This window comes from Fusarium subglutinans (genome assembly GCF_013396075.1).
Source record: "Fusarium subglutinans strain NRRL 66333 chromosome Unknown NRRL66333_c0000170, whole genome shotgun sequence".
Taxonomy (NCBI): Eukaryota; Fungi; Ascomycota; class Sordariomycetes; order Hypocreales; family Nectriaceae; genus Fusarium; species Fusarium subglutinans.
In genome coordinates, this window is record NW_023502233.1 from 1 (window position 1) to 107,244 (window position 107,244).

Below are 107,244 nucleotides of genomic sequence, written 5' to 3' on the forward strand. Positions count from 1 at the left end.
GTAAAAAATTAATTAAAAGAAAATAGATTATAAAAAAAAATAAGGTTATAAAGCAAGGAAAATACTAAGAAGAAGGCTATAGAGAGCTATAATATATAATAAGATAGCTTTACTTAACCCGTAGATCAGGCTATAGGGTAGTGTTAAGATATATGCCTCAGGCCCTTAGGCCCTATATCTCTATATGTAGCCTGACCACAGGATCCTAGCTAGAGAATACACACACACCTCTTCGAGCCCTTACCCCTTTAATAACAGGCACACTCACATGGGGTGGCCTAGGGTGGAAGATCCAGCGGGTCAAGTGACAGGGGAGTGCCTCCGTACCACGAGCTTGATTTGAGTTGCCACAGACAACCGGGCTACTCAATTTATCATTGCGTCAAGGGTCTCACCCGCGCCCGTCATCAACAATTCGCCTGTCAACCCAGAGACAAGCCCTTTTCACACGATCCATTCCCCCACTGCGCCTAAAATTTGCTTCTTTTTGCAGTTTGTTCTTGTGAAGAGGAAATCTGATCAATTTCCTCCTGTCTTCATCGTCACAGAGAGCCATCGTGAGAGATCAGGAGTGTTGCGTGGCCTATCTTTGTTGTTCTCTTCCCGCCTACACAAAGCTCTAGCTCAAGGCATAACTAGGCGGTCTCATTCCTGCGGCCTGAACATCATCCCGCACCGTCATCGTCGTTAATGCTCTGAAACCCTTTTCGCTTATCGCGCTCTTCCTTGGTCTCGACTTTCGACATGGCCGACATGGAGGACTACCTCGAAGAAGGGTTTGACCCACGTTCAGTCACTATTCCGCGTCTGCGATCGATTCTTGTCACGCATAACGTTGAGTACCCCGCGACTGCAAAAAAGGCCCAGCTTGTCGAGCTGGTTGAGGATCATGTACTGGCTCAGGCACCAAAGCTGCGGGCTCAGCGCGCCCGAGCTAAGAGATCAAGCATGGGAATCGTGAATGCTGGCAGTCCGGAAGATAACGGCACCTGGGATGACTACGATCTCCCACCTCTATCGACTACTAAGAGGCGTTCGAAGTCTCCTCGAAAGTCGTCGGCACGTGCTAAGGCTGAGGATGATGTTTTGGCGACCCCTGTGCCCAGGAGTCCTACCAAACGCAGCACACGGTCAGTAAGCCGTGCGCTTTCTCATGCTGACGACCACGACAACTTCGATGCCCCTCGTTCTGTTCGCCAACCGAGGAGAACAGTTACGCCACAAATTAAAGATGAACCACAAGAAGAGGAAACAATCCTGCCCGACCACGAAGAAAGCGTGTTCACTCACGACAACCCTTTTCAGAGTGGCAGTTCGCCTGCTCAACATAAAACACCCACCAATCGCCGCCGTACAACTGCCGGCGACTCCATCAGAAGTGTAAAACCATCGTCCTGGCGCAGGACAGGTGGCTACAATGACTATGATGAAGATGACGTTGAGCCTACTCCCAGATACCGCGAGCCGACTCCGGACTTACTGGAACCTGGCGAGGAGTTCACCCCGAACGAGCAATTAGAATTGGAGCAGGCTGCAAGTCGGGGTGAAATGGAGATCGAGCCTCGCAAGCCTTCTCATCAGGTATCTCGAAGAGGTGGTTTTAAGGCACCTCTCTTTGTCCTCTTGATGTCTCTTTTTGGAGCTTACCTTGCGTGGTATCGTCAAGAGAAGATCGCGGTTGGCTATTGCGAAGTCGGTGGTCAAGCAAAACCACTTTTTCCACAAGACATTCCCGTCCCCGACGTTCTTCTTCCTTTCCTTGAGCCTCGGTGCGAGCCTTGCCCTTCGCACGCGTACTGTTACCATGACTTTTCGGTTCGTTGCGAGAATGGTTTTATTCTCAAGCCGCACCCATTGTCTCTCGGTGGGCTAGTGCCACTTCCACCTACTTGTGAGCCGGACGGCGAGAAAGCGCGCCGCGTTAAAGCTGTAGCTGATAGAGCTATTGAGGAACTGAGAGATCGCCGAGCTCAGTATGAGTGCGGAGAGCTTGTTGGTGAGGATGGCAAGAAAGAGGAATCTCCTGCGATGGCTGAACACGAGCTTAAGGCGACCGTGAGCCGCAAGAGGTCCAAGAGACTCAACGAGGAGGAGTTTGACGAACTGTGGGCTGCCGCCATTGGCGAGGTCGCAGCTAGAGATGAGGTCGAGATCATCGAGACAGCACCGTAAGTTCTTTCTCTCTTCACAGCTCAGGATATTCATGACCGATCTGGCGACAATTTCATTGCTCCAACTGTTTCTGACTATTGACTAACCAGATCCACCATTGACCCTACAGATCGTCCAATTCCTCCGATCTTTCAGACAGATGGCTATCGTCCTCGTCTCTCGCTCGCCTTCCGTACACCTGCGCGATCAAACGATCAATCCGACTCGGCCTGGCAAGATATCGATTCCCGGCTGGATTTCTGATTGTTTTAATTCTCGTTGTTTTCTACTTGCGAGCCCGATATCGGAAGCACGTAGCTACAACTGCTCAGATTCCTGCTCTCGTCGACCTAGTACTGGGTAGGCTTGCCAATCAGAAGGAACTAGGTGAAGAAGGCATCGATGATCCTTGGTTATTTTTACCGAACTTGAGAGATGACGTCCTCCGGGCTTATCACTCGTTGTCTGAGCGACAACGCATCTGGCAGCGGGTTCGAGCTGTTGTAGAACAAAACAGCAATGTTCGAACCAGTCAGCGCGAAGGAAGAAGCGGCGAGGTAGGTCGCGCTTGGGAGTGGATTGGCCCTGTTGCTGGCGACGGTGCAAGGAGGCGACGGAGCGGCCGAATATCACTCGGTCCTAACTCTCAGTTAGAGTCTCCAGAGCCAACAAAGACAACCCCAGATGTTAAAAAGTGGGAGGAATCGAGACCGATCTACTAATATTCATGTTCAATATTTCTCGTCAAGTGTCCTGCTTTACGCATTTCTTAATTACCATTTCCTACATGTTTGACGAAAGGGGGTGGCTCTCTTGGACAAAGATATCCGGAGCATAGAGCATCTGTCTTTGGAATCGGAATTGGCGTTGGAGGTGGCTAGTCTTTTCCATGTATGATTAATCATGTGTAGATGCACGATAGTTTCAGAACAACCCATATTCGCATTGATCAAAAAGCCTCGAGAAACGATGAAGCATTGTGACCAAATGAGACAACTTGCGAAAGACTGCTACAGTGTACGACGGGCATTTGTCGAAATGATTCACTACGAATGACCAAGTCGTTGTGCTGAAGTGTTTTGTTTTGGACATTCGCTATACGCCGAGAATAGGCGATATCGGAGATCCCGACCTTTCCCGACGAGCAATTTACAAGCTCCGACAAACCCAATTGAACACAATCGACCCAAAACTTCCAAAGATCTCACGGGTAACAGCTTTCCGACATTGAAATAACTAGGGTCTTGATTGATTCGGCTAATGCACAGGTGTTGTTATGACACAGAAGGGGTACAAAGAAAAACCGTGGAATCTAGGGGCTGAGACTCTAGCGGCGGCGTGTAATTATCTATTGGGCCTTGGAGGCAACGATCTCTGGGGGGGAAAGGTTAGTAATGATATTGATTGGCAACAATTGGCTACACGTACTCTCAATATCAGCAACACTCTGCTGGAGGATCTGTTGAAGGACCTTAGGGTTCTCAAGCTCCTTCTGGACCTTTGCGATAACGGACTGAGCGAGCTCCTTCTGCTGTCGCTGCTTGACCTGGCCTTCGTATCGGACCCAAGAGTCAAGGACGGTTTTGGCCTCAGCAGCAAGAGCAGTCTTCTGCTCCAACTCGAAAGCCTCAGCCTCAAGCTTGGCGGTCTCCTACAAACACAACCATAATCAGCCACATTTCCAGCTACCATTCAATGGACACTTCGGAATTACCTTGGAAACCTCGAAGAGGTTCTTGGTGATCTCGACAACACTGCCCATCTGCTTGACGTCCTCAATGCGGCCCTTAACGGCCTCGGTGTGGTCGGCACGGGCGCTGTTGAGGATGTTCTTGATCTTGTTGTTCTGCGTCTCAGCCCACTCCCTGTAGGCCGGGCCACCGTACTTGATCAAGGCACCCCAGACTGAGAGAAGAGAGATGGCGATGATGGTCTCCTCGTTCATGACGTAGTACTCGCTAGAAATGGCGTAGATGGAAAGACCAGCGGCGGAGCTCAGGATGGCGCTCTTGCTGAGCAGGCTGTTACCGGGAAGAGCGTCAATGATGCTCTGAGCCTTCTTCTTGGGGTCCTCGGCGGGAACATTGCTGTTGTATCGCGCGGCGGCAACAGAGATGGCAGGGGCAGCTCGGCGGGCGAGGACGGGTCGGAGGAGGGGAGCGCCTACACACAGGGAGTCAGCATGAGTCGGTGGTGCGCCAATTGGGTTCGAATTGGGTTCGGTTCGAGGGTTTCGAGATTTCTTCACATACCGACGGCGCTTCGTGCCAAGCGTGACGCCATTGTGAGATGGTTCGTGATGGGGGTATCCGGGGCTTGTCGTTGATCGGAGAGCTGGAAGTGAGGTTGAGGTTTTATCGCGCTAGTTCGGCAACAATCAAGAGCACGTGACCTGAGTGCAGTACATTGAGATCTGGAGCCGGCATTTTCCCGTTGGCTCATGAGTGGATATGATTGGCCAAAATTTCGACGATGAAGAAAGATTTCGAGATTTCGCTTTCATGAATCGCTTTCATGAACTTGAATGAAGGAAGTTTTTCTCAAAGTAAGGCCTTCAACTTTTTTAAAAAAGGAAAAATCAGCAGTTCATTTTACTGCGTAAATTATATCAAACGGATTTATCACACTCTTCTAGCAAACCCACGATGCCAAAAGCGGCCTCCGCAGAGGGCCTCAAGCGCAAGAGGTCTTCTTCAACTCATGAGAAGTCCACTACTGGGCGACGAAAGAGAGCATCATCAATTTCCAGCAATGAATCCGAAGACGCCAGCGCTAAGATTCTCTCAATAGAAGAAGGGATTTTAGAGTCACGGAAGAACTATAACGACCTCACGATTCTGCTCAGTACTGCAAATGACTTTAAGAATGGGGGCCAGGAGAGCATGCTCTCTACAGTTGTCTTGTGCCGAATCTTTATCCGGTTACTCACTCAAGGCTCTTTGATCGCCAAGAAAACTCTATCTGAGAAAGACCTTTTTATTGTGGGATGGTTGAAGGAGCGGTTTGCCGAGTTCAAGAAAATTCTGGTTACTATTCTACAGGATGAAGAGTTGGCGACCCCAGCATTGACCTTATGCATGAAAACACTCAAGGCAGAGGGCGAGTTCCTTTATGACAAGGACGAGTACACCTTCCCTCGAGCTTTCCTTCGAGAGATCGTTTCCTCATTATTCGAGAGCGAAAATGAGGATGTGATCAAGGCATATGTGGAAGAGTACGTGGAGCAATATGATGATATCCGCTACTTTACCTTCAACGCAGTCAAGTAAGTCGTCTCTGATTCTTTTTAAACGCTAACTCAGGGAGCTCTTGACTGACCATCACCTAGACACATCGTAGAGAAACAAGAAGGCAATGCTTCGCCAGAGCTCTTTGATCGATGCTTTGCGCTCTTGTCAGCTTTGGACGGTGTCCCTGAATCTGCCGATCAGCTTGAAGATTTCTTCGTTCCCAAACCAAAGAAGAAGACTCATAACCTACGAAACGTCAATCAGCACAAGAAACAAGCTCAGGAGGCATGGCTCTCTCTTATGACCCTTGTTGAGGAAAAGGACCAGCGAAAGCAAATTCTCAACGTCATCTCGACCGTGATTGCTCCTTGGTTCACAAAACCTGAGTTACTTTCGGACTTTTTGACAAATTGCTACGATTCGGGCGGTTCAATGTCTCTTTTGGCTCTGTCCGGTGTCTTTTACTTGATTTCGGAACGCAACCTTGACTATCCTTCATTCTATACCAAGCTCTACTCTCTCCTCGACCGCGACATTCTTCACTCCAAGCATCGATCCCGATTCTTCCGTCTTCTAGACACATTTCTTGCTTCGACACATCTACCAGCGGCCATGGTGGCCAGCTTCATCAAGCGCCTTGCTCGTCTTACGCTCAACGCACCCCCTGGAGCTATCGTTTTCGTGACTCCTTGGATCTACAACCTGCTCAAGCGTCACCCAACATGTACATTCATGATTCATCGAGAGGTTCAAGATCCAGAGGTGAAGAAGCAAATTGAGGAGCACGGTGTCGATGATCCTTTCCTATCCGAAGAGGCGGACCCTATGCAAACAGATGCGATAGAAAGCTGCCTTTGGGAGCTTGTTCAACTTCAATCGCATTATCATCCTAACGTTGCAACTATCACCAAGATCATCTCTGAGCAGTTCACGAAGCAGTCTTACAACATCGAAGATTTCCTCGACCATTCATATGCCACTGTAAGTCCCCATTCTTTCGGCAATACATGTCGGGTACTTTGCTAACAGTCACATAGCTCCTCGAAGCCGAGATGACAAAGGATGTAAAGAAGGCGCCTGTTATCGAGTTCCACATCCCTAAAAAGGTCTTCACGCCAAATGACGGGGAGGCTGAGGCCGAACCAGATAGCTTGCTGGTTAAATTGTGGGATTTTGGCAACTGAGGTTGATTTAGGCTTATTTTTAATACCATGTATATGTTGTTATGGCGGAGACTGGTTCCATAGGGAAAGCACGGAACTCAGTACTACCCCAGTATATGTTAGCAGAATATATGCTAATGATAATAGAGATTTAGACCTAACATATCAGGGATGACTTACCTCTAAAGATCTGGAAATTTAAAGAGAGATGCCAAAGTCACACATAAAGTAACGGAGATCTGGAGCCAAGAAAGCTGAAGACTATCTTGCCTTGGGTAAGTAGTAGGTAGGCGACAATCTCCCAACTTGTGCCGTGAAATAGGTATGTATACAAAAAGACAACATCCGACCCTGCAAGTGATCGGTCCCATCGACGCGGGCCTGATTCGAACAGACGCCTCCGAAGAGAATAGAATTTCTAGTCTATCGCATTAGACCACTCCGCGCCTTCGCTGAGGATTGATTCCGGTGAAAATTATTCAGCACCAGGAGCGCGTCCGTTCACATGCATGCCTTGCCTTGCAGTACATCCAATGGTGCTGTGCTGTAGATGCAAATAGGCATCGTGGTTTAGTCGCATCACACCCGACAGACGCTGCCTTCCGAATCCGTTTTCGGCGCCAAGGCTACCTAAGCTGTCACCGCTTCACCCTGCGCAAGGGTGATCAAGTAGGTGATGAAGCCTGAGCTGAGCACCGAGCCCATGTCGTTACTAGCACGGATTATCACACTGTGTACCAGCGCCCTGGTACAGGCCAGCTCCAGGCTCCATGCGTCTTATACATAGAGCCTACCTGCACCTCTGATCACTTGTCTTCGCGTTAGGCCGTATTGAGTCTGCGTTCCCGTTGCATCCTGAACGTGGTTCTCTTGTCTATAGAGCCTGTGAGGGTGGATGTTGCGCATGGTGAGGCTCGCCCTTAAGATGAGTTGCCGGCGGCTGTATCAACCATTAGATCACCTCAGTAGTCGCATCTGGCAGATCATGCTATCCACCGTAACCGTGATCAAAATCATACGGATAGGTATGTGCTGATGCCATAGGTTTTGGCTTTGTGCGGCGTAAGGTAGCTGAGCCAGGCTCCCAGCTTAAGGTACCTGAGTACAGCCATGTGCTGTTACAGGCTCGGCTTTCACGACAGTATTTAAACGGATCGCCTTCCACCAGATACAAGCCTGGGTTAATTCTCTTCGCCATTTTATAGCTTTACATAGGAAATTTTTATGAGTGACGTGCTGCTCCCAACCGACCGAGGAAGGGGCTGTTTGGCACAGTCGCTTGTCCAGACTTTGGCCCGTTTTTTCCTAGACCTATTACGACGCCCATCAGTCCGGCACAACCTGGTCTTCAATTTTTCGTCTTCCCAATCCTCGTCAGCTTCCATTCAGCTCAAGCAGTCTCGGGAGTCTCCAGGGCAGTCGACCCTTCTCTTCCCTGTCTAATGTCGAGATGGTGCGCGTGAATTAGTGAATCGACATCGTCGATTGCAATTGGGCGAACGTCGCCCATCTGCTTCACCTTCGCCGTGCTTTGCAATGTGTCAGCTATCGGCCTATTTCTAGTTTTAGTGGGGGAACGAGAAACATACACTGCCTTGACTTCATCGTCTGTGAATTGGTCTTCCAGGCCAAGTTGCACAACCCTACTCTTAACTGCGTGCCACCCTGTCACTCTCGAAGCAACCGAAATGTAGCGAGTCACTAAAACGTCAGCTACTCAAGACTCTTAGAAGGAGAAGAGGGCAACTCATACGGCCAAAGATAGTAGGATCAATGATCTATCATGTGTCAGCAATCGGTCAAGTGGTGCCTGGTGAGGGGATACTCACCTCGTAGGTCGAGGGATTCGCCAGAATAGCTATGCATTATCAGTAACAATAGAAAGAGGGAAGCAAAAAATTCCGATGCTAGTCTTATACCTTTGGCGTGGATGCCCGCCTTGTGCGTAAAGGCACAGAATCCGCTAATAGGCTCCGAAAATGGAATGTTGACCTCAACAACACTGGCTACGAACTCGTCGAGCTCCTTAACCATCTTGAGATTATATCTGATGCGTGTCAAAAATACGCAAAGTGGAAGAACGGCGAAAAGGGTCTAAAAACGTACTTGGACTTAGTGTACTCGGGAGCTGTTACAACCATGCGCGCCATCAATGCGCCGCTTTATGATCTCGTCAGTTATCTTTACAATGGTCTTCCAGTTACCTTCAGTGCTTGATAGAGGGCACTTACAGTGGTGTGATGCCGTTTCCTGTGTACTAAAGTCAGCAGAATTCTTTCCAAGGTCGGAGAAATAGGCGGCTCACGTTCGCCGATACCAAGTATACTGGTATCGATATGCGAAGCGCCTGCTTCGAGGGCCATCAATGCGTTCCTATAAAACTTGTAAGCCTGCTGTCGCCTCCATCTACTGAGAGACGAGCTTACGCTACGGCACAGCCTGTGTCATTATGGAAATGGCACTCTATTTAAAGAGAAATGTTAGAAGAGACTCAATAAAGGTGCTGAAAGGTGGTGACAAGTGGGGAGGCAAGTGTTGGAAGAGGCGTTGTGAAGGGGGGTGCACATCCGACAACCCCTTTCTGTCCGGACAACCCGGCATCCGCTTTGATGGTGGCTGTCAAAGATATTGCAACCTCGATCCGTAAGTAACAGTTGAATAAGCCAGGGCCAGCCACAGGTCGGGTCAACTTAGTGCATCAAGAGTGGAGGCATGTCGCATACAAAAGGTGCCGTGCCCTGAAAACGTCGTTGAAGCCTGTTGTCTCCTCTCCTTGCAACCAAAGACGCCGGTCACTGGCACCAAATTGAAACGCATGACGGTCGAGGTGATGGAAGGGCCTTCTGCGTGGCCAGATCGAGGTTGATAGGGCAAGGTCGCCCGAATTGAGAAAAGGGTTTGTCCCCAACGACAGATCCGCAAAGAGAAGGAGGGACCTACCAATATCGCAGCCAACAACACCTAGTGTACCGTCAGCGTACCAACTACAAACATCTAGCCCAAATTGAACGATCACATACCTCGGAGAGTTCGGATTAGATCGTAGACCATTCGCGGAGTAGCTCCTCCAACCGTATCCGCAACCCCAACGCGGTCTACTCCAGCCTTGTCACTAAACCGTTGTCAGCAGAAACCAATGTTGATCTTGAATTCAAGATGACTTACACGGCCTTGTAGAGCGCCAGGATATCGACCAGATCGGAACGGAAGGAGTCTTCTGACGAAAAGCGCACTTCAACGCCCTTGCTATTACCAGTTGTAAGTACCCCCCAGGTTACAAGGCGACTAACAGCGACTCACGACTTGACGTATTCAATGACCTCGAGCGCAGTCTTCGTTATGATTTCCATGCTCTTCCCATGACTGTGTTCCCTTAGTAGGCTACTCGTCCCGATGACGAGGTCTACGCCGTCCACGCCGCTGGGGGTTTGGGTTAGAGTCGGCGCCTAAAGGTCACTTTTTGTCTGGACACGTACGCCTCTATCGCCTTTTTGGCGTCGTCCATATTGCAGCGGACATGTGTGAGAATCTTGGCCTGCAAGCATATTAGTCATCGGTTGAAGCACGCGAGCAGTAGATCATTACCTTCAGACCCAGATTGCAGATAGCCTTGCAGTCTTCAAAAGCAGCTGGACTCGAGACGACCGAAGTCAATTCGATGTAATCGACACCGAATTCGCTATTCAGTCAGTCTGATGATCACTTATGGACGTTGTATGAGGAAATTACTCGAGCATCTTTGCGATCTTGATCTTCTCTGTGGAGAAAGATTGTTAATATTCCTCGACATTTCCAGGAAGCACAGGACGGAGGTGTGTACGAACGAGCTTGCGACAGCCAAGCATTGGCAAATTGCTCGCCTTCCCTCAGCGTGCTCTCAATGATTCTGGAACGTGATCAGGGCCGTATACTGTCATGTCGTTGAAGAAGAAACCCACTTGTAGTTGTTGACGTTGCTCAAGTAGTCTTGCACTTGGCTATAAGCCGAGGTGGCGGGGTTCTGGTTCTGCGCCGGATGCTTGACCGCGGCGCCGGCCGTGCCATTATCAGTGCCGCACATAACGAATCGATTTGGCACAAGGGTAGGTGTTTGAGAGCTCGGGTTGTGTCGCGGAAGGTAGAGGTTTTTGTCTTTCTCTTTTGGCTGGGTTGGAGGTTGCGAACAGATGTAAGAAGTGCTGGGCCGGCTGCGCGCAATCGGGGCGGGGGAAAATTCTTTCTACTGACGTAGCTCCGTGAGTCAACCGCCCCAAAACCAACCCTGACCCTAAGGGTAGCCTCAAAAAGATATTTTGAACCAATCACGGTTGGGGACTGGTGTGCGGAGCATTTACGCCCGCCTCCGGCATCGCTTCCATATAATTGAATCATGCATGATCTTATAGGTAGTCTAGCAATCTGTACATGGGTCGCAGTATCTCAGCTTTGGCTAAGTTAGGTACTCTGAGAGCTACAGACTAGGTATGTGCCACAAGTTCCCACGAATCGCCCCACACGATACCCCACGTTAGCGTAAGCATCTGTCGCGTTACTTATTACCTTAGTTCTCGTCGGTCGTCAACCTCGTCGTCCTAAATCACCATAAGCACATTTCCCCCGTCATCGGTCCCGGCGACGGCGTGCTCAGTCACAGTTGTAGGCCACCCGATTCGCCTTCACCATCTGTCCCATCTTGCTTCCCATTGCCGACAATCTAAAAGCCTGATTAATATAGAGACGCTGAAATGGTCTTAGAGACATACATTGTTTTGGCCCCGGTTCAAGAAATCCGTGATCCTTCTCTGTTAGGGTGCCGTAACCGGGCTCGCCATCCAATATGCTCCCTCCTCGGCACTGGCGTAGAAGGTGATTTAGGGTGATGCTCGCTGAACGAGGGTGATCAAACCCTGAGCAAGAGCGCCGGTGCCGACTAACCAAGCCGGGCCGCTGGCCTCCTGGGTTTCGTGGTACCTTAGACTACCCAGGCAGCCAGGTACCTAGGTAAGTACTAAGGTAGTCTGGCTCAGACCAATACCTTACTGACCACAGAACAAGTCGGCGCATCAAGTACCTACCTTACCTACCTAGTTCAATGGGTACCTAGGTAAGTACTTACCGACCACTGAATTGTCTACCGTACAGGTACTACCTTATGTAACCTCCATATCTACAGTATCACTGAAGACCAGAAGCGAATCATCCAGACGTGGGGATCCGTTGCTATTTACAGCAAGTACATCGCCACAGGTTACTGGTCAGCCTGTTACTGTGAATGCATCACGTGGGCAGCAACTGTGGCCGTCGGCCGTTTACCACGACCAATATTATACAGAACAAAGTGTAAGCGATGAGAAGTCTTTGTAGAAAAACCCGAATCATATCTTAACTCTAAAAAATAAGGCGATTCTTGGCCTGCTCCTGACCTCCACTATCTCAAGGTTGTCTGTTAGTGGAAACTACACCCCTGTCAACAATTGATAGCTGACATCATTACTCTGTACCTCTTGATTTGCAGCTCCAAGCGAGAAATCCCACTGCACCTTGGGCGTTGGTGGTCTTCCTCTCCTCCTCGGCCTTCTTTCTTCCCCTACGTCTCAAAAACGCTCGTTCACCCATTGAAGGTATTCGCGATGTCTAGCAATCGTTTTGCCGACCTGGGAAGCACTAGCAAAGCGACTCCTCCTGCTTCGACCTCCAATCAACTTCAGGCTCCTGAGTCGTCAAATAACTCCAACGCATCCAAGGCTAGGAAGAGGAAGGGCCATCGCGGCGGCAGGAAGAAGCGAACGCGCAGAAAGAGTTTTGCGGCATTGGATGATGATGACGATCACGATGAGGATCGCGAAGCAACGGGAGAAGGGTTCTTCAATCTTCCGAGAGCGAACTTGAGCAATACCAGTATAGATAGTGAGGCATTGCTGGATCATCGGTAAGCTAGACAGGCCGGGACGACTATTGGGGGCAATTTCCTAACAAAAACGTCCAGGGACCATCAACCATTGCGTCCCCGTCGAGCATCAACGACGCCAGCTGCCAGCGGCATACCAGTATCACCTTACTCGGGTTCAGCTAACAACCGTCTACGATCGATACCAGCTGTCTCTGCTGAGGAAGAGCATCCTGATCACACACCGTGGGACGAAAACGCACCACTTCTCGGCGAATCAGTGACTTCGGGTTACGGCGCAAGTGACGCAAGATCAAACCAAACGAAAAGTCGTCGCGCGTCTATCAAGTCTTCGACGACACGCCTAGGAACTTCGTCTGGCGCAAGAGATAACTACGATGTCAACGCCCCTCCATCCATGCCAGGCTCGCCCACTTTTGGTACCGCGGACCGTATAGAACTAAGCTTGGGGGATGTTATGATTCGGGATGGGCTCGGGGCAAGTCGCGACGACTCTCCGCATCGCATGATGGGTGACATCGACATCCTCTCCGACATGGAGGGCATTGGTGGCAATCGCCCTGATATGGGCCGGCGAATGGCAACCGGAGCTGAGCAGGACGTTTGCTTTCCTGGTCCTGGGATGTCAGAGCTCGGAGATGACGATACACAATCGCAGGCTCATGAGCACCGACAGTATCGCACGCGCCGTCGCCGTGGTCAATGGCCTGACTTATCTGTGCTGGAGGAATGGAGCCACATGGAAAAGGAGGACCGAACAGAGGAGCGCCGTGTCAAGAGAATCACAGAACCGCAGCTCATCAACGGCCGCTTGCGCCCTGTGCGTAAGGGATGGTACCAGACGGACGAGGAGTCTCCATATCGATTCACGTATTTCAACGAGGAGTTCCAGAGCACAATTCACAGTCAGACTATCTCTGAGCTGGTTCAGCCTGGTGGTGGCTTCCGGGAACTTTTTGTTCCAGATCCTCGGGTTCTATCCGACGACGAATCAGACGAAGACGATATGGAACCTACACCTCTTACAACAGGCTTGCGCCATCATAGCAACCCTGCAGAGGGTAACTCCAAAGTTCACACACGCCAGCCATCACTGTCGACAGTCCATGATCACCACGACTTGCGGGAAGGGACTACGTCGCCGCTCAAGGATCCTCTCGCCCATGCTGCTTCAAGAAGCGAATCTGGACGTGCTACACCTACTGGACGAAAGTCTGCCGATGAAAGTGTTCATGTTTCTCAGAACACTGCAGGCGAACCAAAGGAAAGGGCTGTCAGGTACGGAGAAAGACCAGTCTGGTGGCTTGATGTCCTCTGCCCAACGGAGCCTGAGATGAAGGTCATATCTAAAGCTTTTGGTATTCACCCACTTACTGCAGAGGATATTATGCTCCAGGAGGCTCGCGAGAAGGTCGAGCTCTTCCGACATTATTACTTCGTTAACTATCGGTCCTTCGACCAAGACAACAACAGCGATAACTTTCTTGAGCCAGTTGATATGTATGTGGTGGTCTTTCGTGAAGGCGTTCTCAGCTTTCACTTCTCCAAGACACCTCATCCCGCCAATGTCCGACGCAGAATCCGGCAACTGAAAGATTATCTTATTCTTTCTTCAGATTGGATCTCATACGCTATTATCGACGACATTACCGACGTGTTTGCTCCCTTGATACAGAATATTGAGGACGAGGTTGACGAGATCGACGATGCCATCCTAAAGTTGCATTCGTCCGCTGACAAGCGACTTAACGAGACCTCCTCCAAGAATGACGATGCACTTACAAACTCAGATCCAAGCACAGATATGCTTCGGCGAGTGGGAGATTGCAGAAAGCGAGTTATGAGTCTATACAGGCTGCTAGGCAACAAGGCAGATGTAATAAAGGGATTTGCTAAGCGTTGCAATGAGCGGTGGGAGGTTGCGCCACGGTCTGAAATTGGTCTGTATCTCGGTGACATTCAAGACCATATCGTCACAATGACAGCCAACCTGGGCCACTATGAGAAGTAAGGCTTTTCTTTACGACTGGAGCTACATTTTGCTAATATGTACAGGATACTGGCTCGATCTCATGGTAACTACCTCGCACAGATCAACATACGGATGAATGAGCGTCAAGAACAGACGGCAGATGTTCTCGGCAAGCTCACTGTTCTCGGTACGATTGTGCTCCCCATGAACATCATCACGGGTCTTTGGGGTATGAACGTATGGGTGCCAGGCCAGGAATACGAAGGAGACCTTACGTGGTTCTTCTGGATTACCGCTGGTCTGTTGTTCTTTGGCCTGGCATGCTATATGATCGCCAAGAGAGTGTATAACATTGTTTAAAATAACACCAACCTCTTGGTGAATACGAATATTTATAAGGGGTAGACATTGGTTCTTTTTTTGCACATTCTGATCCGCGGCATATGGCAAGGCACACAGCCAACTTGACCCTGCTGCTTCGTTCTCTTTGTCATTTGGTGTTTGGAGAGTTGTTTTGGAAAATGGATGTCTATCTGGGACTCGCTTTTCTGCGAAAACGTATACCTCTGGGCTGTTAGAAAGGATGGGACTTAGGGAGGCTGATATACAGGTGGTGTTTATGGCTAAAGAATCGTACACGCAAAATTGTCAAAAACCACTACTACTATCATACTCATTTCTGGTTGCAGCACTAGATTCGACCATTTTGGAGGCGCGGAACCAATTTGTAGTGTCCTTCGTTTCACGAGAAGCATTTATTCAGTACTGTGCTTGCTTCGTTATCATCGCAATTCAGATTCAGCCTGTATCGTTTTCAGGGGCCAAAAAAATGAATTAAAAATTAAATAAAAATAAAAATAAAAAACCTGTCTTACCAACCAGATACTTATATTTTAGCACCCATAATACCCATCATACTCATAGTCTGTTCTATCCAAATATTGTTCTCAAGTTCTCCTTATGTTAGGCCTATTGCACCAATATAACCAGCAAGTAAAAGTACTCACGCCTTAAGGGGCAGGAAAATATCAGACCTTAATACGAGGTATTAAAATAAGCTCAGCAAAAGGTACCCTAAATTTATCCCAAATTTAAGATGATCCCAGATTTATCATGAGTTACCTAAGTCTTTTTGTGATTTAAGATCGAAGTCCGGAGTTTTCTTTCCTCTCTTACTAGCCACCCTATACTCGAACTACGCTCGAGTAGCATTTGTTCTCATAGCATCAAGACCAAAAGCCACAAATGAAAAAGATACTCCCAGAACCCAATCACGTGCAGTTATAATTGATCTCTCGCGCTTCTAGATTTACACGCATAGTACATGCATATGTTACCCTGCTCCCCGGTCATTGCCCAGAAATGGCTTCCTCCCTAACACTAAATTCATATTTGAGCCTGCGCCCTAACGCCTTATGCACCAAATGCCGACCTTGGCCATGATACGACGCGCCGTTGACATGTTCGATAATGAGTAATGACCTGTGAAGTTTCCGATGACGCACACCTGAAACGTGCTGGAGAGTATATGTGTCTACCTCCGCTGTCCAGCAAACGTAGCACGGAGAGCCAAAATTTGTTGCCTCTCTGCCTCAGGAAGCATGTCAATTTGGGACTGAGGTAGCTCCATCACTGCGCGCATCAAAGCATCGGGATCCTGCGCAGCTTGTGCGGGAGCGGCGACAGGAGCGGCAGTATAGGGTTGAGGTGGTGCCTGGTAAGGCATAGCAGCAACAGGAGGAGTGTTACTCGCAACCGGGTAGCTAGGCATGGGCGCAGGAGGGAACGCAGCGGGGGGTGCTCCAGGCTCAACGACAGACTGGATGGCTTCGGGAGAAACGAGCCCCATGAGCAGAAGAGCCTGGAACACAGCGTAGGCCAGTTGAGGCGCTTGTTGGAGGAGCTCGGTGGCGCGCTGCGGTTCGCTACTGGCAAGTGTCTTCATCTGGGAGAGAATATCGAGGAGCTGAGGAGGAGGAAGGGTTTCGAGCGTTCGTGAAATAGCGTCGGCGCAAGAGACACCGTGAGGAAGCTCCTTTCCAGCAGGCAGAGGAGGAAGAGTGCTTGGCTGAGCATTGTAGCTGGGACCTGCGCCATTGGAGACGTGCGGGTTGTAGTTAGATATAGCTGGGTCCTTGTCATCATCGCTACTCTTTTGGTCGTTACTAAAATCGACGCGAAGCTTTCGTCCCATGATCTCGAAATCGTTCAGGTTGCGCACAGCGGATGATGCAGAATCTACATGACTGGGTCAGAGAGATTAAGTCCTTGAGGGCTACTATCATCCATACCGGTATCTGGATAGTCTGCGAAGCCGAATCCTTTGGGTCGTCCAGTCTCGGGATCATACACAAGACGGAAACGCTCGACTTTGCCTGCGCTGCTGAAAATGTCGGTGATTTGCTCTTCGGTCAGGCCTGGAATAAGGGTTAGATGCGATGCGATGCGACTACCAACCACGACACATGTGGTTGAACTCACCATAGGGAATATTGCCGACAAAGACGACGCGAGAGGGTGGTCTTGTCGACATATTGAGGTTCTGTGATACGAGCGTATTTGGAAGAAGAAAGAGAATTACACAAGTCAAAGAACCAAACAATTCTGGTCCAGGTCAAATTTTTATATGCCACAAAGTGAAGATAAGAAGAGACGGCCCGAGATGTAATGCAATGTCAAAGTCTGGGAGAAGTTATTGAATTTCTCAGCCTTGCCAATGAAGAAAGGTTAGGCTGATGGGCAAACCTAGAGCTCCAGTGGAGACGATCTGCTGTCCATTCAAAACACAGAGTCAGCTGGGTCTCTGTTCCAAACTTACAGGCCCCAGGAGCCCTGAGTCAAACCCGCCCTGGCTTAGTGCACAAATAGAGGATACTAGACCCTGCAAAGCGCCCGCGGAGCTACTGTACGTTTTAGAAGAGGACGTCAGCCGCAGTAGGAAAAAGGTGGCCTTTTTGGATTTGGGGAAAATGACTGGACAACTTGTACTGTAATTCTGTTCTCGCATTTGCTTGGTGTTTCTCTTTCTTTGAATTGTCTGGATCCTCAAGTGCCAGGTGCAGATCCGCAATCAATAGCGAGAAACTCCAGTCGCTGCTGCCTCTCCTTTTTGATACCTGATTCTTTTGTTACATACTCGTTACTCTATCTCGCCATCAACCCTCTCCTTTTTGATTGGCGCCTCAGTTACTGATACCCTCGACTTACAACTACAACTGCACTGGTTTTCTTCGTGGCAAATAAGTCGTCATGCCTCCGAAATCGAGATTCACAAGGCTCGATGCCTTTACCAAGACGGTCGATGAGGCAAGAATCCGAACGACAAGCGGTGGTATCGTCACTATCGTGTCGCTACTAGTGGTCCTGTTCCTGTCATGGGGTGAATGGGCAGAATACCGACGCATTGACATACACCCAGAGCTCATTGTGGACAAGGGAAGAGGTAGGAAAGCCTTTGCTATTCCTAGGAATAAAGCGCAACTTCCGCTCGAATGCTGACATACTGTGACTTACAGGAGAGCGCATGGAGATTCACTTAAATATCACATTCCCCAAGATGCCCTGCGAGCTCTTGACTCTTGACGTTATGGATGTATCTGGCGAACAGCAACACGGAGTCATGCACGGAGTGAACAAGGTCCGCCTCCAGCCTGCTAATCAAGGTGGTGCTGTTATCGATATCAAGTCTCTTGCGCTACACGACGAGTCCGCTGACCATCTCGATCCCTCATACTGTGGTGGCTGTTACGGCGCTCAGCCTCCTGCCAATGCTCGCAAGGCTGGGTGCTGCCAGACTTGCGACGAAGTCCGCGAAGCCTATGCGCAGTCCTCGTGGGCCTTTGGCCGTGGTGAGGGTGTTGAGCAATGCGAAAGAGAACACTATAGCGAGAAGCTAGATGCCCAGCGCGAGGAGGGATGCCGTATCGAGGGTGGTCTGCGTGTGAACAAGGTCATTGGTAACTTTCACTTTGCTCCCGGCCGCAGCTTTAGCAGCGGCAACATGCACGTCCACGACTTGAAGAACTACTGGGATGTCCCCAAGGGCATGGCGCACGACTTCACTCACTACATCCACACTCTCCGTTTCGGACCTCAACTGCCCGACAGTATTGTCAAGAAGGTTGGCACCAAGAGCTCACTTTGGACCAACCACCACCAGAACCCCCTCGACAACACGCGCCAGGAGATCCACGATCCCAACTTCAACTTTATGTACTTCGTCAAGATCGTGCCTACCTCCTACCTTCCTCTCGGCTGGGATAACAAGGGTATCAAGATTGCTGGTCTCTTGCAGGACGACAACGCTGGCCTTGGGGCCTACGGTTACTCTGAAGATGGCAGCGTTGAGACTCACCAGTACTCTGTGACTAGCCATAAGAGAAGTCTGGCGGGTGGTAACGATGCCGCTGAGGGCCACGCAGAGCGTCAGCACACCAGTGGTGGTATTCCTGGCGTCTTCTTTTCTTACGTACGTACATGTATCCTGACACTCGAGGCATATCTCGAAGCTAACATATGTCTAGGACATCTCGCCCATGAAGGTCGTTAACCGTGAGGAGAAGGCCAAGACCTTCAGTGGCTTCCTGGCCGGACTTTGCGCCATCGTTGGTGGAACCCTGACTGTTGCTGCTGCTGTGGATCGAGGACTGTTTGAGGGTGCGGCTCGTATCAAGAAGATGCGAACCAAGGACCAGTGAAGGGGAAATTAGCCCGTTCAAGTCTACAATGCGAGATCAACTCGATTTGGCGGATGGGCTTTGACGGAGGTGTCCATTGGTGGGAGCAGTTGCATGTAGATATTGCAAAAGTCCAGTGCTATGTGCGTTGGCGGGTAGGCGTTCTGGAATAGTTGGGATTTGAGCAGCGCTGTAAAGAACATGAGACTGCGAATTGAATATACTTGAGATTCATACCCGAAATCTTGATCGGGTTCATTTGAAGAATGGTTTGACGTAGGATGAACCTATGTAAGGATGTCTCATGAGGCGGCTAAAAACGAAACTCGCTTCTATCCCTAGTTTCAACGGCCATACAAGGAAGAATTTATTAAGATCTGCAAACTCACAAACATGGGACATGGGTGAGTGTGGGAATTTCTTGAGCTTGTCTTTTGAATTAACTCCGTATATGCTCCGTACTGCCGGGGGATCGTGTAAACCATACACACCCTTGGAGTCGATCTTTGCTAACTTTGTACCTGACAGGAAGGACGGGCACGGAGATTAGTGACGAGAAAGAGATGGCTGTACGTAAGCATACAAAGCGAATGGCCTTCGCTAATAGTTTGCTGCTCTATCTGACACAAAGACTCAGCTAGGATTCGATGATGTCGTCGTAGCGAGAAGCGGCAGTCAGAAAGGCGAATGTTGATACCCGAGTGTGTCTGGTTGGTCCTTGATGATGCAGAGAAGCAACATTATAAAAAATGAGATACAGGCTGCTCTGACCACTTACATGTGGACGTTATACGATGATCTAACGTTCAGAACGCCAGCTAGACTAGTTCAAAAGGGCTGCAGAGAGTACCAATGCATTGATTGGGTCCCTACTAGTTTAGCACAGGTGATGATATCAAAAACTCAATCTCAAATCAAGTCAACTTCGTTGCTTTGGCCTGTTCATGTCGACATATCTATCGTCTTACTGGTGAGCCTCTTGTTAAGGAGGTCGGTACAGTTATGAAACCCAACGTCATTATAAATACTGACATGAGCAGCCATGACAGTGGTGAAACGGCAGCCACATGCAGCAATGAGAATCGAGTTGTGATACGATTCCACTGTTAGCCCTCTGCGTCACTGCGAGTGCCCTTGCATGGATGATGTTTGTAGAAAGGTTCGTGATACGCAGATGACTCGGCTGTGACATCTCGATCCAGCCAGTAGGTGGAGCTGACATTATTTTATCTTTGCGTACGCCTCATCTCAATACGCGTCAGATGGCTAGTCTACTGTTATTGATTGAGATTGAGGCTTAATTAATACATATGAGAGAGTGAGATAGACTGGATGAACACGCGTGCAATTTGCCTTGGTACCAGTCCAGTCCTGGTTTGCCGAGTTGCTTCATTAGCGCGACGCATGGGTTGCTAAAAAAAAAACACCCGTGGCGGAGAAATACTCGTGCCCACCTCAGGTACGAAAAGGCGGAGGCTTGTTAACGAGTCATCAGAAGAACCGTCGGCTCTGGTCTCTTGAATCTGGATCCATTTTAGATGGACGACAATCGTCGCCCAGACCATTTCAAATGGGCCATAGGGAGGAAATAGAGCATTCGGTAAAGCAGTCCTGGTTTATTTAGTTGATGGGAGCGCAATGCAAAGCAAAGCAAAGGGGGCTCTGAAGAGGCGCGGTCGACCCAGCCCGGGCTCGACTTGTAAACACAACGCTAATAAAAGGTCTTTGATCTGTTTCTAACCGGAGTCTGTGAGGCTGAGGATGACTTGGGATGACATTGACGATACGCTAACGCATTGGAGGATATGTCATTGTGGTTGCTGGCTTGTGACTATTATATTCTTTCACGGAGAGGGAGGGGATCATAATCCACAACATCTGTAAGATTACGATGAATTATGAATCTCGTTCAACTATCACACCTCATGCACAAATGAACAAGTACCCCAGACCTAGCGTTGTGGCTGCAACAGAATTGGTCCCTGGTTGGCGCCAGAACCCGGAAGCGGCTTGAAGTTGGTGGGGTCTTGAAAGCCGGCCCCTTGGCTGGTGTCTCATTGTTGCATTGCGTCCAACAATGGCTTTTTGTCTTATTGTTTTGAAGTCTTGGGAGGTGAAGGTAAAGCAATAATTAATAAGGTATTCGATAACAGACTTTGTCAGACGCTAGGGACATTGAGTTTATCTGCCAGACACATAAGGTGCCCTGCCAATCATGTAGTCTAGCAGTACCTTGTGTCTACGATAGATTCCCTGTTCATGCTACTATAAATGTTCCTTATCATCATTGTTGTTTGTGTTACGACGGTTGCTGGTCGTTTCCTCGAAAGCAGCGAGATTAAAGATGCGTGTGGGCAACTTTAGTATGAGATTTAATGGGTGCCTTTCCGAGTAAAGTAAGGCAGCATCTGTCTAATTTATTACCGGACTCTTCAACACAAACATGGACCATCCCTTGTTGGTGTATCCTACCTAGCCTACCTACCTCGAAGAGGTTGTGTCTCCGTCTTGGGTGGGTTCGTTCCCGTCAAAACGAAAATGAAGCAATGCTCAATTCTAGATAGGCTTGCCGACTAGTTGTGGACTCAGAGTCAATAGTGAACGCCCCTTTTGGTCATGGGGTTGCCCGTCTTGGGCAAGTTTAGTTCCGGAAGAATTGAGTTGTGAACAGGACCTACAGTACGTTAATAAAGCGGGGGAGAATATCAGATCAGTGTCATGGTGCCATCAAGAGTGCTCGTATTTGAGACTCTAGACAATTGATACGATGTTGCGGCTGAGGAGACAACTGTCCCAAGCATTAGTAGTTAGGCTAGATGGGCTAATACTATGTAAGGCTTCCTTATCAAGTGGCAAGAGGGAGGGGCTTTACGAGCGAGATATACAATAGATTCATTCCACGAGATCAGATTGGATCGTGTTGAAGAGGCATGGGTGTGGTGTGGTATCTGCAGGCAGGCAAGGCAAGGTAAGGTAGTTTTAAGGGGTCGTCCATCCATGTGGACGTGCCTTGCACAAGGCTTCACATTGTGCAACTCAATGCCCTCATATCTTCACGAACCAGACATCATAGTCGCACAGCGCCCAACATCTTCCTGCAGTGCTTTGTTCCCAATTCAGTAATCATGTCTTTTGGAGTGTCGCACAACCCAACGCCTCTTGCTTCCCTTGGACCTCTGCCTTTCTCCACCTTCTTATGGATGGATCATGGATCCATCAGAAAAGGGACGGGTTCCATGGATCCTTGATCCATCCATGCTGCCTCCTCGCTTCTATCGTTCCACCCTTTCTTTCTTCCATCAAATCCTGACTGTCTTTGCACTGGAACCAATAACTACTATGTAAGGTACCTAATAAAGCTGCACAGGGAACGTAAATTAGTTAGTGCCTTGTGCTGTTGCTTGGGGGCCGGGCTATGGGTGGTCATGTACCGGTTCCTTTACATCCATGGGGGGCTACTAGAGTTAATGGATGTCTTTCCGGCATCGTACTTTAATTAGGACATTAGGTCGGGTAGATTAGTAGCTCTCAGGCCCCTTCACCTTAAACCTCCACTGCCTCCCACCCCAACTTTACGCACCACCACCACCACCACCCGGTACTGTACATACCACATACATACCTCTTGTCCAAGACAACTTAGCCCTGTGACGCCGCCATTGTTCGCTGCTACTTACATACGTATTGTTTGAATTGTCATTCACGTACACGCACTCGCCACTCTTTTTCTCTTCTTTCCAATTCTTCTCTTGATTCCATTCAGACTGTTTGTGGCTTTGCTCTTTCGATTTCCAAGCCTACCTACATAGATCAACGTCATTCAGTGTCGTCCATCACCCCACGGGGATCACCAACAACGCCCATTGAAGCCGAATAGCACAGGACCCTGAATATACGCCACCGCAGCGCGTCGCATTACCATCGACCTCACGGCGCCCTCTCTTTCCAACCGACGACTTCATCTGGTCTTCTGGCTCTTTGCTTGTTTCAACTTTGTTCCAGCGACCATCTCCGTATCACATTTCGCATAGCGCGGCCCGCGCAAGTTCCCTCTCCGACGCCGATCCCTCCTTGGCTACTACCTCTCGCCCTCGACTCGCCGTCATTCTTGACGTCTGTTAAACATCACATTATTTGCTTTCTTCCACCCAGATCGACAGCAGGCCTCCGTTTTGCATCGTACTTTATGCTCCCACGCAACATACTGGCTTAGACAATCGCTTCTTCGATTCATAGAGATTTGCGACAACTTGTTCACTTTCACATAAACTCAGCGCAGCAATCCTTCGACCTCCCCTGGCTGTGCAGATTTCGAGCGACCTGGAACTATACCGAAACGACTGTCGTCTTATTTTCTCATCTGTGTTTGGCTTCACAAGTTCCTGGTCTGCATGGAAACACGCCTCCATAGCTAGACTTTTATTCTAAAGCGACCACCATGTCGTCACGTCCGTCTCTACTGGATTTGCGATCGGATTCTTCGAACTCCAACCTTTCTACAGTCTCTAAGCCCTTGCGCTCACCTCGCCTCCATGTTGCTGGCGAAGTTCCTCCTGAGCTGTCGCCCTTGGACGCTTTTGCCATGCAAAGTCGCCTACTCGCAAGGCAACTACAAGAAAGCGCCAAAGAGGGCAACCGAATGAGTCGCCTTCCTCCTCTAACTGTTGAGAGCCCATTAATCGTTCAGGGCCGCTCTGAGTACTTTCGCTCATTGTCACAAGATTCAGGCTCCGAAGCTGGTGATCATCCCACTCTGCGCCCTAGTTCTGGTCTCGCAGTAAGGACAGAGGTGGAGGATGCCTTTAGCGACGACGCTGAGCGCCCCGTGTCTATGCATCCACGAATGAGCCGAATACCGCCTACTCCCGATGAAGAGGTACCCGCAGTGCCTCCACGAGCGCCGTCTCGAGGACGGGTGTTGGATTATATTGATGAGACAGGCTTATTTTTCGGCGCTAGGAGGGAACGATCGCCCTCACCGTTACATAGTGATACGCAGTCACAGTTTGACAAGCGAGTTGAATCATCTCCGTCTCGGAAAGACGACGCTGCCTCGCTACTTTCTGCCCGACGACCAAGCGGCTCGATCAGCGAATCAGTTACCGGTTCACCAGAAAAGCCCAAGCATTCATATGATGAACTCGGACTGGCACCACCTCTGACCTCATTTCATCAGAGACGACGTACACCCAGCAATGTCTCATCTCCGGCATTGCCTACTGACGAGGATGGCTCTAGTGGCATGGCGGCTTCGTTTCACTCACTGCCTCCACGGAAGCTATCTTCTGCGAGTGCAATGACCTCCCCTGCGGTGGGCTCTTATCGACGATCTCCTTCCATTGGCTCTGATTCCTCTGCGCTTCCTCGACCGTCCTTCAACTTTTCAAGACCTATGAGCAGGTCTGGCACACCTGGTATGGAGCAACCCTTGAGACAAGCTTCCTCTGATAGCCAGCCTTCGTTCATTTTGGCTGATGAGTCGGTTCATACACCAGTGAGCATGCACAGTGAGGCATTCCTTGAGCAACAGGCCGAAGACCGTGATAAGGGTGCACCATCCTACATCTATTCCAAGTTCTCACTCCCGAGAGGCAAGGCCATTCAACGTGCGGAACCAGATGAAAGCAATCCACACGCTTCCTTCCATTGGGAACAACCCATGGTGCCCCCAAGCGACGTCCACCGTTTTGAGAATGCTCCTCCGCCCTCACCTCCCACTCGACCTACAAGCTCCTCCGCCAACACCGTTCCAGACGATTCCATGGCGTCGGGTAGGTCAATGCCGAAGGCATCAATCGAGCTGAGAAAGGTTCAATCGGAGACGACACCGCCACCGATGCCCCAGCTATCCCCAACTGCAAGCAGACCATCTGTCGAAGAGCCGCGTGCATCAGAGGACGCGCCTAGAGGCCGAGGTCGAACGCCCGTGTCGATAGCCACCAGTGATACAGCAAGCACGATCAAACCACCCCCAACTGCTCGCTCAACAGCACCTACAGCATCAGAAATGAGTGCAGAAGAGCACTTGGCGAAGGGTATCGCATGCCATGAGAGTGGGGATCTGAAAGAATCCACATACCACCTTAGATATGCAGCACGTCTAGGCGACCCGACCGCTATGCTTCTCTATGCGCTTGCCTGCCGTCATGGATGGGGTATGCGTGCAAATCAGAAAGAGGGAGTGGAATGGCTTAGAAAGGCCGCGGAATGCGCTAGTGTCGAGATCGCGGATGACGAGAGTCATGCAAAGGAGGGCAAGCATGTCGACGTCGTGGAACGAAGAACTCGAAAAGCCCAATTTGCTCTGAGCATTTACGAATTGGGAGTGAGTCACATGAATGGCTGGGGTATTGAGCAGGACAAGTCACTGGCTCTCCGCTGCTTCGAGATCGCCGGTAGTAGGTTTCCCAGATGAACCATTAACAGCCAATTGCTAACCATGACCTTAGACTGGGGTGATGTCGATGCGCTGGCTGAAGCTGGCTTTTGCTATGCACAGGGTATCGGATGTAAGAAGAATCTGAAGAAGAGCGCCAAATTCTATCGCATGGCTGAAACTAAGGGTATGAGCATGGTTGGAAATAGCTGGTAAGTCTCGACGTCCAGAGCATATAATCTGCAATATACCCTCATGCTCACTAACGTTAAACAGGATTCACAAGGCCAAATATGATGACGACGGCGAGTCAACCGCGTCCAAGAAAGACAAAAAGAAGGCCCGCAGCAAATCTCGAACCAGAACCATGTTTGGACTGAAGTGAGCTCACGAGCCGCTTCAGTGACACGCCTACTATGATAATGATGACATCTTCGACATACCCATTTTAATCGGAGTTTTTACTGGTTTTCCATTGCATTGGGGGGTTTCATGGGGATTAGGAGGAATATTCTTGTGCTCCCTGTAACGTCTGCTCAGGGCTGGAACATATCCAGGTTAAGGAACTGGATTCAGTTCCGTGTTCAGCGTCAGATTCTAGATGAGGACTTTTAGTGAACATACCCCGATGACAGGGTGGTATGAATTATTATGCCTATTCCAGGCACAGCAAAGACAGCGCTACTTGAATTATAGTAAGGTGGTTGTCTATTCTATTCAACGGGTTCTTGGACACTGCATCTCATAATCAAGAACTAGCGAAAAGCAGAGGCACTCAAGTTCGACAAAAACTTGCCTTTTGTTTTTTGTAAATTAATTGCATTCGAAATATTGCATTGAGCTGTACTGGCATCATCAGTCACAACTCCGCCTGCCACAGATAAAAGCCTGTTCAGTGACCCAGTGTGTAGTGTACTGGATTGCGTGTTGTTACATGCCGTGGTCTACTTCATCTAAAGTTCCGATAGGATCTCTATTTAGCTGTCGACGTCCATCTTCTCCTCCACGGGTACGTCTTCCACGCTAATGTACCGCTTGATCTCATCCCTCTTGATGATCTTTTCGTTCAGCACCGCCGTCGTACCCTTGGGGAAACGGTAACTCTGAAGTTTGGGCTCCTTCTCGTTGGGCTTGATGTAGTTTCTCTTGAGTGTTGTCTTGTCCTTGGTAATGATAGCCACGTCCACGTTGGAACCCGAGCCCAGATCGTTCCAGACACCAGCAAGAATGGCGTCGCTCGCTAGCTTCACGGCTTCCTCCTGGTTAAGGTCGGGCTTCCACTGCGTCTCAAAAACACTCATAGCTGCCAAGCTACCACTGCCCATGGTAACATAAGGAAGCTTATCTGTGCTGCCGTGAGCGTGGACAGTGAAGAGGTGGGTGCCAGTAGGGTCGACACCAGCAACGACCAGGTAGGCACCGATGTGGCCCTGGTAGCGGAAGAGGTGCTGCTTCAGGAGGGTCATGCAGGTGACGACGCGGGGCTTGCGACCTGTGGATAGGGAGTGCAGCTCGAGTTGAGAAGAGATGAGGGCGGTGGTGAACTCTGTGTCAGCGGCGGTACCGGCGCCAGCGCACCAGATCTGAGGAGAGATGTAGTGAAGCTTCTCGCAGTTTTTGTCGGCGACAATGGGACCGGATGTGGCTCGAGTATCGGCAGCAATCTAATGGAGAGGTTGTTAATGCTGAGCTCTTGGTGGGATGGCGGTAGCTTCACTCAATGACCGAAGACCGGCGCTTGAGACAGCAAGGTATCACTTACCACAACACCACCATCAAATATGCATCCAACAATAGTCGTTCCAGTGCTGGTGGCCTTGGGAAGAGGCACTCCTCGGGCGTGGAGAGCCGCATTGCGGTTGTAGTTTGAGAAGTCGAAGCCTGGCATTTTGAGCGAGCTATGATTCCCCAAATGAAAATATCAAGATAGGTGATTTGCCCGAGTATCCGTAGGATGATCCGGTATCGTGAGAAATGGTAAGATCGCTCAGGGTATCTTTTGCGATGGGGATGTTGCCGGTCGTTGACAATTGCGAGACGAGTTGAGGTTAACAAGGCAGAGCTGATGACGAGGCTAAAAGCTGCCTCCAGCAGTCGAGCTTCACTGAGCACCTACAGCAGTATACAGCGGCGCGCTCTCATTGGTCGAACCTAAAAGGCACGGCAGGCAGACCACGCCTGGGCTGGAGCAGTACCTAGTAACGAGTGGCTCAAACTCTAACACGTGAGGAAGAGTCTGGCAAGAGCATATCAAGGTCAATGAGTTATTTGGGCAGTTTCGACTTGATATGAAGCTTCGTATCTAACCTAAACTCAAAACATCAGCTCCTAGAGGCATCATCTAAAATCATCAGCAACTGAATTTCCAAGTCTTCTGCGGCTCTAGGTGCATCAATCTGACCAATCACTATCTGGCAAAGCACGTCCCCCAGCCTACCACTGACTGGGCCAAAGCTTCCCCCCGGTCACCCCCAGCCCGCTCCCATGCTGAAGGCAAATTTATGAACTTCAGGTCCTCTCTCCAAGGCCGGCTACTCTGCTACAGTCATGGCTTTCAGCTTTGGCAATTCAGGAAACGCCATGCTCGGGAGTACGGCAGGAGCAGGAGGACTGACTACAGGCCCTGATCTGGAGACAATCCAGACAGAGGTGGGTGCACTATTCTTCTAACTTGATTGTTTCATTTTATGGTCTTGTTTGTTTTGTTGACTTCATGGACGTGATGCTAACCACTCCCAATCTGTACAGGACCTCGGTTTTCTCTCTATCGCTGGCGACGCCAAGGTTCGCCTTACAACTACGTGGCAATCTCTTCCATCTTCTACCGCGTCGCTTCTCAGCCTGGCTTCGCGCAAAGGTCTTGTCGCTGCTGCTGGTCCCGACCAAGTTGTCATCGCTACAACCGAATCGGTGCGAAAAGCTTTCGAAAAGCCCAAAGATGGCGACTCAGATATTCGCGAGTTCGAGCCTCAGCTCAAGATCCCTATGCCGATGCGAGTTTCGCAATTATCATTTACTGCGGATGAAAACTATTTAATCCTTTCCGCTGAATCTGGCGGCGGCTTGGCAGTCTATGAGGTTCAGAGTCTATTATCGGGATCAACGAACTCGGCTTTCGAGCTATCAACGAACGGTGAAACCCTGAGAGCCATGATCCCGAACCCTACCCCTGAGAAGGCTGAGCTTTGCGCTATCGTTACGAACAACGGGAATTTGCACATGGCAAACCTGAAAGAACGGCAAATCAGCAGCGTTCTTAAAAACCAAGTTAGCTGTGTCAGCTGGAGCTCCAAAGGCAAGCAACTATGCGCCGGTCTGGGTGATGGCACGGTTTTCCAGATGACTCCAGAAGGAGAAGGGAGAGGAGAGATCCCTAAGCCGCCGAGCCTGGGTGACTTTCATGGTACGTAACTGAAGGTTTCAGTCAACGTCAAGATTGGCTAACATCATCTCAGTATCATCTCTTACCTGGCTTGAGAACCACCTGTTCTTGTCCATCCATACTTCAAATAACGAATCACCGCCGACCTCTATCTACCATATTATTACGCGCCAACCACCATCATCTTTCAACTTTCAGAAGCTTACCGACCCTGTCGAGCCATTTGGATCAGACAAGACACCACATCACTCGATTCTGCGACTCCGTGACTTTCCACCAACTCTCCAAGACATGCTCATTGTCGCTTCTACTGCAGCCTCGGAAATGGGCGTTTTGAGCCGTTCCAAGACACCTTTGGCTACAGACAAGCCAGCAGATGCTATCACCGGAGTGTTCACGACGACAGAGTTCTTGGATGATACCAAGAGACCAACATTGCCAATGACTGACTCCATGGATGATTCCACACCGATTGGTGTAGCTCTCGATCTTTCCGGCAAGGACAAGGTCTACAAACCCATTCCATCGGACGTCGAATTGGAAGAATCGGCAGGTCCACTACCTGGGTTCTGGGTACTCACACAAGAGGGTGTTCTTTGCGCTTGGTGGGTAGTCTATAACGATTCCATTAGACAGGGTACCTCGTATCCTCACTTGGCTGCGGTTGAGGGCACATCAGCGCCGACACCAGCCCCAGCAAGCCAAGCCGGTCCTGCAGCTTCGGCCTCGCCCTTTTCCAATCCTACTCCCTCTGCGTTTGGCTCGGCTTCGCAGCTTGGACAAAAGTCATCTCCTTGGGGTGGTGCTAACGCCGGTTTGGCTGCCCCTAGCACAGGGGGCGCCGTATTTGGTTCAAGCGGCTTCAGCAATACCACAGCCACGTCTGCTCCGGCATTCGGCAAACCTAGTTCCATCGGCTTTGGGCAATCGTCCCAGCTAGGTGCGAAGAGCTCTCCTTGGGCATCAGCATCAGGTGGAGCATCAGCTGCAACTCCTGCTTTTGGGCAGTCCGGATTTTCGAGCTTCGCAAACAACAGCAATACCAGTCCTTTTGGCAAGGCGGCATCCAATTCTCCATCGAGTGCTCCTGCATCGGGGGGCTTTGCTGGTTTCGCCAGTAAGAGTGGTTTTGCTTCTGTGAATAACAATAATAGTGGTAGCGTATTTGGCAGCGGCAGTCAACCCGCTGCCAGTCCTTTCGGTTCCACCTCAAAAACCGAAACAGCTTTCCCTGCCAAATCTGAACAATCTTCTGGCAGCCCTTTTGGGTCTACCCCTTTCAAGCTCCAGAGTTCCTTCAAGCCTGATGGGTCTGCCAAGGACGATGCAGCTAAACCCAGCGGTTCTCTGTTTGGTAGCAACTTTGGATCAGCCCTCACCGATGCGACTAACAAACCCGAAGTTACGACGCCAACACCCAGAGATGAGGAAATGGACACCGCCGGAGCAGCAGAGGAGACCCCCCAAGCAAAATCCAAGGACTCGCTATTCCCTGCGCAACAAAGTCCCGAGTCCACAACGCCAACTACAACACCTGCGCCATCCAAGTTCGGGTTTGCAACATCGCCAGCCCCCCAGGCATCTACTTTTGGACAACCATCGAAGTTTGGCTCCACTGGCGGTGGGCTTTTTGGAAACAAGTCGGAGACACCGAAACCCAGTGGCGGTCTTTTTGGATCTCCATCGACTACCCCTAAGCCCAGCGGAGGGCTGTTCAGTTCAGCCTCTGCGACACCCAAGGCTGGTGGAACCCTTTTCGGATCACAGCAGAACACGCCAAAGGCCAGTATTTTCGGAGGACAACAGAAGCCAAGCGGTTACACAGGAATCTTTGGGCAGAAATCTGAGTCGTCCAAGCCAAAGAGCCCTGAGGCCGAGAACCCTAAAATCAAGGTAGAAGAAGATGACGCCCCGCTGCCTCCGGATACAACCAGCAAGGCCAGCTTTGCTGTTGGTGAATCGTCTTCCTCATCTGCGGCATCCAAGACTGAAGCCGCTCCTCTACCCCCAGACTTCATTCCCAAACCTAAATCTTCATCGTCTGGTGCCAAAGCGGCTGAGGCCTCGGATGCCCCATTGCCGCCAGACTTTGTTCATGTATCCAGACCGTCAGACAAGGAATCGGCTACCTCTGCTGCCCCCCTGCCGTCTGAACCCATCATTTCTGCAAAACCAAGATCCGTTTTTGACAAACCAGATGGTACTCCAAAGGCGCCCTCAAGCCTTTTCCCCGCCGTCGCCGGGCCGCCTTCGGACGATAGTGACGATCTGGATGACGAAGAAGACGACGACGAAGAGGAAGAGGATGATGGAGAGGAAGGAGAAGATGAAGATGAAGATGATGGCGGGTCTGAGGGCAGTGGTATCGATGTTGCCAAGGATCTGAGCCCGACAGTCAGCAACCTCACTCCCGGATACACACCTCAAAGCTCATTTGGTGGACCTGGCGGGCATGCTCTTGGAAGCCCCCGAACAAATCAAGAAGGCTCACGACCTTTGTTTGGCGAACTCAGCCGCAACGCCCCCGTGTTCCCACGACCTAACGCGACCAGTCCCCGCTCCCCGAGCCCGGTTCGAGGGGCAGTGCCGAATAGGGTCCTCAGGTCAGAGAACATGAGATCTGTGAGTGCCCCAGGAATTGCCTCGCATCTCCTCGGGCATAGGCAGTCACAGATGGGCGCTTCCATAACCAGCAGAGACGCTGGCTCGTCAGAAGATCCATTTGTGGCCCAGCATCGTAAGTTTAAGGCCAAGCAAGAGGCTGCAGAAACCCAGCCATTAGTTGACGAGGATGATGATGAAGTTCAAAAGCTTCTGAAGTCAGAAGTGGCAGGAAGTTTGACCCTGGACGAGTTCATTGCCCATTCAAACGTCGCTCCGCCTGCTAAGGAAAGCATTCCAAGCCAAGTTGAAGCAGTCTATCGCGATATAAATTCGATGATTGATACACTCGGTCTCAATGCGCGAACTGTCAAGTCATTCATCAAGGGCCACACGGAGAACTGCAAGCAGGGTGGACGGAATAAAGAGGATCTTGATGACCCCGAAGACTGGGTTCTTTGCGAGATTGATGCGTTGGGGAATATCTTGGACGATGAACTGTACAATGATCTTGAGGACGGGCGGGTCCGTGACTTGGACGCTAAACTCGATGCTTGTCACGAACTTACCAGAGATATGCATCGCCTTCGAGCTAAACAGGAGGACTTGAAACAAATCCTTATGATCAGAACCGACCCTGATCAGGCTGAAGTAACACGATCTATGCCTCTGAGTGCGGAGCAGGCAACACAGCAGAACGAACTGCGACGCGAGTTCGCCAAGTTCTCGAAGCTCTTGGCTGATGCAGAAGAAGCCTTGACGCTGCTCAAGACAAGAATTGCGTCCGCCTCTAGCGCTTCAGGCAAAGGCAAGGCAAACGTTCCTACGGTTGAGGCGGTGATACGTACTATCGGGAAGATGACGGCGATGGTTGAGAAGCGCAGTGGAGACATCGATGTTCTGGAAAACCAGCTGCGCAAAGCCAATCTCAACTCTACAAGCCGAGAGGGGTCTCCTATGGTGACACCACAGGGGAGGAGGAGCATTATATTCTCCCCTGAAGGAACGCCCGTCAGAAATTTGCGCCATAGCTTTGCGGGCAGCATGTCTCTGGGTGCATCTGTTCGAGCCACCCCCCCGCGCAAGAAACTTAGTGGCTTCAGTCGAGAGGAGAAGGGTGATTTAATGGAAAAGAGAACAAGTCGCCAAGCGGTATTGAGCAAGCTGAAGAGCAGCGTCGAGAAGAGAGGTGTCAATGTTTGGAACGTGGAGGATATCGAATAATCAAGGACGATGACACAGGATGGACATTATCACGGCGAAACAAGACAGAACATGGCGATGAATAGGGTATGGAGAAACAAAGCAACTGTATCTTTAGATTTTAAATAGTGTATCAATTGGCCAAACCAGCTACCCGGATAGCTAATGTACCCCCCGGCGATATATTTTCCCTTTTTGATCATGACAGTGCTCGGTAGCTAGTTCCATTGGGAGAATCGTAATCTCAGCTTCATAAGCTATTTTGTCCACCCTATTACAACCGATTGATTTCCCTAAAAACTCAAACACCATTTTACTCCTCGGCTATCCTCAGACGTTGAATTTCACGAAGACATATGTTGTGCAAGCATTGAACTAGTGGTCTACTCACTCAGGCTGCTGGAGCAGGCGGAGCGGCAGATCGTGGGATGGCAGACTTGGGGTCGGTGGCTGGAGTATTGTTGGAGATATCGAGAGGAACGTTTGATGGGTTAGAGTGAACCCGGCAATGTTCCTTGGTCTTGTGCTCGGGGTGAGGTCGAGGAGTGTAGCTAAGAGGCCACGGTTAGGTGATAGGAGTCTTAAATGAGAACCGAATTGACATACTTGACGAAGGAGAGCATCCTGAAAGGTTGTTGGTCTGTTGCCGTGTATAAGTGGCAGATGTTGTTGACGGTGCTTAGTGTATTTCTCAAAAGGCAATTGTTTGCTTTACGGTGATGATGCTAACAACGATGAATTGGAGAAAAGGTGGGAAGGCAACGAGTATTATATAGTTGATCGCTTCTCTGATCGAATCAACTTACATACATTGTATTACAAACGATTGCTTGGCCGGACCGGTTGTGCTCTGGTGACTGACTGGCAGGACGTTTGAATTGCACGTGTGACCGGCATCAACTTTGAGGACAGCGCCGGGGTTCGCCAAGGACTTTGAGTTTGACTGGAGGACATGGGCGCAATACTGACGTCGTACGGGTTGCCCGGACAGGGAAGTGATGGGATCTCTTAGCGGGGGTAGAGCGTGCGCGTGACCCCTGGAACGAGGAGGATGAAGTGCGCTGCAGCTGGTCAAGGGGATCCTAGTGTGTATGTATTGTTTATGATGGCTTGGGGATGGGAATCTGGCGATGGCCGACGACTGATTGGGTGCGCTGATATGGCCAGAGGCCGGCCCGGTGAATGAGTCTGTTCTATGAGCATTTCCCGACTGCGGAGGAGCAAGGACGCAATCTCGGCATCCTAGATAACAGACAAAAAATACTTGTCGAGAGATTCGTCTTATAAGCGAGCTTTCAAGGGCCTATGCCTGTTTGATGCGGCGTAACTGATCCGAAGTCGCTCATCATTAGATCAAGGTTCTGGTTTCACGAGATAAGACTCATAAGTATGTACATGCTCTCAACATTGCTCCCTTATGAAAGAATTCAACACAGGCTGTCCTCGTGCAAAGCCACCTCGACTGACATCGTCACTGTTATCAGACCATGTTCTCAAAATATTAGGTACGTACCTGCAGCTTCGCGGCCCAAACTCCGGTTCATCGCAAGTGGGGCCCGTGGTCTCCAGCCGACACCACCGAATATGGGTCTGGCACGGTCGGTGGTCTCGGAGACGAGTGGGGAAATCTGCGCCGTCTATTCCTGCAGGCAAGATGACCTTGGACCCACTAATTCCTCACCTTGGATTATCCACATTCTTCCCCTGCCACTCACCGAATCTTCACCTCGGAGGGGCTTCAAAAAATTATTGTTTGCTTCGATCATCACCGACGTACAAACGTTCATTACACTCACCACGCCAACTACCAGTCTGCAAATACATAATACCCACCATCGCAATGGCACCCACACAGCAGGCTGCGTGGAGAAAAGCTCCTACTGCAGAGGAAATTGCCAATCGTCAGGTAAACTTCAATTGAGCAATGCTGAATGCACTGTAACCTAACTTTTGCGCCCAGACTGTTGGCATCAACAAGGAAACCGTCACAAACATCACCTCGACTGATTACCCAGGCCATCACCCTGGCGAAGACCTCGCATTCACGCTCGATCGTTTCCGCGATGCGTTTTCCGTAAAATTTCACCAGAACGACCAGTTCCTCGCCTCTTTCTCTCTTGTCGGAATCGATGCTTCGCTCGCAAACGCTTTTCGACGTATTCTACTCTCCGAGATCCCCACACTCGCTATCGAGAACGTTTATATCGAGAACAACACCTCCGTCATTCAAGACGAGGTTCTCGCGCATCGTCTTGGACTCATCCCATTCAAGGGTGGTCGTGAGGGTCTGCACAACTTCCTCAAGTGGCACAAGAAGCCGGAGGCTGGCGAGGACCCTTATGCCGGCTGCTTCGACTGGAATACGGTCCGCCTCGAGCTCAACGTGACATGCACCGTCAACGAGGACGCTTCGCCCGCTGAGAACGACCCTCTCAAGGCTTACCATAACGCCCACGTTTATGCGCGCGACATCGTCTTCGTTCCTACTGGCAAGCAGGTCGAGTACTTCAGCGGCGAGGACGCCATTGCGCCCACGAACCCAGACATCTTGATCGCCAAGTTGCGACCCCGACAGACCATTAACCTCGCCATGCATATGCACAAGGGAATCGGATCCGATCACGCCAAGTTCTCTCCTGTCGCGACAGCCTCCTACCGTCTCCTACCTACCATTACCATTACCAAGCCTATTCTGGGCGCTGATGCCGAAAAGTTTGCCAAGTGTTTCCCCAAGGGTGTCATCGGCCTCGAAAAGGTTACGGCTGAGGAAGCTGCTCGGGCTGGTAGCGGCTATGAGGACCAGGAGGGCGAGACTAAGGCCGTGGTTGTAGATGCGATGAAGGACACTGTCAGTCGAGAGGCTCTACGACACAAGGAGTTTGAGGGCAAGGTGAAGCTTGGCCGAAGACGAGATCATTTTATCTTCTCCATCGAGAGCACAGGGCAATGGGACAGCGATGAGCTTTTCCTCGAGTCAGTTAAGCACCTCAAGCTCAAGTGCAAGAAGCTTGAGCAGCAAGTTATCAACATGGCGAGGTAGCCTACTACATCATAAAGAGATTTCGGGTCTTGTTTGGCGCAGTATCATAATTTTTGGGTTGATTTGTTTTCTGCGGTCTCTACGGTTAGATAAAAAGGAATGATACCATGACCACATCATAATATTCGTCACCCGTTTCCTCTCTGCCCCCTAAAAAGGATACTCATATAGTATTTTTGAGTCGTCATCACGGACCTCTCATTCATTAATCCAACGCCTACAGATGCCGAAAAGCCCGAACGCCTTACTGACCACTTGGCCGAGAATCAAGAACTTGTCTTAAACTTGAAGTAAAAGTTGAATTCAAGGGGGAACGCAGGATCAGTGATAACAACCTGCTGTCCGTCTTCGAGCCCAAGCTCTATGAGGGCCTTACTCAGGTTCGGGCGTGTCTGCTCCTCCAAGCCTGGAGGAAATTGCATGTATAGAGTTTTTCCTTCGGCACGGATCGATGGCTTCTTTAATTGCGCTTCGGGGCGAATCGCGAATGAGTCGATTAACTCCTGCAGAGTGGACTTGGGGTTGACTTCAAGAGGCCGAGCCTGGCGTCCACAGACAGGGCAGTCATCCTTCTTCTCATGCTTGAAGGTGTATGTATAGATGCTATCATTGCCAGAGTACATCATATAGTTTGTGTCGAATCCAAGACAAGGGGCGGAGGTTGTCGCGATTTTAAATGCTTCGTTGCAGCATGCAGCGGCGATGATAGCATTGGTAGATGCAATCGCCGGAATGATGTTCTTGATGGTTCCTTGCGTTAACGAATAAGTGACACCAGGAATGCCAAACTCTTCCGCACGAGTAAGGGCTTTCTGGAACAGCCAGGTTACATGCTCTGGGTCATCCTTGTCAAGCTTCGGGAATGGCTTTTCTTGCTCCCAAGCAATAACGTGGGCCCATTCGATGCAGTGCTCAGGTTGTCGTGGGATTGAGGCGATAGTACATAGAGGAACAGCGGCGCGCGGGGCGTGCATATCCAGCTGGCACTCAATACAGGATGTCATGGATGGGAGGATGACTCGCGCCTGTCCCTTGAAACCTTCAGTGCCACCGTCAATGAGGGGCTTTATCGCATCGGGGTCTTCAGCGTCTTCGGCAATAGAAACAAGCATGGCGTTAATCCAACGGCGGGCCTCGATGCTGTCTAGACCGCAAATTACAAGCTGGAACTGCTTGTAAAACTCCTCGTCGAAGTCCTGGATACGGTTGTTGTGGGCTGTGATGGAGACGCCCTTGACTCTCTTTTGGACGAACGCAGCGGCAACCTCTGCTTTGTATTTGCCAACATCATCCTTTCGGAATAAGAACTGGCGGTTGAGGTTGGAAATGTCGATGGTATCTGGAGCAAGATGAGCCCGCGATCTTTAATAGAAAAGACGATTCACAAACCCATGTCTATTACGTGAATGTTCCTGAATCTGGACATGGCCAGATTCTTCAAGATTTCACATCCTAGGCCTCCTGCGCCGCTGTATTAAGGCAGTTAGTGAGCTGGACATTTGAGTCTTTCAAGAGAGATGACTGACATGACGCTACACAAATTAGTATGGTTTTCATATGATGTTACATGTGTACATCAACACTCACAGAACTTTGAACGTTTCAAACTGCGCCAGAAACTCCGGCGCAGTAGCATCGGGATCGGTATAAGGTCCTGCGTTACGGCGGATTTGGTCGAGATATTTCCTTGCCTTGCGGTCAGTTGTTTGTTTGTGGTTCTAAGAGCTCCAGCAGCTCCCAGCTAAAAGGTCTTACCATCGCGCGTCTTCGTAGCCGCCGGCAGCTTCCTGAGCCACACTAGCCATATTGAAGATCTCCAAGGACTTTGTAGAAGAAGGACAACAAGCCAAAGGAAAATATGAGTAGGTTCGCAGAGAGATATGTAAGATCAGAGAGTGGTCGGTAGCTTGGTTACTAAGGTAAGGTAAGGAGCTCTGAAAGGATCCGTGTGTGGGGGAGGATCGTCATTGCCTGAAGCTGGCTCGGTGAAGCTCGGTGAGGGTGGGGTCAAGGTGAGTGAATGCTTTCGAGCACCTAAACCTAAACACCAGGCAATAAAGTATACTTCTATCAAGCTCTCATAGCCCAAACAGCATAACATTTGGTGGACAACTCGCCAGATTAAACTAAACAGACTAGAATGGACGACCTTCTCACCCCTGTGAGCACAACCTATCTCAAACCTCGAAATGAGCCTGAGCCACTTTTCACAGAGGTTAAACCAGCTTCTATCCAAAAGAAACCAGCCAGCATCAGTGACAAGTCAACGGCTGATGAAATTATCGATGCATTAAAAAGTCAACCAGACTACGATGCACTGATTTCGATACTGGATTTTCTAATTAACCCAAAATCTGCGTCGAGTAACTTCTCATTCTCAACTCCCAGTCCCAAAACTGCGTCTATCGTCCATTTGCTGGTCTCGGAGATCGCATCAAATTACTGGACACTTTTACTTGAGGGAAACACCGAAGATGATACAAAGCGCAAAACAGAACTTCCACGAGATGCGGATCTTTTTCTTGGCTGTCTACGCAGTCTGACAGGTCTCAACGCTGTCATCACACAACTGCGAGTTCTCATTCAAGAGTCACGGCTAGGAGGCAAAGAAGAGAAGAGAGTAGACTTATCAATCAACACCGGCATTCTGTTGAGTATTCTTTCTTCCATTGTTGGCAGTGCTCAGTCAATCTCCACGATATGGAGCTCATCGACCAGCGGAATTTCTAGTGCCGCGCTGCAAAGAGTTCAGTGTCAGAAACTTGCATCAATTCTCTCGAACGGTCAGATTGTGTCAGTCGCAGCGGAAGCTTTAGATGTCCTGGGACGGGATCAAGTCGACGACAGGGTTCATTGGATTGCTGACGGACTAAAATATAGCAGATGGGTGGGAAATGCTATTGTGTCTTGGGTTCATTCATCTCCTGAACCTAGTGGCATGGCCTTCGCTTGTGAGTTGTTCCAGAAGTCTCTGTCGCTACAACATTCAGGTAAGACACATACGAATTTCATTTATTGATACTCGCTGATAATTATGCCGCAGAAACTCTTATCAAAATTGTAATCGATGGACTTCTTCTTTCTAAAAGAAACTCAATTTCAACCTTTATACAACTTGCTCTCAGCCAACATCGAACTTCTAAGAAGGTATTCCATATTTTACTTCAGCACCTTTCACAGAAATACTTGAATCGTCTGAGCCTGGAAGATACACATCCCGACGACAAGGTATCTGCCGTTGCCGGGCTTCTCGTGGAAGTCGCATTGAATGACGAAACGAGAAGAGATGTTCTTATCAATTGGTGTGCATCTTCATCAGGTGCTGGTGTTGGCGATGGAGTAGGTATTCGCAGAGCTGCCATAGCTGCACTCGCACGAGACCGAGAAGCGATTACTACAGTACTGGAGAAAAGCATTGCACAATTTGGAGATGAGCTGTACATCAGACATTCGGCAATGCTTCAGCAAGATGGTAACAACTATCTGCACGGGGCTCACCTACATGCTTGCTAACGTTTTGTAGCGCATACCCAAATCCTGCTCCTTGCCGCTGGCTACGTACACAGAGTTTCTCCAATGAAATTGACGTTGCTCATGCGAGTGGGCACATACATGAACACCATCTCCAATCGCATTGGTTCCACACAACCCAGAGCTCAGTTTCTTGGTTTGGTAGTTGGGGAATCGTTGTCTGCTTTGATCGACGATAAGAAGCAGAGGCTCGATTTCAAGATGGAGCAGACAGAAACAGAGGAGGCGCGGCAATTAAAGAGCCTAACCGAGGTCTCTGACCCTGTTGGCCCTATCGACCCTATCCTATTCCAGCACGCAATTGAGACTGTCCCTCAGAAGCAAAAGCCTTTAACGCCAAGCGAGACTCTTCAAAAGAAATACAAGCAAAAGAAGAAGCCTGTTGTTACCGAAGCTAAGCCAAAAGCCATCATCGAGGAGATTGATTCTTCAGAAGAGGACGACGATCTCGCCCCTTACTCGAAAGACTCTGACCCTGAAGACTCGGATGATGATGCAACACTTGTGCAACGCAACAAGCCCAAACCGCCTGTTTACATCAGAGATCTCATATCGTATTTCAGAGACTCCGAATCATACGACAAACAGTTGCTCGCTTTACAGACAGCTCCAATTCTCATCAGACGCAAGGCCAATTATGGAACCGAGGTAAGTTCTCACGCTGATGAATTGGCTGGGCTTTTGGTGGGTATACAAGACAAGTTTGAGATCGAAAATTTCGATGATTTACGATTACACGGTATGGTAGCGCTTGTTGTCTCTCAACCTAAGACTATGGCCCCATGGTTTGCTCGAACTTTCTTCGAGGGCGACTACTCCCTCCACCAACGGACATCAATACTCGTCACGTTGGGCCTGTCAGCCCGAGAACTGGCGGGTTTCGAAGTATCTCAATACCAGTCGGCTGCTGCATTTCCCTCAAAGCGGCTACCTGAAAAGATGGAGCAACTTTATATTGGCTCTGGAAATGACAGCAGCACCTTACCGTCGTCCCAGCTAAAAGCACTCCCATCAACTGCTCTCGAGAATATTTCACAGTCGCTGACGTCTACGTTTCTTGCTCCGCTTGCTGCAGAAGCAGCCGATGCCAACACAGGCCCTGATGTTTTGAAGCTTCAAAGCTTCACGGCCCGCTACAAGTCCAAATCAGGTTCCAAACCTCGTATGCGTGATATTCCCAATACGACTGCCGCTTTGCTTGCGACGTCCTTCTTTTCCCCACTCACGGCGCATTTCCAGGTCGCGCTTCGTTCTGCCAAACCAATCGTACTCAACCATGCACTTCTGGCGCTCTATCTACAGACGTTAGGCATTGTTGTTCACGCCGCCGGGCCCTCCACACTTTCGCTGCCACAGTTAACTGCGGAGCTATGGGATTTACTTCTAGGCGTTCGTGTACATGTTTTTGGTGATCTCGGCGCCATGAAAGGATGGCTCGTGGCTATGGCGTCCCTGCTGGAAGTAAATGGTGGCGACATGCGTCGGCTCTGTGAAACCCAAGGCAGAGAGGTGATGGAGACAAGAGAATGGGTCGCAATGGTGTTCGAGAAGACCAGAGGGGAGGATGGTGGTGAGGAGAACGAGGTCAAAATGCTAGCTGCAGGAGTTTTGATCAGGTTGGGAGAGGCCATCGAAAGGTACCAAGCTTTGCTAATGGGAGATCTGGTCGGATTCCAGTAAGCTAAATGCAGGAGCTTGGTCAATGAGGGGAATTTTTGAACATTCAATTCGTGTTTGATTATGACGATATGTTGTATTACACAATATCCAGCCTTTAACCGATTTTCGATGTAACGGGAAGCCATTTCCAAACTCCAAGATCACGTGGTGTTATATTATCAGTTCTCATGTACATTCATGAATGTCTTCAAGGGGTCTCAATAGACTCCATCCTCGTTGTGCTCGCTCTTCGAAGTGGAAGACCTGACAAATATGTATTCGCATGGCTGAGATGATCACTTAGGCTCATGGCCATGCGTCGAAGCTCCTCCTTGACATGTTCTGATGAGGCCTGGCCTTCCATAACTTGGGGTGAGGGTGCAGTGGGTGCAGGTGGGAGGGATGGATGTTGTTGATAAGATCGAGGGTAGTCATCCCGAACCGGTGACTGATCTAATTGAGGCTGAAGTGGAGGAGGTTGAAGTTCAGGGGCGGCAAGCGTTTGAGTAAAAGATTCAGGGTCAGTATCGGCGAACTCGCTGAGGGAGTAGGGCCTTTCACTCGAGATGCTCCCGTTGGTCTGGGAAGATTGGGGTTGTCCCTGGGGTTGATACAGTGGAACCTGTGTTTGCTGGTAGGACATCTGAGGATCATGTCGCTGGGTGTTATTCAGCGAAAGGTCTGCAACGGCATTTGCAAACTCAGAATCATCAGATACATAGATGGATGGTTCTCGTATACTGTTGGGCATAAGGTAAAGAGAGGCGTGCTTTTCTAGCTGGAAAGGATCGGCCCCTCCTAATTCCGAGCCAGCCAATGATCCTACATCCGAGTGTGATGTGGACGGCCTTGTATAGTCGCTCATAGGAACGGGATCAGCTAGACCCATGTCCAAATCAATGAGACTGCCTGACGACGCTCGGTTGTTGACTGGGGAGGGAACCGCAAGGTCGTTGAACTGCGCCGAAGGCTGGATTGGCTCTGTCGGAGGGTGGATCAGGCGGCTGGTACTTGGCCCTTGGTCATCGTTGAATGGAAATCTGAACATTTCCGGGTTTGCTGACGCGGGAGGGGCCATGGAAGGGAACTTCCAATCTCGTGTCCTGCGGTTGTTGTTCATCATATCTGCTGGATCACTAAGTGGTGGTTTATTATAGGAGACATCTCCAAAGTCATAGTCGGTCGATGCCCTAGGATCTCCAGCTCTGATTGTGTTCAGGTCAACAAATTCGGAGAGGTTGCTACCATCTAGGGACATGTCAAGATCAATCAAGGATTCTCTCACTCCAGGAGACTGAGATGAGTCGTCTCTAAGCGGTAAATCCGACGCAGGAGGTGGGGGTGGAGGGGTGAAATCGGCAGTAGGCGGAGGAAACGGACGACCATAATATGCTCGTGAGTTGTCCTCGTAGTTCGATATCGTATTTGGGTCAAATAGCTTTTCCAATGGTGCCTTGACGGAAGGAAGGTGAGGTGGCGGACGCCGACGTGATTTTGGCTTTTGGGTTCTAGAAGCATCGTCGAACTCATCATGCTTGAAGTCGACGTTAGAGCCATAAACATCAAACACAGCTTGAGCGTCGCCAGTTTGGAGCACCTGTTGATCGAACGCAGCGGTTGTGCTGAAGTTCCACTCATCATTGTCCAAGGCCAAGTTAGCGAGGTCAGATGGCCCCTGGGCTCCTCCTGCGGAGAAGAGGGACTTGCGAACACCGCCTTGAGCTTCCCACAACTTGTAGCCTCTAACCAAGTGTGCCAAACTCGAAGCAGGATAAGCATCCTGTGTGTTGGATATGTAACGGTGTCTCTGAATTTGCTCAATTGGTGGGCGTTTCTTAGGGTCATCAACCAAGCAGTACGCCACGAGGTCTTTCAACCCTTGGGAATATCGGTCGCCATCAAGTCGAGGGATGTGTTGTTTGAGGTATGAGCCTAGTCTGTTGAAGTCCATCATGCCTGCAGCTACGCTTGGTGGTAGACCCGATGCAATTTCGTAGACCATGGCGCCAAAAGCCCATATATCCACCTCAGTACCATAAGAAGCCGCAGGGTCGAACAGTTCCGGGGCCATCCAATGGGGTGTGCCAATGACTGTTGAGCGCTTGTCAAATTTGGTTTCGATAACACCAGCAACTCCAAAATCACAAAGCTGGACGTTTCCCTCCTCCGTGACTAAGATATTGGCACACTTGATGTCTCTGTGAATGATACCCTGGCCATGAACCCAGTAGACAGCCTCGGCCACTTCGCGCAAAATGGGGATAATCCATTTTTCCTGAAGGCCACCCGGTGAGGTTGGTTTCATAAGGGTAGCCACGCTGCCTCCAGCGCAGTATTCTGTAATCATCCACATGGACTGTCCGACAGGCAGAGCATCGATAACATGATTGATGTTCCTGGCGCCACTGTTGCTGAGCAGTTGCAGGGCACTAATTTCCTTAAGCAAGTCGCTATATGTATCGGCGAGCTTGGGGTTAACTGTGTCACTCTCTTCAATGTCGATGATTTTGACGGCAACCAGCTGATTCGTTGTTAGAGAGGTGGCCTTGTAGACTCGACCGAAACTGCCTTTGCCAATGAGCTCTGAAAGCCGATACTGTGGAGGGTCCTTTCCGACTTTTGAGCACTGCTCGGCAACCACTTTTTGCATTTTCTTTGCATCTTCAATGGCTTTCTGCTTTGTGACCGAAAAGTCCGGCCCTCTGACTTGAAGCGACGACATGATGATGAATGTTGTGAGGCCTGTCTCGGGTTACTTAGCAGGGGATGTGTAACCAAGCTAAGATCGCTTGAGCTTGATATGCCTAGTTGGTTCACTTCATGATAGCCTGGACATGTGATGCATGTGAGCGAAGACGGAGACTGGGCTGAGTGCGAGCTATGAGAAACGAAGGCGAGGAGTGATAACTGGAGGTGAATTTTGTTTCTTTGGTGATGGCGAAAGTGTTGAAGGAATTGGGTTTGTTGTAACATTCAATGTTGCATATTTGGAAAGGGGCCCTTGACGCTTTCCCCAAGTTACAGGTTACGGTGGTAGCCAATGAGCGGACCTGACAACGTTGTGGCGGGGCAGACTAGGGTGGCTAATGCGAAAAGACAGCCTCATCTCCAGTTCCCTTCACTTGGCAGCTTGGCTAGGGAAGGAAAGAAAACACAGGACCTTAACCCTAAGTAATAAACATATTTAGGTAAATCTAGCCTAAGTTTAGGGGGCGCTTTTCTAAGTTTATTTAAACACCCTATATCAAGGTCCGGTGTTTTCTTGCTCCCCGAGGCTTGGGTGCAGTGTTGGCGTTAGCGGCCAATTGCAATCATGATACGACGATGAAACTAGAACTGTCACAATCCGAGTTGGGATACAATGATTTTTCGTTAAAAAGCTCAATTCTCGTAGGTTATTTGTCATTTGAAATACCCTTCAGTCGTTTGCCTGACGTTTATCCTTTTTCTACATCACTTTAGCACACAATATCTCTTTGCGGTTAAACCTATCAAGGAATTCCGACAAGACAACTCACTTCACCAGCCATGATGTTTCAGACAACCGCCCAGATACAGCACACATCGCCTATCTCCTCAACTACTGAAGCCCCAAAAGCCATAGAGATGCTCCACGACCATATTTTCTTCTTAAATTGTAATCCTTATATGTCCAAATTCGAAGCTATGCCCACTCCCGACCCTACTCCATTGGTTCCTGACACACTTGAGGTCAAAACTATCGCAGCACCAGACTGTTATTCGGTCACAGACCGAATTCATACCTTACCCGCAGGGCTATGGGACTCCGATGTGATTAGTTCATACGAGTTTTTTGACCTGGAAAACGGTGTGTTTGTGAGAACTCGTGGTCCAATGGGTCTGGTACTTGAGACTATTTGGAAGATAAAAGAATCTGAGGGTGGAAACTTGGAGATCGTGGAGCAGGTCTCTATTACATGCTCTAAGCTGATCATGGGTATGATCAAAAGCTCTTGTGAGGCTGGATGGAAAGGGGTTCATGGAAAGATGCTTGAGAGGATAGAAGAGTCCTCATAGGCGAATGTTCTCAGCACTACCCTAAGAACAAGAATTGGACGGTAAATCCAGGTTAAGGCCCTTCTTTGTGGCAATATCTTACTTGGGATTGTTTCCTCCCAAAGTCGTGTCTCTAATAATCACCAACAATGCGCCAAGTAGCTCTAAGACCAGAGTTCACGATAGATGTAGTGCCTATGCTTTTGCAGAAATAATAGCATATGTGCTGGCATTACAATGTCATCTTATGTTGATCGAATGAGAGAAAGAATGTATTCCAGTCTCATTCTTGCTTCTCAAATGAGCATCATCCCAGGCAACAGTCATAAACTTCAGCCCCGAGCAGGCAACAACAGGAGCCTAGGTAACAGCCCAAGTATGTTATACCCTTTCACTTAGACTGGCCACCTATCAAGGTGGCAAAGCCAGCTCATTGATTAGAGGTTGCAGCAAGCTTTTGCCTAAGGTACCTAAATAACTTTACCCTCATGAGTCATTCTCGAAGTTCAACCTCAGTATCAAGGCCATCATGACCATACCGGCCGGGTATAAAAGGAGCGCTTCCTCCAAATATTGCTTTCTCTTTTTCCTTCTTCTTCACCTTCTTCTTTGCCATAAGGCTCGGATCAAAGTGCAGTAACTGTTCTTGTTGAGGCTAACCCCTCAACACGGGTCATAAACTGGCTCGATACCATTCTGATTTTTGGCTTATTGGTGATGGCTCAACGGCGCTTGCGTGGTTGAATCGTTCCCGAGGTGTCCTTGGTATTACACTGTCTCCAAGCGATGCACATATGTTTTGTGTCTCTCAGTACATTCGTAATTATGCTTTCATTGCATCTTGGCTGGTATATCCAGCGGTGCGAAGAAGGCCACTTCCGCTGCAGATAGGTATCGTATTACTTCATACTTAGAGCAGCTGAAGTTCTGGAGAGAGAGTCGTGACGGGTTGTTGCGCACTCCCTCACAGCCAAACTTTTGTAGACCAAGTTTAGATCCACGTCGAAATAAATAAATTCTCGCGATTTATATATGAAGGGGGAACAGCACATTTGCATACCGTAATTTGGGAAATAAACAATGAATTTGTGACATATTGCACAGAAAAAAAGTGACAGCCGTGAACACTGGAATTTTTGAAACAACTCTGTGGTCATAAAGCATGGGACGTTAAATAGTAGATACCATAAGGAGATACGCCGTAACACGGCCAGAGAGTCGAGGCGAGATAGGGGACACCCATGGATTTGCTCTCTACTATCGTCACGTGATCGCGCGACATCCACTTTGCCACCTATCGCGCTTTCGCGTTAAGAGGTTCAAAGCATCCCACTTCGGTTTGGGTTGGCTGCTGATTTTCCAGGACATCTTTCTATGCATTATTTGCCTTTTGCTCATTGTATTGACGACAACTAAAGGACCTGGGTCCTTTTTCAGTCCTTCATCCTGCCGAAACAACATTCAATACTCACTATTCCATTGGCTATCATCATGGTGGCACCGAAAAAGTCCAGCCAGTCTCATACACCTAAAAAGACAACCTCGCATTTATCCAAAAAGCCAGTCAAGGCCAATCAAAGTATCCTTAGCTTTTTTAAAAAGGCTGAAAAACATGAGGCCTCTCTGTTTCTCGGGGCTGCGCCGGACCCTATTGAGCACGAAGACCTCTACAATGCCGATGACGCCGACGACTCGATTCGATGCAACGAGGCCGAATCACCCAATAAAAAGAGGAAACTGAGCGAAGAACCGGAACAATTGCCCAAGGTCAAAATTTCCGTAAACGCTGAACAGGTGGCCGGGGCTGAAGACCGATTCTCAACCGCAAAGTATGATGGCGAACCCCCACGGAAGTCAACAAAATCCAAAATCAAGACGCCATTCGTGATGGACTCGGACAGTGAGGATGAGCCCGAAAACGATATTATGGCCACAAACAACAAGCCTGAAAATAACGGCCAATGTACGGAGCTTTCCCCGCAAAACGAGGTCCAGAAGGACGGTTTTACTAAGATCGATGAAAAGAAGGAAGCAGATATTACCACACAAGCCTTGAAACGGGAAGATTCAACATACCAACAATTCGGCGACATCGGAGAAGTAGTAGACGAGGAGTTCCCAGATCTGAACGATCTCGAAGGAGAGGAAATGCGAGTAATGCGTTACATGAGAGAGCAAGCTAGGTTAGAAGCGGAGGAAGCTGGGATTTCAAGCGAAGACCTGGCCGATGACCCCCTTGACGATAATCATATGACAGAGTGTTGTCCTATATGCAGTGGGAGCCTGGTGGGGATATCCATCGACGAAGCAACGCGGCATGTCAATTCCTGCCTTGATGGACACCCGATCCCGTTGCCAAAACCGGAGCAAACACCAGAACGAATCAAGTTGGAGAAGCCAATTTCAGCGATTCCTGACTCGACCCCTGAGGTCGAATCGACCGACGTCAGCAAAAGATTTGCACGGGCTGCTGTTCCCAGGCCCGGTCAGGCGAATCCTTTCGAAGTTATAAGTTCTGGCCCGGCACCGAAGTCGGCTTTCTCGAAACTCATGTCCAATAATGCCGAGGATTCAGCATGGCAAGAGGCTGCTGCTGCTGAGCACGCTTCCCGAGGAAAGCAAGCATATGAGAGGACGTGCCCTTTCTACAAGATAATGCCTGGGTTTTCCATTTGCGTGGACGCTTTCCGGTATGGCGCCGTCCAGGGTTGCAAAGCATATTTCTTGAGTCATTTTCACAGTGACCACTATATTGGTCTTACAGCAAGATGGTGTCACGGTCCTATTTACTGCAGCAAAGTCACGGGCAGTCTTGTCAGAAATCAACTTCGTACAGCGGCAAAATGGGTTGTAGAGCTTGAATTCGACAAATCCTATGACATACCAGGGACAGAAGGCGCGAAAGTAACGATGATACCAGCAAATCATTGTCCAGGAAGCTCTCTCTTCCTTTTTGAAAAGACTATGAAGCAAGGCTCCAACAGCCGTATTCAACGCATATTACATTGTGGAGACTTCCGTGCTTGCCCTGCGCATGTCAACCATCCCCTTCTCAAGCCAGAGGCTATTGACGCAATCTCTGGAAAGTCCAAGCAACAAAAGATTGATATCTGCTACTTGGACACCACGTATCTCAATCCACGATATTCTTTTCCACCCCAGAATGATGTTATAAAGGCCTGTGCCGACCTTTGTGGCTCATTGTCTCCTGATCCCAATTGCAAAGACGATATTTGGGAAAAAGCTGGCGGACAAGGAACTCCAGCAGTCAGCAAGTTCTTCCCAAACACAAAACCGGATGGGACCGCAAAAGTGGACAATAAAAAGAAACACCCTCAACGGCTGCTCGTAATCTGCGGAACGTACTCCATTGGAAAAGAACGCATATGCATCTCCATTGCTAAAACACTCAAGTCCAAAATCTTTGCATCACCTGGCAAGATCAAGATCTGTAAACAGCTGGACGACCCAGAGCTCACGGCACTCCTTACATCTGATCCCCTCGAGGCACAGGTGCATATGCAGATGTTGATGGAGATTCGTGCAGAAACTCTCCAAGAGTACCTGAACAGCTATAAGCCGTACTTTAGTCGTATTGTCGGACTTCGGCCAAGCGGTTGGAACTTCCGACCAGCAGGTAAAACCATCGGTGCGAACACACCGCCTGGCAGCATTCATATTCAGCAGATCCTCCACGACAAGGGCTGGCGAACACGATTTGGATATAAGGATTTTGTTCCGCAGAGAGGCAGTACCAAGGAAGCCATGTGCTTTGGGGTTCCTTACTCAGAACACAGTAGCTTCCGAGAGCTCGCTATGTTTGTTATGAGTTTGAGAATAGAGAAAGTCATCCCGACAGTCAATGTAGGGAGTGAACAGTCAAGAAAGCGCATGAAGGGTTGGGTAGACCGCTGGCTTTCAGAAAGAAGACGGGCTGGATTGGTAATGCCGCTCATTGAAGGTGAAGACGATGACAGGGTGCCGGACCAGGAACTCTGGGACGGTAAACCTGGTAAAGCTGGCGGAGCATTTTGGTGATCGATCATGATGTGGAGCGATTTGTATAGTATTTTCTTGAGCGGGAGTTCCATCTGATGACGTTTAATTTTCAGATATCATGTTGACACGTCAACGTCGTCAATCGTTTCATGACTCTCGGTTCTGTATAATATTTTAAAGGAAAAGAAGAGCATTCAATTATCCGCATCAGGAACAAACGCCTCATGAATCCTCCCTAGTGATCATTCCGGTTTCGATGTAATTATCATTCTCTCCATTCAGCACGAATCAACTCCGAAAAAGTTTATCTTGCCTCTCATCCATCGCCTTGAACTGCTCATTTCGCCTTAGCTTGCTGAGCTGCCGCTTCTATAACACACATGTTAGTATACCGTATTAACTTTCTTTGAAACACAACTTACCCCTCCGAGTAGCATCCTCCAGTAGCTGTGTGTCAACTGACGCGCCGGGAAGATGAACGTATCTCACAACTGAGCCTCGGATAAAGACGTTCTTGACAGAGCTCTGTGATAATACTCAGTAAGCTATCAGGTTTCTTTCACGACGCCCAGGATAAGGATATAGTTAACATACAAGATGAGGGTACTTGAGCTCCTCAACAACCTGAATGTCATCGAGCTTGATGTTGAGGTACTGATCCACGCTCTTGAGAATTCCCTTTAGCTGAATGTCATTCTTGAGCTCTACAGTGACCTCATGGTCAATGAGTGTCTTGAAAAAGCTGTATGAATAGCGTGTCAGTGTGCGAACAAGGGCGTTAACCACATAGAAGATAGTCCGATGGTACCTGAAAAAGAGCATGGTGTCGGTGGCTTTTTCGCGCTTGAGGCTTTATGCGGGATAAATCGAATATGTTTTGGGGGTTCACGAGTGCTCTTCTTGTAGTTGCAATCGGTTTTGTTTCTCGAGCGAGTTTCTGTGTCGAGGAGGAGACTTAGATGTTTGTTTGGTAGTGCAAGATCTCCATCATGATAGCGTCTACAGCCAAGGCATCATTTACTATGGTCACGTGACTACTCATGATTCATCAGCAACACACGTAATGATAGCGAATCAACAATAATTCATCCTTGGATTCTTGAATCTGTGTCATATTTACATGGATATTTCTTTGGCATTCATACGTCTGCTTGGATGAAAAGTCATGCTCAGGTAGTTCTATTACCTTCTAAATAAAACCGGCCATGAACCAAGACTGACTGGAAGCCAAATCCATTCGCGCTGCAGGTAAGACTTGTAAATAACCATACGTCTTTATAGACCTTAAATCCTCGCTTTAATCTTCGGGTGGTTCTCGTGTCCTCTTCTTAGCAACAAATGTCCGACCCCCTCACACGATTCCCCTTGCCTTCAATAAGCAAAAGCCTCCATGTGCAACCACGCAGTGTATATCAATAGTGTATAGACCCTATCATTCCAACGCCTTGCAAGACTGGAAAATGCCGATTCGTTTTCTTTCGTGATTCGTGAGATTGAGCTTGTAGTCTACGCTACATAGCGATACAAAGTTGGTGCGTCATCTTCATCAGGGCGCTCAAGATATTCTCTCGCGATGAGATCCTCGATACGCTTCTTGATGAGGGCAACCTCGGGACGGAAACTACCGGAGAGTTGTGACAGAACTTCACTAGTGAGCTGCGAGTGAGAAAGCTCCTTTCGAGATCTACGAGAGTTAGTATGTAAAGCTGCCAGTAAGACTTAGACTTGGGACCTACTTCATGATTCGCACAATTGCCGCATCGACAACGTGAGCTCTGGTTTGGTTGTTCTTCTCCTCAGTGTTCTTTCGCTCCGTGTTATCTTCTACCTTAGACACCGCGTTGATGATTGGTGCTTTGATTCGTATGGTCTTGCTCTGGAAAGATGCATTGAAAGAAAACTTATCACCTGCTTTTACAGACTTGTTGGCAGGATCCTTCATCAAGACGCGAGACTTGGGTGCCACAGCAATAGCTGTCAGCGTCCTCATGAGATCTGGAGTTGAGATGTTGGTCTTAGCTTGTATCTCTTCGAAGGTTAATGACTGGCCCTCCTCAAGATCATTGAAGAGAAGTAAGACAACCATCGCAAAAGTTGGTACGTTGATCTCGTATCTTCGCTCCCGAGAGAGCGGCCCAGACTTTCCAGAGATGGCCGGAAAAGTACATTTGACATCTGAACTGCCAGTGGTACCAATCCAGGTGAGCTTGCGTCCATTACGGTTAGTTAGATAGTACTGCTCAAAGCTCGCCTGCAATCGTCGCAGTTCAGGGGGATATGTGCACGTAACACGAGATCCTTCGCCAATTTGTGTAGTTCGGCCCATGACCTCGGGTGGCCAGTAGTTTGTAGTGAGAACGTTGATGTTAAGATCGATGGTTTTGCCACTGCCATCTCCCAGGTCACGAATGTGGTCACGATAGCCACTGGTGAGCTCTGTGGACGTGACAAGATCTCTGAACATGCCTTCAAACTTGCTGGTGAACTGTTGGCCGAGCTCTTGTTTCATTCGGGAAATGATCTGCTTTTCAACATCATGGCTTTCGGACTTTCCGTGGAGGAGGCGTCTTGCTAGATGTCTCTGGTAGTATGTCTGGAACAGATCTCTATCCTGAAGGTATCGAATCAGGACGATAGCTTTCTCTAGAACGATGTCGACCTCTGCCTCTGTCTTGCCTTTGATGCCTCTCTTTAGATTGTCATCGATAAACAGAGAGACATATTCAGAGCTGCGGCTGAACATGTTGATAAAGTCAGAGAAGCTCTTGGTCAATGCGCTTTGGATAATAAGATCTCCCTGAAAGCAACGAGCCCAGAGGTTATCGAACTTGTCCTTCAGACGGAGTACATCGTCTACCCATTTGATCGCAGCAGCTGTCTGCTGCGCCGCAGGGTTCAAGATCTTTGTCTTTTCCCCTTCACCGGCCTCGTCTCCTTCGCCATGACCAGACGAGAAATCAGTGTTCTTCAGTACCTTCTCAATCTCCAAGCCTAGCTCAACCACTCGACTTTGCAATATGTCTCGTAAAGCAGTCTTCTTTGAATCAACCCTGGAGATGAGTTTGTAGAGAATCGAGAGGTCGTCAATCTTGTCGTTGTCAATCATCCATTTCAGGCCACTCCCCTCAAGAGCCAAAAATTCGGACAGATGCTTGACTATTAGTTCTTGATCAATAGTTTGCGTGACTTTAGGTAATGTCTCTAACTCGATTGTTGTTCCACATCGATCGATTTCTTCGTTCAGCCGCAGTTGGGTGTGTCGCAACCAAGCTCCGGCATCCGACTCGCGTAGTAGTTTCTCACACTCAGCGGCATAGTATGTCTTGCTGTTCTCGAGGAAGCGAGGTTCGAATACTGTCATGTACAGTTTATCGTTTTCCTTCTCTTCTTCGGTTTCGTAGAGGCTGCTGAGCATTCGACTACAGCTTCGAATGAGATTTCTGTCGATGATGTCTCCTTCGCGCTCCATATCGATCTGGTCGAGGACCACTGATATAAGGATATCTATCACCTTGCTCTTTGTGTTCGTGTTCAGCGAAGATCGTAGAATATGATCACGGAAAAGCGCGATGGTGGTGGCGAAGATGGGGGTTCGTTGGGCCTCGAGCTGCGCGTAGCCCCTGTCAAGGTACATAAGAATATCGGCGGTCATGTTCATGGACATGTTGTGGTCCTCCCAAGTATCACGTAGCCCTTTGAGGAATCTCTCTCCTGTCTGCCGTCTCTCATTGACGGACGTCGTCGAGGTTCGTTCGGCGCCAATGTTGGTCAGGCTCTTGCTGACGAGTTCTCGAATCTTGGGGATAACATGATCTGCGAACCACTGTTCCTCGAAAGCTTTGACCCTATCATAAAGCAATTCACCTTTCTTCTTAAGGACCATCTTGTACGCGGCTCGGTACAGCTCCTCGAATGACAGTCGGCTGCAGTTCTTCATGTGAATGTCGCGCAGGGCTTCATCTAGCATCTTCCAGCAAGCCTCGAAATCGGAACCCTCTGCAGCTTCATTCGGCTAAAGGTAAGGTCTTAATTCAGGATTTAGTTACTAAGATTTCAGTGCATCGAACTTACACGCACAATGCGACGAGGAGGACGAATCCTTCCCCGAGCGCCGGCTCCTCCACGTCCCGAGATCATACTTATGGCAATACAGCTGGCGATATCGCCCCAGGTAAAGAATTCTAGGGCGTCGTAGGGTTTTTATGTTTCGTAGGGAAGAATGGAGCTCTCTTGCGTTTTCCGCGTTGATCCTGAGCCTTGAATATGGTGGGGTAATGATGGATGCAAGTCGTAGCGTCCAGGCGGGGCCGCAGTGAATGGCGAAATCGGCGAATGAATAAAGGAACGAAGAGGTAAAGACTAGGCACCTTGGGTTACAGGAAGATTTCAAGCGACAAGCCCCCGGGCGCCAGGTAGAGAGAGAGAAAAGAAAAGGACGGAAACCCCGGGGCACTGGTAAGAAGAGCTTTGAGAGATGGCAAGCTCAAGTTGGCAGGCTACAATTTATGGCTTCTGCATCCATGGTTTGTTAGTTCAACCCCAGGCGCTGTTATCGATAAGCTATATGTACACCAATGATGCAACTTGTGTGGGGAACTGAACATACACCAAGCTTCGCAGCACCAAGTCACGTGGAGACACTACCTCCAGCTACGACCCTCGATTTTTCCGACCGACAATTCAGGCGGCCTTACTCGATAGCCAGCCTCTCAGCCTCACGCCAAATCGATCCTACAACGACGCGCTTAACAACCGCCTGCTTCCACCCCGAACAATCATTCAGCAGTTTAAGCGCCTAAAATCTCTCAAATAGCCAACATGAAGCTGGTTCGGTAAGAACTCCCCCTGTCTCTTGCGCACACTTGGATTGTGCTGAGCTTCTCTTCAAGTTTGAGCTTCTGGACTGACTTGGGACGACTAGTTTTCTCATGAAATGCGCCAACGAAACGGTGACAATTGAATTGAAAAATGGTAATACATTTCTCCTTAACCCTAAGCTAGCTTACAGCCATGCGAGTAGCCGTGGACTAATTGTCGTCTAGGAACCATTGTTCATGGTACCATTTCCTCAGTCTCCCCTCAGATGAACACCGCCCTCCGAACGGTCAAGATGACTATCAAGGGGCAGGATCCCATTTCTTTGGAAACGATGAATATTCGAGGTTCAACAATCCGATATTTCATCCTTCCCGACTCCTTACCCCTTGACACACTTCTGATCGACGACGCCCCTAAGCCGAAGAACAAGGCCAGAAAGGAGGCAGAGCGGGGTGGACGAGGAGGACGAGGCAGAGGCGGTCCCAGGGGCCGTGGGCGTGGTGGAGGCCGCGGTCGCGGAGGACGGCCTTAAACGAGAAGGACACGAGAAGATTCAGGAGAAATGACAAGATGGGGAAAGGATGGAGGCGCACATGCGCGTCGTTAATGTGGAGTGACCACGTTATCGCGAAGATATCACATTCAAATGGAACCTGGCGTTCGGGTTGTTTGGCCATTAAAACTGTATGAACCCGCGTGGGGTGGGTATCGCTTTTCTTGTTCTGGAAAGATATCTGAATAGATGCTCTCGCACACCCCAATTCCATTGCAACATCTCTTTTTATTCTACGGCCTTTGAATAGTCTCGCCATATCCGTACGATCTGCAGCTTCTCCCATCCGGCCTGTTTGCCGCTGTTCCCAACAGTTTGAGCCCGCCATTCAGGCCCAAACCCCTCGATGCGACTCTTGACTTGATTTGGCTTATTCTGAGCGCAGAGAAGGAGGTAGGCACAACCGCGCCGGGACAGGGTTTGGGGTAGTGCCTCGATCAGTCTATCCGTTGTCTCCATACCATCTAAGCCACCTGCGTACGATAAGGCCAGCAGATACGAATCGTCGTCAAATGAAGGCTTTGTACTGACTGCGAGGTCGTCTGCGGTGAACGAATCTGGTCTGGCAGGCATTTCAGGCGTGGGCACATATGGCGGGTTGAAAATGAGGACGTCGATGGTGCCCTCGCGCCATGGGGTTGTAAGATCTCCCATGCATGAACCAAGATAAAATGCATGTGAGGTGGGGTTGTCAGAAGCTGCCTTTGCAACTGTCCCGACTGTTGCCCGGCATGCAAAGGCGTTCATGTCAACTCCCGCAGTCAGGACCTCGCGCGTGCCAAAAAGCTTTTGCGCATGAGCATGGACAAAGGCGAGGACGACGCCTGAGCCTGTGCCGACCTCCACCACGAGAGGCGCTATATCGGGAAACGCTTTTTGGAGATACTCGGTCTCTGTGTCAGATGAGAGCGTATCCAAGAGGAGGTACGAGTCCTCGGCAGGTTCGTAGACTCGCTCATATGGGACGTGCGAAGTATCTGGTGTTGGTAGCATGATGTATGCCTGTCAATGTGAAATTATGTTGTGATTGTGGTGATGCTTCATTAGTATTTAGATCATGGATAGAAAACTTGTGATGACACTGGGTGGATGCGGCACGTGATGTATGTTCAGAATGAAGAAATTGAGACTAAATAGTCGATAAGAACAAAAGACGGATATCAAGCTGTTGTTGGTGGATCGCAAATCTCTGGATCATAGCAGAGTGGTATAGAGCTCAGCTTCAACTGAAGGCCTTCTGTTGTGTTGGGAACGAACATATCTGGTTCACTTGGATCAGTATGGATGGACACTTATCTTGGGGGTGCATGAACCAGGCAGCAGAAACCTACAGCTGTTGCTCGAGATATTACCTGACGACACCGGTACAAAATACCAGAGATTCGAAGCTCGTGCAAAAAGTCCGTCGTAACGATCGCCTCAAAGAATCACACACTTCATCTCGCAACCCCAATCATCCTGTCCTGGCCCAACTCCCCATTTGATTCCCCAGCCCATATCCTCCACCATCCGAACCAGATTGCGATCGTATATACCGTGCAGCTGGCATCGAGGACATGGCCTGCTTTTTGTGTTATAGAATTTTGGTGGTTCCTTGGCTGTACCATCGCAAAAGGTCGGGCAATTGTTGAGGCCCATGAAAGGCTCGCAGGGTTCCGTGAGGACAAGCCAGGTGTGTCTGCATTCCTTGTGCTGGAAATATGTGAGAGTGCACATTCTGAGATGTTCAGGAATCAATCGGCAGAAAAATATGCGTGGGAATTATTGCTGAGGGACAAAGACGAAAAACAAGTTCTATTCGCAAGGTAGAAAAGGAAGGTTGGTTGGCTGTGTAGTGGTAGGAATGGATGTTTCCAACAGTGTCAGTTAAGGTAATCAGTGCTAAAACAAAAGACCACCACAATAATATTGTATCGCAACGCCCTTGCCTGGCTCTTCGCGTGTGCAATTCTGTTTATACTCATATCCAAACACCATGCAATGATCATGAATCACGATCCGCTAAACCTCTAAATGACGACTCGGCAGTATTGTCTCCCCTAAGTGTCCCACTTTGCTCCAGCTCATCATCGCTGATGGCGTCCTCGACAGATGGAACCAGGCGAGATAGCATCGTTTCCATACGCCGTATCGCCTTTTCCATATTGGCCAGCCTATCTGTGGTTCCCTCAAACATGTCATTCTCGGAGAAAGAACCTCGAAGCTTCTGGGGTGGGATCCCTGGAAACATGGAATCTCGTCGCGATGGCCGTCGAGCTCCGGGATCGGGCCTAGAGGTGTTATGTAGGTTGCGGGGCTCTATATCATTTGTCGCATTGCGTGTGAACTGTCGACGGATGAGATGATGCGTGAGATCATCATCGACAGCGATGTCGTCGTGGACAGTATCAGGCGGCGGCACTTGAAAGACGGCGCGAAGGTCTCGGTGAACCGTCAGCCGCCACTTCTTCCAAAACTGGCTCTTTGTCGGGGGCGAAGCTTTGATCTCGGTTGGGTCTTCGATCTCACGGGAAGGCCAGAGCAGACGGCGCTCAGCAACAGCGATGATGAGTAGGAGAGGGAGATTCAGGATTTTGACCGCCGTGACGTGGATCTTGTGGAACCAGCGCGGACTCACGACGAATTTAAGCGGGATGAATAGGAATACAGCGAGGATGTTGAACGGGGGTTGGTATGCGAACACAGCGTCAGCCTTGACGCCCTCAAGTGTCAGAACTGCTCGGCGGAAACTAATCTCCGCTATGGCGTTTGACGAAATGTTACTGAATGTGTTGGAAAGCATCGATACAAGGATGGTAAGGAAGAGGGTGTTCCCGAGGAAAGCGAAGGCTACCATCACACTAGGTCCTAGCAGCCAGTGAAACTCGGTCTAATAGAGATGTCAGGATGTGCCAAGCGTACGGGGGCGGGACGAAGACTGACCGATCGATGAATACCTGTTCCATCCAATCCAAACCAGATATAGATCATCCATTTCGATATTGTTCTGATGCATATTAGTACCATGTTTCACCAAGGTGGTGCAGAAACCTACAGGATAGGGTGTGCCCCCTCACCGAGCCACAGAAGTGACAGCAGAAACCCCAAGAAACACCAGGCAGATAGAGCTGTGAGGAAGAAAAAGTCCGCCATCATTGACCTAAGGGACAAGAACACGAGATTGTCGCTCAGCAGATTGAAAGCAAGTCGAGGAACCAAGACAGGAGCGGCGAGTGCAAGCACATCAAATGCTTGTTCGTCAAGGTTCGCGTCGCCAAGCTTCCAGCCCAAGAACCGCAGTACAAGATATACCCAGTAGATGAGAACAAAGGCCACATCAAGGAATGACCACAGGTTCTGGGTATAGACGTTCCTTTCGAAAGGTTAGTACTCGAGTAACAGCACGACTAGCAAGTCTGTAGCATACCAGCCATGTGCTAAAATAGTAGCAAATTGATCCAAGCCCCATCCAAAAGCAAAGATAGAAAAAGCTGCTTCTGTTGGTCCATACCGGTTTTTCCTTCTAAGAACCATAACCGCAACGTAGAGAGTGAGCAGCGTGGCGAATTGGATCGACTCGAGGACATTTCGGGTTCGAGGGACAATCAGTCGATATTGGTTGAGAAGAGGGGACTCGCGCGGATCATAAATAGAGATGGGCTTTAACTTGTAATGATCGGGGATGATGTCCCAAAATGTCGAGGGGGTATAGACAATTCGACCCTCGTATATGGCGTTGACGACCTTTTGGCAAGTCGCTGAACTCAAGAAATGCTTGCTCTCAGTGACAATAGCCACCTCTAGAGATGGCAGAGTCTTGTAATCAACCCAGGAGGTGGTGCGCTCTGCCTCCTCTCGAATCTCTTCTGGGGCATTCTGGAATGGCTCAAAGCCAGCGACTAGAATATGAGCCAGAAGTAAAAGGCCGTCATGGCCATCATCATGCACTTCACCAAAGCGTCTCAGGATGCGCGTAGCTATGAGCTCACATAGAGTAGCACGTGTGAAGTTCACATTGTGACGGTTATTGAGATGAGACTGCTCTTCGAGAAACTGAGCACGGTTTACCAGCAAACAGTAGACTATCAGATCATATCAGTAAATGGTCCTCAAAAGGGGTGGACAGCACTTCTCTTACTGATGGAGATGTCGTTGAGGCCATAGAACTTATCAACCAACGGCCGCACAACTGTAACATTAATCCTCAGATCCTGCAGCTGGGCGAGGCTCAAATAGTCCTCAACAACGCTGATGATGTCGCGACGAATACGGTGTATGTTGGTATACACAGGTAAGTGACTATGAGGGTCTGTCATGCAACTATACAGGGCATCGCGGTTCTCTGGGCCGCCTGTACTGAGCCTACTCAGTAAAGGTCGTCGCTCCTCAGGATCCGGCAACGTGATGCGCCGGCGGGTGTTGCCAGCCATGAAAGGGCCAGTCAGGTAATCCTATAGTAGTAATGTTTAAGGGGGGGACAAGATCAGAACAAAGAGGATGAACTGAAGTTATCGCGTTGTCGGTGATGGTTTAAATCAAGTTTGTCCCTTTTCGGTGTAGCGAGAGATAAGATAGGATAGATACTTGGAAACGCCCCAGAGGTCGCGTGAAGGCGCTATTGGATAGATGCAAGGACCTGGTGGTTTGCAGAGAGGCGACAGAGGTAATTGATTAATGCCACTGGTGATATCAGTATTTGAAATATAGGTATGTATATCCTCAATTTTAGGTTGTGAGGGAGGAATTGTTCACAGAAGTGCAACGTCATTGGACTAGACTCCTGTCCCATTAGAGCGTTTCAGATTTGAATATTGGGGTGTTACTTCTAAAACACCAGTGATTGGATCATTTAACCGTAAGATGTTGATACCTTGATCATTCCGCTGGCGAAAATAAATGGAAGCAAGTTCTTTACAGAGTAGCAATAACCTATCAATCCATCCCTTTTCTTGTCTTTATTCAATCTGACATCTTAACAAAGGTATACTAGTTATCCGTATATCCACTTGAGCTTGCCCGTAGACTGTCTAAAGTCTAGATCTGCGCATGGGACACTGATCTCAGACATTCCGTGCATTACAACAACCAATCCTATAGTTTCGTCCCAGTCTCATCCGCGCCAGCCTCTTTCGCCAATGCCCAAGCGAACTCGGCCAAAGATCCCCTCGTCACAGCGTGATGTTTCGCTTTCTCGCTACTCGCCTGTCTGAGCGCATATCGCGCCGCAATTCCTTGACAAACTCCAGCCAGTTTCCAGATGCTGAACGACATTCCCCATGGAACCTCAGATCGGGGATCGTATCCACTCTCCTTTGTGTACCACTCCAGGATCTTGTCTGGTGGTGGAAGACCAGGCGTCTTGCCAGGAAGGAATCCCGATACATCAAAAGGAGTCGCACCAGGGGATTTGGCCGAGTAGAAATTCATAAGAAAGTTGCAAATGTCGGAGAGCGGGTGGCCAACAGTAGACATCTCCCAACTGAAGAATATGTGTTAGTAACTGACTTTGAGTCTGGGAAGGTGAGCATACTCCAAGATTCCGATGACCCTTGGTTCACTCTTGTGAAATACCAAATTATCAATCTTGTAATCCCCATGTACCAGTGTTGCCCGGTCCTTAGGTTGTAGACGCTCGTTCTTGAAGAAGCGAACCGTTTCCTCAAAGTGAGGGAGCTTCCCAACAGGCTCCTTGGTCTCAATGTCGACGACCTTCTCCTGGCTACCACAGATAGTCACCCACGTCTTGATCTGTCGTGAATAGAAACCCGATGGTTTGCCAAACTTCTCTAGGCCGGCCTTCTTGTAGTCAACTGCATGGAACCGTGCCAATGTTATCACGGCATCGCGCCACATAGCCTCACGATCGGCGGGTTGTACGCCTGGCATGGTAAAGTCTTCAAAGATACGTCCGTCGAGAAATTCCATGATATAGAACGGTGTGCCAATAACAGCGTCATCCTCGCATAGACAGTACGTTTTGGGCACTGCAACATCAGTGTTCTCCAAAGCATGCATGATGCGGTATTCACGCTCTACTTGGTGTGCTGTCTTGGAAAGGAGCTTTCCAGGTGGCTTCTTGCGCATCACAAAACGTTGGCCATCTGAAGCAGTAATCTGGTATGTAGGATTGGATTGACCGAAACCAAACTGCGCAACATCAGCAGCCATCACACTGAGAAGAGTACGAGCAGAGAGCTCACCTGTTTGAGGTCAATCGGTGTTTTGATGGTTGGGACATGCTCAGAAATGTATTTCTCGAGCGCAGCCTCATCAACAGGCTGCCGAATTCTACCAGCCATCCCTAGGACAGTTATGTGGCTATTTTGTCAGGTGAGTGGATGAAAGGATGATCGACGGTCGATTTGCAGGTTCAGGGTCACGAGATAGAGGTCGGAGGTTATAAAAGATGAATTGAAGAATGGTTTGGCGAAGCTACGGTTAAATGATAATTGCAAGGTCAAGAGTTATTGTACCCCGGATGTGAGAACTGACTCGATGAGCTTCCCTTGAACAATTGGCCCCTTGCTAGTCACTAAAGATGCCGAGGTTCAGATCTGGGGGATTACAGACAGACCTTTAGTGGCCCCCTCTTCCCCAAGCTCTCCACAATCCTAGGTTCGTTCGGTTCCTCGGTTCATCTGACGTGCCTAGGTCAATGTTCAACACCTACCTAGGCATCTCTGTCTTGTTTGTAGTCAATCAGTGTTTCATGCTTCAAGTCATGTCAAATAACAATTCACCTATATAGATTTAACAATTCAAGTTCTCATGATAAAACCTAAAGCCCGTTGTTCATTATCACTGTTCAAGGCCTAAAGCCTACCTTATACCTTAGCTATGATCATCCTGCCACCACTCTCATGCCTTGGAGGATAATATCCATCTCATTAACAGACTACTGGCATGCACATATAAACAAGGTTCCGCATAACAGGCTCCCACCACGGACCAGCCGAAGCAGAATACCGCCGTTCAAGAAACAAGCATACGGTATATAAAAGAATAGTCCTTCCTGCTCGCTGGTTTCCACCTCACTCACTCCATCCATATCCGCCTCACTACCACAACACAAGACATGAAGGAATGCTCATGCCAAAAGGAAACAGACAAATGAAAATTGACAAAAGAAACCATGGTGACAAGCCCTCCAAGTAGCTTCCGGGTCCAAGGTGAAGAGAACAGAATATTCCGTGGTATCAGTATCCATAACGCCAAGCCTTCCGTCTGATGCGGTCGTAGTACATGGATCAATATGTGTCGAGATGTTTGTGGCTGAAAGTCGTTTTGTCATTATAGATCGTTTACCAGCCCTTCTTCCTTGCGAAGCGTTTGTTCAACAATGCCAGCACCTTTGGCACGTTGAACTGGACATATTCCAGGTCAAGGTCATCCTGATTGTCCTTTTGCATCTCAAGCAGATCATCAAGCTTCAGATCCAATTCAAGTAGACCCCTATTGCGACCTGTCTTCAAGTTAGCATGCTAGATTGATAGGAGAATGAAAGTAGCCTACCCTTATAGTGCAATGAAATGACGAATGTTCCAGGTAGTGGACTGGTAAAGTTGAAGTAGATGTTCGCCCGTCTGTTGTCGGGGACATTACTCTTCTGGATGACGCCCTCCTTCTCAAGCTGTTGGTGTGTGAACTTGTACGGACCAAGGACTTGCTGCTTCTGCTGCTTTCTCTTAGTACCCTCGCTCTGTGATCGAACGTTGTGCAGGTAGCTTTTATAAGTCTCGAGTTGTCCGTTGAGATAGACATTATGATCACGGATCGTCTTGTAAACTTCTTGCAGCTTCTGGGTCTCAGTGATAACACCCTCTTTGAGTGATCCGAGATGTTGAAGCTCCTGCTCAACTTCGTCCCGCAGTAGGCTGAATTGATCGGCCTTGTCGATAACGCGCAATTCCTGAAGCTGGGATAACAGTTCCATGGCCCGGATGCCTTTGCGAACCATTACTGCGTCACTGCGATTTGTAGCTGCGGCATCAGCAATGCGTTCTAGTCGCAGTGGTCTTCTAGCTACCCCGCTAGTTGCTGGGATCGATCGCATAACTTGTACGAAAATCGACTTGGCTTCCATGAAATAAACCTCCTCCTGCGTGATATCCAATGCTGCTGTCAGATCGCCGATAGCTGACTCCCATCTACTAAACAAAGGCAAGTTGATGACTCTGTTCTCTTTTCGTGGCAACTGAGGGGGTGATGATCCCAATTCCGACATAATGATAGCAAGATGCGAATTGTCATCCTTGCACAGCTCGTCATGATGCTTGTCAAGCAACGAGTGCATGGCGTAGACTTCATTGAGGGTAATCTCAAGTTCGAGATCCTTCTTTGATAGGGCAACATAATTATCCATCTCGAGGCTCTCATAGAAATCCTGGACCTCGCAGAGATCGAGCATGAACTTATTGATTCTATCCTTGTTCTGGTGAATGAACGGCTGCAGCTTGGCCATGTACGGCTCCTTGGCGTAGGATGGCTTGTTCGCGAGGTTCTGAAGCATCTTAGCGATATATGTTAGAGTTCGTCTTGGTCGTTCGGCCGGGGTTCCGTCGATAAGCATGTAAGATTTCGGGGTAACGATCGCAGGGTTAATGAAGCGCAAAAAGAAGAATCCGCCGATCAAGGTACAAATGACCTGGTCATTAGCATCTGGGTATTTGCGCTTGGTTAGGCTCCTGATTTGTTTGCAAATCCATCGGATACCATAAGGCGCTTCCTCGAGGCCCTCAATAATGGTGGTCAAGAAGCCATTAGCAATCTCGGTCAACATAGTTAAGCGGGGCTCAATGATGGCCTGAACCTGAGGGTTCTCGGCGGCTTGTTCGCCAGTTATTCCCTTGGGAAGATGGGGAGGCAGTTGGCCAGTATCCTCCTCGATCTGTTCAATCATTCGCTCGTAGACCTTGAGCGGGTTGATTTCCAAGTCAAGATCTTTCAGCTCGATTAAACCATTGATTCTATCAGCGAGCACAGCTTTGAGGAAACTTTGACCAGGACCTCTTCGGGTGTATGTAGTCATCATTCGAGAGACGGGAGTATTAGCGCGGAGCAAGGAGGAGTAGTCTGGTGTGTTGTCGAACTGATATGTCAAGACGGACTAGAGCATGTGAGACGTGTATCTCCTTCAAAGATGTGGAAAGCTTACCTGGAACATAGTGAGCAAGAGATGCTCCTCTCGACTTTCGTATTGGTTTCCGTAAATAGTGAACATGACAGTCTGGAGCAGGGAATCGATCTCAGACATCGAGACGAGCCTGCAGAGATGTGCAATGTGCCTAGGTTCAGATTGGAGCAGAAACAAAAGGTTTCCGTATTTCTGAGTCTTGTCGTCGTTAGGGAAGACACCCTGCTGCATTTCAAGGGCATCTTCGAGATGGCTAGCAACTTCGTTTTGCTACAACGCGAATCAGAACTCGTTCGTTTCGACGTTGATTGGAGACGTACCTCTTCCAGGGCCATACGGTTTTGGATAAGCAACGCAATTCGGGAATCTAGATAGCGCACATCTTTTTCCAAAACGAAATTCTTCTTTGACTGTGATGAAATCTTAGACTTGAGATCACGCAGCGCCTTTTGTGCTGGAATGAGATCAGCTGGTTGTCCTCTGGAAATGTGCACATAGGCCTACCTTTGGCAAGCTCATCTTCTATCTGTAGATCTCCCTCATTGGCAGAAATCGACATGTAGAGAGCTGACATCGAGTAGCGCTTCGACTGGCGCGCAGAGCGCGAGCCGTCGTAGGAAGACATGGTATTTTGGCGTGATATGGGCTGGAAAGAGGAGGAGGAGGCGGTAGAAGCTCGAGATGGTGTTTGTAACATGATGGACATAGTGTGTTTACTGCAATTTATGATAACGATGGTTCAGGCTTGTATGCCTCTAGACCCAGACAACAAGCAGCAATTGCGCAGGTGCAGCGCCAAAGGGCAGCGAGTCAAGTTGTCCCGATTATGATGAGTCGAGGTCAAGTGTGGCAGCGAAAGCAACGACCAGTTCGAGGTGAATGACAAGCAGTGAGGCGTAGACGGCGTTCAACGGTTTTCGTGGTACAAAAGCGGGAGTCGCAAAATAATGAAGATTGCATCAACGGAGGTTATCGGCGATGGTTATGAGGCGAGCACGGCGGTTGGAGGCGCGCAACGGCAATACATTTGCTCAGAAAACAAAGGACAAGAAACAAGCGAGGATGGACAGATGGGAAGCAGCAACGGTAGCTCAATGGGAGCGACAGTATGTCGCGATGCGAAATTCTGAAAGTCCTCGATCTCGCGAGGAGCGCAGGAGGCGTTCAAGGAAGAAAGAAGTGCAAAATGAACAACAAAACGGCGGCAGGTTGATGGTGATAGCGAAAGTGGAGGTAGCGGTGGTGGTGTTGGTGGTGGTGTTGGTGGTGGTGGACAAGGCAGAGGCAGGAAGGGGAAGGGGGGGCCGTGGGTGATGGAATTGTACAGGCAAGGCAGCCCAAAGCGAAGTACCTGAGCTAAAAGGGTACTTGAAGCAGAGTAGTTTAGATAGTGGACTGCAAGGTACCAGACATGGATCCTGGTGTATTCCGGGCAGATTTATGCACGGCTGAGACGCGGACTTCAGGAGGGAGAGACGGCGCGTGGGACGGTCGGTGGATCGTTGGCGTTCGACGCTGCAGGGTCGTGCGTACGTTGTGGGCTTGCGCTTGTTTGTGTGTGTGGGGAGAATAGGAGGAATTAAAGCCAGCGCGAAACAAGCGGCGACAATGAATGAAAGGATAATGAACTGCTTTTGACAAGGGAAATGATCGACGCTGAAGAAGAACTGGAAGAACGGAAGAAGATATCCAGAAGAAAAGTGACAGGAACCTGATAAGTTTGTGTGACTCTACCTAGAGAACCTGCCTACTAATGTACTGTACGTCCGAGTGGAAAGGAGGCCAAGGAGAAGACAGGTAAGTACTAACAAAGGCAAGGCAGGAATCAGGGGCAACTAATGTCACGGAAAGCAGGCAGGAAACGAGACTGAGGTGGCAGAAGGCAGACCAAGTGAAAGGGGAGGGAGAGAGGGCGAATCAGAGATTCCGAGCAACTACGTGTGCAGTCCAGCCAGTACCTTTTGATCGGTACCTGAACTGAGATGAGAGAGCAATACCGGTAGTGGATGGATGGATGATGATGATGGTGGTGATGCCCAGTTAAGGCGAAGGTGGTAGTATGGGAATGGAATAACGTGGTCTACCACCGCTGGTGATGAACGAGTATTAGGTACCGACCTACCTTACAGAGTTGGTGTAGAGCTTCTTTTGAAGCTAACTAAACCTGAGGGCTTACTGTATTTTGCAAATACCATCCATACCTTCCACCAAAACCTGAATTTAACACAACGGACGGGACACCGTTCAACGGTCAATCATCAAGTATGAGCTACCTATTGACAAGATCACCCGCAGTAGCCCTTCACCAAAATACGCTTACCATGCATACCACCAGCCGCCATACTACGTGAATATGTAAGATAGATAAGAAACAGAAGAAGGCCAACAAGCCCTGAAAGGGTTCAGTACCTGCTGGGATCAGGGGCAGAGGCGAAACTCACGGGAGACAGAGTGGAGTGATGCCGCCCAAAAACATGATCGTTGTTAGAGCGGGCTCTTGCAACGGGAACCCACAGGAATGACGATCAGCAACAACCCGGACTGTTAACGTTGTTGGGCCTGGCAGGCCCGTGTAGCTACAGTACTACATAAGTAAAAACCCTAACTCGTTAATGAGACCCTGTGATTTTGCGGACAAGAAACAAAGGGCTCTGTAACGGCCCCCTGGTTCCGATCAAGGTCAACTGTATCCGTACTCCGTACAGTACTTCTCTTCTTTCACTACAAAAGACTCGAGGCTCAATCCAATTGCTTGTTGCTTCTATAAGAAGTATTCTGAACGGCCAGTCGCCTCTTGAAATCATGTGGAACGAAGGCGTTGCAATTGCGGCGTTGGCGGGGTTACTTTGACAGAGGCTTGTAGTCTAAATTTGGTAGTGCAAACCTCCCGTGCTTCTTTTGAGAAAAGAAGGCTCGGTTACTTGGACATGCGATTGATCATCCTCCGGTCGTCAGACCGCCAGACTCAAGGTCGATCAGAGGGGATGATCTCAAGAGCTCTTTACATATTCATGAGTGCAGATAAACACACATGCAGCAAGTAGTTGGAAATTTGGGCTGTGAGTGGGAGGATCCTGGTTCATAGTTGGCAAGGATTATAGATATGGCCAAATACAAGGATGAATATGGTAAAAAAAGACTCTGAGCAAACTTCCGGTTGTTTGAGAACTCGGTCAGCTGAATGATCCGTCCTCAATGATACAGCACTATGAGTAAACGCTGAGAAGCTGTGACTCGTTAGGTGCCCAAGCTGAAGCCAAGTCACCAAGGTTATACCAACCTGCAACAGAAGTTAATAACAGAGCACATACAACTTCCAAAACGATACGACAGGAGACAGGGGCAGTGGAGGGTTGCCACAGGTGCTCAGTGGCGCTTGGGGCACCAAAATAGTCCTCGTGCCTGACAAGGGGAGGGAAAAGATGCCAGGAAAAGAACTTGAACTTCCTTGTATCCAATACATCCAATACCTTAGTAGATAAGTACCTAAGTAAGTATCTTTGCACTACTGGAATTGATCAAGATACATGTGAGGCAGAAATATGTTATGATCAGAAGCGTGTTCTTTGGCGTCGATACAACATCTTTGCGACATACAGTGCCCTCGTCTCTTGGGATTCATCTTTTTTCTGATCGAGAGGCCTGCATAAGTTTTCTGTCAATCAACGCTTGTTGAGGGGCAACAAGAGACAAGGGACCCATCCTTGCGTGCCAAGTCAGGGGTATATTGGACCATCACCCGCTTCGGGCTAGACAAAGGGCACAAGGCTCTGCTAAAGTGCCTGCACCTGCTTATGCGGGCACTCATGGACGGCTCCGGGCTCGCTGTGGATGCCCGCGTGCGTGAGATGGTTATTAATGGAGGGGAAAGAATTGCCTGTACGGATAGTTCAATATGTGTTGGCTATCGATGTTATTGTGATGGTGATGCAGATTGAACTTCACTTGTATGTATTACTGCAATGCCGTAATCTTGTCCCCGGGCCATTCGCAGATTGCTTCGAATAACGTAGCTAAACATTCCCGCCATTTCCTCACTTTACGATGCACCACTACTTAGGTAAACAGGCCCGTGTGACTGAGTGAGGTCATGACGCTCTAGCGAGCGAGTGAATCCACTGGTCGTGGAGAAATAAAGAAAATAGAACCAAAGCAACTCCATCTACTCCGTAGGGCCCTGCATTTCATTGACAATCTTCATTGTAATCGTAGTCAGCCCGTTTTTTATCAAGGAGGAGGTGCTCGTATCTACTTTTCAACGATAAGGGGTTCAGAGTTACAATTTCACTGGTCTATACACTATCATTGTCGTTTTAGCGCCTATACACACATTCCAACTGCGGCATGTCTCGCATCACCTTGTCTCTCTTAACTCAGACCCATGTCTCTGGCGTGCTGTGCCTCATCTTTCCAGGTCCCCTTGCCTGCCATGCGAGTCCCCCCTGTCAGCAACTGAATGTATCCCGAGTCTAACGGTACCTTACGTACTGTACCTGGTTCTTGGCTCCCTGTCTTGTCGTGCGCGCAACGACTGTGGTGCGGTTTGGGACATTGTCGATCGCCGGCAGAGCAACCTGCGAATGCAACAATAAAAACGGCTCCAAAGTTTCGAAGATCACCATCTTGGGCATTATCGCAGTAGCAGGTCCAGTTAAAACGGCATGTTTTCACGCAAACCTGACGCTTGGCAATCCGAAAGAGAACTCCTGATACACGGAGCTGGTCGGCGATCGTCAGAATCACATCCTTCTCATATCCATATCCATTTGTGGTCCTCGTCTATCGAGGAATCGTTAACGTTGGCTTTTTGCGAGACATGGCTGAATATAGCAGTTTTCGTAAATGCGCGGGTTGTCGCTCCGCATTCTTGTCTTCCCACGCCATCACCTTTTTCTTTCATTCGATGACAACGGCTTTGATTGATACAGGATTGTGTAGATGACATTGTGACATGGCGGTTTCTCCAATGGCTAAGCTGATTCGAGGTCTAGACAGCGCCAGCCTTCACTCTAGATACTGATGGCTGGTTTACTTTGATGCTAATCATGGTTTCTACCAATCACCAAGCAACAGCTGGTTCAAGGCTAACAAGAGCCACCTGTCTCGACAGCCACTTCTCACATATCATTTGAGGCAAGGGATAGGAATGGGAAGACAGAAAGCCGAACCCAACCGTTGAAAGGTTGTGCACTTATATGCATGCAGGAGTAGTTGGAACCTTGCATCTTCAGCTGATAGTTCAGCCTGCCTGATCCTAGAACTTTTGGGAAAAGAAAGCGGACGTCAAAGCGGGTGATATACTGCATCGACTTCCTCCTTCGTGCCTTGTGACTGCATATGAGGATACATTGCCAAGCAAGAGGTTGCGGCTTAGACATGGGCCAAGATTCAGCGTTCAAGACTTGTAGAGCTCGGAGTAACATCGAGTTAACTCCACTCTCAACGACCATGTCCCATGTGGAGATACCTTACTTAGGGAATTCTGATCTCACCTGTGCTCCCCAACCTTTAATGCTGGTTTCAAGAAGCCAACTCAGACACGGAATACTAGACCCTTTGTTCGCTCTAAAATATGTCTATGTCTGACATGCAGCAAAGACACTGCCAGCATGCACACAAAATGTTGTTCTGATTCTACTCAGAGACAATGCATAGTTACATACTGACCTAAGTGGCCCTTAGCGAACCGGGACGCAAGGAGATCCCTTGCATAGCAAGCATCTCATCACGATCGAATGCGCACAGGTGATGTGTTTCCTCCATCTTCGTGTTGCCTCTCCATCCGGGGTTCCGGATGGGCCTGTCAACCCTTGATTAATTCTGAAACGAACACCCTTCTGCCAACGGGACGAGCCTAGCCGCCTTCATTGTGAATAAAAAGTGCACATGAGTGTAACGTACGTGACCTTTATGCAAATACCCATGTACAGGCTCGGTTGATTCCGGTGTCAGGTCTGTAAACAATTATTACTATTGAAACTGTGGTCTGTGAGTCAAGACGTGCTATATTTATCGTCCTATGTTGTTGAGTCTCTACTCCCAAGATGGTAATATGGGAGGTATAGCCATGACAGCAGGTTTTCCGGGCCTTGATATCCGGCACGCACTTAACGTGTTAACATTATTCGATAGCAAAACAATAGATATCAACAGTCGTCAGCCAAAGTTCCAACGCTCCAGACAAATGTAAAACACAAGTTCACTTCAATATTCATGCGGTAGTGTTGTGGTACTGAATAGCGGATCTGGTCAAACACTGCATCACTCAGACAGCGTTCCGATCGTTAGATGCTCATATGTAACATACATCATGCACCGCACTGTTCAATTGCATGGGGAAAATATTGTTTCAGATTCCCCTGATGACATCTTTTTTATAACTGCATTGACGTTATATCATGCCAATCGCTCCGAGATGTGGCGTCTTGGTTTCTCAGGTTCACGACAAGATCCCAACCAAAGTTGACTCCTTGCAAACAATAGTATCTTGAACAGCAGTTTTCTGTCGACCATGTTTCTGGAACACTCCTGTGTCATCTATGTACCAGTCATTCGGCACATCTTCCATCAACAGCTTCCTTGTTCCCATCACTATAAGCACAGCCGTCACCTAGTCCGTCGAGTTTTCAGGAGGGGAAGGTTGGACGTTGATGTCATGGCGTCTATGAAGAGCCGAGTCCTCAGGGTTCCACTTGTCCGGTAACTGTATCTCCCGAAGTATCTGGTAGAAGGAGTTTTGATAATCCTTCTTGAATATGAATCCTATGGCGGCATCGGACTCGAAATACTCGTGCTGCCTAATGTTATCGAGTCTCTGGCTCTGAAGCACATAATACTCGTAAATCGGGTGTTTTCTGGGCATGTAAAGATGACCGCACATTCTTTTCGCATGTGTCTGTACGAATAGGCCACTTTCTATGTGATCGCGGATTCTGTTCGCTCGGCAGGTGAAGGAAGGGTCTCCTCGCCCAGATTCAGAATGAACCCTGAAGTCGACAATGTAAACCACATGACAGTGGTTGCGCCAAGTTGGAGTCTGCGTAGGCCAATTTCCAAGCATGATGTGTGGCAGGTTTTCACTTGTGGCCTGTTGAGTAGAATCTGGTCGCTGAAGCAGGATGTGCCCCATAGTATCGCGTTCGTCAAATTTCGAATACATGTCCTCCCTAGGTATGATTCGTATGGTCGGTAAAATCAAGCCATCCTGCTATCCTGGGCTTCTCTAGCTTCTCAGTTAGATATCGTTGTATGGCTTTTCGAGGAAATCGTTTGTGGGAGCCCAGCCGCCTGTAGTAGAAAGGTTCGTAGTATGAAGTGACGATGAGACGCAAATAAATTCGCCTAAGAAATACTAGACGTTGATAAACGTATCCGCTCTTGAACTGTGAGGGTTCAGAAATCTCTGTGGGTAGTCGTTGAGCTTTTTTCTTCAGCTGTGGGCAGCAAAGCAGTAGCGAACACAGGAAGGTGCGGGCAAGATGCATTTCAATGGATGGAATGGAACGGAAGGCACTCTGCAGGTATATAGAGCCGTTTGAGCAGCTAAGTAAGCAAGTACTAGATATTCCTTCTTCATCCTACCTTCCATTTTCTTCACAGGTATCTAGAAAACAACAACAGGAACCCTTACAATGGTCAATAGGATGATCTCTTTATCACACTTCACCAGACACTCCTTGCCAACAAGTTATTTTGAATACCTAGTAGTCTATTGATAAGACTCTATATAGAGATTGTTCTATCGGCTACATGTCTTCTCTTTCCACGGTCTAATCCTTTCTAGCGAAAAAAAAAAGTTGATACTTTCCTTTCAGCATAAGGTAGGTAGGTACCTACACACAACTGGTAGTAATTCGTCGATAGGTAGAGGTCATTCGTCAGCGAGGCCACCTGTGGATATATGCAGCTTATTGTCCCGAGGCAAACAGTAGAAATCAATTGTTGAAGAGTGAAGACGCCCGACAAACATCATCATTGTTGTTGAGCCATTTTGCTAGTGTGTAACACGATCATGATCTTCCCATACAAAAAGCACACGCAAGAAGCCGATACATCAGCTTTCAACAATTGAGCTCCACTGCGCTAAGGAGCTCAACGTGATGTCATTTGTGCCGCAGCTGTCCCAAGCTCCAACCCCCACCGCGAATCTGGCAATCCAAGAAGCAATTGCCCACGCGTACCTGTTGGAAATAACATATACGCTTCAGAATTTATCTTAACAGCATTCAGCAATGTCCTTCAGAGCTCCTATCCGACGCATTGCCCTCGCCAGGCCTGCTTTGGCTGCGCGGGGCTTCCACTCGACCTCTCGTGCTTTTGTCCGCGTTGGCCAAGAGATTCCTAACCTTGACGTCCTTCTGGAGGACTCGCCCGGTAACAAGGTCAATCTCGCGGAGGAGTTCAAGTCAGCCAATGGATACATCGTCGGCGTTCCTGCTGCCTTCTCCGGAACGTGCTCCAGCAAACACATCCCCTCTTACATCAACCACCCCAAGCTCAAGCAGGCTGGCCAGGTCTTTGTTGTATCTGTTAATGATCCGTTCGTGTAAGTATTGCAATCATGAATCGTCCTAGGTGACGATCTTCTGGCATGTTTTTGACTGTATTGCAGCATGAAGGCTTGGAGTGAGCAGCTCGACCCCGCCAAGCAGACCGGCGTGAGTAAACATTTTTGAAACGAATCTCCCTTCGTTCAAATGTTCCCGGTTATTCCTCTAACTTCTTTCAGATCCGATTCCTTGGTGACCCTACTGGTGAGTTCACTAAGGCCCTAGACCTTGGCTTTGAGGCCTACGAGGTATTTGGCGGTATGCGAGGAAAGCGATATGCCCTCAAGGTGGAGGATGGCAAGGTCAGCAAGGCGCACGTTGAGCCTGACAATACTGGAAGCGCTGGTAAGTAATATCATGAGATCGTTTATCATGTCATATCGGCTAATATCAAATCTGCTAGTCTCCATGGCTGAGCAAGTGCTTGACTAGATTTGCCTATCGCTATATCTGAATGGAGGGTCCCATGGGCGTTATCTTAAACACTCTGAGAGCATCTGTTGATCCAAATATATCACTGTAGTACTCATGGTGCTGCATATTCACTCACCCAAATTCTTTTTGATCTTGACCACCCCTATTATCATCATAGCCTGCTCGTCTAATCATCTCGATCTATACGAATAACGACCTCTTGGCAAAATCCTTCTATGATCTTGACACATATCGATCTAAGGTGAACAAAGGAGCACATACTACACTTGATGAGACCTTGTGAATGTTTTGCTACTGGTGTGACACTTGCCCCGTGAGATAGGCTTCCTAGTCAGCGGGCCATCGCTTCCGACTCTTTCGACAACATTGCCATCGGCCCCATGGTCGTCGTGCGTCTCAATTTTTTCACAGCCATAGTTTTGAACCCCCCTTGGTTAGCAGAGTAAGTTACTCAGCGTCAGTGCCCTTCCATTTCATGTAGTAGATGTTTTGTCATACTTTTATCCCTCGCTAACCTCTCACCTATGCAAACTCCAGCTAATTCGCAAAGCTCGCATCCATGGTTTGGTCTGAGCTTTCAGTCCTTGCTTCAGATATATTGCGAAGCAGGCCTGGTGGAGGAGCTGATTGTTTTACTTGGTCAGTGATACGAATGATGGCAGCATGTAAGGAGGTGCAAAGTTTCAAGCGCAGTCCTAGGATATCACGAGTTTCAGTTGCAGGGCAAGAGTTAATAGTCCTCCCGTAGCTATGGCTGTGTGAAAGTTCTCGCATCTCATTTGCTCTGACGATCTTACGAGCTTCAAGAGGGCGTGTCATTACACAAGACTCTGTTGCGAATCGTACATTTCTGGCTAAGATAATACTGTTTTGTCGAAGCCATTGCTGGTCATGGCCATCCTAGGGATCAACGGCCATAACTCGACGTGAGTTTGGAAACCCTCAGCAGTAGTGGTAGTGGTGGACTCAACCCATTCGCAGCGAGTCGCCTTTGGCACTACCAATGATATTACGCATGTAGCTCTGCATACCCGGCAGCACTATACAATTCTAAGGCGGCTGCTCCAACGAAATTTCCAATCCCACATTTCTCAGTCAACGACAACTGTTTGTTTACAGTCCTCCTTCACATCAGGTTCCGGGGGCAGGAGGGTTTTCCACGGTGTACTACCCTATAGTTACTACACAACCAAAGATAGCTTTCCTATACACTCAATAGTGCCTTTCTTACATCATAGTCATCAGTCGACAAAAGACACAATGATGGTTGTTATTTTGCGCATATTACTGATGCATGGGAACTGTAGCTCACATGAGCAGAATATGTCAACCTAACTAAGTCTGTACGGGTTTCAAGTGCATGGTGACACTACCGCAGCCAACATCAAAAACCACCTTGGATCCAACACAGTTGGAAATATAGACTTCACTCCTACCCTACGATTGTGGAATCAGCCACTGTATTGATCTGGAGGCAAATTCTCAGTGTTCTCAAGACATATAGGTTTTGCCCACGACGAATGACGTTGAAGACAGCAGACTAGAATCACATCACTATCACTACCTACCTAGACATATCATCAAACCAGACAGGGAACGCTTGTCAATTCGATACCCGAAATGCCCCGTCCAAAGGAGAATAAGGACAGCGGTATGTTACTCAGACTAGCCTTTGGATACATAAGGCAATGCCTTGTAGCCTTCCAAACAAGGACTCAACCGCCGTGGACCGAGATGATGATCACCGTTTCGCCGTGTCCAAGCTTGGAATGGAGAGCTCTTTAAAGACTTGGGTTGAACGTAACGGCGGCGACGAATGAGAATCCACCGCAAGGGCCTGGGCTTGTCACCCCAAATGAGTTGAAACTAGACAAGGGCGAAAGAAAGGCTAACAAAGAGGGTCTGGGACGCGTCTGGAACGCGATATCGTGAGCAGCCTTGTTGAGTGGTGCATTAAGCGCGCAACAAGGGTGTTGGAGGAAATGCAAGAAATGATTAACTACGAATCAAAACTTGACAATGAACCAAAGATGCCCGGATATGTGACGGCCGCGTGTGGCCGGGCCAAGTTTCGAGAGGATAAACCTAGAGTAGTTGCAGTCATAAGTGATAACGCTGGAGCCAGGAGGCATGAATCATGTCAAGATCCTATGTACCTAATTACGGCTGAGGTGATAGTCGGATACTGAAATGTGACATGGGCGGGCGGCGGCCGCGACATGACGAAACAAACAACTTACCCTTTATTCAAGACAGGGCTCTTTGAGCTACGGATATCGTCACTTGATCGATGTGTTCACTGGAAGGTGTACTCCGTAGTCAGGTAGACTTTGCAGCAAGTGGGCTTATAGCCACAGCCGTTAAGGCGTCACAGCATAGCCTGTTCCACGCTGACGCCGAGATACAGAGCAGGGCGGACACAAGTATGCAGTCAGTCCATCAGGCTCTGTTACTACTATGATAGATGTGATGTTGCCCAAGACAGTCGCTTCTCAATAGGTATGCTTTTGCGCAAAACATGGCTGCCGATATTGGGCTGTTATACATGCATGCAGTCCGAGATCATGAGGCGGTTACATGCATTGAGGTTGTGATACGGGATGATTGGGAGATATCAAACGATGGCGCTGAGGTTCCATCACTCCCCAGAATCACATGTAGTAGGTAGAAGAACAACATGCGTCATGGCTTGCTAGGTATTGTTTATATCTGAAAACCCAAATCTGATGTCGAATCCAATCGGAAGATTATCGATCCATGGTAACCAATTGATACTGAAGCCTCAGTTTTGTAACCTTGCATCGCTCTGCAGACGAAGAAGAGAAGGGAAAAGATGATGGATCTCAACCCAACCACACCAACTCAAGGTACCTAGCTGCAGACCAAGCTGTGACAACTGGCCAACCACGCACACCTCATGCATCAGTAATAGCAAAGGCCAAGACATGGGGGGATACACACCACCACCACGCGGTTACGCCCCCACCACTTTAGTAGACGACGTGCGATCTTGAGACAAGGACAAGTGCATACATAGTGTACGTACATGCTATAACTGGGAAGCAATATGACAATGCACTTTGGCAGTGAGTGAGTGCATTTCATTAATGCGATGCGGTGCGTGAGATCGAGCACAGCCGACAACGCACCAATACTGTACCCCCATATCTGAGACTCTGACACGAATTTTGACTTCCTGTTCGGCAAAATACCGTTGCAACTTTGTGTCGTCGTCTCAGGATACGATGACATTACAACGGCCCTCGAAGCCAAAAAGACACAATAGCCTCATGGAGAAAGGATACCTCTAACTCTAAAGCAAGATGGCGGAAACGATTATCCTACCGAGTATATATTAAAGTTATCTGGTCACTGGCGATATAGATGTCAAGGTTTTCTTGACTACCTTTCTTACCTACCCTTGAACAAGGTAGATGTCAATTGAAGGTACGCGCCGCGTCCGCGTGCAACAGGAACACAAAGAGTTCCTCACCTCGTCCACATGCGGAGCCTACGGTAGGGCGTCCCGCATATTCCCCCCCATTGAGGTGCAACGACCGTGCTACCATCACCGCGATCCACAAGCCAAGGATCCACGGCCACTCACCGACTCCATAGCTCTTACGTACGAACTGCTGCAGCCAGTTTGAGACATTCAAGACTGAGGTGTATTTACTCCGTAATGAAGTGAGAAGCTAAGGTACAGGGCTCAACGATAGTGACAGGGAAAGATAGGATCAATGTACTCTGTACAGAGGCATTGTCGCTCTGGTCTCAAGATTGAACAGACAGGGCCTCGTATTGCGATTGCGTCCTTTTTAGATCCGGGCCTGCACTCGTACAAGAGACGGGCGGGTACCGTAGCAGGCGTAGCACGTCGAAGGGATCCTGCACGTGGATCTTTTTCCCGTGGAGCTACACTCTAGAGCTCTTCACAACTACAGGTAGGCAAAGAAACACCACGGACAAAGCCAAGTTGATAACTTTCTATAACGAGGCTGGGACTGTCTCCAAGCCCACACGGCCAGTGAAGCAGAGGACCGGATCGCTGGATTCAGGCTGTGAGCGAGTGCCAATAATATCACACCGACATTTGCCAATAGTTTACATCAATTCAAGGTTGCCATGATTCCCTCAGCCAGCTTCGTTTCACTGCATTGCATGTGACCAAGAAGAGGCAAATTATTTCGTCACGTGTCCATGTGTTGGGTTCTAGATAGGTACCTATTGTGAAGCTTAGATGCTACTGCTTGAGTACCTCAGCTTTGGAAAGAACCAGAACCTGGTACCGAAGACCTGATGAAGCTGGAGAAGTTTGAGGCCTGCCCACTGACATCAAGATACAGCCTTGTTACAGTGGTACATCGATAGCGTATCGATTAGACGGGCCCGGGCACCAACTACCTGAACTAAGGTAAACAGCAAAATGCCTTACCTTGCTTTGGTGACCGCTCTTAGTGAGTCAAAGCAGAGGCAGGCTACCTCTTTGTGAATTTGACAGAAGCTCATCAAGAACTTTGCAGCTTTGAAAAGCGCCTTGTGCCCCGTTATGCCGGCCGTCGGGATGTGAATAACTCGGGGCTAATTTTAGTCCAAGCCGGATTGCCAGCTCATCCACACACCATCCAACCCGGACAAAGATCGGCCGACAAGAAAGAGAGGGGTGAGAAACACGGTTTGTGTTTCGACCGCGATTTGTGTCGTCACTCTGTGGTAGCTCGCGACATCTTGTTTGCTCGTTGAGGCCGAAGTTGCGAGAGAGAAGAGGTAACCAAGTATTGAGATACAAGATCTAGAGAGAAGCGGTCTAGAAAAAAATGATAGAAAATGATGTACTTGAGCGGGAAATCATCTAGACGTAAGAGGCAAGACAGACAAGCTGGAAGCCCAGTACCTGGAAGCGTGGTGGTATACTTGTAATCGTCTTCTATCCACCACCTTCTCATTCCTCCAACAAAGCAAGTTGACCTGTGTCAATGCTTAATCGACCTCACAGTGGGGTTTGTTGAAGCATCAGATAAGAAGTTTGATTTTTTGGGGTTTGACAACTCGGAACACCGGAATAGAGGAGGTCAATGCCGTATACCTAAGAGTAAAATAGAGGCTGTGACTGTGACTGTGACTGTGATGGCTTTGACAGCTGTCTTCATATCGACTGATTTCGATGAGTCCCATGAAAGCTTCACTTCAGTAAGATTACTTCTTCCTCAATTGACTTTCACAATTTGTAAATGGTCTCCAATGGACTGAACAAGAACGAGACAAATGTAGGTACATCGTACATAGTAAATATTTCGAAAGTTAAGGCTTGTATTTGGATTCACACCCTAATAGCCCAGCCACCACAATGGCAAAACAGACACCCACACCCAGGTGGACCCCACACAAACGCAGACACCTCACCAGGGTTCAAAAAGAGAGGAAGCTGCGCTCCTTGCGTCACAGTCTCTCTCCCAATCAAAACCTTACGCGGCTGGAGACCCACATCCGGAGCTGATTCATCCAGTCAAAGGAAGTCGTAAAAACAGACTGGATCCCGCCCCTCAAATCATCTCGTCGCATTTTCCCTCGTCCTCTCCTTCTTCACGGCCAATCAATCCTCCTGTTCTCGTCCACTCAACAAGCAATCAGAATCGTCCAAGGCCTCTCGAAACATTTGATTTGATTGACCTGTGTCGCTACCTTTATTCTCTGGCCATTCACAATTCACAAGCACTTCTTCCTTTGATTGGATCATACACGCGCGCAAGACCAGCAATCGCTCCCGCCCGCGAACCACAGACAGCCCAGTAAACGCTCTGTGCTCGCAAGCCCAGTCAAGTTCTGCTATTCGCTCAGCGCCCGCCTTATCACCCCAAAAGGCAACACATAACACGGCAGACTATTGCTACCGGCTTCAGCCCTATCAGCGAAGACCGACTAATAACTGAACTGTTCTGTCTTCAGTGCTATCACTACGGACAGCTGGTTTCTATTGCTCATTCGGCAATTAAAAAAAAGAGAGAAAAAAAGCCCAGCTTGTTGCTCTCCAGCCCCCAAGCAATTTTTCAGCTCAAGGCCAAGTTGACCAGGGCTCAATACTCTCCCTCAAAAGCCTCATCATTGTGCGATAACCACGTACGACTTTACGAACCTCTATCTCTTTATTTTGGTCCTTTCCCCTTCTTTGGTTTCCTCATCACAGCCTCGTTCTCAGAAACGCATTCCTCTTAGGCGATCCTCGACAAGCTAGCGCTGTGATCTCACCTGAAAACCCCAATACACGCGATTATCCTCTAGGCAGTATTGTCCAAGACGCGTCCGACTTGCATCGGAGAAAGTCAACAACCCTGATTCTCTCTCTGACAAGAATTTTCCTGCCGAACTGGGATAGTCTTGTCTTTGCACTGCCTTGTCTCCCCTTTAATCCCTGTTTCGTTTGCCAAACTCCCTTCCAAGCGCAAGACCATAATTACTTGCCGCGCGACAAGACGAGCCTTCACTCGCCCGAGACAACCCACCCACTCCAATTCAATTTAACCCACCTCGGTCCATCAGCAAATCAGCACCCTTTTGCACTTCGCTTCGCCTTTTCATCTTCACGACTTCAAAGCCTATCATCGTCAACAGCATCATAGTGGCCATTTCCATTGGTCGCAATACCTGTCACCTGACAATTCGTGTCTGCGGATCTCGATTTTACCCCGGATTTGACTCTTATCATTTGGCTTCGGAAACGAGGTTGTACGAGTAAGCCTTGAGCGTGCTCAGTATTTCATTAAACCGTGTACATACCCTCGCGTGTGTATTATATCCGCAAAAAAAGGTACGTAGAACCTCAGCTTCTATCACAATTGTCCAAACATTTTCCAAACATTGGGCATCATTCTCGTGTATTTTATCAATGCATTCGTCCTCTGCTTGATCACATCGTCAAGAAACGTGGTCGCGTCGTGTCACGGTGATCAGATCGTGTCAACGCGGCCGTGTTGCTGTCATTTCACCCTCAAAACGCGCTTCCTCCATCAAGTGTTGGTTTCAACGCGCATTTCGTGCTGTCGCCTATGGCCTGTGGTGCGACGAGGATTTCTCTATCCTTTGGTGACCACTGACACCAAAGCTAGAGACGCAGTTGATAAACTTGCACCGCAACTTAGACTGACAACACTAATAGTTTGTCACCGCACCAGCACCTCATTTCATCGGGACCACCCTTGACGTATGTATCACGTGTTTCTTCTGTTTTATAATGCCTTGATCACAAGTTATGTTGTTACACTCTGGAGCTTGGTGCACCAGTTCCAACCATAGCCCACCAGGTTGATGGGCTTCTTTGCTGCTATACCAGCTTCGCTTATACCAAAGCGAGATATGCCACTTTGGCGAAATTCTCCCACTCACTCCACCTCATAATCACTACTCCGTCGATAAATTGAAGTAGTCCAGTGTCTACTTGGTCACACAAATGATGAAGTCGACAAAGATAGATGCCCTTGCCTGTTGTATCGGTACCCTTTGACTTCACATCCGCCCACTCGAGTTTTTTTTCTTCCTGGTACCGGCCAATACCCCGCTTCGGACCCTGTTGTGAGGCGCAGGGCCGTAGCTACCAGAATCCCGGGAGCGACTGGATCATGGCCGCCAACAAGACTGAAGCCTATGCCTTTGGAAGTTCAAACGGCATTTCTTGACAAGGCAACCTGGAAGTCCTCTTCATGTTGTCATGCGGCGCGACGAACAGGCGTCAGTCTTGTTGAAGTATCTTGCACTCAAGACTGCCAGTGACATCAGTGGCCATGCAGAACGCCAGAATGAAGAGCCGCATGCTCTACCCCCAGGATTCAAATCTGCCCAACGAAGAAAGTCTTCTGCTTTGAGGCCGCGAGCATCAATCATCTTACAGTACCTACTGCTCTGGGCCAAAAGATAGTGGGTTGGCCGAGTGGGAGATGTGGGCCCGTCCATTGCATATTCCGTCATGCATGAGACGCTGGGCTGCCAACGCATCAAGAGTGGCTTTACAAAGCCCATCAGCACCCTTTACCCTTCCCGACCCCGTTTTTCTACCGTCTTCTTTATCCTAGTTTAGCATATATACACCTCAGCTAACGCCTATGGTTGGACAGATCTCTTACAACGAGCAACTGACCAGACAGCACCGTCTCTGCCACCGCTGCTTGTCTATTACTTTACTTCGGCCTTCATTCGTGTGGCTGTGTAAATAGTTTCATCAGCCACTCTAGACAACATTGAGCCACAGCAGCATCAGCTCGTTTCGGCCTGCCAGCTCACCCACGCGTACCCAATTGCCTTAGTGCGCCTCATCCCAGAGTCTCTTCGTGTTAGAGAGTTTCCAGCACTCGAGCCCGACTGCTCCCAAACGAACATCGGTTTCCATCATTCCATAGTCGACGATCAGTTCTTACGATCACGTCTATTTGCTCTCTGTTCTCTTCCAAAGCTCTTGTTGCAACGCCACTCGATAACGCGTCAAGTACTGAACAATTCTTCATTGATCTTACACGCGGTCAACGAATAGTAACGCGACGAGGACGTATTTCCTCGACAATTAGTGATCAGACTGGATTCTTAGTGGAGAATGGACTACAGTCAATACCAACAAGGCCAAAATACACATCCCGGTTACGCGAACACTGCTACTGCTAATAACATCGCTTCACCAACGAATACCATTCCCCAGCACACGGTACAATCCTCACCTGTCATCGCTTCTCAACAGCAGCAAACTCAACCACAAGGACACAACATGTACGGACCACAATACGGAGTGGCACAACAGGGCATGCACTATGCAATGCCCGGTATACAAGCGGCCGCGATGGCAGCAACCGCCGCTGCTTCTGGCACGAACTACGGCTATATGTCATCAGATCCCAATATTCCTCAAAGTTCGCCTCGTATGGGTGCCAATGCCAAAAAGGACGGAAGACAGTCGCCTCGAATGAACAGCATGTCCCAAATACCCGGCCGTCGAATGAGCCAGGTTACGAGTCCCGGTGTTCCAACGGCGCCCATGATGAGCCATACCGGAGCTCGACCGGGCGTTGCCCCATCTCAGATGCCCGGTCCCCAGATGCAACACCCTCAATCCCCGGAGATGCCAGCCGCGAGCGGTGCTGAGGAGTCGCCACTTTATGTGAATGCTAAGCAATTCCATCGTATTCTCAAGCGTCGTGTTGCTCGTCAGAAACTTGAGGAACAGCTCCGACTGACGTCTAAAGGACGCAAGCCATATCTCCACGAGTCACGCCATAATCATGCTATGCGGAGACCTCGCGGTCCTGGTGGACGATTCCTCACTGCCGAGGAGGTAGCAGCAATGGACCGAGAAGGTGAAAAGAGTGTCGATGGCAAAGATAATTCTGCTGGGGAAAGCTCTGGCACTACGGGAACTAAGCGCAAGTCTGAAGCCGGCTCAGCCACCTCAAACAAGAAAGCTAAGACGGACACAGCCAGCCCAGGGGACGAAGATGAGGATGAGGGTTGATATTGCAAATAAACATCTGTGTCACCTTCTTTCTACTTTTTTCAGCCTACCAGCGGTTTACGACGTCACGAAAGCACGATTGTTTCTTCTTTTCATCGCCACGCTGCCTGAATGGTTCCAGACAGAGCGAGCATTTCTTTTTTTTTTTTGATCGGATGAGGTGTCTACAGTTATTGGCGGGTTGATGACATTGGTACCTTCGTTTACGTGTTGTGGCGGCTCATACCGCTCAATCACAATCCGGTACGGCGTCTTTTCTTGACGGGTTTCATTTTAATACAGCACTTCACTGGCAACAGCAGATCATCCCGATTTTGGACGGGTGTGACCTCAGGGATAACGGATGGACAGAATGGATGGACGATTCGTTACGATGGATACCCCGCTTCATTATATCGTTCGATCTTTATTCCTGCGTCTGCTGTCTCACTTCCTAGCGTCCTGTTGCATACGCCAACATGGAACTGGTCCCTGGCATACGTCGGTCTGGCTACCGAACGATAAGCCATACTGTCACTGCGCTCACGGTTCAGAACTGATCATCTCATGCAAGTGAGGATAGACGGCGAATAGGAAAATCGGATTCAGAAAAGAAAAAAGAAAGAGAACGTCAAGGGAACTCAGATGGACAAGATGCTGTGTTACTTACTCACTTATCAAGTGGCTTGGTCAACTTCCCACCATTGAATGAGGTCCTCAAAGGGGTGTATAGGTTTAGAGTCATCGATGATGGTCCGGCGTTGGATCTGAAGTATAGGAGAAATGTGTTTAAGAATCAAAGCTTGTAAATGTTTGTTTTAAATTCCATGACTTATGTGCCAAAGTTGCTGTCATGATAACGTTCTCCCAATATTTTTAACCATCATTTGTAATTTCACAATGATGTCTACGTCATCAAAGACTAGCATGAACGCGTAGATATCTGCTCTCAGAGCACGAGGCTCAAACAAAGGGCTTGTTCAGCAGAAACGGCGCATATTTTAAACTCAGTGTCGAAAATGGAACTGGTTTAATATGACAACTTCAGTAGATAGATACATGATAGTAGATGCCTAGATGCCTATATCTCTTACCCATCGTATCTCATAATTCGTAACCATAAAATCGTATCAAGGCACAATGTACTTGAACATCGGTGTCCCGTGAGAAAGCAAGAATGCCTTGAAGCCGTGATCGTTATACAAATGTGAAAGCGATTATGTCGCAATGAGGACCATAATCCTGACTAAACACCTCCGAAATCATCCCTCTCGACTTTCTGTGCCGACCTCTGACTCCAAAGTCTTGCTGCTATCCTCCCAAGCAATGTACCACTGCCTCGTCTCACCCTAGCCGCTGCGATTGAGATATTATCAGGGACATCTGTGATCTCTCGAGGCCGGCTACGAGCTTGGGCCATGAGACGAACAGGTGCGCTGCCGATGGCACCGAGTTTGCGCAGCAGGACACCAAATGAGCGTGTTTGGAGGAAGGTCACGAGGAGCATGAAGGGGACACAGACGAGGATCATCGTCAGAGGAAAACGCCAGTCGGTTGCGGGGACTGTGAAGACCGTCATACCGAAGACAGACTGGTTATTGTTAGTGAAGGCCTGTAAATAAAAAACTTTGCTAACGTACCGTGACAAAAGTAAGTGGCAAGAAGATCATGCTGATCATTGTGAGGACTTTAATGTTGTCGCCCTGTTCAATAGCTCTCCGGCTTTCCTTGATGGAACTTCCACTGAAGAGTTGATCTCGCAAGTTCTCAATCTCCTTACGGGTTCGTTCGTTGCGTTTGAGAACCTCTGTAAGCTCTTGCACAACTTTGTCAAGCTCACAACGCAGTTTAGCCATGTGCTTACTATAGGCAATCCCATCAGGCGAATCAGCCGCGTGATGTGGCCATAGAATTGGGTGGGTGCCGGCCCAGAAGCTGTCGGTAAATGTGTCGATATATGCCGCGATCATTGACTTGATACCAGTATTCACAACGGCAAGGGTGTTGTACGCCCAGAAGTACCTTCGGATGTAGGTGAAGTGCTTGTCCTCAAATAACAGCTTGTCTCTGAGTTTAGGGTCAAACATGAACTCAGTCTGGAGATGATTAGCGTAGCATTGTGGTATGGGGGCTTAGTGAACCTACCGGGGGAGTGATGAGTTTGGTAACTCGCTCATGGAGGATCAGATTTCGCTTTGTTGCATCACGATACTCGGAGATGAGTAGGTCCAGAAACGCATATGGTCCATTGACATATTTCTTCTCCTGGAACTCTGGGCCTCGGACAGTATGAGAATTATCAGGAAAACTCTGGATAGCGAGTAACTGCCATGGACCAAATGTATCGAATAGAATCCCTTCTCGAGCACGCTCTCTTCTCGAACGCATAGGGGGAGCTTTGTGAGAGTCTCCCCCGAGCGATAGAGCCAATACAGAGCCGCATTCAGCGATATCAATATGATCTCCGAGACGACTTTCTGAAGGTCTTTTATCGAAGCGCTGCCAAGGAGCTGGCTCAAGAGGGTGGCTGACAACTGTGTAGTACTTGAATACAAAGAAGAAAGACTTCTGACGAACGTTGGGTGTAGGAGGGGTTGGTGACGCCGAGAGTCTGGCAGTCAGCGGGACCGGCGATGATGGGGCAACGATGGGCGAGTGAGAAGTCGCTTGGGAGGGAGACCTCTCGTAGGCTCTAGTCATGAATGCATGAGTACGGCCACGGTTAGGCTCGTCAGAGAGGAGATGAGTGAGCAGCTCATTCATATCAAAGTGTGAAGACATGGTCCAGTGAAGTGCTGCGAGGATAAGAGGCGTAGGCTCTTGGACGATGCTACAAATGTTAGCCCAGCCCGGCAGGTGATGTACAATGGAAGACGTACGTAATCCGCCCTGTAGACGTGCCGCTTTGGTTGACAACCCTGATTGTTTCCCAAACCGTAGGAGCATCGACATTATCAGCCGGAATCTCGTAGGGGCCTTCACCCGAGTACTTGACATCTGACTGCCCATCCCCATCTCCGTCAGCGCTGAGTTTGGTGAGTTTACAGTTATGGCCAACCTCGTACACTTCAAATGTGGACTGACTATACTGTTCTCTCTCATACGCCGCAAATTCACGGAAGGGTACATCTGTATCCATCTCGGAACGTCGTTTCATGATATCGTCAAGGAGGGAAGCCATCTCGGGGGTGAAATCTTCGGTTTTCAGATGCTGGAGGAGTTGACTATCGGCCCAGTTTGCCTGGCCGAGATGATCCCTGACAATGTTATGGGGGTAGTCCTCGACCTCTCGCGTTGTGGTAGTAGCTGTTGTGTTATCCAGGAGAGGGAGAGGAATGAAGGAAACATCTTCTCATGTGTAAAAACAACGCGATGGCTGCCACTTGGCGAACCCGTGAAATGTTGAGGCTCAGCAGACAAAGATGGTCTTTCTCTTGTGCTCTCAAGAGTTGCGGCCCGCCCTCGCCGGAAGATAGGAGATAAAGAGCCCTCTGTTGCAAACGTTGGGCCAGTGGAAGCTCTCATGGGTGGCGTGTAGGGCTCAGGCATAGAGATGCTGCTGCGAGCATGACTCTCTGCTGTGTCTCGTCTACGAGCGACGAGGCCATCTTGAAGGGTTGTTAGAGCGTGTAGATATTGTTCGCGAAAGTTGTCGGTTGCTCTGACAAGATCATCTAGAGCCTGAGAGGAAGTGTTTGTGGTCATTGATGAGCTTCACGTCACTTGGCTTGACAATGGAAATATTCACATGATATTCTAATACTATAAAAGTCTCTGTCAAGAAAGAAGATGGAGGTGGAAGGTTGAGGGGTATTTCTATTCTTTCAGACTCGAGCCTGATTTCAAGTCATCGGCGGACCCCGATGAATGTTGCGGCTGAGTCCTGCTCGCTCGGTCAACATCCATGGTTAAGGTTGAATAAGCAAAATGAAGGATGGCAGTGAGAGGAAAAGGTAGGGCAAACGAAGATCCCTGAGTGAAGCAAGCAAGATAAGCTACGTCAAGCTCTTATTAGTGCGCCAAGTGACGCGGGCACTAACGATGACTCCGAAGACCAACAAATGTTCGTTCGTCCACATGTCACGCATCCCAAGTCATTGGCATCTGAGACAAGGTACAGCTTTCAACCTTCTCTGAAGGGTCCTGAATAGATCACAACTTGATTATAGGCGATATTCCTCTCAGGGTGCCTTTGATCTGAAGCTCTATACTATGATTCTCGTGAGCATCCCTTGCAGCACCCTACCGTTATAAGTCAATAGGTAACTTCTATCTCGTCAATTTGTGTATCTGTACGCTATTGCTCCATGATAGGGCTGTCAAGAGCTGGCAAGCCTCACTGACCCAATCTCTTGCTGAGACGGGCCCGAATCTTGATTTGAAATGGAGTGAGAGACCAGCCGGGGAATGGAGAATCAGTCCCGTAGGACTCTGATAACGAGGCTGTACTGGAAAAAAAGGCGTTTCGTCGGTCACCAACTCAGTTTGACGTTCGCTTGAAGACGGCCTCAAGCGGTTGTGAACGGAACGCCATGATGGCGGCGATGCGGAATTGGATATAAGGCATCTGCTTACTCTACAAAATTACCTGTAGTTGACTATCTGTCTCCAACATTGTACGTCATGCAGCCATCTCCTCGCACTTAAACCGGGCGACCCTGAACGCGGATGACTGAGAGGGTGTACTATATCGCGGGGGTTAGAGTTTCACAGCATCCACGTGCCGAAATTCATCGTCAGAACCTTAGATTATCGCTAATCAACATGGTGTTGAGCAAATGCAATTACGTTTATCATGTGCCGTTGACCACCTAGTCGACGATTACTGCAATGCATGTACTGCACTGTCTATACTGTTTATTTTAGCCTCACTATACTGGCTGAGATCTGGCTGCTGCATGTCTTGCAATAATAGGGCTTAGTTCATACTCCTACATGTCCAAGCGATAGCCTAATGTGTCTTCTCGACTACCTACCTTAGCTCTATACCCAACCCGCCCGCCTGATAATATCATTCCCTTTCATGTCTTCATAACTCTATAAACAAACAAGTCCTAGCCGGCGTATTAAGACCTCTCAATAGCATTCATTGTCCAATGCTTCGTTCGCATCGCAACCAAATCACACGCAAATATCCTTGATTGGAGTGCTTAGGAAGCGACACTCACGGGCTTGGCGGCTGATGCGGCCGGCTTCTCAGCACTGTCAACCTCCATAGCATCACCATCACCATCGGCCTCAGCCTCAGCCTCAGCCTCGCCCTCTCCTTCCTCCTCCTCCTCAAGCTCCTCCTCACTCTCGCCCTCGATGTCGACACTGCCGTCATCGGACAGCTCCTCCTCATCCTGAGCATTCTCTCCTTCGTTCTCCACACCAGCCATCTCTGAATCCTCTCCGTTGCTGGCCTTGGCCTTGGAGCTAGCCTCAGCCTCGTCAGCTTCAGCGGCTTCCTCCTCCTCAGCCTCTTCAGCACCGTATTCGTCGCCGTCGGCGACAAGATCAGCCTCGGGTTGCTCAGGAGGGTACTCAGCGGGAGCAGATGCCTCGGAGTCCCTGGAGTCGTATTAGCTTGAATACACCATCGCTTGCTGAATTTCTTTTTTTACTTACCACTTGATGGCAAATCGAGTCACTCGGGGCTTCTCAGCCAATACATTGCGCTTCACACGCTCAATAATGGGCTTAGCTGGGGGCTCAGCATTGAGCTCCTCCGAGTCATATTCGTTGTTGACGTAGTAACCGACGCGAATGAACTCACGTCCATCGTAGGCGCAGGTCAGGAGAATAACGGTAACACCGAGAATCTCTGCATCGGGAATTCGTGCGGTTTTGGGAGCATCGGCCTCGAAAATGAATTTGTTGACACCAACGGGGATGGGACCGACGAGAAGGGAGTCGAGTTCTTGGTCGTACTGGTCACTGAGAAGTGTTAGAAGAAGCGGTGTAAGGAGGGGCCTTGATCAAGCTGGTCCATACCTGGTAGCGGATCCAACGTAAGTGAGCTTCCACTCGAGATCTGTTCTCTGTTAGCGCTGTGGTTTTTTATCCTCCCGCAGGCCAAAGTTGCACGAACCCTTCTCTAGCGGCTCGAGGCATTCGAAAGTAATCTCAAACTCGTACTTGTCGGTGAACTTGGCTGGGTTGTTCAGGACATTAACGCCCAAAAGCGAAACGACAGACATTTTGATGAAGACGGGGGGCTTATAAACTGGGTAGGTCGTAATCAGGAGCACAATGCAATGGCAAAAATCGAGACTTTAAAAGAGAAGGGTGAAAAAGAACGAGAGCACGAGTGTCTGGTTCTTTACGAGGTGTGAAGGTTGATGTGGGGAGAAGCGCGATGTGAGATGCAAGACGCAAGAGAAGAGAGAAGAAGAGAGGAATAGAAAGTGGGTGGATGTAGTGGTAGTAGTAGTACCTAGTTGTTTGATGAAAAGCGCCGTACTAGTCTTAACAGCAGTATGCGAGCATGGGTAAAAGAAAACAAGAGCGGATCGCTTTCTGGTTGCGACGGGAGATGACTTGCCCTGGGCGTCAGGTCCAAAATGTGAGGAGCGACAGTGGGACGCGTTAGCGGTCACACCCGCGTAGAGAGGTTGCGTTGGGGACGCGACCTCCCTGAATGGAATTCCAGGAACTCATTTCAGTCATGTGACCTTGACAACTACCTAGACTGTGCATTGTCCAAGGCCCAACAGGGCAGTCATTGAATAATATCTCTTCTTTTGGATAGGTGCTCATATTGTTATTAATTTTCTATAGAGTCTGAGTTCATGCGAGGAGCGATCTGTCATTTCTTCTGACAAGACACCCATACACTTACCTAGGTAGTGCTATCCATTCTTATTGCTCTCATACACAGTAGGCGCCTAACATTTTTTAGATACCTGCATTAAAAGCCTGTTCATCCACCTCTTTAGTGACCCACTAAAGTGCGGCTCTTGGATACCAAGTTCGTTTACCGCCTTAGACATTCTAAGCCCAACCTGGGTTCTGCCGCAACTGCTTTGTTCAAGATTACTGTTCTTTGTTGGAGCTATCAGACTTTGAGGCGCTCGACCAAAACCATCCACGCGCAGCTCGACGCACGACCATTTCCCCAACCCGGCTCGATTGCACGCCTGTCTTTGTATCGCTGTCTTTAATTTTCTCTTTAGGTGCTGAATTCAGACATATATCATCCGGAGCCAGCTGGCGCAGCTCCTGGGGCTTGCCTCGTTCGCGACAGACTCTACTACCCGTTCGTCTCGTATCCTCAAAGATTGAATCATTTTCGACCGGGCCCATCGCACCCCTTCAATCGAGATACCCGTGACTCTACCGAGTACGACCGTTTGCGTATTCTTAATTCTGACCTCCCGACTGCCATTCGCGACTTGGATATTATCTTCTCGTTTCGCGGGTCTTCGCCGACGCGCCTTTCGAAATCGCTTGCTTCTTGATCGAGACTTGGCAGCACGACCTGTTTCTTAAAATCGCAGGATGGCTTCCGAAGGTGCTTCATGGGGAGGAGAGGATACTAGCGCGACGGGTTTTCAAGTTCAGCATAGCGAGGAACAAGTTGATAACTACGCTCAAGACTCTCTTGCTTCTGGTGACGCTGATACAGCAGATAATGGTACAGAAGATGATGGGGGGGAATATGATCCAGAGTCAGTCACCATCGGTACACCTGCGCCGGTTACTGAACAATCTGCGGCCACCGCTCAACGTCAACTTTCCAAGCCCAAGATGTCAGGGGGCTTTATTGTTGAAGCATCCGATGACGAGGATGAGGGCGAAGATGAAGCTGAACAGCCTTCCAATACTGCTCCTCAATCCGAAGAAGTGCCCTCGCTCCCTCATCCTGGCCGTTCCACTGCATCTGATGAACCCGCTCAGCCAGCTCTAACCCATACACCTGTTCCTCCTGCTGTCCCTTCCAATGTGACTCCAGCTTTGGCTGGTCTCGATCCTGTTGCTCTCCTCGAGGCTCGTGTTAAAGAGGACCCTCGTGGGGATATGGATGCTTGGCTTAACTTGATCGCCGACCATAGACGCTCAAGCCGACTTGATCTGGCTCGAAGTACCTATAATCGTTTTCTCGAGATATTTCCACAAGCTGTGAGTGAACCTCATTTCTTCCAGTGATATGTATTGACAACATCTACCAGGCTGACGTCTGGGTTGAATGGATCGAGATGGAGCTTGGTCTCGACAACTTTGTCGATGCTGAACAGCTCTTTGGAAGATGTCTTATGACTGTACCCAATGTCAAGCTGTGGACAGTCTATCTCAACTATATTCGCCGTCGTAACGATCTCAACAATGATCCTTCGGGTCAAGCTCGCCGAACTATTACCCAGTCCTATGAGTTTGTTATCGACAACATTGGTGTGGATCGAGATTCTGGCAATATCTGGCAAGATTATGTCCAGTTCGTCAAGAACGGCCCCGGCCAGATCGGTGGTACAGGTTGGCAGGACCAGCAAAAGATGGATCAATTGCGCAAAGTATATCAACGCGCTATTTCCGTGCCCATGCTGACCGTCAATAATCTCTGGAAGGAGTATGACCAGTTCGAGATGGGACTGAATAAGATGACTGTATGCTTTATTCCTTGGCCTACAACAGCATAAAAGCTAACATTACTAGGGACGCAAGTTCATCCAAGAGCGCTCGCCAGGCTATATGTCGGCCAAGAGTGCCAATATTGCCTTGGACAACATCACTCGGCACCTCAGACGTACTAATCTTCCCCGTTTACCGCCAGCTCCAGGGTTTGATGGGGACCAGGAGTTTAGAGACCAGGCCGAGCTGTGGAAGAAGTGGATCGCGTGGGAGAAAGATGATCCTCTTGTCTTGAAAACCGACGAGCCCAAAACATACAACCAACGGGTACTCTACGTCTACAAGCAAGCGTTGATGGCACTCCGTTTCTGGCCTGAGATCTGGGTTGATGCGGCAGAGTGGTGTTTCCAAAACGACATCCGAGAAAACGACAAAGAGTTGGGCACAGAATTGCTACTTGAAGGCATTCGAGCAAACCGTGAAAGTGTTTTGCTTGCCTTGAAACACGCAGACCACATTGAGGTCAACTATCCTGGCAAAGAAGTCGACAAGGTCGAGTTTGCCCAGGCTGTCCGAAAGCCATACGATGATGTTCTCGAAACATTGTACGAAATGGGCGACAAAGTCAAGGAGCGGGAGAAGTTGGAGGTGTCCACGTTGAGACAAGCCGCTGCACAAGATCTGGTTCAAGCTTCCATCGAACACAATGATGACGACGACGATGAGGAAGGCAGCAAGCCTAAGCGTTCGCCCATGGAAGAACGCATTCTTGCAATCCAGAGGGGATACGCTGCCGAAACACAACTCCTGTCCCGTACGATTTCCTATGTCTGGATTGCTCTTGCAAGGGCCATGCGACGTATTCAAGGCAAAGGCAACCAGTCAGAAGGTGGTTTGCGCAAAGTCTTCACTGATGCCCGCCAGAAGGGACGACTCACAAGCGATGTCTACGTAGCCGTTGCTCTTCTTGAGTCTGTTGTCTACAAAGATCCTGTAGGCGCCAAGATCTTCGAAAGAGGCGCCCGTCTGTTCCCTAACGATGAGATGTTCATGATAGAATACTTGAAGTATCTTCATTCCAAGGATGACACGACTAGTAGGTTTGGAGTACCCAAAGAAGCAACGATTGAAACTAATCATTTATAGATGCGCGAGCCGTGTTCGAGACTTGTGTTACCCGATTGGTTTCTAAATCAGAGACTCTCGCAAAGGCAAAGCCGCTTTACGCGTATTTCCACAAGTACGAATCGCAGTATGGCGAGCTATCGCAAATTTCCAAGCTGGAGGACCGAATGGCGGAACTCTTCCCTGAGGACCCCAAACTGAAGTCCTTTGTTGCCAGATTTTCAACCGACAAGTTTGACCCAGTTGCTGCCCCTATCATAATTTCGAAGGCAGTGCAAATGAGGCCAAAGCAAGTCATGCCCACCGTGGTCGAGCAGCCTATCTCACTACGAAACAGCCCCATGCCAGCGCGACAAGAACAGAGTCCCCGTCCTCAGTATGTTCGGGCAACTGCTTCTCCAAAACGGCCTCTCGCTGTAGACGATGATGAGCTAAACCCCCCCAAACGACTCGCTAGAGGAGTGTCGCCTCTCAAGGGTGCAGCGGGCCGCCGCCTTGACCAGCAGCGCCGGAACCAAGCATCAGCGTTACACAGGGATATCACTTTCCTTCTTAACATCCTCCCCCCTTCTCAAAGCTTTGATGCACAACGCGTTAACCCCATGGCCATGGTCTCTATTCTCCGGGACGTCCAACTTCCTGATGCCGCCACGTTGAAGGCAACAGGCGGTGGCCAGGCACGCTTTGGTAATACCTCCCACACTAGACAACCGTCAGGCGAGTTCGGCAGCAGGCCGCTGAGCCCATATGGTAGAGTGGCATCTGCAGCCGGCGGGTATAGGAACTCGCCGCTGCGGCCAGAGAGTGGAAATACCTTCCAAACCAACCCCTATCCTCCTCCTGACCCGAGCGGCCAACTACCCATATGGCCACAAGTACCTGGTAGCTACGGCGCACCGGCACCAGGTCAGTTTGGAGGATATAGATTTCAATGAGGAATCACTGAAGAGGACGCCAATGATCGATGATAAGGGATCTTGGGCTGTAAACAACCTGATCTAATAATACTGGTGAAAAGGGGTTCTTGGATGACGTTGAGGGCCGTACTGAGAGGGATTGCCTTTGCCTCGCGCGTTATGCATGGTATGGCGTTTGGGGGGATCAGACATCAGAAGTGGTATTTCGTTTGTTGAGAGGATGAGATGCGGCAAGATTATCTGCCTACTCAATTGGTATCAAACAGCTTCAATAACCTTTTATAATTGACTCGAGTCCTGGAATATGTACGTGCTTTGTGCTTGTTCTTGTGCTTATGCTTTGTGATTATTGTATCGTTTGTCGAAGTTTTGGCCGTGCTGCGGCTGCAAACTGAGAATTGATGCCACAAGGGCGGATTGCTACATATCGAGCTGCATTTACCCGTATACCAAATACGGTGTCTCCAATTCTGTTTTCCGCGGCCCGCCACAATATTATATTGTTTGACAACGAATACACTGTTTAGTCCAACCAGTTGGGTTTTGGCTTTGACCAGATCGTTGGACAATCAAACACTCAACTGACACTCAACCCTCTTTAACGAAAAGAAACGTTCTTAAAAACTTCTAGCAAGCCTATATGAAGCAGAAATGGTCAATCGTATCGCTATATAACATTTGGCATTGATGTATCTTTGTATCTGATGATACTCGTAGCTGATTCCTGTCACCTCATTGCCAGTGCCCCCTTTGCTTCCTCAGTTCCTCAACGCATCACTGGATCCATAATCTACCAGTGTTGTTACAGTGCCTGCCATTAATTACTTAGGGTAATTTCTGCCTGATTCTTGGGGCGATTTGTTGATATCCTTTCTCCCTGCACATCCTAGACTCCTCTTTTTCTCTCCTCGTGCACCTCCTCACCTCCACTCCATCCTAAACTCATCCTAAGCTTCAGCTTGGGTGCATCACACAGTGAGTCACTACCTCTCCAGAGTAGCTCTCTCTTGGCTATATAATCCCCTCCTCTCTCCCTCTTCCCCTCCCCTTCCTTCTTCCTTCATCATCACCACCGCTTCCTCCTTGCGCTTCCTCTTCTTGGGCAAGCACATCCACAACTCTAGCTTCGATAAAGCCTGACACAAGCACAAAACTTCTCTTGCTTGGCTTAAACAAAGCTCTCTTGCCCTTACAACAACAAATTCTCACATCAATCAGATTCCAAACCTCGTGCGCTTGCACAAACCTGAAAGCAAATCGCTTGCTTCCGCGACCAGTGAGTCTCTTCGCCCTTCCCCTTCTGCCAGTTCAATCCAAGCACCAATTCCCTCACGGCTATAAATACCCTCTCTTTCTCCTCTTCAAATCATTCTCTTTCCTTCAACACTTCCCTCAACCCGCCTACAACACACTTCAAACATACTCTACTCTCACTCAGTCCAATCTTTCTTCACCAATCATCTTTTACCTTTCAGTCACTGACCCTTCCAGACACGTCAGTCACCATGTCTGACAGAGGTCGCTCGCCTTCCCCCGCTGGGTCTGGGGGTCCCTCCGGCTCGGGACGACGCCCTTCTCAGTCCCCTGCACGTTCTGCGTCTGGCTCTGCTGCTGGCGGTGCTCCTGTCGGCTACCAGAAACCCCTTGGCTTTGATCCTGCCAAGCCCCAGGGTCAGGAAAATCAAGGCAATACCCGAATGGAGCTGCCCCCTGACGCTTACGTGTCCGAGACCAAGAAGGACTTGTTCACGCTGCGCAATGGACGCTTCAACACTGAGGGGAAACCCGAGCAGATCGAGGTCAACCAGTACAGGATGACCAAGTTCGACTACAACAAAAAGATCTATCAGTACGACGTAAGTAACTTTCATATGTGTTCACATTCCATTCACTCTAACAAATACTACAGGTTTTCATCTCTCCCAACCCGGACAAGATTGGCCCCGTCATGAAGAAGATCTGGGCACATGAAACTACCCGCAATGCCCTGAAAGCCTACAAGTTCGACATGTGGCTCTTCGATGGGAAGAAGCTGGCATGGAGTCCTGCTCTTGTGGAACGTGGCGAGGCTCGTTTCACTGTCGACCTTGACGAGGGCAAACGACCTGCTGGCGGGAAAGCTCGCGAAGGCGGCAAGTTTCTTGTCACAATTCGAAAAACCACCGAAATCCAAGTTTCTGCTCTTCAAGGTTATCTCGAACACAAGATTTCTTTCAACAACAGCGTTCAAGAGGCGCTGAACTTCATGGATCATCTTGTGCGACAGTGGCCTTCCCAGAACCTCCTGGCCATCAAGCGAAACTTTTACCAGACTGGTCAGCCTGGAGCCCCTCTTCAAGATGGAGCTATTGTAGAGGTTCACAAGGGCACATATGCTTCCATCCGCATGAGTGACAATATCAAGCAGAGAGGTGTTGGCCTTGGCTACAACATTGATGTTGCAAACACTTGTTTCTGGATCGGCAACCAGCCGATGGACAGGATGGCCTGCAACTTCCTCGCCACTCTGGATCATAAGTTTGGAGGTCAGACACCTGGCACTCTCCATGAGTTGCTCAAGCCCGTCAAAGACCGCAAAACTGGACGCTGGGGCTCCTCAGATGCTTTCAAGCAGCTCCGAAAGATGCGTCGACTCAAATTCAAGGTCAAGCACAAGGGTCGAAAAAACGAGGACAAACTGTACACCATCCAAGACTTTGCTTTCGACGAGAAATTCGGCGAGGCGGGCGCATCGGCCAGGACCATGACTTTCGACAAGGACGGGAAGCAGACCTCGGTGTATGAGTACTACAAGAAAGAGTACAACGTGACCCTGAGACTGTCTCATCTTCCACTCATCAATGCTGGAAAAGCCGGCATGATTCCTATGGAGCTTGCCTTCGTCGAGGATATGCAGCGATACCCTTTCAAGCTTAACCCTGATCAGACAGCCGCCATGATCAAGATTGCTGTTACCCGCCCAAACATTCGCAAGCGAGACATTCAGGCCGGAGCTGCTGCCCTGCAGATCGGTCAAGATCCGTTCCTGAAGGAGTATGGCGTCAACTTCGAGCCGCAGTTTGCAAAGACCGAGGCACGCATTCTGAACGCCCCAATCGTCAGGTTTGGACAAGGTACAGCCGAGCCCAGATTTGCTGGTCGCTGGGACTTGCGAGGCAAGAAGTTCTGGAAGCAGAATGTCGCGCCTCTCCAGAGCTGGGGCTTCATCGCCCTGGAGGTAACCGTTCAGCAACCCGTTATGCAGGCTTTTGCCAGTACCTTCAAGAGCACCTACATCGGCCACGGAGGCAAAGTGACTACCGACCCTGTCCTTTTACAAACACCTGGTCCCCTAAAGTATGATGCTGCTGGTGCCATTGCGTACGCTCATGAGCAGATCACGAAGCAACGGGGCTACACGCAGCTCTTGTTTGTTATCGTCTCCAAGAAGAATAGCGGAACGTATGAGCGCCTCAAGAAGTCTGCAGATTGCAGATTTGGTATTCTTACCCAGGTCGTTCTTGGCAACCACGTGCAGAAGAACAATGGGCAATACCATTCGAATGTTTGCATGAAGGTCAACGCCAAGCTGGGTGGTGCCACTTCCTGCACTCCTCCTTTGTGGAAGACCCCTACATTCTTCCCCGACACCCGCCCTACCATGATTGTAGGTGTTGATGTATCCCACGCCGCTCCTGGAGGTGTAACCCCATCCACCGCCTCGATGACTATGTCTGTGGACAAGGATGCCACTCGCTACGCCGCAGTTGCTGAGACCAACGGATACCGTGTCGAGATGCTGACCCCCTCGAACATTCGATTCATGTTTGGAGAGCTCATCCCTCGCTGGAGAGCCAACCACCAAGGACTGGTTCCTAAACACCTGATCTATTTCCGAGACGGTGTAGGAGAGGGACAATTTGCGTACGTGTTAGACCAGGAAGTCGAGGAGATCAAGAAATATCTTCGCACGATCCTTCCTGCTGGACAGATGCCGAAGTTCACGGTGATTGTGGCCACCAAGCGCCACCACCTTCGTTTCTTCCCTCAGAGAGGTGACAAGAATGGCAACCCTTTGCCCGGTACTTTGGTTGAGCGAGAAGTCACACATCCATTCATGTTTGACTTTTACCTCAACTCACATGTCGCTATCCAGGGAACTGCTCGACCGGTTCACTACCACATCATCTTGGACGAGATGAACATGCCAGTGAATGATCTACAGAAGATGATTTACCAGCAGTGCTACTCGTACGCACGCTCGACCACCCCTGTGTCACTTCACCCGGCTGTCTACTATGCGCATCTCGCTAGTAACCGAGCTCGCGCCCATGAGAACGTCAACTCTAGTGATGGCTTCCGAATCGGTCCCAAGGGCCACGAGATCGCCGCGGAGAAGCAGGCGCATGGTACCTCCACCAACCTTCCTAACAGGAACGTTGAAGCACCCGCGTTGATCCGCCTTGGTGGTACAACTAGCCAGAAGCCTCAGGATGGTGAGCAGCGACAGAGAGACTTTTTCCGTGGCACTATGTGGTACATCTAACCTGTGATGGGAGATACATACCATGGATAAGAAGGTGAATGGTGATAGAATAGCAGAGGTGATGGGGTGATGAGAGTGGAGAGTTGATCGCTAGGGCGGTGGGAAGGGCATGGACAATGCGAGCGATCTTGATTTCTGTCGTATAAGCTAGCGGATGCAGCTTTGAGGAAGCACAGGATCATATCAAACCTAAAAGGGGCGACCGGTTTGGCGGAGAGTGGCGGTGGAGGTTGATTTTACTTGTTCTCAAAATACCTTAGCGCTTAATCAATTCTATCTAAGGGATCTTGACATTGTTTACTGTTCGAAAATGTGACTCGGTTGTGCAGAGATCGTGCCAGTCTTGTGCATAGCTAATGTGAAGTTGAGGACGGAGGTTGATCTCGCCTGACTTGACTTCGATATAAGGGGGAAATCCTCACCAATTGCAGGAGTGTATAGGTTCGGTCTACTCGGTCGACCATAAATCTATAGTGCTATGAAGTTGATGCTGGATCACCGAATGTGATAGAGGCCCATGATGAGCTGCGAATCCATATATTCTCAAAATGCGGCGCTTGCGAGCCGTGGAGAGATTTGGACCTTCTAGCAATGAAGAGACTGCGAGACAAGTATGATAATTCTTTTTGGGAGCGTTTGGCGGCCTGACTTGGGGAGAACTTTTACATCCGATATAGACTTGGGTTGCCATCTGCCTGAGCATCATGGATCATATTTAATACGTCCCCAGAAGGCGTAGTAATTATGCTCAAGTGAGCCAATGGCTCGATGTTAGTATGTTCAAGGCCATAATTTAATAGATATCCATCGAGATCTCGTACTGGATACTGCTATATCCCAGCGACATGAACAAGGGAAATCTCAGTTCTTCCAGTATATCATTATAGGGTATCTTTGGTGAGAAAAGCCATCTCAGAATTGCTGCTAACTCATTGCTCAATTCAGACATCGAAAACGAGCTTGTTGACCCCCTCGAGGCGAAACATCGCCATTCCTGACTTGGCTGACCATCCCGATCAGCCAAGACATTTTCTGTTCTGCTAAGCTCTCGTTCTGGATGTCTCAAACCCAAGACAAGCCTGAAAGCGGCATGCCACATCATGGGGAGCCTAAAACGGCGCGTTAAAAACTGCAAAAATTGCCCGAGATGGATGGTTTCGGAGCCTTGTCTCAGACATTCATCTCTGATCTTCTGTTCACGAATAGCCAAGAGCATCATAACCACAGCAAGTCCAAGGGTCTGGGACTGGATCAAGGATAAATATCTCTCTCTTCCATCTCTTTCTGACATCGAATCGTCTTACTCAACCAGTCACTCACTTACTCCCTGTGTGTTCCTAGTCATTCTTTACTTTTCTTTGTTGCAACATGATTCGACCACTCTTCTTTGCTTGCGTCTTTGCTGCTGGCGTTTTCGCACAATCAACCGCGGATCCTGCTCTGACAAAAGACGGGGCGTTCCAACATCTTGGTTGCGTTGCTATTAGGCCCGGCACCTTTCCTCGTCAGTTCGATCTGGGCCAAGCTGGCTGTACTTCATCATGTTCATCAAACGGCAACATTATCGGCTTCCGTGGAAACAGCTGCGTCTGTGACCGTCTTGACCTCTCACCAGGGCCCATCGCCTACCGCGTTGTAAAGGTCGATAATGCTCTCTGCAATCTATGGTGTGACCCAGCCGATAGGTCCAAGGGAACCTGTGGAGGAGCCACGATCCAGGGATGGCCCATCTACGACCTGTACAAGAGAAACAATGCGCAGATCGTGTATGAGGCCTTCCCAGGTGCTACTCCTACTCCTGCACCTACTCAACCCATCCAAACTGGCATGCCCATTCCCAACCCCAGCCCAAACCCTAAGCCAGGTGACGTCTGGCACGAGTGCCCACCCAATGTTGTCAACTGCCCTTATCGCAACAAGTGCCCCAATGGCAGATGTCAATTCAAGCCTATCGTTCAGCCGTGCCGCGGATGTTCTTACAACGGCACTGGTAACTGGACTGCTCCAACTTGTCCCCCTGGAGGCTGCAATCAAGGTCCCAAGCCTGTTCCGGTTCCACTCCCCGGTGGAAATGGAGGAAGTGGAAGCAGTGGAGGTAGCGGCGGCAACGGAGGGAACGGTGGTAATGGAGGAAACGGAGGAAACGGAGGCTCTGCTGGAAATAGTGGTAACGGCAGCAGTGGGGGCTCTGGAGGCAGTGGAGGCTCCGGAGGAAACGGAGGTAATGGTGGGAATGGAGGTAATGGCGATGGATCTAGTGGATCCAGTGGCGGTGACGGGCATCACGGAGATCAACCTCCTGTCATCGTCAACTCGGCCGTCAAGGCTCAGGCTGAAACCTTCATCCTGGCTCTCGTTGTGATCTCCTCTGCCTTCACTCTTTTATAGGCTTGGGGATGGAGGATATTACTATTCTAGGGGAGTTAGAGGTGGCTTCTTGTTCTTGTAGTACACTTCGTATAGAAAAGGGGTAATAGGGGTTAGATACAGCTTTGGCTTAATGTAATGTCACATCAGCAACACATCGGGAGCAATACGCCAAAGGGGTCTATCGAAAATCTCTTTCTTTATTTTACTTCTATTTTGGTGTCGTGGTACAATATGCGTTCTGTGGCCGACTCACAGGATTGTACATTTTCTCATACGACGAGCATGTCTTCGGACGTCGAAAAGTTCACTTAAGCAATGATCTTCTCCTTGCACTCGATACTAAGCCCAGTTAGTAACATGGCTGCAATGAACGTAATTGTATAACTCACCCATGGTCTGCCTTCAGCTGCTTCATCAATGTCCTGGCAAGGCTGGGGTACACAGGGGCAACAACACCCTTATCTGTGATAGTACCGTCGAGGACCATCTTGGTAGCTACAGAATCGGTCAGTATGTATAAACTTGATCGCTCAATCTTGTAGGGGGAACATACCAACACCACAAGGAACACCGACAAGCTTGGACATGGCGGAGTAGCCACCGGAACCCTCAGGGGCACCGTACTCGATAAGGGTGGATGTCCAGGTGTTCTGGCTGCCGTCCTTGTTGACGACCTCGAAAGTGTGTTGGAGGAACTGGATGCAAGTTAGAGTGGAACTCCAAGTTTAAGTCAAGCTCCCTGTTGGTACTCACCACAAGATCGCGCTCGCCCTCCTCATAGGCCATCTTCTGTTCAAGAGTGGCGCACAGGGTGTCGAGGGCTGTTCCGCGAGGAGTGGTCTTGGCATCAGAGAAGACACCAACTGTAATAGTGTATCAGCATACGCCCAAAAAACGACCGCCAGCACTCTAGACTTACTCCACTTGAGTCCAGCCAGCACTTGGCTCTTGACAGACTCGTCGCTGATAGAGGTCTTTGAGAGAACAGCCTTGATCAGATCCTCCTCGCTCGATGAGCTAGCACCAATGAACTTCTGGAGGGCCTCCTTCCAAGGAATAGCCTGCTTGAAGAAGTCCTGCTCATCAACACTGAGGAAGCCAATATCGACGAGAGCCTTGACAAACTGGGGAAAACCATTGTAGCGAATGGTTCCTCGGACGACGGTCTCGGCATCGGGAATGCGGTAGCTATGGGGGTCAGCCACTGCCATCCAGAGTAGTTCTCTCTAACCTACCGCTGACGGTAACCAGTGCTGTCACGGTTTCCATAGGCAACGAAGTTGTAACCCAAGTAGCCGGTGTGGTAAGGCTTAGCAGTGCCCATAAGGTCGACACCGGTGATGTCAACCAGCTTGTTGTCCTCGTAGTACTTGGCGTTGTTCTTGAGGGCCAGGAGGACACCTCGGCTGCTCCAGCTGAACTTGTAGCCTAATCGTAGTTAGTGACGGCGGCGTGAGTCATGATCGGGATCTGGAGTACCTAGGGGGTTGTTGGAGTCTGAGAGTTGGTTAGCTTTGATCATTGGCCATTGAGTTGGGAAACATACTCTCAGGGGCGGGGAGACCACCGCAGAAGCTCTTGAAAGACTTGATCTTGCCACCCTCCTGCTGGATGCGGTCGATGAAGTCGACAGCGTAAAGGTGATCGACACTTATATGTGTTAGCGAAAGGTCAGAATCGTATGTGGTCGAGAAGCATACCCAGGGTCAACCTGAGATGGTCAGCAAGCTAGAATTGGAAGACAGGGTGTCATTACTTACACCAATCTCGTTCAGGACTGTGATGCCGGCAGCCTTAGCCTCCTCGTGGAGCTCCTCCATAGCAGGAGAGACGTAAGAGGTAGTGACGACATTCTTCTTAGCCTTGATAGCGGCCTTGATGACAGCAACGTGGTATGTGTAGGGAATCAGAGAGATGGTGATGTCGTGCTTAGCGACAGCCTCCCCGAGAGCAGCGGAATCGTTGACGTCGAGGCTAATGGCGTTGGTGTTGTCGAAAGTTCCAGCGAGGTTCTTGGCCGAGGCGAGAGTACGGCAAGCAACAGTAACGTGAACGCCAGCCTTAGCGAGGACTTCGACGGCAGGGGTGGCAACGAAGCCGGAACCGAGGAGGAGGGCGGATTGAGGCATTGTTGACGATGAATTGATCTGTGGTGTTGTGATAGAGAGATTCTCTTTGGAAGCGAAAGAATTTCCAGGAGCTCTTACTCAGTCAACGAAAATGTAAATGTTCTGCCCCGCATTTTGGTAGGTGACAAGGGACACCTCCCCTCCCGGCTTTCGGAGGTTGAGGAGCTGTAAAGATAACGTAGGTATTTTCCAACCGATACCGGGGGCCATTGAGTACGGGAGGTAACCCGTAGCAAAGCGTAGAACTGGCGCTAAGAACGGGGTTTGAGCCTGGGTTACTGGGGCAGGCCTGTAATGTCTTTGCTTTGTGACGGAATCGCGGTTAAAAGTGGGCATCTTGACGATGTATGTAAAATACATACCTAGACGAGTTTTTGATGTCTAAATTGGAATGTGTTCCCGAGATAAAGACACTAATAAATTTTAACTCATAAGTAGCGTTTATATACAAGACAGAACATTCGTTCCTGCAATCCATATATTAAAGGTAAAATGGAATCAGGCTACGCACATCAACTTCCAAAGCACGAGTCAGTCTGAGGCAGATAACAAGAAAACAAAGGCCAGAACCCCTGTAAGCCGAATCACACAAGGCTCAATTGGTCGATCACGGGCCAGCAATCTCTAGCGAAGAGTCCCGGGGAGTTGAAAATGCGGCCAGGGGATGGCAAAAGTCTCAGCATTTAATGTTGAATGATAAGAATATTTTGCAAGACTCAGACCATCTTGGGTTAATCTGGGATCGATTCAGTCAATTCCTTGACTCCCTATCTAGATAACTACCCTCGCACTCATCCAAAGTCTTCGAGTGAACACCCGCAAGTAAGGCCTTGCAGTTTGCAAGCATGATCAACTGACCAAAGAGTTCAATTTGTATACATTGGGAACTCATAACTTCTGAACAGGGGGATTGAAAGTACACTCTGTGTGAACCCCTGGGCTTATGTAGAGACCCTCCCTGGACACATCCATACTTGATTCATTGGAATTAACCTGCCGCGTAATTGATGTGAAATTGTACTGAAAAGCTGCTTTGAAGGTAAAAGAGTCAATAAGATGTTTGAACGCAGTCACTATTTGAATCGTTAGATATTGCACGACCCAACTCGCTACCGGGGAGTATTCGGGTGACATAAGAAGTAGTTACTATAAATCGTCAGTATTACCGCGTTTCAAAAAGTCAAGATAACTAAAAGTCGGATCGAAACTGATTCAGGCACAGAGGTGAGCAGACTTGACAGGGAGTGAGGGCTTATTAAGATGATGTATATCATTCAAAGCCAGGGTTACGTAGCCGTCCCCCGATCGTCACAGAGAGAGAAAACCACCCACGCATTCATTATCCCAGTACCATTGGTGTGGCTCATGTATTAGACTGACGACAGAGAGAAGGGATCTTTCCCTCCTCCCTGGTTCGAGTATGTCACACCTGGTTGTGCAATTTCATTCCTCTAGTTAGAGAGTCCGGCCTTTAAGCTACATGATAATCAACGGAAACAACATGGATTAGCCAAGACTCACGCCCTGAGGTGAGGTCAATTGCTATTGGTAGTTGACAGAAATCATCCGTGCTTTATGATACCGCCTCCCTTTTTGTAATTTGGTGGACAGACCTCAGGTTACACAAGGCGTCATGCAAGGCTCAGGCCATTTGATTTCCATTAAGGCAGGGAGAATTACAATGTCACATAAACACTTGTCACATAATAGCACCAAGAAACTCAATCTAACCAACAAAGGATATTATGGCTAACCGAAGACGTGTAGAAAACTCGGCATGAGAATGATCGCTGCGATGCTTTAGGCAGAAAGCACTAAGAATAGAACAAATCACAAAAAGAGTAGTTTCAGCATCAGTCAGCCTTGAGAGTATTGCGTTGGTCCAGATCAAGCAAATATTCACTGCTAGCCATAATTTTAGGGGCTAGGTCTCGTAATGGGTGAGGCTTTACCCGCCTTTGACCCAAACCTGGCCCAACCTGACACCTGTAAACGCCGACCTTGCAGTGCGGCATCCCACCGATGCGCTACTGCGTGGCAGAATATCTGTGAGGCTTCGATGGAGATATGATATCGACCGCTGAGGGAACGACGCTAACATTTGGCGGACCCGGCATTTCCATTCACTCTCCCCGAACCCGAATGGTAACTTGAACCATCCATCGCTTATTAGAGCTTCGATGGCCCCATGCCAAGTTTCCCGGAAGTTTGTATCGACATAGCCGGATTCAAACATTTCTATGGGCCCAAAATGATGTCCTCTGAAATGTTTCAGTCGAAAACGGAGAGGTATGGGGTCAGCTGAGACTTGGTCTTAACTTAAACTTCCGTCGACCCGGTTAATCAGAACGCGTACGGGATGTGAATATGAAAAAGTTCGATGATATGATTGTGAGCTCACCTGTCTTGAACTTGATGTTTGCGATCTCGAGCGATTAGTTTGTATTAAATCACTGATTTTGAAATATCTGAAAGACAAGCTCATACCCATCAGCCAAGAAACTCTGTCTTTAATGGAAATTTTGCTGAAGAGTCCTGCAGGTCTCCAGGAGGTCGGCCGGTGGCTCAGTTGTATGCTGTTGGTTGTGAATTTGTTTCCCAGTGGGTGTGTATGGTCCTGTCGGGTTCTGCCTAAAACAACCCCCCCCCCCCTGCGTGCGGATTCATCGCACGGAAGCTTGGCCCAACACCATCATCTCGTGTGTGAAGCCTTGACCATGTATTCGTTATCAGCTTTGGTCGTCATGCAGGATCTAATAATGGCTGTTCACCAATGAGTGTCTACTGACAGATTCCTTCGAAGCAGCCTCACCGTAGCGGTGAGTCTGAGAGGGCGAACCCGTCCCAACCGACCCGATCAGCCAAGAAGGGCGTTCACTCACTCAAGGCACCCAAGTCAGCCTTGAAACTCAATTTTCAGTCATTATCTGTTTGTTCCCTCCGCCATCTTCTCTCTTGTCTCACTTACTTTCTTCTTCCCGTTTTTTTGTCGGCTCCATCCCTTGTGAGTCGTCATCTTCATCTCCCACGAGCTTTTACCTCCGAGACATTCGAATCTCCCTTGATCATCCAAGACTACAACACCATGTCTCAGTCTACTTAGGTGCACATTAGTCTATTAGACTAGTGCAGCCAGTTTACCCTATCTTCAGCAGCACCATGCCATCCCCCTTACTGATGCGTGCACGCGAGTGTCAACGGACTCGCCTCGCCCCGTCCCGCGGCTCCTTATTAACGAGATGGATATTATGATGCCGGGATGTAGAGAAACTCCGTCATGCCTTTGCCGTCGTATAAGATGCACAGAACGTTTCCTGCATCTTGTTGCTGTATTTACTCAAACAACCTTCAACAACAATCTCGGGCGAGCCCTTAGTACACCGGTTTCCTGAACTTTACGACACAAGAATCTTTGGTTCTTTGACTGGAGCATGAAGCTCTGGATACATTCCATAATGGAAGATACCGTACAATCGGAGTAAGTTCTTGCTCCTATACTCTATTGGCGAACCTTTGCCCCCCGCAGGCTATGATATTGAAGTCAAGTTCCTCCACTGACGAGAAATTTTGTTCAGATGCGCTAGCTACGAAGAACGTTACTCGATCCGATCGCAGGCCGATTTGATCTGGTCCATAGAGAGACAACCTTCAGTCCAGCTGCATGCCTATCTCCGACAACCATCCAGGGATGACCCCTTTTCAGTATGGTCGACGACGCCAATTGACCCTTCCTCGAACCTTACCTTTCGGCACATCGAAGCACTTGTTAATCTTCGTATCACTTCATGCGTTGTATATATTTATCGCAGAATCCTCGTTCTTTTATTCCAGTCACAGGCTCTTGTTGAGCCTGCAGCCCAAACACATCAACGTCCGTCACCACAAGCTCACACCGCGGATACTCAGCTTGATACGTACGGCATAGGGGCACAGTTTGAAGGGCCCTGAACTCATGGGTGGTAACTGCAATAGCTGTCATGCCATCCACATGATGAAGGACGTTGACTCAATGATAGATGGGCATTTTCCAGCGATGTACGAAAGATGTCAGGAATCCCCCTCCTCTGACGGATGTGGGGCTCATGAAGTGAAACAAGGCTCAGAAAGTAAATGGGTGTGAGGAGGCGAGAGAACAACAGAGTAACCACTATTTTACAGAGTAATTCCTTTTGTGTTTCTACCTTACTATTGTGCCATTTGTGTGATTTCTTCGTCTCGCTCTCGCTTAAGCTCCCACTTCCTACTCTTCCCTTTCCGCTTTTTCATCAACTGTGATATCACCACTCACCTCACATCCCTTTATCCGCTGCCTGCACCACCATCTCTCCTATCGAGAGAACTCCTTGGATGTTTTATAATTGACTTTCTAACGCATCTCTGACTTTCCCATTTAGATACCCCCGAGTTTTATGCTGTTGCATACTATGGCCGCCGCAGATCAGCCGCAGATGGGAGAAGACCAGAAGAAGATAGCAGCTCACCCTCAAGTCCGAGTTGTTGGAGATGACATTCTTAGTCGCTCGTCTCTGACCTTAAAGGAAGACACCTCATTCAACGATCTTGTCAGATCCATCTACCCTAAGCATGCCATCCTCACCGATGACATGAAAGATGACCTTATGAGCGCTATCTTCCTTGACTGGACCTCAAAAAGCAAGGGCATCATTGTCTCTGCCACAAAGATTAGCAGCCCAAAGATCGAAGTGGTTGGGTGTCCAGCTAGAGTCTGGACTGACCACTCAGACTCTCCTTCGCTGTCGCCTCCCCCTCGGTCCTCGTCATCAGCATCGCCGCCGCCAACGAAGGCAGGTTCAAAGAGAAAGCGCGAGCCTGGCATCTCAGAGCCCCGAAAATCACCAAGACGAGAGCAGGCTGCACAGCGTAGCGAGACTGCATACTACGTGGTAACCGTAAACGACAACACAGGAGCGCTTCGATTCCAGTGGAAAAACTCCGCAGGAGGGTATGGCAAGGCCTCCAGCGTCAAACTTAATGGCTATGCCATCGAAGAAGCGGAATTCGAGGCCATCGAAAACCGCGACGCCTACTGGGAGCGTGACGCGTTCGTCCACAACCGCGAACGTGCGATTGCGCTGGGTCGCAAGCGCGTGAGAGAGTTCGCGAAGGCTGGGTCCCAGGGCAAAGACTCTATGATAAAAAACGACCTCTTACCTAACGGCTTCGTCTACCCCAAGCTCGCCCGAGATGAGCAGGACAAATACCTCGACAGGATTCTTCAGCAGAGGAAGTGGAGGGAGGAGGCTCGATCTTCAACTCGATGAACGTTTTCGCTCAGTTTCTCTCTCTCTTCTTTCTCTAGCGGAGGCATGATTCGTTGAGACAGATTGGCGAGGATGGCGTGGGCTGACGTTTTGGGTTGCTATTGACGGTATCCGCGAGGCTCTTTCATTGTCTTTCTTTTGTACTTGGGTTCGGTTCAGTGTCTTCTGCTCTGGCCAATGGGTTTAACAGGTTCTTTATTCTTCTTGGGAGCAAACGGCCTGGAAGCCAAAAGCCAAAAGCCAAAACAAACCTACAATCTCAGATCGTGATGAGAACCGACTAGTCAAATAGCAATCCATTTCAATCAATAACTGCCCTAAGCCTTTTTATCACTGAGGACTCTTAACTAGTCAAGGGGTTGCAATACAACTTGGGACCTCTATCCTTGGTAACAAAAAGCCTTAGGTAAACTTAGTGTAATTTAGTTAAGATATAGAGGATCTTAGACTAATTAAGTATCTTTGACATCTCATTTTAATGTCAGAAGTCTTGTTACACCCTGAGGCTAGTCCGAGCTTTTGTCCC

At 49.1% G+C, this 107,244-nt stretch overlaps 31 protein-coding genes across 31 annotated transcripts; 17 read left to right on the forward strand and 14 right to left on the reverse strand.

Annotated features, from left to right (window-relative positions):
- Nucleotides 1-744: 744 nt before the first annotated feature.
- Nucleotides 745-2,873, forward strand: FSUBG_10131 (the record flags this gene model as incomplete). Its single annotated transcript, XM_036674679.1, has 2 exons — nucleotides 745-2,168; nucleotides 2,282-2,873. 2 exons carry the CDS (start codon nucleotides 745-747, stop codon nucleotides 2,871-2,873), a joined length of 2,016 nt encoding a protein of 671 aa, XP_036534350.1.
- A 626-nt stretch (nucleotides 2,874-3,499) lies between these two features.
- On the reverse strand, nucleotides 3,500-4,434 carry FSUBG_10132 (ATP synthase subunit 4 mitochondrial; the record flags this gene model as incomplete). Its single annotated transcript, XM_036674680.1, has 4 exons — nucleotides 3,500-3,525; nucleotides 3,580-3,802; nucleotides 3,866-4,314; nucleotides 4,404-4,434. 4 exons carry the CDS (start codon nucleotides 4,432-4,434, stop codon nucleotides 3,500-3,502), a joined length of 729 nt encoding a protein of 242 aa, XP_036534351.1.
- A 362-nt stretch (nucleotides 4,435-4,796) lies between these two features.
- Nucleotides 4,797-6,565, forward strand: FSUBG_10133 (NOC4 nucleolar protein; the record flags this gene model as incomplete). Its single annotated transcript, XM_036674681.1, has 3 exons — nucleotides 4,797-5,416; nucleotides 5,480-6,362; nucleotides 6,419-6,565. 3 exons carry the CDS (start codon nucleotides 4,797-4,799, stop codon nucleotides 6,563-6,565), a joined length of 1,650 nt encoding a protein of 549 aa, XP_036534352.1.
- A 1,369-nt stretch (nucleotides 6,566-7,934) lies between these two features.
- On the reverse strand, nucleotides 7,935-10,604 carry FSUBG_10134 (Homocitrate synthase; the record flags this gene model as incomplete). Its single annotated transcript, XM_036674682.1, has 16 exons — nucleotides 7,935-8,073; nucleotides 8,134-8,245; nucleotides 8,298-8,322; nucleotides 8,374-8,402; nucleotides 8,464-8,591; nucleotides 8,776-8,794; nucleotides 8,850-8,917; nucleotides 9,268-9,505; nucleotides 9,565-9,656; nucleotides 9,710-9,790; nucleotides 9,845-9,964; nucleotides 10,021-10,079; nucleotides 10,130-10,223; nucleotides 10,274-10,301; nucleotides 10,369-10,430; nucleotides 10,483-10,604. The coding sequence occupies 16 exons, from the start codon at nucleotides 10,602-10,604 to the stop codon at nucleotides 7,935-7,937; spliced, it is 1,416 nt and encodes a 471-aa protein (XP_036534353.1).
- A 1,549-nt stretch (nucleotides 10,605-12,153) lies between these two features.
- FSUBG_10135 (metal ion transporter) lies at nucleotides 12,154-14,763 on the forward strand (the record flags this gene model as incomplete). The annotated part of the gene is made up of 3 exons (XM_036674683.1): nucleotides 12,154-12,452; nucleotides 12,510-14,438; nucleotides 14,487-14,763. 3 exons carry the CDS (start codon nucleotides 12,154-12,156, stop codon nucleotides 14,761-14,763), a joined length of 2,505 nt encoding a protein of 834 aa, XP_036534354.1.
- A 1,174-nt stretch (nucleotides 14,764-15,937) lies between these two features.
- FSUBG_10136 (cleavage stimulation factor 64K chain) lies at nucleotides 15,938-16,936 on the reverse strand (the record flags this gene model as incomplete). The annotated part of the gene is made up of 3 exons (XM_036674684.1): nucleotides 15,938-16,641; nucleotides 16,695-16,820; nucleotides 16,885-16,936. The coding sequence occupies 3 exons, from the start codon at nucleotides 16,934-16,936 to the stop codon at nucleotides 15,938-15,940; spliced, it is 882 nt and encodes a 293-aa protein (XP_036534355.1).
- A 716-nt stretch (nucleotides 16,937-17,652) lies between these two features.
- On the forward strand, nucleotides 17,653-19,100 carry FSUBG_10137 (copii-coated vesicle membrane; the record flags this gene model as incomplete). The annotated part of the gene is made up of 3 exons (XM_036674685.1): nucleotides 17,653-17,845; nucleotides 17,919-18,871; nucleotides 18,927-19,100. The coding sequence occupies 3 exons, from the start codon at nucleotides 17,653-17,655 to the stop codon at nucleotides 19,098-19,100; spliced, it is 1,320 nt and encodes a 439-aa protein (XP_036534356.1).
- A 4,417-nt stretch (nucleotides 19,101-23,517) lies between these two features.
- Nucleotides 23,518-26,070, forward strand: FSUBG_10138 (DSF2 Suppressor of mptFive pufFive mutation; the record flags this gene model as incomplete). The annotated part of the gene is made up of 4 exons (XM_036674686.1): nucleotides 23,518-25,477; nucleotides 25,529-25,667; nucleotides 25,732-25,836; nucleotides 26,013-26,070. 4 exons carry the CDS (start codon nucleotides 23,518-23,520, stop codon nucleotides 26,068-26,070), a joined length of 2,262 nt encoding a protein of 753 aa, XP_036534357.1.
- A 362-nt stretch (nucleotides 26,071-26,432) lies between these two features.
- On the reverse strand, nucleotides 26,433-27,343 carry FSUBG_10139 (proteasome component PUP1; the record flags this gene model as incomplete). The annotated part of the gene is made up of 2 exons (XM_036674687.1): nucleotides 26,433-27,119; nucleotides 27,218-27,343. The coding sequence occupies 2 exons, from the start codon at nucleotides 27,341-27,343 to the stop codon at nucleotides 26,433-26,435; spliced, it is 813 nt and encodes a 270-aa protein (XP_036534358.1).
- A 659-nt stretch (nucleotides 27,344-28,002) lies between these two features.
- On the forward strand, nucleotides 28,003-32,662 carry FSUBG_10140 (nucleoporin; the record flags this gene model as incomplete). The annotated part of the gene is made up of 3 exons (XM_036674689.1): nucleotides 28,003-28,104; nucleotides 28,204-28,858; nucleotides 28,911-32,662. 3 exons carry the CDS (start codon nucleotides 28,003-28,005, stop codon nucleotides 32,660-32,662), a joined length of 4,509 nt encoding a protein of 1,502 aa, XP_036534359.1.
- Nucleotides 32,663-34,481: 1,819 nt separating this feature from the next.
- FSUBG_10141 (DNA-directed RNA polymerase I and III subunit RPAC1) lies at nucleotides 34,482-35,681 on the forward strand (the record flags this gene model as incomplete). The annotated part of the gene is made up of 2 exons (XM_036674690.1): nucleotides 34,482-34,547; nucleotides 34,602-35,681. 2 exons carry the CDS (start codon nucleotides 34,482-34,484, stop codon nucleotides 35,679-35,681), a joined length of 1,146 nt encoding a protein of 381 aa, XP_036534360.1.
- Nucleotides 35,682-35,947: 266 nt separating this feature from the next.
- FSUBG_10142 (ubiquitin-activating enzyme E1 C) lies at nucleotides 35,948-37,486 on the reverse strand (the record flags this gene model as incomplete). The annotated part of the gene is made up of 5 exons (XM_036674691.1): nucleotides 35,948-37,020; nucleotides 37,071-37,150; nucleotides 37,208-37,213; nucleotides 37,269-37,367; nucleotides 37,437-37,486. The coding sequence occupies 5 exons, from the start codon at nucleotides 37,484-37,486 to the stop codon at nucleotides 35,948-35,950; spliced, it is 1,308 nt and encodes a 435-aa protein (XP_036534361.1).
- Nucleotides 37,487-37,821: 335 nt separating this feature from the next.
- Nucleotides 37,822-40,892, forward strand: FSUBG_10143 (DNA replication checkpoint tel2; the record flags this gene model as incomplete). The annotated part of the gene is made up of 3 exons (XM_036674692.1): nucleotides 37,822-38,671; nucleotides 38,725-39,153; nucleotides 39,205-40,892. 3 exons carry the CDS (start codon nucleotides 37,822-37,824, stop codon nucleotides 40,890-40,892), a joined length of 2,967 nt encoding a protein of 988 aa, XP_036534362.1.
- A 187-nt stretch (nucleotides 40,893-41,079) lies between these two features.
- FSUBG_10144 (STE STE20 YSK kinase) lies at nucleotides 41,080-43,593 on the reverse strand (the record flags this gene model as incomplete). Its single annotated transcript, XM_036674693.1, has 1 exon — nucleotides 41,080-43,593. One exon carries the CDS (start codon nucleotides 43,591-43,593, stop codon nucleotides 41,080-41,082), a length of 2,514 nt encoding a protein of 837 aa, XP_036534363.1.
- An 806-nt stretch (nucleotides 43,594-44,399) lies between these two features.
- On the forward strand, nucleotides 44,400-44,909 carry FSUBG_10145 (uncharacterized protein; the record flags this gene model as incomplete). The annotated part of the gene is made up of 1 exon (XM_036674694.1): nucleotides 44,400-44,909. The coding sequence occupies one exon, from the start codon at nucleotides 44,400-44,402 to the stop codon at nucleotides 44,907-44,909; it is 510 nt and encodes a 169-aa protein (XP_036534364.1).
- A 1,470-nt stretch (nucleotides 44,910-46,379) lies between these two features.
- Nucleotides 46,380-48,926, forward strand: FSUBG_10146 (DNA cross-link repair protein pso2 snm1; the record flags this gene model as incomplete). The annotated part of the gene is made up of 1 exon (XM_036674695.1): nucleotides 46,380-48,926. One exon carries the CDS (start codon nucleotides 46,380-46,382, stop codon nucleotides 48,924-48,926), a length of 2,547 nt encoding a protein of 848 aa, XP_036534365.1.
- Nucleotides 48,927-49,224: 298 nt separating this feature from the next.
- FSUBG_10147 (Small nuclear ribonucleoprotein LSM2) lies at nucleotides 49,225-49,709 on the reverse strand (the record flags this gene model as incomplete). The annotated part of the gene is made up of 3 exons (XM_036674696.1): nucleotides 49,225-49,256; nucleotides 49,310-49,412; nucleotides 49,482-49,709. The coding sequence occupies 3 exons, from the start codon at nucleotides 49,707-49,709 to the stop codon at nucleotides 49,225-49,227; spliced, it is 363 nt and encodes a 120-aa protein (XP_036534366.1).
- Nucleotides 49,710-50,393: 684 nt separating this feature from the next.
- Nucleotides 50,394-53,024, reverse strand: FSUBG_10148 (Cullin 3; the record flags this gene model as incomplete). The annotated part of the gene is made up of 3 exons (XM_036674697.1): nucleotides 50,394-50,571; nucleotides 50,624-52,899; nucleotides 52,959-53,024. 3 exons carry the CDS (start codon nucleotides 53,022-53,024, stop codon nucleotides 50,394-50,396), a joined length of 2,520 nt encoding a protein of 839 aa, XP_036534367.1.
- A 681-nt stretch (nucleotides 53,025-53,705) lies between these two features.
- On the forward strand, nucleotides 53,706-54,237 carry FSUBG_10149 (small nuclear ribonucleoprotein Sm D1; the record flags this gene model as incomplete). The annotated part of the gene is made up of 3 exons (XM_036674698.1): nucleotides 53,706-53,719; nucleotides 53,809-53,858; nucleotides 53,930-54,237. 3 exons carry the CDS (start codon nucleotides 53,706-53,708, stop codon nucleotides 54,235-54,237), a joined length of 372 nt encoding a protein of 123 aa, XP_036534368.1.
- A 249-nt stretch (nucleotides 54,238-54,486) lies between these two features.
- On the reverse strand, nucleotides 54,487-55,251 carry FSUBG_10150 (methyltransferase; the record flags this gene model as incomplete). The annotated part of the gene is made up of 1 exon (XM_036674700.1): nucleotides 54,487-55,251. The coding sequence occupies one exon, from the start codon at nucleotides 55,249-55,251 to the stop codon at nucleotides 54,487-54,489; it is 765 nt and encodes a 254-aa protein (XP_036534369.1).
- Nucleotides 55,252-56,242: 991 nt separating this feature from the next.
- On the reverse strand, nucleotides 56,243-64,067 carry FSUBG_10151 (YVC1 vacuolar cation channel; the record flags this gene model as incomplete). Its single annotated transcript, XM_036674701.1, has 13 exons — nucleotides 56,243-57,127; nucleotides 57,181-57,244; nucleotides 57,293-57,610; nucleotides 57,665-58,319; nucleotides 58,376-58,688; nucleotides 59,479-59,716; nucleotides 59,768-60,384; nucleotides 60,438-60,555; nucleotides 61,543-61,699; nucleotides 61,750-63,343; nucleotides 63,392-63,640; nucleotides 63,691-63,824; nucleotides 63,875-64,067. The coding sequence occupies 13 exons, from the start codon at nucleotides 64,065-64,067 to the stop codon at nucleotides 56,243-56,245; spliced, it is 5,535 nt and encodes a 1,844-aa protein (XP_036534370.1).
- Nucleotides 64,068-69,980: 5,913 nt separating this feature from the next.
- On the reverse strand, nucleotides 69,981-70,499 carry FSUBG_10152 (uncharacterized protein; the record flags this gene model as incomplete). The annotated part of the gene is made up of 1 exon (XM_036674702.1): nucleotides 69,981-70,499. One exon carries the CDS (start codon nucleotides 70,497-70,499, stop codon nucleotides 69,981-69,983), a length of 519 nt encoding a protein of 172 aa, XP_036534371.1.
- A 1,102-nt stretch (nucleotides 70,500-71,601) lies between these two features.
- On the forward strand, nucleotides 71,602-72,351 carry FSUBG_10153 (peroxiredoxin (alkyl hydroperoxide reductase subunit C); the record flags this gene model as incomplete). The annotated part of the gene is made up of 4 exons (XM_036674703.1): nucleotides 71,602-71,915; nucleotides 71,982-72,027; nucleotides 72,099-72,264; nucleotides 72,323-72,351. The coding sequence occupies 4 exons, from the start codon at nucleotides 71,602-71,604 to the stop codon at nucleotides 72,349-72,351; spliced, it is 555 nt and encodes a 184-aa protein (XP_036534372.1).
- An 8,749-nt stretch (nucleotides 72,352-81,100) lies between these two features.
- Nucleotides 81,101-81,841, forward strand: FSUBG_10154 (nuclear transcription factor Y alpha; the record flags this gene model as incomplete). Its single annotated transcript, XM_036674704.1, has 1 exon — nucleotides 81,101-81,841. The coding sequence occupies one exon, from the start codon at nucleotides 81,101-81,103 to the stop codon at nucleotides 81,839-81,841; it is 741 nt and encodes a 246-aa protein (XP_036534373.1).
- A 1,225-nt stretch (nucleotides 81,842-83,066) lies between these two features.
- FSUBG_10155 (uncharacterized protein) lies at nucleotides 83,067-85,525 on the reverse strand (the record flags this gene model as incomplete). The annotated part of the gene is made up of 5 exons (XM_036674705.1): nucleotides 83,067-83,411; nucleotides 83,461-83,916; nucleotides 83,966-84,650; nucleotides 84,700-85,168; nucleotides 85,213-85,525. The coding sequence occupies 5 exons, from the start codon at nucleotides 85,523-85,525 to the stop codon at nucleotides 83,067-83,069; spliced, it is 2,268 nt and encodes a 755-aa protein (XP_036534374.1).
- Nucleotides 85,526-86,970: 1,445 nt separating this feature from the next.
- Nucleotides 86,971-88,002, reverse strand: FSUBG_10156 (histone chaperone ASF1; the record flags this gene model as incomplete). Its single annotated transcript, XM_036674706.1, has 4 exons — nucleotides 86,971-87,373; nucleotides 87,431-87,739; nucleotides 87,797-87,836; nucleotides 87,894-88,002. 4 exons carry the CDS (start codon nucleotides 88,000-88,002, stop codon nucleotides 86,971-86,973), a joined length of 861 nt encoding a protein of 286 aa, XP_036534375.1.
- Nucleotides 88,003-89,302: 1,300 nt separating this feature from the next.
- FSUBG_10157 (mRNA 3 end-processing RNA14) lies at nucleotides 89,303-92,430 on the forward strand (the record flags this gene model as incomplete). Its single annotated transcript, XM_036674707.1, has 4 exons — nucleotides 89,303-89,923; nucleotides 89,974-90,405; nucleotides 90,455-91,466; nucleotides 91,517-92,430. 4 exons carry the CDS (start codon nucleotides 89,303-89,305, stop codon nucleotides 92,428-92,430), a joined length of 2,979 nt encoding a protein of 992 aa, XP_036534376.1.
- A 1,487-nt stretch (nucleotides 92,431-93,917) lies between these two features.
- On the forward strand, nucleotides 93,918-96,937 carry FSUBG_10158 (argonaute like; the record flags this gene model as incomplete). Its single annotated transcript, XM_036674708.1, has 2 exons — nucleotides 93,918-94,268; nucleotides 94,322-96,937. The coding sequence occupies 2 exons, from the start codon at nucleotides 93,918-93,920 to the stop codon at nucleotides 96,935-96,937; spliced, it is 2,967 nt and encodes a 988-aa protein (XP_036534377.1).
- Nucleotides 96,938-98,305: 1,368 nt separating this feature from the next.
- FSUBG_10159 (Collagen alpha-5(VI) chain) lies at nucleotides 98,306-99,325 on the forward strand (the record flags this gene model as incomplete). The annotated part of the gene is made up of 1 exon (XM_036674709.1): nucleotides 98,306-99,325. The coding sequence occupies one exon, from the start codon at nucleotides 98,306-98,308 to the stop codon at nucleotides 99,323-99,325; it is 1,020 nt and encodes a 339-aa protein (XP_036534378.1).
- A 290-nt stretch (nucleotides 99,326-99,615) lies between these two features.
- Nucleotides 99,616-101,436, reverse strand: FSUBG_10160 (saccharopine dehydrogenase; the record flags this gene model as incomplete). Its single annotated transcript, XM_036674711.1, has 10 exons — nucleotides 99,616-99,646; nucleotides 99,697-99,802; nucleotides 99,861-100,002; nucleotides 100,061-100,170; nucleotides 100,227-100,495; nucleotides 100,543-100,735; nucleotides 100,787-100,804; nucleotides 100,854-100,957; nucleotides 101,008-101,018; nucleotides 101,068-101,436. 10 exons carry the CDS (start codon nucleotides 101,434-101,436, stop codon nucleotides 99,616-99,618), a joined length of 1,353 nt encoding a protein of 450 aa, XP_036534379.1.
- Nucleotides 101,437-105,860: 4,424 nt separating this feature from the next.
- Nucleotides 105,861-106,718, forward strand: FSUBG_10161 (uncharacterized protein; the record flags this gene model as incomplete). The annotated part of the gene is made up of 1 exon (XM_036674712.1): nucleotides 105,861-106,718. The coding sequence occupies one exon, from the start codon at nucleotides 105,861-105,863 to the stop codon at nucleotides 106,716-106,718; it is 858 nt and encodes a 285-aa protein (XP_036534380.1).
- Nucleotides 106,719-107,244: the final 526 nt, after the last annotated feature.